The sequence below is a fragment of the Rhodamnia argentea genome, chromosome 11 (assembly GCF_020921035.1).
Source record: "Rhodamnia argentea isolate NSW1041297 chromosome 11, ASM2092103v1, whole genome shotgun sequence".
Classification (NCBI taxonomy): Eukaryota; Viridiplantae; Streptophyta; class Magnoliopsida; order Myrtales; family Myrtaceae; genus Rhodamnia; species Rhodamnia argentea.
Window position 1 is genome coordinate 9,778,954 of NC_063160.1, and position 144,179 is coordinate 9,923,132.

The 144,179-nt window shown below is 40.5% G+C and overlaps 7 protein-coding genes across 15 annotated transcripts; 3 read left to right on the top strand and 4 right to left on the bottom strand.

The window, feature by feature from the left end:
- Nucleotides 1–7,196: 7,196 nt before the first annotated feature.
- LOC115752397 (salicylic acid-binding protein 2-like) lies at nucleotides 7,197–9,769 on the top strand. Its single transcript, XM_030690552.2, has 3 exons — nucleotides 7,197–7,634; nucleotides 8,492–8,629; nucleotides 9,333–9,769. Exons 1-3 carry the CDS (start codon nucleotides 7,275–7,277, stop codon nucleotides 9,618–9,620), a joined length of 786 nt encoding a protein of 261 aa, XP_030546412.1. The 5' UTR covers nucleotides 7,197–7,274; the 3' UTR covers nucleotides 9,621–9,769.
- Nucleotides 9,770–15,391: 5,622 nt separating this feature from the next.
- Nucleotides 15,392–22,242, bottom strand: LOC115752392. 9 transcript variants are annotated; one of them, XR_004016736.2, is made up of 14 exons: nucleotides 21,990–22,242; nucleotides 21,795–21,857; nucleotides 21,606–21,662; nucleotides 21,429–21,527; nucleotides 20,887–20,973; nucleotides 20,225–20,791; nucleotides 19,668–20,135; nucleotides 18,589–18,650; nucleotides 18,392–18,497; nucleotides 18,201–18,280; nucleotides 17,767–18,054; nucleotides 17,407–17,608; nucleotides 17,267–17,303; nucleotides 15,392–15,643 (listed from the first exon to the last, which is right to left on the bottom strand). XR_004016736.2 is itself a non-coding variant. In XM_030690544.1 (12 exons), the coding sequence occupies exons 1-12, from the start codon at nucleotides 22,053–22,055 to the stop codon at nucleotides 17,536–17,538; spliced, it is 2,016 nt and encodes a 671-aa protein (XP_030546404.1). In that variant the 5' UTR covers nucleotides 22,056–22,242; the 3' UTR covers nucleotides 17,190–17,535. The 9 variants fall into 9 exon arrangements, 1 of the variants encoding a protein (XP_030546404.1); XR_007196918.1 differs by lacking the exon at nucleotides 15,392–15,643 and adding an exon at nucleotides 16,908–17,147; XR_007196920.1 differs by lacking the exon at nucleotides 15,392–15,643 and having other exon boundaries at nucleotides 17,190–17,303; nucleotides 17,407–17,574; nucleotides 17,767–17,824; nucleotides 17,946–18,054.
- Nucleotides 22,243–22,824: 582 nt separating this feature from the next.
- On the top strand, nucleotides 22,825–26,440 carry LOC115752396 (pentatricopeptide repeat-containing protein At3g50420). Its single transcript, XM_030690551.1, has 2 exons — nucleotides 22,825–25,254; nucleotides 25,378–26,440. Exon 1 carries the CDS (start codon nucleotides 22,900–22,902, stop codon nucleotides 25,009–25,011), a length of 2,112 nt encoding a protein of 703 aa, XP_030546411.1. The 5' UTR covers nucleotides 22,825–22,899; the 3' UTR covers nucleotides 25,012–25,254; nucleotides 25,378–26,440.
- Nucleotides 26,441–26,719: 279 nt separating this feature from the next.
- On the bottom strand, nucleotides 26,720–28,789 carry LOC115752393 (GDSL esterase/lipase At2g23540-like). The gene is made up of 5 exons (XM_030690548.2): nucleotides 28,474–28,789; nucleotides 28,225–28,355; nucleotides 27,873–28,121; nucleotides 27,419–27,674; nucleotides 26,720–27,103 (listed from the first exon to the last, which is right to left on the bottom strand). Exons 1-5 carry the CDS (start codon nucleotides 28,715–28,717, stop codon nucleotides 26,880–26,882), a joined length of 1,104 nt encoding a protein of 367 aa, XP_030546408.1. The 5' UTR covers nucleotides 28,718–28,789; the 3' UTR covers nucleotides 26,720–26,879.
- A 43,029-nt stretch (nucleotides 28,790–71,818) lies between these two features.
- On the top strand, nucleotides 71,819–75,306 carry LOC115752387. The gene has a single exon (XM_030690539.2). The coding sequence runs from the start codon at nucleotides 72,191–72,193 to the stop codon at nucleotides 74,957–74,959; it is 2,769 nt and encodes a 922-aa protein (XP_030546399.1). The 5' UTR covers nucleotides 71,819–72,190; the 3' UTR covers nucleotides 74,960–75,306.
- Nucleotides 75,307–77,089: 1,783 nt separating this feature from the next.
- LOC115752395 (protease 2) lies at nucleotides 77,090–83,486 on the bottom strand. Its single transcript, XM_030690550.2, has 11 exons — nucleotides 83,041–83,486; nucleotides 82,568–82,746; nucleotides 82,032–82,254; nucleotides 81,802–81,943; nucleotides 81,508–81,708; nucleotides 81,098–81,223; nucleotides 80,865–80,993; nucleotides 79,200–79,597; nucleotides 78,817–79,033; nucleotides 78,311–78,501; nucleotides 77,090–77,378 (listed from the first exon to the last, which is right to left on the bottom strand). The coding sequence occupies exons 1-11, from the start codon at nucleotides 83,418–83,420 to the stop codon at nucleotides 77,201–77,203; spliced, it is 2,364 nt and encodes a 787-aa protein (XP_030546410.1). The 5' UTR covers nucleotides 83,421–83,486; the 3' UTR covers nucleotides 77,090–77,200.
- Nucleotides 83,487–86,587: 3,101 nt separating this feature from the next.
- Nucleotides 86,588–93,803, bottom strand: LOC115752388 (extra-large guanine nucleotide-binding protein 1). The gene is made up of 8 exons (XM_030690540.2): nucleotides 92,069–93,803; nucleotides 91,836–91,973; nucleotides 91,647–91,751; nucleotides 91,343–91,528; nucleotides 90,157–90,337; nucleotides 89,029–89,261; nucleotides 87,824–87,987; nucleotides 86,588–87,472 (listed from the first exon to the last, which is right to left on the bottom strand). The coding sequence occupies exons 1-8, from the start codon at nucleotides 93,338–93,340 to the stop codon at nucleotides 86,890–86,892; spliced, it is 2,862 nt and encodes a 953-aa protein (XP_030546400.1). The 5' UTR covers nucleotides 93,341–93,803; the 3' UTR covers nucleotides 86,588–86,889.
- Nucleotides 93,804–144,179: the final 50,376 nt, after the last annotated feature.

Here is a 144,179-nt window from a genome sequence, read left to right on the forward strand (position 1 = left end):
TTTAGAAGAGCACGACGCCGTTTAGTAGGTTAAGCGAATGAACGGTCCGGATTAAGTTTAGGGTTGATCGTAACCGTTCATGGTATTAATCGATACGTTGTCGTTTTGAAGGAGAATGGATCGACAGTCCAGATTAGATCTTAGGTCTAATCCCGACCATCCACGCCCTAGGACGATGCGGCGTCGTCTAAAGGGGAATGTCAAAGCGTTGTCGTTTTATGTGCGGGAGGAGCGAACGGCTCAAATCGAGCCTTAGATCAAATCTTGGCCGTCCATTCAATGTTAAAACACGGCGTCGTTTTAGTTAAATCGAATCGACGGTTGAGATGGATTCCATGATTGATCTCGACCGTCCGTTTATTTTCTATATAACTGAATAATAGGAGATTAGTTTAGAAAATCAAAAAGAAAATTAGATAAATAGGATACTTGCACCGTTTTGGGGGAAAGCGAGTCCGAGTTGGGTCTGGACCAGGTTGACCGGTCTTTGACCGGTTTGACCCGGTCCAATATTAATAAAAAAAATTAATAAAAAATTCCAAAAAACTCAAAAATTGCAAAAATGCTTGGAAAATTCATAAAAATTCCCGGATTTTCCTAAAAAGTTTCTAAAAAATGTTAGATCGATTCGGGACTCTTATAGTCCGGATCGAGAGTTTTTGAGACTTCGAGGGTCGATTCACATCGATCCGGAAAATTCCCAATTTTTTAGAAAAATAAATAAAAAAATCCAAAAAAATTTAGAAAAATAAAAATTCTAGAAAATAAAAAAAATGGAAAATGGACACATTCAACTGGCCTGATTTTAATTTTGTGATTTTCTGGTCCCGAATGCCCAAAAATGACTATCCCACCTTTTTGGGCCTCCACCCCTAATTTTCCCGAATCATCCCGACACTTAATTGAGTTCATTCCGTGGTCTGATAGGGTCATATTAGACACGTCTAATTGAGTGATTGATTGATCCGATCGAGATTATTTTGATTGTGCATTGGATTTCTGATTCTGACTGTTAGGGTAGAAATCCCCATCCGCATGATACCCTAAGATTGTCAGAGCCTACCTCACCCCAAAATTTCGTCTGCATGAATTGTTAGGTTAGAAAATCACTCAACCTCGGTAACCGAAAGGGCGTCAATGTAAATCTTGGCGTAACCAAGTCCCTAGACCCAAATCTCGGGTTCTCGTAGAATCAAACGGTTTCTCCCGACCACTCGATAAGGTTTCCGATCATACCCTCCAATAAGTGATCGATGGCGACTCCAAATGCATGTACACTACACACATGTCACTCGACCACACTAAGGTTGACCCCGATAAAATTTTCTCGACATCGCGATTCGAGTAATGGGTCTTGGGAGGGACCCGCGATCCCAAAGATCCCGCTGTCAACGGAGTCTAGAGGATCGGCTCGTTAACCTTCGCTCAAACTTCGCTCGCATCTCGACGGTGGAAGGGTCGCGACACCGATCTATCCGAGCTTCGCCAACCCGCGAGCCGCAACCCCCCACCTAAACCACCCCTTGCCATTGTCGCCGTCCCTCGTCATGAGCAGCCGTACCCACTTCCGCGGTCCCATCGTCATCCATTCAGAGCAAAAATCGTTGTGTTGTTGTTCGCTTGAGCCGACCCGTCATGCCGTGACCTACCGCTGGCCAATTGCCCCATGACTAGGAGACCTATAAGCCTGCGAGCCCAAGAGTCTACCGAGCTACCGCAGTACCCGCAAGCCTTGCCGTTGTTGTCATCGTCGCCGCCGCTCTCGAGTCGTCGCCGACTGTCATTTAGTTTGTGAGTTAACCTCTAATCTCTAATTAGGTCATTAATTACACTTATGGTTAGTTTAATTAGTGTTAATCGTGGATTAGATTAGTTTAATTGTGGATTAGTTTAGTTAATCGTGGTCGAGTTGGATTAGTTACTATGATTAAGTTAGGTGACCACAATTAGTTTAAGTCAACCCCGATTAGTTAAAGTAACCGTAGTTACTTTTAATTAACCGTAGTTACTTTTCGTTAATTAAAGTTACTTTATGACCAACCATGGTTAGTTTATTTAACTCTAGTTACTTTAATTAATCATGGTCGGTTTATTTACCTAGAATCGAGTTGACTGAATGTTGATGTGCTAATTAACCGGAGTCGGGTTAATTAACTAAGGTCGAGTTATATAATTATTGTGGGACTAATAAACCGATGCGGACCTAATTAATTGCAGCCAGGTTAATTAATTAAGATAGACTTAATTAATTATAATTGGGTTAATTAATTACAATTATGCTAATTAACTTATGTGAACCTAGTTAATTATAGCCGGGATAATTGATTGAGGTAGATTAATTAACTCAAGTCGGTTAATAAATTAAAATGGACTTAATTAATTATAATTCATTTAATCAACTACGGTTTCGCTAATTAACCTTGATCGGATAATTAATTATTATTGGGTGAATATGTATATATGTACCGGTAAGAAGATTAATCACCTTTATATGGGTAAAGGATATCGGGAGTGTCAATATTTGTGTACGGCACTCACTTTAGTGCCAATATTTTTTTTTTATCGCTTAAGTGTTAATTTTTTTGAAAAACGATTATTTCAATGCCAACTCCTGTGAGCATCGCCGGAAAGCACACGTGGCATCTACATTGCTCACCGAAGCATCCTAGTCAGCAAACAAAATAAAAATCAATAAAAAAAACCACGTAATATTAAAAAAAAGTAAAAATATACTAAAAAGCTGAAAATAAGCTAAAAAAAAAAAATCTAACATTGCAGTGGCAAGGGCTCACAGCCCTCGTCGCCGTCGCCCACCATCGCTAGCAGTGGCCAACGATGGGTGGAGGAGTGCTCGACGGGGGTCGCCTATCCCCGGCGACCCACGCCGAGGCCTCACCGAGGGTCGGTGAGGTCCAGTTGTGGTAGCCGAGGTCTCGCAAAACTCACGGCAAGGCCAACCTCGCCCGGCCAGCAATGGTTGGCAGCAACAATAAGGGCTCATTACCCTTGCCACAGCAAATGCAAGCTTTTTTTATTTTTTATTTTAAAGTTATTTTTCTGTTTACTTTTAATTTTAAAAAAAAATTAACTTAATTTTTAGGTCCACATGGAATCTACACTAACTGAATTTCGAAAGAAAAATTGCCATGTGGACAAAATTTTTTTAAAAAAAAATTCCACATAATAGTAAAAAATTAATAAAAATGATGTGTATTGTTTGGCCGGAATTAGCACTTAAGTAATCATTTTTTTGCCAGAATTGACATTTAAGTGATTCTTTTTTCTTTTTCTTTTTTTGATTTGGCACTTAAGTGACCCAATAAAAATATTGACAATAAAGTGAGAGCCGTACACAAATATTGACACTCCTACTGTACTTTTGCCCCCTTATATGGATGCAAAGTCCGGTGGATAAAGCATGTTCAAGTGATCACGTGTGGAGTCGGATTACATATTTGAGCATGAAAAATGGCCATGAGTTAAGTTTTGAGCACGACCATGTGAGCATTTAACTAAATGCAAAGATAAGAACCGGTTGATTGCCCGACGTGCTTGTGTGATCGTATAATGGTTACCGTCATCCCGAGGGTACTTGAGGACGAAGTTGACACCCTTGGAGTCGAGCATGGTATGTTTGTGCCGAGAGTACTTGGAACCACATGGTTTATCATGGTGCGAACCAATACTCCGTATAGGAATGCCTAATTGTTAGTCCATGCCGAGGATACTTGGAACCATATGGCTTATCGGTCGCCGTTGCCGAAGGAGTGGAACGATGCCCGGTCCCGTCGGAAGAGCATGATTTTGCTGTGATTAGGATTGATCATTAATAACCGGAATAGGTGTGATGTATTGTGCATGCAAACAGTTATGAGTGTTCTGATTGTGTGCATTGGTATGTATAACTGTTAATTTGTGACGGATACTGCATTATGTGTGAACTAAGATGGGGTAAGCTTGCATGTGATTGATGATAAACCGTTGGGTTGTGCTGCCTCTCGTAATAGTTAGAGCGTTGCGTGAGTCGCACGTTATTGATCCGTTATCGACTTGTTCCGTATGTTTAGGCCGTCCCGAGTGAATCAATGCCCTACTCGGACTTAGGTGTTGATTCACGGAGATTTTATATCTCACCCGTTGTTGTTAATGGTTTTCGGGACCTTAGTTATAAAGAGCAAGGCTATAATTGTGGATCCTTCCGGTGTAGGTTCGGGGAATAGCTTTAACTCTCAACCCCGACCTAGAATCTTTTGGTAGTCATAGGAGGCAACCCTAAGGCGGGGCTTATAGATGTCAACCTCTCGGGATTAACGAGATAAATAAATAAACATGATATTTTGCTAATGTTGATTGATTTGACTACATGCCGATCTATCCCTATTATCGTTTATATATTGTATGAGGAAGTAGCACATTTCGCATAGGTTTAATCAAAGATAAAATGAATTGGTCGATGATATATCCAAGACGTCATCCTTGAAGGCCTTAGGCGTTTTGTTGGGGTTGTTGCATGCCATGAGATCTGGACGTGACAAATTCTCAGCAAGTGTGTGTACTTCGTTCAATGGAATGATTATGCCACCTTGGCGTCTTGCTTGTCTTGGAGGCATTGTCCTTTTTTAAGCTCTAATACCAAATGATGCAGTCCTAGGTATGACTACTGACACAATAGGATTGGGTGAGTGACTTATATGCACGGAAATCCCTCTATGAAATGAGTAGAAATTTCAGTTCTGCGCGAGTTCAAGAAAATGATCATAACTTTGTCGATACGAGTCGTAATAACCTAATTCCAATGTCAAAAGTTCGAGGGCTCTTAGATCTACAACTTTCTTGTTATGAGTTTTTAAAGATAATTACTGTAGCATTGTCGATGGTGGGAGGAAGTGAACGATTCATGAATATACAAAATGATGAAATCGATAGGAACTTCAATTATTGCTCTACGAGGCCTCCAAGAAAGTTGACATGGCATCAATTCTTCTAGATTGATGGCTGCAGCTCTTTAAGGATACAAACATTGAAAAGCTCTGACTCTTCAAAGACAAAATAAAAACTCTTCTAAGTTTTCAAGGTGTATGAACTCTTCAAGTTCGAACGAATTACATTAGGTAAGTTTCATTAACCAAATTCGTCTGGTTTCTACAGAAACTTGATGGTCTTTTAAAGTAAAAAAAAAAAGAGCAAAAGACTAAAGTCTAATATAGAAACTATAAATCATTAAAGCACATAGAAACTAAGCGCTTAGAAACTAGGAGCTATTAAAAGTATATCAATAATTGTGGGGGTTCCAAAGTGTCTCGTAGGCTTCCAATGCATGGGAAATGACAAAGTCTTAATAACGAAATTTTTCGAAGAGACTCTTGCACTTATTGATGTTGAACTTTAATAAGGAGATTCCCGATGAGAGTCTCGTCGATCTTGAATACGGGCTAATTCTCACTCATCTTGAATACATGCTGCATCAAATGATAATGGGTGCTGTTTGAGATTTTTCTATGGCTGTTTTCCCTATCCTTTTAGCTAGGTTTAGCTTTTGTGGTTATGGCCATTTTTGCCAATTAATCTTTTGAAGTTTCATATTCCGATTCTCGAAATGAGCTGGGCTTTGCTTAACATAAGATTTGTGGTCTCAAAACCAGCTCAGCATTACGATGCGATAGGGCTAGCTGGACTCAATAGAATATTCATTAGTCAACTCGTAGAGCGATAAACACCAACCCACTTTCAGCGCGTGCCTTATCCACAGTTGAACTCACAGAACGACGCCATTACTAGTTGATGCACAATGGCAACATCCAAGGAAAGTACTAAAAAATTCTAAATTTACTGTATTGGTATTAATTTAATTCTAAACCTTTTAATTGGATTAATTTAGTCTCAAACATTTTTACACTAATACCAATTCAATCTATCCGATAAATTTAAGCCGACAATCGCTGATGTAGACACCAGTCACATGACAACACTAACGCTAATGTGAAAAAATATTTTAAAAAAAAAATCAAATTATTTCTTTTCTTTGTTTTCTTCCCCCGTTTATGGCCCACTAAGCATTGGCCATGACCCGTGAGGGTTGGCTTTGCCCGGGTGAGGTCGAACCCCGTCACCCTCGCCAGCCATAAGCAAGGGATGACCTCGCCTAGCCCAGGGGGAGCATCAGCAAGGGTCCCCTCACTAGATTTGGCGAGGCCGACTTGGCCTGAGCAAGGGTTGGCCTTCTCCTCGGATGCGAGGTTGACCCTCCCCTAGGCCGGGGAGAGACTTGCGGGCCTCGCCCTCACCCTCGCCCAAGCGAGGTCCGACAAGGCTACCCTTGTCTAGGTGAGTGCCGGTCTTGCCGGATCTAATGAGGGGGGCCTCGCCGATGCTCCACCTAGACTCGTCGAGACTAGCCCTCGCTAACTAGGGGTTGTGGTGGTCATTGGCAATAAGAATAGGGGAACAAAAAAGGTGGAAAGAAAAACACGTAAGGGGAAAAAAGTAACAATAAAAAATGCAAAAAATTATTCGAAAATTATAAAAATAATTTCGTGTCAACACAAAAAGTGTCACGTAGAAGGCTAGCATACATATCAACAGTTTTCGACCTAAATTGATTGGATAGACTGAGTTGGTATCAATGCAAAAAAACTTAAGATTAAATTGATTTAATTAAAAGATTTAGAACTAAATTGATATTAATATAATAGATTTAGAATTTTTTGGATTTTTTTCCCCATCATCCAATTGTCAGTCAACTTTTGACCCAAAAAATGAAAAGACAAAAAAAACCAGCAGTGCACTGGCATTTGACATGAAACCACGTTTTCCAATGTTCTGATGACGACATCTTATCAGTTTGCCGAAAGAGTACTTGTCTGAACCGATCGTTTACATTTGTTTTTCAAGATTACTTTTTAGTATACTTACTTCTATTTTGTATGTATAACGGTGACGAAACATCCAAATTATTCGATCTAACTAATTAATCTCCGTGGAGAAGTTCGAATCTCTTCGTCCAAATGGGTTGGCCTGGTAGGATTTTTACAAGAGCGACTAAAAAGAGCAGGTAGAAAAATCTTCCAAGATATGATTCATCCAGAATATTTATTTAATATTTTGTCAAAATCATTATGGGGGCATCAATGTCAATTCCCCCTCGTCCTCCTCCTCCTCCTTGGCACGATCGGGAAACCAAACCAAACCAATTATGACTCGAGTACAATCTCCTAAAAGATACTTGCATCACCAACAAAGCCAAACCAATAATCCTGCTGCGGGGAGCCGAAAGCATGGAACACCACCATTTCTTACTTGTGCACGGCGCCTGCCACGGCGCGTGGAGCTGGTACAAGCTCAAGCACCGGCTCGAGTCGGCCGGCCACCGCGTCACGGCTCTCGACCTCGCCGCCTCCGGCACCCACACGAAGTCCATGCACGACATCCGCACGTTCCGCGAGTACACCGAGCCGCTGCTGGAGCTCATGGCTTCGCTCGGGGCGCACGAGAGGGTGATCCTCGTCGGCCACAGCTTGGGCGGCTTGAGCTTGGCTCTCGCTGCCGACAGGTTCCCGGAGAAGATATCGGCAGCTGTCTTCTTGACGGCTTTCATGCCAGACACCGCCCATCGGCCGTCGTATGTGTTGGAAGAGGTAATCTCCTTTGAGAACGTGCTAGATTCTAAAAAGAAATTCGTATTACAGGCTTGTGGTTGAAGTGGGCCTTTCTTTTTGCATTTTGGAGATTTCATATTGTTAAAAATTTGGGAACCAATAAGCAATCTACACATATATGTCATTAAATCTGTCAATTTGTTTGACTGGGCCATACTTGCACTATTTGCCTTCTGTACGTTGTTGGGAGACAAAGGAAGAGGAAAATGTGAGGGCCGGTCGAGGAACCCTATCAGGGACATATAGAAAGTTTAGGACTCCATTTAAATTTGATAAAAAGTTTAGGACTTCAACCTTGTTTCTTTCCTAGATTTGGATATTTGCATGTATAGTGTCTATTTGCACATTATTATACCATGCCCGAAAGTGCTATCGGGGTAATAGCCGGTTGCTCTGCATTCTTAATTTAAACAACTAAAGTAGTTTGTGCGACATATTTGGCCTAATGGATGACTAAGCGTCATACCTTAATATAGTATCAAAGTTGATGTACGGTGGATTTTTTCCTCTACTATGACATATCGTCCACCGATTGCGAACGAAAAAAATTGCACTTCGCCAAAGTACCACAAAAATTCCACACGCCTTTATGAGAGCTCACATAAAATTAATAGTTATCGCACAACGCTTTTAAACTTGGGTGGCGACAAATTGTGTTATCGGTATTGCAATAATTTGCCATTTTGACCTTACAATAAAACGTTGTACATCTCCCTCGTAAAGTCAAACAAATATTTGCATAATCTGGATGACTAGATGTAGGGTTTGTCTTCGTGACAAATTGTATTATGAGTATTATATCTTCTCTTCTTGCCTTTGTCCTTGGAATGCATAAGTATTGTGCAAGGGCTCCGGAGGGAGCATGGCTGGACACCCAATTCGCGCCCATGGGAGAGCCCGACAATCCCTTGACATCCATGTTCTTCGGCCCCGCCTTCTTGTCATCCAAGCTCTATCAAATGTCTCCTCTCGAGGTACGTATTCTTTTGACCAAAAAGAGAAAAAACGAGGCACGTATTCCGACTTTTATCCCCGTTAAGATAAGATAACGAACCCATGTGAAGTTCTGACTATTTGTCGGAGAAAAAAGGAAAAAAAAAAAAACATCTACACCGAAAGCACGTTGCAACATTACCTTGCAAGGCATAGGATTCTATTGTAAAGTCTGCTTGAATCGGTCGATGACCTTGCAATAATACATTAGCCAGAATATCAATACGTTATTGCAGTTTAGAATTATTTTGGTTTTGATCTCGTTATTTTGTGAGATTGCAAACTAGGGATAAAAGCTGGATGTCTACATAGGGTACTCGCCCCCCTCCCCCAAAAAACTCTGAAAATGCCATTTGTTGTTTATTTTTCTAAGGCGATTAAGTAAAACGTACATAATTACTTTACCCTATTGAAAATGCAACCGTTTTCTTGGATTTTCAAATTGCCCTTACTCTGTTAAAACTCTCGATGGTACTTAATTATAAGAATTTGTGAATGCTAAGAGTAGAATTCTAATTGGAGATTTACGATGTAGAAGTATCGAATATAAAATTGCACTTGCAAATTATAAATTGTTTATCATACATTTAACATAAGACAATTACATAAAACCAAATGATGTGGCGGATTGCCGGTGCCTTACAAAAGCAATCTACAAATAGGGAATATTAATATTTTTTGAAGGATCTGGAACTCTGTAAGATCTTGACGAGGCCAGGGTCGTTGTTCCTGGAAGACCTGAGAACGTCGAGCAACTTCACCCGCGAAGGGTACGGGTCGACCGTGCGGGTCTACGTCGCGTGCGGGCAAGATCTGGGGATACCTCTGGAGTTCCAACGATGGATGATCGCCACTGGTGGGGCCGACCACGTCGTGGAGGTGGAAGGCGCGGATCACATGCCTATGCTCTCGACGCCGCAGGAGCTTTGCGATTGTCTGCTGGAGATTGGGGCTAGGTACGCACGTGCCTAACGTTGCGACGGCGTAGGGGGGCTTCGGCTATGTCCGATAGTTTGTGGTTTGGGTTTTTCGGATTCTGCTTGGTTTGTGTTTCCTTTTCGGTTGTCGGGTCGGATTCGGAGAGCTATTGTATTGTTTTAGCTCGTATGTGATCCAGATAAGCTCTTTACTTCCTCAAGAAACATAAGGTTTGGATCCTTGTGGGTCGTATCATGAAAAGGGCATCGCACAGGACAAGTCTATTTAAAGACACCGTACGAAACACAAGTCGACGACGCAGGAGTTGAAGCTCCAATGATTCACCCTAAACGCGGAATGCTACTATACAACCCTACCCGATAGTAGCCATCCGAAAATGACGTGAAGTTTAACTTCCCCACCATCACATCTCTAAATTGAAGAAAAAATATTTTTCTTCCCTTCATTCCCGAAAATACCTCCGAATTTTACGTTTTAAATTCAAACCAATCAATTTAAGGACTTTACTCAAATCTATTGTACCTTGGATATGCTTAAGTCAAAAAGTCACTGGCCAAAATATGACATCAGAATGTGCTCCATTATCATGGAAACTCGAGTTGTACTAATTCATCTCCTTTTCGCAATTAATTGCGAAAGCATTATTTGATTTTGGGTCTGTTTAGATTAATTTTCACTTAAACTTTTTGCTTCTAAATCTGGCGGTTCACTTATTTCGACCTTTGTTTTTTTCTAATTCAACCATTCTTGAAATATTTAAGATCAACCAAAAAGACCGATAAATCAAATGATGTCTAGAAGATTTGAATTCATGACTTTTTATTCTAATACAAAGTATGGGTGATTGATTCCAGGATGGGTAAGTTCAAGACCCGAAACCCGGAAACTACTATGCTATAATTGGTTCTTAGATTTTGAAATCGGGAACTTACCCTATTTTTTTGGAACCGATTCTAGAACCTACCCTACTTTTCCGGTCCACTTTTAGGGTCTACTCGAGAATTTATTTATTTTTTCCTTTTTTTTATTTCATTGTTACAGCAAAATAATATAAGTAACAAAAGGGCTCAAAGTAAAAGATGATCATCACAAATCCATATCCGCCAAACACGTAGCCACATATAACTATGAACAATAAAAGTTTAAACACGTAACCATGCATAATTATAAAAATTAAAACTTCAAACACGTAACATAAAACATAAATTATAAAGGTCCTTCCCCATTCATCATAATAAATTTCTAAACTCCATTATCCATTAATCAAAGAGAAAAATATTGCTCCAAAGAATAGAGATAGAGGCAACAAAAAATGAAGAAGAAACAAATAAGGCAAGACAGAGTTAAATAAATGACATTTGTAAGATTTGAACTCAGAACTTCCTACACCGATACCAAGTAAGCACTCGGGGCACTAGGGTTCTCTCGGGAAAGAAGGCTTTGATACCATGTGAAATTTTATGAAAATGCTATCAACTATTCTAAAAACTTAAATTATTAAATGAAAATATTTAATATTTAATTATTCTATCATTACAAATTCAGCTTCCATGTAACATGCCACGTGGTCTTTTAGTCAAAAGTTGAATATTGAGCTTTTCCTCTATATGCTTTGATTAGAGCAAATCAATTATTTATTGAAGAGATACAGACATATTTACGTTTAATTAGAGGTTGAAAATGGTTTAGAACGCATATTTGACTAGTATTTAATGGTGGCAAGTCATAAATAGGTTGTCTTAAGTTTTAAAAGTGGGTCATGGGGTTACTTAAAAATTTAATGGGTCATAAATGGATTAGCTAAGATAACTATTTTAAGTGAATCATAAATAGATTTTCTCAATATTTAACAAAAACCAAATGTTTTAATAATCTATTATTTTATTTTATTTTTTCTTTTATATTTCTTTTTTTCTTTCTTTTCTTCCCCTTTTTTTTTCATCATTTTCCTCCTACCCATTTTTTAATACTCATAAATAGGTACTGACACCTCCGATCTAGTATTAGGTCGGAAGAATTCAAACTCTCAGATTTAGAACTAGATCCAAAGAAGAGAGCTCCCACAAATAGATCAAGGGAGAAGAAGAAACGAGAAATGAACAAAAAACAAATACAAAATCAACAAGAGAGGGAAGGGAGGGTGAGACTAGTTAAGACCCTCTTTCACGGCGAAAGGTTGAAGAAGACGATGAAGAAATCGAGAGGAGAGAGAGGAAAGCGGGGAGAGACTTTACGGTTGTCCTTCAAATTACAAAATTTGATGAAAGTAGGGCACTTGCATTGATCCCTTGGTGCTCGCTCTTTGATGTTTTTTTTTTTTTTTCACAAAGTTGAGGTGACTAGACTGATGATAGGACACGATTGATAATGTTAACAAGAAGGATAAAATAAAAAAAGAACAAGAACGTTCACGGGCTACCAATCTAAACGTTCGTTTGTAATGGTTGCTTAACATTTCTTGCTCAACTATAATATGTATACATAATTAACACTAAAAGAAACTAGGTCGTTGCAGCTACCGATGCAAATCACACATTCCCATAGTCCATCTTATGGTCAAACGGAAATATCCAAATATACGCGTAATTTCTTTCGATCGTAATGCGATACTAATTACCGCAACCAATGAGAACAATTTTTTAATGCGTAAGCGGTCAACTCACATAATCAAAAGAAATTAAGCCTTCGATTATTTTAAGAAAAATCAATAATTTAAAAAATATTTTCCTAATAATAATCGCTTCAAATAATTAATCAATAAAAAAATATTATTATTATCGACAATAATATATATCTAATCATTTTTGTGGACAATGATAATAGATTTTGTTGGTTCATTTTTGCAAGGGTTACAAGCAATCATTTTTTATGAAAATATTTTTCCAAACATTAATTTCCGCAAAACAAACGGAGCCTAAGAGAAAAAAAGAAAAAAATTACCAAAAAAGCCCTAAATCTATTGCAATTGTGCCAATTCAATTCTAAACTTTTTTGTTTGACAATTGAGTCCTAAACCTTTTTACGTTTTGCAAATTGAGTTCATCCGATCAATTTGGTCGAAAATTGATGACATAAACGCCGGTTGTCTTAAAGACATAAGAAAAATTAATGAATAATAATAATTTCCACATCAACGCCGACAGTGCCACGTAGGAAGGCCGACTCGTCCATGTCATTAATTTCTAGCCAAAATTGATCAAATGAATTCAATTGACAAAATAAGAAAATGTTTAGGACTCAATTGGCAAAAAACATGTTTAGATTGAATTAGCACAACGGCAAAAGGTTTAGAATTTTAGTATTTTTCCCAGAAAAAAAAATGGATAGTTATACCCCGTGGACAAACATTTTCCGAAAGCATGAGTGTAACTACACCATGTCCTATGATTTTGGTTCAGAGGTCAGACCACGCTTACCCGATGCTCAGATGATTTTTTTTCTTCCACCACTTTGAGAATGAGAAGAATGTCATCCCTTGATCACGATTTTGGAACTCAGGTCTTGTTTCACTCGCTGCTTGGGCTACAGGAGTATGAACCCACAAGAACTCCTCAACACCGTTTATCTGATAGCACGTGAGAAGTCCACAGTCTCTGCCAAAAGAGAAGGAGAAATGTACTTTAAGCCCTCCAATAAGTGCAACCAAATTGCGTCTAGGCTCTTGCACCGCCTGAAAGAAGACCTTCCTGTATTGATGTCGTGGAACCTGTTCCCAAATCCCACCCCAAATAAACTGGAACCTTCACGAGGCTGCCTTCGCCAGTAAGCGTAATAACCTATTCCAACATGGCCAGCACGATGTAGTCGGCACTAGTATTTAAGTTGTGATCTTGTGCACCATGCATATATTCATGTCAAAGTGCCACATACTTCGATTCCAAGATGAGTTCCTAACTTATCCTCAAAGATCCACAGATTATAGTCAAGTCTTGATGATTAGATGCAGGTGTAATGGATTCGGATCGATCGAGATGTCTTCGTCCAGTGACTTTCTTCTCATGAAATAAGCAAACACAGCATAACACAAATATGTATGAAGAAACTCACTTAACTAACCTTTTGAGAAGCGTTTCCTCTAAGTAATATAGGAACTACCTGTTTGCTTCGTTAACTTGATATTGATGGATCAAAAGGTGAGAAGGACTGAGTTAATTGAAACGAGTAGCGTACTATGCAACTATAAATTCATCCCCAGATATATACACGAAGTTTCCCTTCATTTTGGCTTAAAATGGTTGGAAAATTGGGTGTACAAAGTTTCAGTGAAATCTTTCAGGAGACGGTCATAGTATCGCCCCCAAAGGCTGGTCGAGTATGGGTGAGCAATTCGGACCGCACCGGGCAGGTTGGTCCGATCCTTAAGGGGGGTGGTCCGATCCTCGGTTCCAGGTGGATGGGACCGGCTCGGACCGCCCAGACCGGACCACCTATAATATATATAATTATTTATATATATAGATATATACAATTAAAAAAATGAATCTTTCATTTGTTTTCAATGTTCATTTCTTAAGTCATTTCCATTGTTAGGTTGTACATTCTTGAAACTCAAACAGTCCCTTAATGTTAAAAATACGGTATATCCTATTTATTATGGTCTTTTCCAATACATTGTATGGTGAGTGTATGCTGACATGTTCTTTCCAAAAAGAAATGATTCAATCGATTCATTTAATATAGTGGTAACAATTTCTTACTGTTCATGCGTTTCGATTGTTCATTTCAATAAGTAATCCCGTATTTTGTTTCTGTACACCGCTTGGAAGTGAAATCCGTTTAGTGAACATCACTATTAGTATGTCTTCGCCACTAAATTTTTTCTATTCTCGTCATTTATATATCTCTATTGTATCAGCGGTTAGACCAATGTCATTGTTAAACGTACCATTATATGAAGACATGCCTTCATTATGAAAGTGAGCAAATTGAACGAGCCTTTTTTTTTATTCAACCGGAGGTATAGATTATAAATTAACATGCAATCGAAGCATATTATATTTCAAGGGTTAGATTTTAGCAATCCCGCCGGGCCGAGACCGAGACCGGCTCGTTGGTCCCGATCCGGCCCAGTCCTAGCCCGATCCTTGATCCCGAAAATTTGGAGACCGGAACTATTGGTCCAGTCCCAGATATGGAACCGCAGACCAAACCGATCCAGACTATACACACCCCTATGGTTGAGTACCCTCCTACCAGTACTCAGCCTTCGCTTTAAGTAGCGAGTGGCTAAGTCAACTACACAATTGACAATAGTTCGGCTCTAAAGATCCTTTCTATTCATCTAATCCAATTCTCAATTATAAGGAGACCCGCTTTCCCATCATAAGTGGGTAGGTTCCCCTTCCTAAATCGGGCAACTTGCTCATCACTTTGCAAACTCCAAGCATATCGGCCTTAGTGATAGGCTGGTCAGGCACATCCCTTGCCTCCTGCGAGTTAGGAATTGGATCACGATTATCCTCTGGTCTCCTTGTCGAAGCCACAACTCTAAAACCTTGAGACATCTCCAGTGCTAGAGGTAATGACCTATTTGCCTCTATCAAATTTACAAAGCAAAGCATCTCTAAGTCAAAACTCATGATCACCGGATCCAAAATGAAACTTCACCTCAGAATCTGACAAAGAATAACACCTTAAAAACTACCACACAACCGCGCAATGTCCCATAGTATAAATCGAAAAAGATCGTAAACTGTTATACCAACAAATGATCATACTCCTCCACAATAGGTATAAGGAATGACATAGCCGTCTGCCCACCCGATGGACACAGCCTCACAAATAACCACGATAAATCCGTTCTCAAAATGAATATACAACAAGCTAATTACAAAAGATCAGCAACCTAAAGTCTACCAAAAAAGAATATATACATTTTATCAACTTAAACAAAAAAACTCAAATATCAAACTACATTTCCAGTGACTAACCAAACTAAACTCGACATGAGTTATCATACAAACAAATGTACAACTATCTCGAAAAGTACCAAAATCAACAATTGAAAAGTCTCCCATTGACACGGCTCTCGTCCTACTCATCAATAATCGTAGAACCTGAATAAGACAAATGGTATGAGCAAACCACCGCCTAGTGAATAGTCTCTTCTGAGCAGATCGGGCACTACAATGCACATTTATAAATAGTGCCAGAATATATTTTTCAAATCTAGTAATAATATACTTACAAGATCAAACAGGAGTTATATCACTTAACCATAGCTTTATGCATATCAGAAACATCAATTCAATCCGAAACATCAAAGCAAATATCAATTGTCCAATTCATCGATCAATCTGGTGATTAATATCAAACTATAACATCGCTTAAAGCCTACTTATATCAGCTGGTGGCTCAGCCCAAACATTTATCATGAGAATAGTATGCATACCCACAACCTCTCAATGGGCTTGGTTAATAGCACCAATAAGCGTAAAACCATCAGCTCATCCTCCAATCATAACCAATTCATAAACCATATCATAAATCAGGTTCACAAAATAATAAATATTGATCATTCACTATTCACTCAATCAAGTAGATTACATTTTATATTCTCAAACCATTTTAGAACATGTATTTTCAGCCTAGACTCTCGAATCTTTTGCTTTGCTTCTTACAAACTATTTCAAGAAATGCTTCATGTCATTTCAAATCACCAAAAGGATTGTAAATGTCCAATCCAACTTTATGCAACAAATATATGTTGAACATCACTCTTCCTTTTTAAGAAACATTAGTCCACGATGCCTCTTTCATAGCTTATAACATATTTATTTCCAATTATTTTAAGACATGAGTTTCCAAATCACAAAGAGATATGACAATCCCTAAAGCTACTTCAAGTAAAAATCCTATCAAATAAATGAGAAACAAATATTAAAATCAAGTAGATAACAACCTTAACAAAGACTTGATTAAATTAAGCTTATTTGATAACACAATCATGACACGCCTTCCAAAACTCGCTGAAAACGGAGCAAGCTGCTGTGTGACAGCTTGCACGTCAAGACGAAAAATGGCTAGTTCAAAATACCACGACATCTGTTTCAAGTGGGCATGAAGATATTGGAAAGCTAACGCGGCATGATGAAAAGTAGACCTTGCCTCCGACTCAAAGATGGATACAGAGGAGTGAAAACTAGCATCGAAGTCTGTTTCCAAAAGTATGTAACAAACTTCAAAATTGCACTCTGATGAAACCCTCATAGCAAATCTACTTCTGTAAAATCTAGAGATCCACGACACTCTCAAGTTTCTTTACAACATGATTTCATAGCTCAAAAACCTCCTGATTCAACCCACCCACTCAGAATCGCAACTAACTCAGAAATTCCAGCATTAACCGACCACCTCTTCAATTAAGTATGACAAAGTTTGAATTCTTACCGAGCACTTCAAAATGGTGTAAATTTGACACGTCAAGATGGCCCCAGCACCTCTGAAATTCCCTGACTCCTCTCTCTCTCTCTCTCTCTCTTTCTCGGTTATTCCCCTTTCATCTTTTTTTTGTTTTTTGCCGACCCCGTCTTCCTTTCTATTTGCTTCTTCTTAGACCAACTGCGACAACAAATAAATGGGCTAGGGATGAAGCTTCAAGGGTTTAAGTAGGGCACATGTGTTACATCCCTCACAAACGTACCTTCGAGTGAATAGACATAGCAGAATGTTTAGATTACCTCAGTGTATATTGGAAATAATGAAGTGGTGAGTCCTCTGCAACAAATTGAAACACCCAATGTTACTGACCTGAAAAATCTTCAGAAGCACAGTACTCAACATAAGGAAAAATTACGATCTTCCTTTATCAGCCACTTACATAAAAGGTGTCTTATTGGTATTATGCCCTTCCATTGCAAGTGCTGGAGTGGGCAAATGTATCAGGAAATGCATCTCATTCTTGCCATCCTCAAAGTGTAACTCTCAAAAAAATGATGCCTTCAATCTCTTATGTCAACTTCCCCTCACCCACTCTTCCCATACATCCCTTGTTAAAACATAGTTCCAGGAATTCTGTTAGACTGCCACAGAAATCTATGCAGTTCAGATGTCTCTAGCATCTATGTCAGCCATCACAATTTGACATGCTCCATGCAAAATTTCAGACACTACTGACACATGTTTACATGAAGAAATTTCACATATAATTAAGATCGAAATAGTCAGGAAGAAAGCATACCGTCTCAGAAGAACTTTAGGGTTATAAGGAAACAATTTTTTCTGATGGAGACTTTCCACTGAATATTTTAAGGACAGCAAACATAGTTTAGCTTTGTCAAATGGCTTTCCTCTGGTTCCTTCGAGTTTATGCCCATGTCTGAATTTTCCAGTGCCATATGGCTCCAGATGAAAATTTACCTTCTGACGGGAAATTTTTCTTTCCTTATTTGACGACCATTTCTTTGCACTCCGCACATATGAAAATTGTAAGAATGCTTCCCATGATTCAGAGATCAGTCGCAGGCACCTTAAAAGAAAAAGAAATGCAAAGAGAACAGAATCAAACATGTCTAAAGGAGAAAATGGATATCCGTGGTTCAAACATACCTGGATTTCCTATTTTAGCAACATGAGAATTGGAAAACTGAAAACCATTTCCAAGAAAGTGCATACCGTAGAAGATATTCTGCACAACTGATTCCTGTGTCCTTAGATATGAGGTAATCAAGAAGCACCTGATGATCATATTTTATCTGCAGATCCAAAAGCCAAAAAGTCTTAGGACTTACAATGATACGAAACAAAACCAAAAAAAAAAAAGACCTAAAATAGGGTTTTGGTCAAGGACAATCTGTGAAACATACCTCTGCAAGGAATGAGTGGAATAAGTTTAAAGGATTAAAAAGATTTGAAAGGTGCATAAGAATATTTTCCTGCGAGTCTGGGGTTCTCCCTTTTACTTCATCAAACCTGCAAGCAGACCAAGAAGTTATAAAAAGAATAACATAATTCACTTAACTAATAAGAATAAGGAAGTAGCATTTTAAATTCTTCAGCTCACTTTTCAGATCCAGGAATCGGAATGCAAAGCACTTCCAAGAGCACTTTAAATAGAAGGTCATCCTAATGTTAAACAGAGAAAAGAAGTCAGTGCACTCCATCAAATCATTTACACAGAACATTGATAGCTAACAAACTAAGCCTTGATCCAATCTCACTGAATACAAAATTATTAGAACGCCATGTAATTGGAGTGTAATATAAGCAAAAGAAATAAAAGAACAGCAACATAAAATCAAATAAACAGATGGTACTTTAATTTAAATAAATACATAAAGCTTTGTCATGGTTAAATTACTTCATTAACCCACACATGAATTCACCCTCTTTTTGTAAGTATTATGACATTCTAACTTCAAATATGCGAATCTAAACTGCCAACTCTGGTAACAACCAAATTAGCTCCGCATTAGGATAATCGTAGAGGATGGAAAAAAATTTTGAAGCACAATATACAATAAGATTGTAGAAACTCCAGAGCAAATAATCAGATCAGCAAAGACAAGGACAATATCTTCTGTACTGACAAATGCCAGTACATGTGTAGTAGACGTGAGCCTTGCTCCAAAGAGTAAGCTTGCTCATATTTTAACATTTAGACCACAATCAGAAACAGCCACTCTATTGTACAGGCAAAAAAATTCTACCTTTGGTCCTTAGAGTAGAACTGCCAGAAAAAACCCTACCCTTCCCCAAAAGCTCCTGTCACCTAAATAGTACATGTATAGTAGACGTGAGCCTTGCTCTAAAGAGTAAGCTTGCTCAAATCTTAACATTTGGACACTTGTAGAAACAGCCACTCTATGGTGCAGGCAAAAGAATTCTACCTTGGGTCCTTAAGAGTAGAAATGCCAGAAAACACCCTACCCTTCCCCAAACTCACAACTTGTCAACCCTTCATTTCTTGCTAATGCAATAATTATCCGGTTCTGTACAGATCAAAAAGGGAAAAAGCGGAACAGGCAAAGCATGACAAGTGTAATTGCTAAATCTCCAGAGAAGTAACCCTCATGAAACTTTTAACAGTAAAAAATGCAATCCTCATAGGACTTTCGACTGTCAGAATCAAGAAATGCAAACCTCCTGGGCATATAGCTGAATGAAGGATGAGCCAAAATGCATGCACTCCTCAATGTATAATTCACTGCCTCGATGGGTATCGTGCTGAAGGTTCTGACAGAGCCACTTATAAAGCTCTTCTAGAACTTTCTTATGACTGCAATATTCTGGATGTGAACTTAAACATGGTTTTGTAGATAGGCATTCGCATTGCTGATCAACCACCTCTTCATTGAAAATCAAACTCAACGAACACCTGATGAAAAGGAAAATAGCCTGCCTCTTTAAGTGGTACAGATTGGTACCTTGAATGTTTTCCTCAAACATGCTTGCTGAAAAAGGGGAGCCTTCTAAACTGTCATCTCTGACAGGCTCAACCATACTTATTTGTTCTGACATAAGATCTTGAAAGTATTTATGCAGAAGCTGCAACCATAGGATGAGAACAGAGCCCTCCAGGCCCTGGCCACTGAGCCTAGTCATCAGCATCTGCAATTACTAATATCTGAGCACAAAGAATGTTCCCAAATAACAAGTAGAATTGACACAACCGTAAAGGAAACTTAGGTGGATCGTACCAACAGCTTATGTCTGAAGTATAAATAGATGCGAGCATCATCATGTTCTTCTTCCTTGCCAAGACAACATAGGAACAAACTGGGAACAAGTTTGGTAATGGAGAAAAGAAGTTGATGCCCATTAACAGAACCATGTTGAACCTTTTTATTATCGACTTGCTCCATCACTGAACTCAGTAACTGAGTAAAATATCCAAGAAATATGAACTTCGGCATTTGGGGACCCATGTGAGCACACTTTGGACCAACATTAGCATCATCCAATAAATTCCAAGGTATATGTGAAATAAAGGAATTCAGAGAATTTAAGTACGAATCAACTAACTGATCCTTAAAATCTTGCTTCAAATATTTCCAAATGCAGCGCAAGACCTGAAAAATTCCAGCCACAGTGGACCAGTTGGCCTTTTGCAGCTTCGATTTGATGGCAGGATCATGACTTTCTGAAACACCATATAAATCTTCATGTTCCCTTGTTATGGTAACAGAAGAACACGGGTGAATGTTTCCTATTGACAGTTCAGCATAAACAAACAATAAATGCACAAAGAAGCCCCATCCTTTTCCCTGCAGATCAGAAGAGCTAATGCTAAGAGCCCTTAGAACAATAAAGCTGGCACACGTAACTGATCTAACTTTGATGATAACAAACAAGAACCTACATAGGCAGACAAAAGCTCGGAAATTGCCAAAAGGACATTGCCTGTCAAATGCTGAACATGTTGACTGTGAACCATTAGAAAACGCATCTGCAATGAGAGCACATAGGAAACCAGTCAAACAAAGTATAGCAGACATGTAAAAAAGTTTGCCGACTATCAGTAGCAAGAGACAGAAATCAAGAGAGGGCAGAATGGCTAAAACAGCAAATAAGCCATAAGATATCCTGCAATGGCAGTGCTTTAGAGTGTACTGATCACATATTGCAATTTGGCTCCTCACCAGGACTAGTATTTGTTAAAACCTTCGTCCACTAGCAACAGGAACAGTTGAAATTTAAACCATAAAAATGTGGGGGAAAACACAAGAAATATGTTCTATAAATAAAGGCCTGTTTTTCCCATTATCACGTCATTTCCATCACACTTATGAGTTATGACAGAGGTAGAGATTAAACAGAGTACAAGAATAGCGGAACTAAATGAACATCCATCAGCTTCATTCCAAAGGAAACTTTGCAGCTCATTAGCATTGAGCAACTCACCAAATCACCAACAGTTTTGCCCAAAAAGATTTGTTCCTCAGAGTTGAGAGCAAATTCACCTGAATCCGCAATCTGGGTAACTGATTTTGCCTCCGCGTCCTGTTAAGTGACAAAGACAGCAATCAGTCCCCAAACTATCCACACACACAGAGTGGGCAGAGAAAGAGAGAGACTGACGCCATCAGAGGACACATCAATTTCTTCACCGGTCCAGAGCCGAATTTCTCTCAAAACCTAAAACGACAATCCAATCAGCGCTCAGTTAACCTTGTCAACATGTCCACACACATTGAGAAAGTCGAACAGGCCTTTAACATCTAAAGACATGCGAACACAAAACGCGAACAGGAAAAGCGAAACATGCACCTTGGAGAGAGCGATCAATAGATTCCTCTCCTCTTCTTTGCTTACGGAAGAAACTTCGATTACCTGCGCAAAGGATAACCATGCACACACACGTACATCGAATTTTCGACATCGTAAGGCCAAGCGACGGTGAGAGAACACGGGTCGAGGCGTCGAAGGAGAAGGAAGTCACGTGAATGAAATGATGAGACTCACAGCGCACGGTCGAAGATGGAGATCGATCAGACTGGAAATGCGAGAGAACTGAGAACCGCCGGACATTTTTGCCGGCGACGGCGACCGGCGGGGGATGAAGACCTCTTTGAAGCTGGAACGGCGAGGATAGCTAACCTCCAAGGACTTTAACTTCAGTAACGAAGTCAAACTTTGTGAAGACCTCTTTGGACGTCGTTCCGTCGGCTCCTTTTCTGCTCGCCTTCCCCTTCGTTTCTTTAATTTTTACTCTCCGGATTCCTAACTTCCTATTTCACGTGATAATCCGTTCAAATAAGGATAATTACACAAATAACATATTAAGTTTTGATCAAATATTCTGAATTTTTAATTTATTTAATGGGTAATTGATCTTTAACCTAATATATAATATTAATTATAATTTTTAATTTATTTAATATAATTATTAATTTAGTCTCTAAATTTTATAAAAATATACAATGTTATTTTTTCATTAATTCAACTTCAATAATAATATTTAATATTTTCATATAAATAATAAATTAAATTAAACGTGTACTAAAAATTTAAAAAATTCATTAAATAAAAAAAGTTGCTAACCTACAATCCGACAGCAGTGTCGGTTAAATTTGACGATACAACCTTTTAATCAATGACTGTTTTATGCAAAACATGCGATGATGGTGTGTGAACCTGCAATTGAGATTCTATCATTACTGATAATGTCTGATTTTCCTTAAATAAATTGAAAGTTTGTATTAAAATTCAGAAATAACGTTAAACAAATTTAAAGTTTTCCACGTTAACTATACGTGAGGCGAAGCTTCACCCTGCCCCCACCCTGCGCCGTGAAGTCTCGGCTTACCTTCCAGTAGTTGGTAGTTATCTTCACTGTCGGATCTGGCTGTGAAGCTACTGGTCCCAGTCGTTTATGCCGCCGTCATGGGAGCCGTCTTCCTTGGCTTTGCTGATCCAAAAATGCGCTTCCGTGACCACCCTCGAGATTGTGCGTCGGCTCCACGCTCTCGCCCTCACGACCCACGCCATCTCTCCGTACGTGAACAACAATCTTCTCTCCATGTACGCCCGTTGCGCGTCATTGGACAGCGCACGGCAACTGTTCGACAGAATGCCTCAAAGAAACATAGTTTCTTACAATGCGCTTATCTCGGCTTATTCTCGGGTGCCTAGTCAGGCGTCCTCAGCCGTGGGGTTGTTCGCCCAACTGGGTATTGAGGGGTTGAGGCCGAATGGGCTGACTTTCACCAGCTTGTTTCAGGCTTGCTCTTTGCTCGAAGATCGGTTCATGAGTTCTTTGCTGCATGGTTGTGCCGTGAAATGTGGATTTGCGGATAATATCTGCGTTCAGACGTCTATTCTTGGCATGTTCACTAGTTGCGGGGATCTGCAATCTGCAGGGAATGTCTTCCGGTTTATAGTTGATAAAGATGCTGTTGCATGGAACTCTATGATTTTCGGGAGTTTGAAGAATGATAGAATCAGTGACGCTCTCTGCTTATTCAGTGAGATGCTTGCATCTGGTATTTCTCCTACCCAGTTCACATATTCAATTGTCATGAATGCTTGCGCAAAGCTGGAACATTATACCTATGGACGGATCATCCATGGCCGAGCAGTCATCTCTGGCATCACCTTTGATCTGCCTATGGAGAATGCCCTGCTTGACATGTATCTTAACTGCAGTGACATCAATACTGCACAGAGTATTTTTGATAGAATGCAGAATCCAGACATTGTTTCTTGGAACTCATTGATTTCAGGGTATACAGAAAATGGTCATGGAGATTTTGCCATAGAGATATTTATACATTTACGGAGACTTTCATTTCCTAGACCTGATGAATACACTCTCGCAGCTGCCGTTTCTGCAACAGGAACATTCTTAGTCAATGACTGTGGGAAGGCTCTTCATGGTCAAGTCATTAAAGCGGGATTTGAAAGTAGCTTCTATGTTGGGACTACACTAATCTCCCTGTACTTTATAAATGGAGAAAATGGGTATGCTCATAATGTTTTCCACTCATTACCGAAGAAGGATGTGGTAATCTGGACAGAGATGATCACAGCCCATTCTAAATTGGCAGATTCAGAGACTGCAATAAAATATTTCTATGAAATGTACGAGGAAGGCCATAAGACTGATAGTTTTGCTTTAAGTGGAGCTTTGAGCGCGTGTGCTGATCTTACAGTTCTCAAACAAGGAGAGATGATACACTCCTTGGCTGTAAAAATGGGATATGATGTGGACATGGCTGTCTGTGGTAGTCTAGTTGACATGTATGCTAAAAATGGAAACCCTCAAGCCGCTGAGTTAATATTTTCTGATGTTTCCAACCCTGATTTGAAATGCTATAACTCAATGCTTGGTGGATATGGCTACCATGGGTTGGCAGAGAAGGCGTTGAAACTATTTGATGACATTCTTGTGGCCGGTCTACTTCCGGATCAAGTGACCTTCTTATCGGCACTCTCTGCTTGCAACCATAGTTGTTTGGTCAATGATGGGAAGATCTTATGGAATTGTATGAGAAACTTTAATCTTAGACCAGGCCCTAAGCATTACTCATGCATGGTCAGTTTGCTGAGCCGAGCAGGATTACTGGAAGAGGCAGAGGAAATGATTAACAAATCACCATACTATGATGACCATTTAGAATTGTGGAGAACCTTGCTTAGTTCATCTGTAAATTATCAGAATTTGCGCATGGGAATTCGTGCTGCTGAGCATGTTCTGAGTTTGGACATGGAAGACATTGCAACTCATATCTTGCTCTCTAATCTTTATGCTGCTGCAGGGAAGTGGGGTGTTGTGGCAGAAACTAGAAGAAAGATAAGAGGGCTCGTGATGGATAAATATCCAGGACTAAGTTGGATTGAATCCCAGGATACAATTAATGTGTTCTCTTCTGGTGATCAGGTACATCCAACTATAAGCAAAATCCAGTCTGAACTTAACAGCCTAATTGGAAACATGAAAAGATCAGAAGTTGATGAGGTTAATTCAATAACCTGTGGTATCTAGAATGAGGAGTCCAGATTTAATAGTTCTTTTCCAGTGAAACTTGGTCATCAGCACCAAAACAGGACATGTTGATCTCATCGCATATCATAGGCAACCTCCAGCGGACACTGAGACACCAGAAAGAGAGAGAGCAGATGGCTGCTCCCCTGGCAGAGCTGGTAGATTTTTGGTCTGTTCTGGTTTACTCTCCATCCTCAGATTCTTCTCCATCTGAGCTTGACTTACCTATAGCTCACAGAAAAGGTAGACATTCCACTGCTAATACTCAGCCAATCTATACTTCTCTGAGTTATAGTCATGTATCTTCTCCCTACATGGTATTCCTCTCTTCCTTGGATTCTGTTTTTACCCCTAAATCTGTCACAGAAGCATTCTCTTATCTTGGCTGGGAAGCAGCAATGAAGGAGGAATACCATGTCACAAGACGAAACATTCTGCACACGAGCTCTGCAACACTTGGCCCTCCTGCCTTCTCCAACGTCCAATAGAAAGAGTCAACTATGGCATGAAATAGTTACTGTAGCCAAGAATTTTATGTCACACCACGACCCCGGAGGCTCTGAACAGAGCATAATCTTGCCTGACTGCTCTTGGATCAGCAGCATACCCAAAATAAGGGTACACACTGCAGAGAAGAGGGTAATTGTTGGCTAGTAAGAATTGGACTACATGTCCTAATAAAGGAGCAGAACTAGCTGCAAATTAAGCACCTGGGTTAAACGTTGTCGGGACAGACTGCGGAACAGTAGTAACAGGTAGTGAATAATTGCTAGCTTCCAATGCTGCTTTAAGACCTAAATGACAAGTATCACAAAATGAGGTATATCACCATAATTGGCTTTTTGCCAACACACAGATAAGGGATGTTGACGGAATGTGTGTAAAGTCTGATTATTCCCTTAGCAAAGACATCAAGGTACATCTTGTCTCAACCTAGGCGGATAACTCCAAGTTCCCAATTTCCAGCACCACTTGGATTCTGGTGCTTCTATATTACAGCAAGAGCATGAAGTTTTTTAATGTTCTTCGACTCGTACCATGGGCTGGTTTTGGGTTGGAGAGGTTGTCTCCATGAAAATTAAGGTCAACCGACGACACATTGACTCTGTATAAAGCAGAATTAGTGAAACAGATGTGAGATGTCTCGACCGAAGATAAGGGTACATTCTTTCAATAGGGAAAGATGAAAGCGTACCTATGACCAAAGAAACAGAAACAAAACTGAGATGAAGTATGAGACAGACACAATTCTTATGCAGCATCTATGGCTGTTTCAAGAGATGAGACAAGGAACCAACTGAAGACTGATGAGTATTGAGAGTCTGAAACTCTGAGATTGATTGAAGCTATCATCTTCCTAGTCTCTCATACCATACAACTCTATTCTTTTTTTGTTGGATGAGTTTGTGCATACTGGCATTTTATTTTTGAACTGTGCTCCCCTTCTTTCTCCCGAATTTGAATCCTGCTAATCTAAGTAAACGTTCTTACGCTTTCATTTTCGCAAGTCATTAAATTTCCTCTAAACAACTTAGACAGCTGTTTTAATAATATCAAATGGAGTAACTTCCCACCATGTGAAATTGATCAAGGTTTGCAGCTCAAAAGAAACAAAGGAATTCAACCGAGGAAGACTAAAACTCCCTGTTTGGCTTTTGTCAGGCTTACCATTTCCTTCAGAGTGGCTAATGTGTGTATATACAATATATCTCCCCAAGAAGGTTGGATATTTATTACTTATCAACAAGAAGCTGCAAAATTGCCAAGGCTTGTACAGAAATAGTAGATGTACAGCTCCCATGATACAAGAAACGGTAATTGCACGCTGGGCCACACAAATTATGTTACAGACATTATAAAGAAGTCAGTCAAAGATCTCGAAGCTGTCTGAGATTCATCGGAGAGACGAATCTAGTGTCTCCATCGACCAATTGTTTTGCCAATATGAGATTGGCTGCCTCGCTTGGGTGATAAGGATCCCAGAAGACATGTTTGGATCGATCACTGCACATGCTTGATACTGGACCACATGGTATGATCCCAGCAAATTGTCCTCCGTTCCCACAGCAAGCTGTACTGGCCGTCGTAAAACCTGCATTACCAAACATGTACCCGGGAACAGTCGGAAGTTAAGAAATCAATGAGAAGATTCCAATATATTTTAGCATTTAACAGTCGATATCTGCCTCAGGTTGGGCTCGAAAATAGGCGCATGCAGCTCTAACTTCAAATCAAAATGACACAGTACTCAAATGATGGTTCATGATTATACCGGATTTTCGGATGCACCGAGAAAGTGATATTTCAAAGTAAGTCTCGTGTATCAAGAGTACCATAGGATATCATTGATTAGCAATAATTTAGCAAGCGAAGCAGTAAAAGAAGATGGACTTATAATGAACTTTACCGTATTTGTCATAGTTTGTGATGAGTTCCATCACAAGATCGTAGACATTCGCGTGGACGAAAGTGGCTCCCGGAAGATTTTCGTTGAGTTCAGTGAGCAGATCCTGCAGCCTGCTATTGTACTGGCGAGCCAGTTGGTTCGCCAAGTCGACACATTGATCTGAGCTTAACCGGTTTATGGTCTTTTGATAAGGTATACATCCAATTGGACCCACGTCCCCTAATACAAACTTCCGAGCATCCAGTTGGTAGAGTCGCTGCATCCAATTATGACAACCATGAGGAAAGAATTGTACTAAAATGGATTCGATCCAATTTGAGTTAGACCCAATGACTCTACCAATTGGGTCGAGTGAGTGAATCTCACATGAGTAAACATAACCTAGGAATGAAGATAAATCTAATCCATGGCTTCCCTTCTAGAATTCAAACAGCGGGCAGAATCATTTGGGTACCGTAAGTTGGTTCCTCAAGTGATTGACCATGTCGTCAATGAAAGCGTCGGGGGTTTGAGAAGCCCGGGCACCAATGGAGAGGACCGGAAGCAGGTAATTGTTGAGGAAATCATTAGCCCCGACCGTGATCGAGAAGATCGATTTGTCCATCAAGAAGTTTCTTGCTTGTGATGGTCCTAAGAGCTTGTCGAGCTGCTTCCTTGTGATATTGAAGTAGTCAATTTGGATGTCCAAGCTCAGCCTATTTATCTGCAAAACATGTATATGATAAACTTCCATAGCTTTAGATGACCCATGCATGTGCATGCATGATAAGCAAAACATTGTGTGTTCTTCATCTTTGGGTGCTTACAAATATACTTCCAGTAGCATTCAGAACCCCTCCTCCCCCAGATGCATAATTGACTCCATTCAATATAGCTTTGCCAGTTGAGTTTGGAGCCAAAAATGGGACAGCATAGTTTGGTTGTCCCAGTTCTTCCCCTGAAAATAGAAGATAGAAAATAAATAAGTATAATGAATATTGTGAAGTAAAAAACTATAGCCTAAAAATCACAAAAAGCTAGATAAATTAATTAAGAAGAGAAGGAAAGTCACATACCAACAATGTCTCCAATGGTTCTTCCATTGGTGTATCTGCCAGTGGGATTCCCTCCAGAAGCTCTGAAATCAATCCCATTTGGTAGGATGTTTGCCTTGGACAATGTCTGCAAATAATTGTTGTTTCCAGCATCAACCAAGGAATCACCAAAGATGAAAGAAGCATCAAGGCCGGTATCCTCTTGAGCCCTCACACAAACCAACAAAAGCACCAAAGCCACCAACACAATGGGTTGTTTGGCCATCTCTCCTATTTAAGCTAGCAAAAGATCCATGAGAATCACAAGCACTAGAATCACACAATTCTGCTCTTAGGGAAAGCCCACTTGAGAGCATATTTATAAGGGTCCTCCTTCCACGAGGGGTTTCAAAAAAGAATTATGCTTAGGTGATTTGCTTGGGGAAAATTATCAAAAAAATCACAAGCCATTGCAATTATTCTAATTCAATCATAAATTATTTTTTTTTTTGCCAATTCAATCCTAAATCTTTTGCATTTGTGCCAATTCAGTCCATCCGGCCAATATGGAAGAAGAAGAAAAAAAAGAAAAGAAAAGAAAAGAATAAATAATTTGGAAAATATTAAAATATCATTAAAAATTACCATGTCACCGCCGATTGGCCAAAGTTTAGAATTGAATTAGCACAATCGCAATAGATTTAGGACTGAGTCGGCCAAAGTTGGCTCGATGGACTAAATTGGCACAAAAGTAAAAGGTTAGAACCGAATTGGCACAATTACAATTAGTTTGGGACAATTCTTTTGTAATTTTTTCGATTTACTTGTGAGTTTGTATTGTTTGTTTAAGCTTCAATTCAGTCAGTTATAAGAGGAGTAATGAGGTAGTTGATCAGCATTAGGGACATTTTCCAAACGTGTCATGAGAGTAGAGATCTTGCCTTTGCTATAGGCAAGCGAGCCACCTCATGGGGTCAAAGCCAGAGGATATCGCCATGATATATGACAACCTTAAATTAGAGATTTGGAACAATCTAGGAGCTGTTTATGGATGATGTTTGGTTTTGGAGATGAAATTGGAAGCAGTCGTGCACCAATTGGCAATGAGATGACATCCACTGTTCACCTCCCCTAGTAGAAAGCAATTAGAACCCTACAAGTAAAGTATATACAGTGAGGCGATATTAAATTTGCACGAAGATAACACGATATCGTCAGCCAGAAAAAGGATAGATTAAGAAGGAAGTTTTTGGGTATGCGGAGTGGAGTGATTCCAACATCCTTCAAGAAGTATAATGCTGAAAATATACCAAATTTGAAGCATAGTTACAAATGGTTGTATCTCGTTAGATGCAAGAGTAGGTCATGTAGCAGAAATCGAGTCGTGGGGGTAAGTAGTTGAGAGGTTGGACCGTCATTGCTTTTCTCATTTTCTGGCAAATTCTCTAAGATTGCAACAATGGTGCCACCCAGATACCACGCTTGCAGCAAGCTAGATGAACAATTGGAAATATTTAAGTAGAAGTCATGAAAGTATGAAACCCTTCATTGAGCCGACTCCAACATGGATTAGGAAATCCATGTTTTCTTGCCTTTTCGAATTCACAGAAGGTGGTGACGCAGTCGAATGGACTTTCTTTATACAGGCCGAATTCGACTCGGATCGAACTTCGTCCATAGGCGCAAATCCGTAATACGAGTAGCATGCCTATGATGAAAATTGGCATATGTGAAAAGTGTATTGTCTCTACTATGGGTATTAATCATTTGGGGCATTCTTCGATCTCTAATTTCACTACTTCCATACATAAGTATCCCACTTTCTCTCGTATCCCATCCATTTTTCTTATGTGTTGACACCCATGTTCAGTTTCCCATCCATTTTAAACCTCTTTCATCCTTTAGACCTGTTTTGATTAATTCTAAGGTTTTTTTTTTTTTTGGTAAGGTAAGTATATATTGATCTTTCCAAAGAGCTAGTTACAAAAGGAACCGGGCACAAAAACCATGAACTAAATATGGCACAATATGTGACATAGAGAGTTCAATGGTGAACCGGCCGCAAAATACAAGGAGAAGGTCGAATACATGTAAGAGCCGAAAAGGCGAGTGGAAATAACACAGACCAAACAAGGTTGAGAAATATAAAGCATTTGCATGACCCAACAAAAGTAGAGATGTACAAAGTAGGAAAGCCACACAGAAGCAAGTGGAGAGGCAAGACTTTGAAGGAGCAGCCCCAAAAGTCCAGGCAGAAGAAGCTAGGGACCTCACGAGTAGCTCCAAAAGAGAGCAGCAGCAACCAAAAGGAGGGGAGATCCAAGAAGGTTGGGGAGCTAAAGTGGTCGAAGGACGCTGAAGAAGACAAAGAAGCACAGTAAAGACGGCAGAAGAAAGCGGCGGGGGTGTTGAAACAACATGTGTTGAAACAGCATGAAGTACCGAAGCAAGCAAACATAGAAGACAGAAGAGGGGGCATCGGGAGAGGAGAACAACAGTAGGAGGGACTTCCAACTTGCAGCAGCGGTAGAACAGCATAAGTAGTCTAGGAGCAGCGGCTCAACAAGGCGGTAAGAGCACAATCCCAATTGTGCAAGAGCGCATCTGTGAACAAAAAACACGAACCAAAAGGAAAAGCTAAAACTAGTATGGGCCTAACAGGTGGCCAAAACCAAAATTGTAAGAATGCAACAACCCACGTACACAACCGGGGTGGAAAACAAAAAGTACCAAAGGTCTTTAAAAGTTACAACAACAAAAGGACCAAGAGCAGCAGCAAGCCATCACAGAGTCGAAGGAGCAAAGAACCGTCGTGGCGGAATGTTGAAGGCGGCAACAGCAAAGGTAAAATAGTGACGAAGCAGCAGCAATTGCATAGAATATAACAAGTGGAGAACAACCTCCCGTTGTAAAGCACCAGCAAAGGCCATTAAAAACCGATCGAGGAAGAAACTAGCAGCATAACAGAACCGGAAGAGTGCAGGAACATAAACAACCAAGGACAAAGGGGATATCCCGCGGTGAATGCATGAACATAATGCAGCCAGCTTGTTATGACGGATTATCAAAAATAGCAGTAGATAGATCCCGGTTGTACCGAATGCGTCTATTGCGTGAATGATCTCGAATATGCCCCAACGATAAGGCTTTATCCTTTACGAGTTTAGTGAGATGGAAGAGCATCGCCGAGAGAAAGAGTTGCTTGTTGCGAAAGAGAATATCATTCCTTGTGGTCCATATGATATGACAGAGGGCACCAAGGGCATATCTTGCAATCCCGTGAGAGAAAGAGGGGCCACCCAAGTGTACCTTTGCCCATTTAATGAAGTCATGCCATGGTCGATTCCACCAATGTAAGAGACAGTTGGATGCCCAAGTAGAGGCTAACCGACTAGTGATGGAGCAACCAAAGAATAGGTGATCTACCGAGTCCGATGTGGTGTGACAGAACGCACATGAGGCATCCTCCATCCTTCGGTATTGAAGAAGTAGGGTTTGGGTCGGAAGACGGCTATGTGTAGCTAGCCACAAAATAAAAGTATCCCGCGGGGTAAAGGCCTTATCCCATATGAAGGAATGCCAATGAACATGTTGGCCCCTCAGCCTAATGAGGTCCCAAGCTGAAGAAACAGAGAAATGTCTAGAAGAGTGGCCATTCCAAAAGAAACTGTCCTCCGTACTCTCCAAGAGAGCTGGCACCGGGTCCACCCAAGGCTGAATAGTAGACAAGACAGTAGATGGTGGGAAGGAAGAGGAAAAGAAATCCCGGACGGTGATCGTGCGAGGGATCCGAGCCCGATAAATGTCCCCCGCTGTGAAAAATTCATAAAGAGGGCCTTTGTCATGCCATCAATCAAACCAGAAGGATGTTGAGAGCCCGTTTCCTAAACGCCATTTGAAATGCATCGCGAAGTCTTGGCGAAGGTCTAGAATTTTCTTCCAAGACCATGAACAAATGGTAGGTCTAGAGACAATCCAGAAGTTGGACTTGCGTAGGAAATTGGAGTGAATCCACTTACACCGGAGAGACTCCTTGTCGGTGAAGAGAGACCAGATGTGTTTTGCCATCAATGCTCTATTACAATCTACAAGCTTGCGGATCTCGAGACCACCTTCCCTTTTAAGGCAACATATGTTCGCCCGAGAGACCTTAGCCCCTCCAACTCCCAGATCGGTGCCCTTCCATAAAAATTGTCTTAGAATAACTTCAATACTATTCAAGACAGATTTGGGAAGGGAGAAAACACCCGCCCAATAGATATGGATGGAGTGTAGAACAGATTTCAATAGTTGTAACCGGCCGGCGTTCACTTGAATGCATCGAAAACAGATTTTAATTCTAAGGTTTCATTGCAGGAAAAGTACTAAAAAGGTCATGAACATATAGCATTGGTATCAATTTAGTGGGAAAAGTACACTAGAAGTGCCATAACTTGTGTACGGCGTTCACTTGAGTGCCATAACTTTCAAAACGTTCACTTAAGTGCTATAACTTTCAAAAATCGTTCACGTGAGTGCTACATCGAACCAAAATCGTTCACTTGAATGCTAAAGTAACTTTTCTAGCGTGCCACGTCGCCTTTCCGGCATGCCACATCGGCTTTTCGGCGTCTACGGTAACTTTTCCGGCCGCCACATCGGCTTTTCCTACTGCCACGTCAACATGGCACTCAAGTGAACAATTTTTGAAAGTTATGGCATTTAAGTGAACGTTTTGAAAGTTATGGCACTTAAGTGAACGCCATACAAAAGTTATGGCACTTCTAGTGTACTTTTCCCCAATTCGCTTATAAACCTTTTAATTAGACCAATTCAATCCTAAATATTTTTGCATTGATATCAATTGAGTTCATCCGATCAATTTTGATCGAAAATCGCTAACATAGACATCGGCCGTCCTATATAGCAAGCCTCCTAACGAGGATATTTTTAATAAGTTTTTATTGTTTTTTCCTTTTCTTTTCTATTCTTATTTTTTCCTTATAGATGAAGGCCGACAACAACCACCGGTTGGCCCTCATTGGCCATAGGTGAGGGCCGAGACACCCTCACCAACCATGGGCGAGAGCCGCAAGCCTTCACCCGATTTGGGCAAGGCCACATCTAGGCGTCGCGGCCTTGCCCGGATAGAGCGATGGCACCGCAGCCCTTGCAGGCTCCGTGACACTCTCTCTTGGCCCGGATCTAGCGAGGGCGTCGCGACCCCGGCCAGGTCTGGGCATGGGGCCGCTCGACGCCCTCGCCCACGGTCAGTGAGGGTCGGCGGCCCTTGCTAACCAAGAACATAAAACAATGGGAAAAAGAAACAAAACAAAAAATACCAATGCAATAAGCTTTGGGACTAAATTGATCCAATTAAAAAGTTTAGGATTGAGTTGGTATCAATGCAATATGATACTTTTTCTCATTTCATGGCATATAAAACATGCTTTTTGGCTCTCTTCTCATGCGGCTTCGCCTAACGAAACAAGTTCTTTGAGAATTTGCCCTCGTCTTCCGCAACTCCGGTAGCATGAGTTCCCACGCTCGAGTCTCTTCCCCTTCGCTGCATATCATGTGATGACATTTACCGAGGTAGACAATTCTATAAATGGCAAAAGAAAAAGAAATACGTTGAATGAAGACCGTAACAAATACAATATTTATCAGGCTCCGACTTGGATACCTCTGATATATATCTACACACAAAAACAAATTAGAATATTGCAAATAAATCAATGCGAAATTACCAGAGTAATAAACAAGGAACGATAACGGACACTAGAGACTTACGTGATTCGGTCCCAATATTGGTATCTATATCCATGAGAAATCCCGCAAAAATAATCCACTATAATCAGAGTTACAATTGCTCAATCACTTCAGTATTTCTCACACCTAGATTATATCTAAGCCCAAAATGTTTACAAATAACATAAATCTATTTTATTTCCTTTGTTTGTGTGGTTTCAAGAAGTCAAACCACTTCTTTCTTTGTTGACCGACCAATCATATAAAGAAAAAAATCTAGGGCAGAAGAGTAATTCTTTTGTGCGGCAATCTTGAATAACTTCCTTCAACAGAATAACAAAAGAGTAATTTTTTTGTGCCGCAATCTTGAATAACTTCCTTCGACAAAATAACAAATATTCACATGATTTGACGTGACTTTCAAGAAAAGAAATTCTAATCCAATATTTCTTTTCTTCTCAAATATATTTGATTTGGCAAATTGATATACATTCTTCAATATAATTGGATTTCGTAAATGGTTTAAACTCGAGACATAAATTAACAGTTTCCACCAAAGTTCAATGACTAATGACCACGACTATGCCTAGTTGCAAAAGATTTTGCCTTAGTTTGAGCCCAATATGGTCCAATGGGTAAAAAATGCGACCAAACGATACTTTTATTGTGAGAAAGGTAGACCTGTCAAATGGATAAGTCGGGTAAAAAATGATCCAATTCAAATTGACACATTTAACCCATTTTGACCCATTTCTTTGCAATACAAATATAGTGATTTATACCCAATCCGATCCATGCACAATGCATACATATTGCTAAAACACTTTTATATTTAATACAATCTAGGAAAACTCGTACCCAAATTGAGGTGAGGATACAGAGTTAGCAAGCACGAGATCGAATGAGGGTGGGGTAGAATGAAAAAATAGTCATAAAGATGGATTTGTGTTTAAGTAAGTTATGAATTTTAACACCCGTATAATTTTGGGATTTGGCATTCTAAACCCGCTGATGAAATATTTGCTACATATAACTAACACATATAATAACTCAGCTCATCCCATATAGGTTTATTTTTTGGTCGAACATCACATATAGGTTAAGAAATGGGTGTACGACCTACTTTAACAAGTCACGAGAGAGTGTAGTTCGGATATCACTCCATGATTTAGCCATAGCCCTAATTAAAGAGAGATGAAGTGATGAGTAATGGAGGCAAGCGATAGGAATGTTTGATATCATAAAAGACTTCCTCACATAATTTTTTTATTATTAATATTAAGAGCACAAGCATAGAGACTCGGCTATCTAAAAGCTCATGGAACAATCCACAAGCCCTACGAAACAATTAAATTTAGGTATGTGGCGTGATTTTCTCCCCTCTCTTAGGAAAGGAGATTTGTTAATATTGTATTCCTATAATTCTAAGGTGCCTTCCTTTTTCTTGTTATCTTCCTTTTACTGGTTGCTTGTTTCCTTTGTTGGAGCAACCTTTACCGCACATATGGTTGAACAATGGTAGATGGTCATATACAACCAAATAACAAAAAGAGAATAAGAATATTTTTATCCGAGGACGTAGGCACATTGCCGAACCTCAATAACCTCTGTATCTTTGTGCGATTGTTTGTTTTTATACATGGTATCAGATTGGGTTTTGACCCCGATTATTTGAAGAACTCGTCTCGTCTACATTATCTCCGAGTATCGAGAATTGGGTGGGCACCATGACAAATTCACAATTAGAATCTAGAGAACTTTCCAACAAAGATGTGAGCTCTGGATAAGAATCAACGAAGGCTGTGGTGTATGAGGGAAATAGCCAACGTCTTACATCTAATTTGCTGAATGGAAGGAATTTTCTTCCATGGTTGAGAGCAGTGACCATCGCACTTGGAGGTCGATCGAGGCTTGGACATATTACCGAGCAAACTAAAGCCCTCGATGAAACTCATCCAAAGTTTGAAGAATGGCAAGCAAGCGATCACAATGTTAGGACTTAGATCTTCAACTCAATGAAGCCTAAAATCTATGAGATCTTTGCTTACTTAGATTTGGCCAAAACATTGTGGGATTCGTTATCTAAGATGCATGGTCAAGCCAATAATGCATCTCGAATTTTTGAGCTTCAACAAGGTCTTGGTAACTCCAAGCAAGGTGCAAATCAGTCATTCACGTAACATCCGGGGAGCATGAAGAAACAATGGGATGAACTCCATCGGTACGCACCTGCAACCGAGAATGTACATGACTATGTGTAAAGGGAAGAGCAAGATGGAATTTTTTTTATCTCTTGGCAAGGCTGAGGCTTGAGTTTGAAGACACCAAACGTGACATTCTTATGAAGCCACAATTGATGTCCTTTAATATAGTGTACTCCATAATATAGAGGGAAGAAACAAGGAGAAGAGTCATGCATTCTGACTCTATTGTAGCACTATTAGCGGGCTCATTGGAGCACTCAACAAACATTGTTAGTTCCAAGGCAAAGCAAAGTGATGTTGGTACTCGGTTTGCCAAGGGGAAAGGAAAGAAGCCCATTCGTTTTCATTGAGATCATTGTGATCGAGATGGGCATTCCAAGGAACGATGTTGGATTCTACATCCTCAGCTGTGTTTAAATAAGGACAAGGGTCTAATGCTAAGATAGCAATTCAAGAAAATACCACAAACCTCCAATCCAAGTTGGAGTTCCTAACACCGCAGGTTCAGCAGCTACTTCAGACACATGGTTCAGGTCCCTCCGGCACCGAATCCTTAAATTTGGGCAAGACCCTTGGTAATATTAGTGCACTTTCTATTGAGTCTAGAAATCGATTTATTATTGATTCTGGTGCTACAGACCATATGTATAGTTCCCCACATATTCTATCTAATATTGCTGCTAGCTCTTTATATCCACCGATCACATTGGTTAACGGAGTATAGGTGCCAACCTAAGGTGTTGGGCAACTTAATGTGCTTTAAAAAAAAAACTAAAGCTTTATTGGTTCCAAGACTATCTTCCAATTTAATGCCTATGAGCAAATGTACTAAACAATGGAATTGTAATGTCATTTATACTTCACAAAAGGTGTTGTTTCAAGATCGGAGTACCAAGAGGATAATTGGTGAAGGACAACTTCGGAATGGGCTATACACCTTAGATTTGCATCGCGAAGCGTTGATGGCTAGGAAAGGGGCTCTGGATACCTCTTGTCTATGGCATTGGGGCAAGGGTTATCCTTTAGATTGGGTGTTGCAATCCTTAGACATGCTATTGACTCATGATTATAGTAGTTGTCATCCATGTCACTTTGCTAAGCAACACAGGTTGCATTTCCCTAAACATTTGCATAAATCAACCGAATTGTTTGCTTTAGTACATTCGGATGTGTGGGGATATCCTCCTATTGATTCTAGACAGGGTTTTTGGTATTTTGTTACCTTTATTGATGATAAATCAAGAGCTATCTAGCTTTATCTCTTCTTAAGTACAAAAGTGAAGTACATACATTTTTCTAGGATTTTTGCAATATGGTAACTAACCAATTTAATACTTCCGTGAAAGTTCTTCGTATCGACAATGGTACTAAATTTACTAATCACGCATTTCACTTTCTTTTTTTTTTGCGAAGCAAGGTCGTTACTCACTAGACATCTTGTGTGGGTACTCCACATTAGATTGGCGTAGCGAAAAGGAAGAATCGTCACCCACTAGAGGTCACCTGGGCTTTGTTATTCTCGGGAAATTTGCTTAAATCCTATTGGGTAGATGCTGTTCTTACTAGCTGTTATTTAATTAATAGACTCCCCAATCAAGTGTTAGGCTATATAACTCCTATGGAAGTGTTGTATGGGTGAAAATTTGATATATCTCACTTAAGGATTTTTGGGTGTGTCTGCTATGTTCTCTCTCAAACTGGTGGAAAGTTAGATCCTCGTGCCAAGAAATGTATGTTTGCTGGTTATTCATTGTCAAGAAAGGGTACAAGTGTTATAACCCTTGCACAAAGCGTGTCTATATTTCTCGAGATGTTGTCTTTGATGAAACTCATATGTTTTTTCCCGACAAGAGCCACATTCAAGGGAAGTGCACAGATTATCATAAGAAGTTTTCCTATAAATTTGCTCCTATTCCTGTGGATGTTAATGGGACCGATGAAGTCGAAGTCAACAATAGGAGTTGTGCTTCGGGTCACAAAACTACATAACAAAATGCTTTAGGTCACAAATCTGCAGATCGGGAAAAATCAAAAATAGGCCGAGAGATTGAGGCGGTCGCTATTCCAGAAGTTGAACCTGGAATTGCCATCGAGGGGCTGATAGATGAAAGGGCAGCAGATGCAATCCGGTTACGAAAGACATCTCACGTCACTAGACCTTCAACTCTTCTTTGGGATTTCACTACTTATTAGTCTGTTCAACATCCCATTCAAGAATTTGTTGGCTATGACAAAATCTCTCACAATTTTTTGAGCTTATTATATGCCATTGAAGAACAATAAGAACCTCACAACTATGAGGAAGCAAGGGAAAAAGTCGTCTGGGTTGGTACAATGAAGGATGAACCTCGGGCTTTAGATCAAAATCATACTTGGGAATTAGTACAACTTTCAAGAGGGAAGAAGACAGTTGGTTGCCGATTGATCTATAAGATCAAATACAATAGTGATGGATCGGTCGAAAGATATAAATCGAGGCTGGATGCAAAAGGATACACTCAAACGTATGGTATAGATTACAAAGAAACCTTTACACCTGTGGTTAAAATGAACACTCTATGTGTTCTTATGTCTGTAGCTATTAATTGTGGATGGCCTATGTTCCAAATGGATGAGAATAACGCATTTCTTCATAGAAATTTAGAGGATGAGGTTTATATGGATTTTTCTCCCGGTCACCTCTTGCGGGATAAAGATGGAATTGTTTGCAGGTTGAAGAAGGCCATATATGGTCTCAAGCAATCACCTAGAGCTTGGTACGGTAAACCGAGTGATGCACTCATCAAGGTTGGATTCAAAAGAGGGACAACAGACTTTTCGATGTTCACTAAGGCTAATGGCAAAGGTATAGTTGTTGTGCTTGTTTATGTTGTTGATATTGTGATTACAAGCAACAATCAACCTAGAATCAAAGCACTTAAGCAGCATTTGAGTAAGGAATTTGATATCAAAAACCTTGGTGAATTGAGGTATTTTTTGGGTATTGAGGTTGCGAGATCTCACAAAGGACTATTTTTATCTCGGAGAAAATATGTTATAGATTAGCCGAAGGAGACCGGGAAGTTAGGAGTTAGACTAGCCAACATTCCTATGGAGTTTAATAGTAAGTTCATTTCAGACGACTCTCCATTACATGATGTTGGGCAATTTTAGCGGCTTGTTGGATGGTTTATTTATCCGACTATCACGAGACCCGATATAGCATATATTGTTAGTTATGGAAGTCAATTTATGCGTAAACCAACTCAAGGCCATCTGGAGCTAATAAATAATCTTCTACGATATCTAAAGGCGAAGCTTGGGAAGGGAATTCTAATGAAAAACAATTGTCACACGGAACTTGTTGGCTACACTAATGCAGATTAATTTGGAAGCCCCGTAGACAGGAAATCTACTACGGGGTTCCGTACTTTTATGGGAGGAAACATTATCACTTGGAAAAGTAAAAAACAAACGGTAGTTGCTCATTCGAGTGCAAAGGCAGAATATTGGGCCATGGCTACTACTACTATTGAAATTGTGTGGTTGAGACTACTACTTCGAGAATTGGGTTGTAATTTCATGACCAAGCCTACGAAGTTGTTTTGTGATAATCAGGCTACAACTTATATAGCTTCAAATCCAGTATTTCATGAGAGAACCAAACATATAGATGTGGACTGCCATTTTGTGAGAGAAAAGGTGCAAGAAAAAACAATTGAGAGCACATACATTTGGAGTGAGGGGTCAATTGGCTGTCGCGACCCTCTCCGTCGGTTCCGCGTTAAGGGAAATCCCGGCGGGGCGAGTAGGGTTAACGAGCCGATCCCCCTTTTTATATATATTTTTTATGTATGTGTATGGGATCGCGGGTCTCTCCCAAGACCCATTACTCGAATCACGATGTCGGGTAAAATTTATCAAATATCGAAATTGACCTTGTGTGGTCGAGTGGCATGTGCGAAGTGTACATGCAATTTGGAGTCGCCACCGATCGATTTATTGGAAGGTACGATCGGAAAACCTTACCGAGCGGTCGGGAGAAACCGTTCGGTTCCGCGAAAACCAGAGATTTTTGGGTCCGGGGACTTGGTTACGCCAAATTTCAAATTGACGCCCTTTCGGTTACCGATGTCGAGTGCTTTTCTAACCTAGGATTTCATGCAGATGCGATATCGGGTGAGGTAGGCCCTAACAATTCTAAGTATTCATGCAGATGGGGATTTTCTATCCTAATCAATCACAATCAAAAATTTAATGCGCAATCAAAATCACTACAAGCAATCAAATCAATCAATCAAGGTTTGACATGTCTAAAAATAGCCCTATCGACCCACACAAAATTCAAATTTGGGTTTCGGGATGATTTGGTAAAAATTTGGGGCGGAAGGCCCGGAAGGGTAGATTGGTCATTTTTGGGGGTTCGGAACCCGAAAATCACAAAATTTCGATTTGGCCAGTTGAATGTGGCCATTTCCCATTTTTTGTGATTTTCTTGAATTTTTCTAATTTTTCTATTTTTTGGAATTTTTATTTATTTTTCAAAAATATTGGAAATTTTCCGGATCAACATAGATCGACCCTCGAAGTCTCAAAATTTTCGATCCAGACTTTATGAGTCCCGAATCGATCTAGGAATTTTTAGAAAATTTTTTTTGTGAAAATCTGGGAATTTTTATGAATTTTCCAAGTATTTTGTGATTTTTTGGATTTTTGGAAATTTCTTTTTATTTTTTTATTATTTTTTTTATTAATAAACCAGACCGGGTCAAACCGGTCAACGACCGGTCAACCCGGTCCGACCGCCCACAGACCCACTCTATGCCTAAAACGGTGCCGTGTCTATTATTCTATTTATTTTTGAATTTCCAAACTATTTTTTCTAATATTCGAAAATATAAAGAATTAAACGGACGGCCGAGATCAATTCCAGATTTGATCTCGGCCGTCGACTCAACACTTGACAAAATGACGGCGAATCAAGCTCGCTCTCCAAAACGACGCAGCATCTAAAAGAACAACGGACGGACAAGATTAAATGTTGAGGCTCGATCTGAGCCGTTCACTAATCTAATGCACAAAACGACGACGCACTCGACCCTCGCTCTTAAACGGCGTCGCTTCTTTTAAACAAACGAACGGCCGCGATTCGTTCCGGATCTAATCTAGACCGTTCACTTCAACTACGCATAAAACGACGCCGGATCGGTTAAAGCCTTGGACGGCCACGATATATTCTAGGTTTGATCTGGACCGTTCACTCTTTCTCCGGATTAAAACGACGCCGCACACCCTAGACTAAACGGCACCGTTTTGATTTTTTTTATTCTCTAACCTAATAAACTAATTTCTAAGAAATACAAAAATCAGATCCGACGGCCCTAAATCAAAATCAACTAATTACCTAGGCCGTCGGATCAAAGCCGACTCGGCTCGTCCGCGCCAACGGCCGAGCCGAGTCGGCGACACCGTGGACCAATCATGACCCGACACGTCAGCACGCCGACCCGTTGACCACGCCACATCAGCATCTTCTTCAACCTCTCGACAACACCGAATGGACGGCTGAGAGCTCTCCGGCGAGATCCAACGGTGAGATCTCGCCGGAATAGCCTCAAACCAACGCCGATCGACTCGATCTAATCTCCACAACATCATGTCCAAATATTGCACGATTTCAATGGCTAAATTGCTAGATATACACTATGCACGTAATCAAAATCACGTAACTCAATCGCAGGATATAAAGCACAATAGCTCGATTCAATCACAGGATCCACTCAAATGAAGTATAGAAACCTTACCTGCAGGTCCGATTGACCTGGTTTGGTCTAGATTTGTCTAGATTGGCTTCGACAGGAAACGGTGATGGAGGTTGGATTTCGTGGACTCAATTGGAAGTGTTTATGCAAAATCGAGGCAAAACAGATATACAAAGGCGATCAGCAATGCTTAAAGGCAAAAACGCACACATCAATTGCGAGAATCATACGCGAATCGGTGTGATGCCATGATTGAACCGAGCCGAGGTCGAGAGATCGACTTACCGTTTCACGCGGCCGTAGTCCGATTGAGCTGTTCCGATCACTTCTCCTTGGCTCAGGCGAGCTTCTGAACTTGATCGCAAGCTTTGGCTTGCTCTGGATTGACCGGACGAAGAGCTTGCGGGTCCGCTCGAAGCTCCGGCGATGGAGTCGCTCCGGAGCTCCTCTCTCTATCTCTCTCTTTCTCTCTCTATTCTGTTGGTTGCGCGAGCCAAAATGAGCCTCCCTCTGTTCTAGAATCATCCCAGCCTTTTATACTCGTTTTCAAAATTTGCCCGCGCTTTGGAGGTTGAGTCGGCGACGTCCTCACGTGTTGATCACGTGGCTTTTGGTCACCGGACGGTGACGGAATCGGTTATGATTCCGTCAACGTCCGTTTGACACTCGGGCGAGCGCAAATGAGCAAGAATTTGACTCTAATCCGAAGATGTTGACTTCTCGGACTGCCGCGCCTTTGACCGGCGATTTCGCCGTGCTCCGGCGACGGCTAGTCGCGCCGGAGGTGGCGATCGACTGAGCCGGACTTGAATATTAAAACCCCCACATCAATTGGCTCAATTGGTGTCGATTTGGACTTCAATTTGAGGGTTGAATTTCATCTCGCAAACCTGCAAAATGCACGATTCAGTTGGGGACGACGACATCGCTCGGGACCGGTCCGGCCGGTCCGACCGTGATCCAGGCGACCGGTCCGAACCGGTTCGCACAATAAATCTCACGCAATTTTCAAAATTAAACAAAATTGGTTGGGAATTTTTGCAATTAAACTTCAAAATTGGACTTAGGACCCTGGATATTATCTAGAAATGTGTTTTTGCCCAAAAATTTTCATCAATTTGCACAAAAGCCCCAAATTTTTAGAAATTCTCAATTCGGGGAAAATGTCAATTGGACGTGTAATTGACCAAATTGGACAACGAGACCCATTCCAATCGATTTAGAATGCATGAAAACATAGGGAGACGGTCCAATTTCACTATGATAGTCCCTCAATTAATATTAATTTCAAAAATTGGCCAATTAAGGGACTAAATTGCAAATAATTTGGGGATTCTTGTCTAATTCGTGCAATTCGTGCAATTGAGGGTGCAATTGATCAAATTGAAGTTCAAAGGGACCACAATTGAATGTCTAGACTCCAACTGTGCAAAAATTGCAAATAAAAAGACTCAATTGGTATTTTTTATGCAAATTCAACCTTAGGTATTATGAAGAAACACCCAAAATTGGATTCAATTTTCAATTTTTCTTGAGGTCAACATGAAAAGGGAAATAAAATAAAAATGTGGAACATTTTTGTGTATTTTTGTGACCTCGACAACTATTTTTTATGAATTTTCAAGTATTTTCCTATTTTTCGAAAATATTAAAAAATGTAAAAAATATGAAAAATTATTTTTTGTTCCAAATTGGTTCCTTAAGCTTGGCCAAGGCTTCCAATGTTGATTTTTTATTTTTTTTATTTTTTTTTATTTTTTTTTATTTTTGGTAAATTTTGGAAAATAAAACTAAAGGAAAAGCGATTAAAAATCGGGTGTCAACAGTTGCCCCTCTTTGAAAGTAATCTCGGTTAGAGGTTGCTTTCAAAGACAAGGTGACACCTGAATCCTTAATCGACTCTGCTGGGGAAAAATCTAAAGAAAATAAGTCTTGACATTCAATTGCCTTACCTCTGCTATTAAAGTTCTAACTCCGTGGGGAATTGTTTCAGTTCATGCTCATTTATATGAAAGAGAGATAAGAAGAGGGAGACTTACCCGTAGCTCACTTGTCTATGGTTTGGGATTTGTCGATCCGAGGTTGAAAAGTTGAGTGTACGGAATTACCCGTGGACGGTTTGGCGAGATTTTGCAATGGTCAACGTCCGTCTAGTGTCGAGCGGTGGTTTGAAGATTTGTGGGGAAGGTTCACCCTTGTAACAAAGGGGTTTCACCTATTCAAAATGGGTTTGACTATCCACTAGGGACTCATCATTTAAAAGGGGCAGATCGGCTTTCATCTAGGAAGCTACTCACCGTCTGGAAGGGGGTTTCACCCTTGTAACAAAGGGGTTTCACCTATTTAAAAAGAGATTGGCTATCCTCCATGCGGGGACTCACCACCTAAAACGCAGATCGGCTTTCATCTATGCAGCTACTCACCGTCTGGAAGGGGAGATTCACCCTTGTAACAAAGGGGTTTCACCTATTTAAAAGAGATTGGCTATCCTCCATGCGGGGACTCACCACCTAAAACGCAGATCGGCTTTCGTCTATGCAGCTACTCACCGTCTGGAAGGGGAGGTTCACCCTTGTAACAAAGGGGTTTCACCTATTTAAAAGAGATTGGCTATCCTCCATGCGGGGACTCACTATCTAAAACGCAGATCGGCTTTCGTCTATGCAGCTACTCACCGTCTGGAAGGGGAGGTTCACCCTTGTAACAAAGGGGTTTCACCTATTTAAAAGAGATTGGCTATCCTCCATGCGGGGACTCACCATCTAAAACGCAGATCGGCTTTCGTCTATGCAGCTACTCACCGTCCGGAAGGGGAGGTTCACCCTTGTAACAAAGGGGTTTCACCTATTTAAAAGAGATTGGATATCCTCCATGCGGGGACTCACCATCTAAAACGCAGATCGGCTTTTGTCTATGCAGCTACTCACCGTCTGGAAGGGGAGGTTCACCCTTGTAACAAAGGGGTTTCACCTATTTAAAAGAGATTGGCTATCCTCCATGCGGGGACTCACCATCTAAAAAGCAGATCGGCTTTCGTCTATCTAGCTACTCACCGTTTGAGAGGGTGCCATCTGAGGACCTAGGTTGACTAGTGTACCTACGGAGCTCAAACCCTATTTCAAATTTTCAAATAAGCGGATCGGCTTTCGTCTATGCAACTACTCACCGTCCGAGAGGGTGCCATCCGAGGACCTAGGTTAACTAGTGTACCTACGGAGCTCAAACCCTATTTCAAATTTTCTAAAAAAGCAGATCGGCTTTCGTCTATCCAGCTACTCACCGTCCGAGAGGGTGCCATTCGAGGACCTAGGTTGACTAGTGTACCTACAGAGCTCAAACCCTATTTCAAATTTTCTAAGAAGCAGATCGGCTTTCGTCTATGCAGCTACTCACCATCCGAGAGGGTGCCATTCGAGGACCTAGGTTGACTAGTGTACCTACTGAGCTCAAACCCTATTTCAAATTTTCTAAAAAAGCAGATCGGCTTTCGTCTATGCAGCTACTCACCGTCCGAGAGGGTGCCATCCGAGGACCTAGGTTGACTAGTGTACCTACAGAAGCTCAAACCCTATTTCAAATTTTCAAAGTTGAGGATCCGAGGACACGGGGATGCCAAAAGACCCGCAGAGAATCCAAGTTAATCAAATTTTAAAATGCAACTTTTCCGAGGATTTGAGATCACCAGGGAACCCGCAGAAAGTTTAATCAAATATCATTAGAATGACAATTCTAAGTCTTGGGGAGAAACTTAAGAATTCTTAGACAAATTTTCAAAGTGTATTTGCGAAGGAAACGTGTCCAATCACAAGTTCAAATTTCACTGGGGATGGATTTTGAATGACACTTCCCGAGTGTTCTACAAAAAGGTTGTTTTAAAAGTTTTTCAAAAGGGTTTTCCTTCATCCAAGAGGGCTTCTCACCATTTGGGAAGGCTTTTCTTAAAATTCAAATCTGCTCACGGAAGACCTAACCTTGAGGTTTCGGGATCATTCGAGATGCATACAATCCGACTAATCAGAGAAGGCATTTTAAAAGGGACCGTAATTCAGGCCAGGTTAAAGGCTTATCAAAGGATATTCAATTTAAGGTTTAGAAATGAATTTTGATCAACAATAGCTTCTTCGGGTCTACAAGTCAAGAACCCCGAAGTCATGATAAGACAGGATTGTACTTACCTCTTTAAGCGGTAGCTTCTCGTATGATTTCTTGCATCGACCTGAAACACCTCTTAGATCGGAAAAGTTTTGGTGACAGGTTGTATTTTGGCTCAAGGTGGGCTCTTTAAGAACGGCCATATTTTCAAAGAGGGGTGAACTTTGGTGATCACCTTGACATTTTTCCAGCTTTTATTTGCTTTTGCAGTAGATTCATGATCATTTTTGCTCAATTGACTTTGAGGATTTTCCTCTTTTCATCTTGATGATTTTTCTTTAAGATTTATCCCTTTATAGGGTGCTCTTTTCATGGGCTTTGGCCTTGCTTTTACCAGGCACTTTGCTTTTTCTAGCCCTTTCATCATTCTTTGCATTAATCGGCTCTTTTGGAGATCAACATCAAAATTCTTCCGATCATGCTTTTTGACTCATTGCTGGTTATTCCTTTGTTTTGCCCCGGTGTGGGGAGGTGATCACCAACAAGGGTTTAGAAATGAATATTCAAAGGCTCAAATTGGCTTTTCAAAGGGTAAGTGTTTGGGATATAGAAACGAAGTGCTTTTCTTCACTTTGAGGTGTTCCAAGTCTCTGCCGTAAATCACCTGAAGCTATCACAAAAAGATTGATGCAGGTTAGCACAATAAAGTCTTACCCGATCTTTTCTCCAAGGAAATCATCCAATGAACCTCCAAATATGCCCCAGTGTGGGGTGGTTCTTGACAAGGTTATATTCATAAAATTCTCTCTTTTTGGCTCGGAATGGTTATCAAGGGGTATAAATGTGTGTGGATAATTTTGAAATGGAAATGTCTTTCATCATTTTAATCCATGTAATCACCGCGAATGATCCCTACGTCCCAAAATTAAGCTCTTTCGCTCTATCACTCTCACTCATCGCTCAAGTGTATCGGGGACGTGTTTAAGGACAAAGTTTGCCTCTTTTCACCCGAAGGATCATTCTCTTGAAAAGCTTTCAAAACATGCCCTTCTTATAGAAAGCCAGGGCGTTTTCATCAAAATTCATCATTCGCAAAAATTTTCATCAAAAAGGGTATTCAAAAGACGTTTCTGAAATCTGAAGGGAATGTCTCTTTGAAAGGGTCTTATGGCTTTACAAATCCAAATTTTTTAATTTTAAGCACAACAGTGTATGAAAATACTTTGTGAAGGAGGAGAACCTCAAACCTGTCTTCTTCAAATATTGACTTTTATCCCCTGTAAAAACAAAAGGAAACAATCAGTTCAAGATATTCAAAATTTCAAATCCCGAAGCGATTTCTTCTCATCTCCTTCGGATGTTGACTCCCGTTTCCTGTAAAAACAAAAGGAATCAATTAGTCCAAGATATTCAAAATTTCAAAACCCGAAGTGATTTCTTCTCATCTCCTTCGGACGTTGATTCCTGTCCCCTGTAAAAAACAAAATGAAACAATCAGTCCAAGATATTCAAATTTTCAAATCCCGAAGCGATTTCTTCTCATCTCCTTCGGATGTTGACTCCTGTCTCCTCTTTCGGATGTCGACTCATGTTTCCTGTAAAAAACAAAAGGAAACAATCAGTTAAAGATATTCAAAATCCGTGGTCCAAAATAACAAATAGCTTCCCTGTTTTGATCCGTTGTTCCGTAGGATTCTTCGTGATTCCCAGTCCACCTGCAAAATACAAACATATGCAAATGCATATATGCAAATATCATGCAAATGCAAAACTCTACGTGACTCAGATCTGCTCATCAATCGCTCCGAAGCTCAATTTTATTTCAAGGATAATATCTCTTCACGGCGTCTGCATTTCTTGGACTCGCCAATTCTTCTCCATCCATGTTTACAAGTATAAGAGCTCCCCCGGATAAGACCTTCCGAATCACGTAGGGGCCTTCATAGTTTGGCATGAATTTGCCTCCTGGATGTTGAGTATTTGGGAGCATTTTATTCACAACTAGCATCCCTGTTTCAAAATTTCTAGGTTTGACCTTCTTGTTAAAAGCTCTGGCTACTTTCTTCTGGTAGCTTTGACCATGGCAGATAGCCTTCAATCGTTTTTCGTCAATCAAATTTAACTGTTCATGTCTCCGCCGGTTCCACTCCTCTTCCGTGAGCTCAACTTGAGACAAGATTCTTAAAGAGGGGATTTCCACTTCCATCGGTAGGACTGCTTCCATACCGTATACCAAAGAATAGGGAGTTGCCCCAATTGAAGTACGTATTGAAGTTCGATAAGCCATAAGAGCATATGGCAATCTTTCGTGCCGGTCTCGATATTTCTCAGCGGTTTTGGCCAATATCTTCTTGATGTTCTTGTTTGCCGCTTCCACGGCTCCATTCATTTGTGGGCGGTAAGGTGAAGAATTAAGGTGTCGTATCTTAAATCGTTCCAATAAGTGATCGACCACCTTGTTGTTCGGATTGGAGCCATTATCTGTAATGATGGCTCTTGGCACTCCGTATCTTGAGATGATATCTCGCTTGATGAACTTAGCCACACTATTCGCAGTGACATTGGCATATGAGCTAGCTTCAATCCATTTGGTGAAATAGTCAATAGCCACCAGAATAAAGCGATGTCCATTGGAGGCCTTTGGGTTGATAGGGCCAATCATATCAATTCCCCACATGCGGAATGGCCATGGTTCTGACATTTGGTGTAGCTCGGTTGGCGGCGCATTTATCCTGTCGCCGTATACCCGACATTGATGACAGGATCTAACATGCTGGTTGCAATCCGACTCGATAGTCATCCAAGAATATTCGAGTCTCATAATCTTCTTGGCGAGGAGGTGACCATTCATATGCGGCCCGCATTCTCCTTCATGAATTTCTTTCATAATGAGATTTGCTTCTTTCGAGTTCACGCACCTCAATAGGACTGAGTCAAAGGATCTCTTGTATAAAATCTGTCCGCCGAGGAAGAATTTAGACGCCATCTTGCTTATGTATTTCTTATCTTCTGGTTGACTGTCCTGTGGGAATTCACCCTTTAGTAGGTAATTCTTGATGTCATGATACCACGGTTCTTCATCGGGTTCTTCTTCAATGACCATGCAGTATGCGGGTCGCTCCAGGATATCAATCCTTAATGGCTCTATCTCAAGGCCATCTTGCACTTGTAACATGGCTGATAATGTGGCCGCAGCATCAGCAAAATGATTCTGAGTTCTTGGCAGATATTCAAAAGTGATCTCCTCAAAATGTTGGATCAGCTCTTCAAGATACTTATGATAAGGGATGAGTTTGGGATCTTTTGTCTTCCACTCCCCTTGAGTTTGTAAAATGATTAGCATGGAATCTCCATATACCAGTAGCTTCTTCACCTTTAATGAGATGGCCAATTGTAATCCTAGTATGCAGGCTTCATATTCGGAAATGTTGTTGGTACATGGAAATACCAACTTAGCTGAAACTGGATAATGTTGATCTTCGGGGGATATCAGAAGCGCCCGTATGCACGATCCAGTGAGGTTCACTGCGCCGTCAAAATACATTGTCCATTTGTCTTCGGATATGTTCGGGATTTGACCTCCCTTGTTTTGCTCTAAAACATCCTTAGGAGGATTCTCGGCTAGCATGTCAGCAATTGCTCTTCCCTTGACGGACTTTTGGGGAGAGGTTTTGATATCGAACTCTGAAAGCAGTATTTGCCATTTAGCCTTCTTTCCCAACAATGTTGGTTTCTCCAAAAGGTATTTGATGGGGTCATTTTCGGTGACCGGTTCTATATGATAGTGCAGCGTATCTTGCCTCAATCTGTGGAGGACCCGCACCAATGCTACGCAAGTCCTTTCCACTGTTGGGTACTTGACTTCGGATGTTGTGAACTTTTTGCTCAAATAATATATGGCCCGCTCTTTACGATCATTGGGGTTAGTTTGAGCTAATAAAGCTCCCAAGGACTCATCATTAACCGTCGGATATAGAGTTAAAGGAACGTTAGGGATAGGAGGTACCAACACCGGAGGTCGTACCAAATATTCCTTGATCTTCTCAAACGCTTGTTGACATTCTGCATCCCATTTTACTTTTGCGCCTTTCTTTAGGAGCTTGAAAAAGGGTTTTGCCGTTTCTGATAGTTGAGATATAAATCTGGATATATAATTCAATCTTCCAAGTAGGCCCCTTACCTCCTTAACAGTAGAAGGAGTCCCTATTTTCCATATGGCTTTGATCTTGGAAGGGTCAATTTCAATACCACAACTACTCACCACAAATCCTAGCAGCTTTCCGGATCTTGCGCCAAATACGCATTTCGCAGGATTCAACTTGAGCTTGTATTTTCTCAATCGATCAAATAACTTCTTCAACACTTTAACATGGTCTTCTCCAGGCTTGGACTTGGCAATCATATCGTCCACATAGACCTCAATCTCCTTATGTATCATGTCATGAAAAAGGGTCACCATAGCCCTCCGATATGTTGCCCATGCATTTTTCAATCCAAATGGCATTACCTTGTAGCAAAAAGTTCCCCATTGTGTAGTGAATGAGGTCTTGATCTTATCTTCTTCCTTCAGCATGATCCGATTATATCCCGAGAATCCATCCATAAAGGAGAACAATTCAAAGCCCGCGGTATCGTCGACGAGTACATCAATGTGCGGTAGAGGAAAATCGTCTTTGGGACTAGCTTTGTTCAAGTCCCGATAATCCACGCATATTCTAATTCTCCTGTCCTTCTTCTTAATCGGTACGATGTTGGCGACCCAATCAGCATATGGGACAGCCTCGATAAATCCAACCTTAAGGAGCTTCATCACATCTTCCTTGATCTTATCCGCCGGTTCGGGATTCATTCTTCCGGGTGATTGATTTACTGGTGTGCAAGAAGGATTTGTGGGCAGAGCATGCTCCACAATTTCACGATCTAGACCCGGCATGTCAGCATATGACCGGGCAAAAATATCTTGATATTCCTTGAGTAATGCCGTCATTCTTAAAACATCTGCTGCGGACAAGTGTCCTCCTATTTTCACTTCCTTGACGCAGTCAAAATCTCCCAAATTAATAGTAATGGGTTCTTTAGAAATAGGGGGTTTAGATTCTTCAAAACAATCCCATTCTTTCTTGATATCGCTCACATCAACCTCGTCTATATCAACTTCGCATGCATAATCATCGAGCCGATCTGAGTCATATATTAACTTGTTATGTATGGGTGGGATGACATGCCCGAAATGCACCATGAAAGGTTAGTATTCAAAGATGATAAAATTGAAGGATGCATGATTTTTATCATGAAGACATTTTTCAAATTTCAATTTTTTAGACAAAGAAAGGAGAACTAGTCCACGATCTTCCGGATATCCTGGTTCTCAAAAGCTATTTAAAACCCAAGATCATATGGCGGATCGGGCCTCAAGTTTCATGGTAGAATCAATTGTCATCATCGGACCAATCCGTTGCTCCACATGTCCGTAATCAAATTTGTGATGATTTTCATTAATAGATGCAACTAAGAGTAATACAAGACCGCACTTCTTGGATCGCAGCATGCGACCCAAAGGGTGCTAGAAAGCGAAAAGCTTCAAAACAAATGCAGTAATCAAAATGCATTAAAAGATAAAGTTCAGAAAGAGCCTTTTACTCGGAGGTGGGGAAATCATCGTCCAGCCACTCAATTATCACGTTCACCCGATTATCCAAGAACGGGTTGAATAAGTCCGGCTCTGCATCCTCGGAGATGTCCTCATCTTCCAGCCATTTGCCTCCTTTAGAGAATACCTCAAATAAGGGTTCGGGAACATTTTTCCTCTAGCTTTCCATGCATTGGTGCCTATAAAACGGCCACCTTGGTGTCCATGGCGTCCGCGGTCTCCATAACACTTGTTTCGACCTCGGCCTCGACCCGTGTTATTCTTCACTATCCCATTATAACCCGGACCAACCTTGTGGTCATTTGAGCTCAAATTCAGAGGGTTAAGGATTCCCCGACCGTACTTCCCTAATCCGGCACCTGGAATAAATCCATTCGAGAGTAGCACTTTTCCCGCCATAGTCGCAGGCCTCGAAAGCTCTGGTGTAGCCACCTTTGCATCCGGTGACACGTGCATGACGGATACAATGTCGAAGGTATGATAACTCGGCTCCTCCTCCTTTGAAGGCTCAATGTATGGAACCATCCCTTTTAAAGCGGCTCGATGTCCCGTCTCGCCATGGACGGTGATCAACCGACCCTTGACCACGAATTTTAACTTTTGATGCGGGGAGGAAGGTACCGCTCCGGACACATGGATCCACGGTCTTCCCAGAAGCGGGGTGAAGGCGCTTGGAATGTCCAGCACTTGGAACGGTATAGAGAAAGTTACCGGTTCAATGTCAATGTCCAATTCGATCTCTCCCACCACACTCTTAGAGACTCCATCAAATGACCGGATGGTGGCCTTGGATGTCTTCACGAAATCTTCATTTATCCTCAAGCTTCTCAAAGTGCTCGGAAGACATAGGTTAAAAGCAGAGCCATTATCAATCAGAACATGAGGAACCTCCTTTCCATGACACCTCACGACGATGTAAAGGGCCTTATTATGCACACGCCCTTCTTTTGGGAAGTCCTCATCTGAGAAGGATATCTGGTCTTTCAAAAGGATAGCACCTACGAAGTCCCCTAATTGAACTTCGTTAATTGTTTCCGGAATATGCACCTCACCCAAGACCTTCAAAAGGGCATCCTTGTGCTTTTCAGAATTTTTGAAGAGATCAAGTAAGGAAATCTGTGCGGGCATCTTCCGCAGTTGGTCAACGACCTCATATTCACCGGTCCTCACGACCGATTGCAACTTCTCAACTTCTTCTGCGGTCGGGTTTTTCTTTTCGTAATCCATCTCTCTTGGTGGATAACATCTTCCCGATCTCATTATGGCGTCGATCTCGCCCGTACCATAGTCCCAATGCACTGCCTTCGAGTTGTACTCTTCCACAGGCGGTAACTTAATCCTCACCGGTATGATCTTTTACGGTGATGACGGCTGTTCCGAACTAGAAGCTTCCAACTCCCAGCTATCTACTTTGTTCAAATCAATCACGAAACGAATCGAGGTATCTACCATCCCGATCATTTCATCCTCATGAACATCTTCGGGGTTATGTTCTGGACCTGGCCTCATCAACGTGGCATTTTCTTCATCCAGATCCCTCTCGCCTTTCCCTTCGACTCTTAGAATAATCCCCTCAATTCTCATACCAATCTCCACCGGATGTTGGAACGACGAGTACGTATACGCATACATGCGGTCAAAATATTCAGCCGGAAGTGATTTCAGTACGAACTCCAGCATTTCCCTTTCCGACGGCGGCGGTTGCACCATCATAGCATGTTTCTTCCATCTCCTGGCGAAGAGTTCAAAACTCTCATCTTCACCTTTCCAGATATTCAACAGATTAGCCTTAGTAAAGTAACCTCTGATTCCAGCTTCACGGTGTCGTATAAAGTGCTCCGATAAATCCTCCCAGCTCGGGATCCAGTCCAGATCGATTGATTGGAACCACACCGGTGCGGGGCCCGCCAGACTACGTCCGAAATTTCGAATCAACGTTTCATCATCTTCATGATGGCCAACCATTTGGCGAAGATAATATGAGACATGTGCCGGAGGACACCCGGCGCCATTATACTTCGTGCGGAAGGTCACTCTCGGGTTCACGCCTTGGGGCGGAACATTTCTAGCCCGAGTAAGTGGCGTAATCAGCTCTTTCAACTCATCCATTTTCCTTGACATATCGTCTCCTTGCCCTTGCAGTAGGGCGATCTTTCGATTTTGTGTCTCCATGGTCCGCTATATCTCCGTAATCCGCATGTTCTCTTCTACTCTCGTGGCGTCATTCTTAGCCATCGGTTGCAATAATTCCGCTACCATGGTTGTTAAATGTCGCATATGGGTCTCCAAATTAGAAAGTCGCACGTTGGACTCCCGATTCAACTGTTCATTCCGAGGAACCGCTTGGTCTTTGACTTCATCGACCGTTCCCACAAATTCTTCACTTTCGGGGTCGTCCATTCCACCCCACCCATCGGGGACTACATCTCCAGAATCGACAAAAAAGCTTGGGGGTGCCAAATACAACACTTTAAAGTTGTAACCACCACTATCTTCCCCCAGGTTGTCAACTATCTCGCCCCTCTCTAGGGCTTTCTGCATAAATCTTTTATCGCCTCGGCGTGCTTTATCCAAACGAATCTCATATTCGTCTATCTCTTCAATTTCTTGGCCATCTTTGATACTCATCAAATATCCCGAGGGTATTTTCAAAACAGCTTCCCTCGTAGGTTTCATCGCAGATTCTTCGGACAACATGTCCACCGCCACGTAGGTCCCCTTGAAAGTGACATCTTCCATTTTTCCTATGACGCCCAAGTTAATCAGCTTTTCTAAGCAAGCTTCCTTTTGCTCCCGGGAAATACTCTCTCCTTCCGGATATTGCGAGGCCAATGTCAAGACATCCCGCATTTTACCCATATCCGCTATGAACTCCGGAACCTCTTCCTCTTCACCTCCAAAAATCGCGTTCACCTCGCGACGCTCGAGTAGCGGGTTCTGCTGCACATTCGGTTCGGTTTTATCAAACTCCGGAACTTTTCCGTCGATCAATGCTTGCACCTTGAACTTCAAAGCGAGACAGTTGTCCGCGTTATGCCCCATTTCTCCCATATGGAATATGCACGTCTGGGTCTCATCATACCCGGGAAATCTTGGCGGGTGAGCTCTAGGTGGCTCTTTTACAACTAAGCGATTCTCCAACAACATGGGTAACAATTTGGATAAGGGTCGGGGTAGTGGGGTGAAAACAATATGGTTCTTTTTTCTGAATTCCGGTGGTTTGGAAGCGGTCCAGGAGGACGTTCCTTGGGTAGGGATTGAAGGCGAGAAATTTCTGGGCTTTGGCGGGTTAGGGACAAAAGCTACTTCTCCAATTTGCTCCCTATTATCCCTTCTCAAAGGGTATTGGCGTTTGAAAGGCGCCTCGGGTATCTTCTTTTCTCTTAATGCCCACTCGTGGCGCTCCGCCACCTTGATCGGGTGCGCAAATGTCCGACACCCGGAGGTGTTCGACTTGTCGAAAAACTCAAAGGGAAGGGCCTTGAGAAACAAGTCTATTAGTTCTTCTTCCGGGACGGGCGGCTTTACCTGCACGGCTAACGCTCTCCATCTCTGGGCGTAGGCGCGAACGGCCTCGCTCTTTCCCTTTACGGTCCTTAAAAGGTCCTCCCTAGTTAGGGCGGTCAAAGTGTTAAACTTGTATTGCCGAAGGAACTCGTCTGCCGGTTTATCCCAATCGGCGAGCCTCTCCGGCTCTAATTCAATGAACTACGCCGTGGCTACCCCAGATAGGCTCTCCTGGAAGGTGTTAACCAATAATGGGATGTTGTCGGAGAACCGAGACATTCGGCGCAAATAATACTTCAAGTGCGTCTTGCGACACCCGGTCCCATTATATCTCCTTACAAAGTCTGGTTCCTTGTAATCGGCAAGAACCTCTATCTTTTCGAACGGTGTAACCTTGTCGAATCTCGAGAGTTCATAACCCCGACTCGCCAAACACTCTTCGATCTTAGCAAGCCTTCTTATCTCCTCTTCCATTTTGAGGACCTGTTTCTCTTTCTTTTCCAAATCTATCACAACAGGAGGATTTTTAGGCGGTCTCTCCGGATTCAGAGTTGGATTAGCGGCGGACGCCGAATTAGCGTTCGCTCCATCGGATGACCCCGCGGGGGCTTGAAAATTAGGATCGACGGGGTATCTCCCATGGCTTGCAATCATCATTGCCTTCATCTTCGCCACCATTGTAGCGATCACATTCATTTGATTTTTCAAATTACCCACACGAGGTGCGAGCTCTTCTTGTTCCATCCTTAATTTGCGCGTTTTGCTACGAGTCCTCGTATTTATCACTCACCTGTTTTCGGAACATCAAATTAGTATGGGAAATATTAAAGGATTGGAGACATTGATCCGTGGTAATTGACTTTTCTATATGTATGCATGAAATGCTCATAAAAGAAATAATATGTATTTATTACAAACCGGATTGTTCAAAAGCATCTAAAAGATAACAAATATGTAAAATCTAAATGGGGGAATGGATCTATCCAAGTCGGGGACGCTTCCACTCTTCTCGCTCTTCTGATTCATCGGAATCCCACAAGTATGGGTCTTCTCCTTCTTCTGACATCCAATGCTCCGGATCCTCGGGAATGTACGGCTCTACCCCCCGCACGTACGGTACTATGTACTCTGGCTCATATGACTCCACCTCTTCAATCCGAGGAGATACGCACTCGGGTACATATGGCTCAACCGTTGATTGGCGATACTCCTTAAACTTCTGGATATACTCCTTGGAGGCTCTGTGAATGTTCATCTCGTCGTCCAAATAGTCCGGCCATTCAACTTGTTGCGGTGGGGAATTCTTCAAAGCATGAAGAATAAGCTTGATCCGAGCCCGATATAACTTCTTTGCTTCTTTTGTAAGTTTTCCTCGTGTCATGTCAAACGAGAAGATCCCGGAACAAACATCCGGTGGTATCTCTTGTAGAATTCCAAATTGCCTTACCACTCGGATTGGGTAATATGCCACGGCGCCAGTACATCCCAATAAGGGAATAGGGTTATCTTCAATACCCGAAATGTGAGCCTCCATGATCTTGGGCCAAGTCAAATGCCACCTAATATGTTCGGGTTTCAAATTGTCCAATAGCTCAACCCACCTTTTAAATGAATATTTGGGTACAAGGGACCGACACTTAAGAAAGGATCTAAGAGGGTGAACGTGCTCATTGATCTCATAGCACCCCACTCGGAGTTGGAAAGTCTTTATATGAGAGGTGAACCACAAGTGGAGTAATCCGCTAGACGCTTGGAAAACAGCCTTTTTTGAAGATTTGGAACGATTTAGGGAGAGGAAGGTCTCGGCTAATATCATGTACGAATAATCCCAGCGACAACATGCTTGTGCGGCTATATGGGTTATGGAGGGATCAAAGGTAGTTCTAGAAGTCGGGAATAGAACGAATGCAAAGAAAGCCAAGATGAACACCTTTCCCGATTTATGACCGGTTTCGGTGGGTAAAGAGGAATAATTGTCGAAAAGGAACGAGAAGGTGAACTTGTTAAAATTGGATTTGTAAACTTTTTCAATCTCAGAAGTTTTAAGGCGAAGGAAACTCGATAGCGAACGAGTGGAGTCCATGTCCAAAGGGGGTTGAGCTTACGTTCTTCAAATTTGGCCTCGATAATAGCGGTATACTCCTCAAGCGTAGGGGTCAATTCCAATCCTCGAAAGTTGAATGTCATTGTGCGCGCGTCCCATGCCTTGGCTAGCGCTTGAATGAGCGCCGGTTGGTATTCCACTTTGATTAAATCTACAAGTCGTCCCAAACGTCCTTCCACATAGGCTTTGTTGACGATGTCGAGGCGATCCCACCATATAGCGAGTTCCTTGCGCGGTATTGGGATGACTTTGATGTCTCCATTCCCCATGATCTAAAAATGCAAAAATGATGATCCTAAAGTCAATTACCACGCTTTAATATGCATATGCATGAAATGTGATGCAAATGTGCTAACCAAATTCCATGTCATCTTTTGGTAACATGAGGGTCAACTACTCCCACTTGACCCAAATAAGCCAAATAGGGTAGTTACGGACCTAATCTCACCCAAAGATGGCATGTAATTTGATTAGGATCGTTTAAGCGTAATTGGGGTAGAAAGTCGCTCACAAATTGATGACTCATGGAATTTACAAGTCTAATACAATAAAGTCAAAATAGATAGAACATTATAGTATCTAAAGATGTTCGGACAATAAATGTCGATAAAAGGTACATAATCGACTCAAAATATAATAAAATCTAGAAAATGCCCCAAAGTCGTACTAATCTAGACAATCGGAACAGTATCCTCATCGGATGAAATCTCCACTATCTCGGGAAGCTTGACATCTTCTTCGTCATCGGAGGGTATGGTGATAACTTCCTTCTTCTTAATCGGGGAGTGTTTTGGGGCCGTCTTGGTCGCACGAGGCTTCTTTGCCAATTTCATATACAACTCCCAAATTCTTTCTTTCTCGCGCTCGAGCTCCAAATATCGTCTACATCGGGTATAATCGCAACTCTCGCTACGGATGCGGTTCCGTCCGCTGAGCTCTCGTCCGTGAACAAATCCGAAAACTCGGAATGTAGCGGGTACTCGGTCCTCGCGTCGAACGGTCCTCCGCTCCCATGTGAATACGTCGGGTATATCAATACGACCTCGGGGCACCATCTATCTAAAAAGGAAAATTTGACCTTCAACCCCGATCACTTAAACGATCTTACAAATTGTGATGATATGTCGTGAAAATGCATGATATGCAAAATTTAAATTTACAAGTTCAAAATAAAGAGGGTAGAAAGCCTTACCAACCGGCGTTACTCTTTTTTTAGTTTTTGGTTTTAGGTATACCAACCATCCATTTCACATGCGCATGAGACAGGTGAGGTTTAACTCTAAAGAAATCAAAAAGGCTCGGGTATGGACCTAAAAAAGGCTCCCGCTATACAAATCGATGGGCCGCCCACAAGCGCGATCAAACAACAAGTGGGTAGGACCATCAATCTTGCATAGCGAGCGGGACCAAATATGGTCAACCCAAGTGCAATCAAACACAAGAGCTTCGCATATCGATCCCTATCTATGGCGACCTAAAAGGTGATTTCGCGGCTCGGGTTTAGGCATTTGTGTGTGCAGTGTCGTGATCCTCAAAATATGCAAGACATGCACCACAATTTATATTCAAAACACCGCTTCAAAATTTGCATAAATAAACACACAACCCCAAAACACCATATCCGCATCAAAAGGGTTAGCACAGACGTCTCCCCTTATAACTCCCATCTGCACCAACATTTAACACTTTTTGTTAGTGGACACACCTCATCTTCATGAGCATCTGCAGAAAACGAGGTTAGAAAACAATCAACATTTTTATCGGCTTAAGTCCTCTTAAAAGAATGTCCCCAGAGGAGTCGCCGATCTGTCGCGACCCTCTCCGTCGGTTCCGCGTTAAGGGAAATCCCGGCGGGGCGAGTAGGGTTAACGAGCCGATCCCCCTTTTTATATATTTTTTTATGTATGTGTATGGGATCGCGAGTCTCTCCCAAGACCCATTACTCGAATCGCGATGTTGGGTAAAATTTATCAAATATCGAAATTGACCTTGTGTGGTCGAGTGGCATGTGCGAAGTGTACAAGCAATTTGGAGTCGCCACCGATCGATTTATTGGAAGGTACGATCGGAAAACCTTACCGAGCGGTCGGGAGAAACCGTTCGGTTCCGCGAAAACCAGATGTTTTTTGGGTCCGGGGACTTGGTTACGCCAAATTTCAAATTGACGCCCTTTCGGTTACCGATGTCGAGTGCTTTTCTAACCTAGGATTTCATGCGGATGCGATATCGGGTGAGGTAGGCCCTAACAATTCTAAGTATTCATGCAGATGGGGATTTTCTATCCTAATCAATCACAATCAAAAATTTAATGCGCAATCAAAATCACTACAAGCAATCAAATCAATCAATCAAGGTTTGACATGTCTAAAAATGGCCCTATCGACCCACACAAAATTCAAATTTGGGTTTCGGGATGATTTGGTAAAAATTTGGGGCGGAAGGCCCGGAAGGGTAGAATGGTCATTTTTGGGGGTTCGGGACCCGAAAATCACAAAATTTTGATTTGGCCAGTTGAATGTGGCCATTTCCCATTTTTTGTGATTTTCTTGAATTTTTCTAATTTTTCTATTTTTTGGAATTTTTATTTATTTTTCAAAAATATTGAAAATTTTCCGGATCAACATAGATCGACCCTCGAAGTCTCAAAATTTTCGATCCAGACTTTATGAGTCCCGAATCGATCTAGGAATTTTTAGAAAATTGTTTTTGTGAAAATCTGGGAATTTTTATGAATTTTCCAAGTATTTTGTGATTTTTTGGATTTTTGGAAATTTCTTTTTATTTTTTTATTATTTTTTTTATTAATAAACCGGACCGGGTCAAACCGGTCAATGACCGGTCAACCCGGTCCGACCGCCCACAGACCCACTCTATGCCTAAAACGGTGCCGTGTCTATTATTCTATTTATTTTTGAATTTCCAAACTATTTTTTCTAATATTCGAAAATATAAAGAATTAAACGGACGGCCGAGATCAATTCCAGATTTGATCTCGGCCGTCGACTCAACACTTGACAAAACGACGGCGAATCAAGCTCACTCTCCAAAACGACGCAGCATCTAAAAGAACAACGGACGGACAAGATTAAATGTTGAGGCTCGATCCGAGCCGTTCACTAATCTAATGCACAAAACGACGACGCACTCGACCCTCGCTCTTAAACGGCGTCGCTTCTTTTAAACAAACGAACGGCCGCGATTCGTTCCGGATCTAATCTAGACCGTTCACTTCAACTACGCATAAAACGACGCCGGATCGGTTAAAGCCTTGGACGGCCACGATCTATTCTAGGTTTGATCCGGACCGTTCACTCTTTCTCTGGATTAAAACGACGCCGCACACCCTAGACTAAACGGCACCGTTTTGATTTTTTTTATTCTCTAACCTAATAAACTAATTTCTAAGAAATACAAACAAAAATCAGATCCGACGGCCCTAAATCAAAATCAACTAATTACCTAGGCCGTCGGATCAAAGCCGACTCGGCTCGTCCGCGCCAACGGCCGAGCCGAGTCGCCGACACCGTGGACCAATCAAGACCCGACACGTCAGCACGCTGACCCGTTGACCACACCACATCAGCATCTTCTTCAACCTCTCGACAACACCGAATGGACGATCGAGAGCTCTCCGGCGAGATCCAACGGTGAGATCTCGCCGGAATAGCCTCAAACCAACGCCGATCGACTCGATCTAATCTCCACAACATCATGTCCAAATATTGCACGATTTCAATGGCTAAATTGCTAGATATACACTACGCACGTAATCAAAATCACGTAACTCAATCGCAGGATATAAAGCACAATAGCTCGATTCAATCACAGGATCCACTCAAATGAAGTATAGAAACCTTACCTGCAGGTCCGATTGACCTGGTTTGGTCTAGATTTGTCTAGATTGGCTTGCGACAGAAACGGTGATGGAGGTTGGATTTCGTGGACTCAATTGGAAGTGTTTATGCAAAATCGAGGCAAAACAGATATACTGAGGCGATCAGCAATGCTTAAAGGCAAAAACGCACACATCAATTGCGAGAATCATACGCGAATCGGTGTGATGCCATGATTGAACCGAGCCGAGGTCGAGAGATCGACTTACCGTTTCAGGCGGCCGTAGTCCGATTGAGCTGTTCCGATCACTTCTCCTTGGCTCGGGCGAGCTTCTGAACTTGATCGCAAGCTTTGGCTTGCTCTAGATTGACCGGACGAAGAGCTTGCGGGTCCGCTCGAAGCTCCGGCGATGGAGTCGCTCCGGAGCTCCTCTCTCTATCTCTCTCTTTCTCTCTCTATTACGTTGGTTGCGCGAGCCAAAATGAGCCTCCCTCTGTTCTAGAATCATCCCGGCCTTTCATACTCGTTTTCAAAATTTGCCCGCGCACTGGAGGTTGAGTCGGCGACGTCCTCACGTGTTGATCACGTGGCTTTTGGTCACCGGACGGTGACGGAATCGGTTATGATTCCGTCAACGTCCGTTTGACACTCGGGCGAGCGCAAATGAGCAAGAATTTGACTCTAATCCGAAGATGTTGACTTCTCGGACTGCCGCGCCTTTGACCGGCGATTTCGCCGTGCTCCGGCGACGGCTAGTCGCGCCGGAGGTGGCGATCGACGGAGCCGGACTTGAATATTAAAACCCCCACATCAATTGGCTCAATTGGTGTCGATTTGGACTTCAATTTGAGGGTTAAATTTCATCTCGCAAACCTGCAAAATGCACGATTCAGTTGGGGACGACGACACAGTTCGGGACCGGTCCGGCCGGTCCGACCGGCGGTCAGACCGGTCCGAACCAGTTCACAAAGTGAATCTCACGCAATTTTCAAAATTAAACAAAATTGGTTGGGAATTTTTGCAATTAAACTTCAAAATTGGACTTAGGACCCTGGATATTATCTAGAAATGTGTTTTTGCCCAAAAATTTTCATCAATTTGCACAAAAGCCCCAAATTTTTAGAAATTCTCAATTCGGGGAAAATGTCAATTGGACGTGTAATTGACCAAATTGGACAACGAGACCCATTCCAATCGATTTAGAATGCATGAAAACATAGGGAGACGGTCCAATTTCACTATGATAGTCCCTCAATTAATATTAATTTCAAAAATTGGCCAATTAAGGGACTAAATTGCAAATAATTTGGGGATTCTTGTCTAATTCGTGCAATTCGTGCAATTGAGGGTGCAATTGATCAAATTGAAGTTCAAAGGGACCACAATTGAATGTCTAGACTCCAAATGTGCAAAAATTGCAAATAAAAAGACTCAATTGGTATTTTTTATGCAAATTCAACCTTAGGTATTATGAAGAAACACCCAAAATTGGATTCAATTTTCAATTTTTCTTGAGGTCAACATGAAAAGGGAAATAAAATAAAAATATGGAACATTTTTGTGTATTTTTGTGACCTCGACAACTATTTTTTATGAATTTTCAAGTATTTTCCTATTTTCCGAAAATATTAAAAAATGTAAAAAATATGAAAAATTATTTTTTGTTCCAAATTGGTTCCTTAAGCTTGGCCAAGGCTTCCAATGTTGATTTTTTATTTTTTTTTGATTTTTTGTGAATTTTTGGTAAATTTTGGAAAATAAAACTAAAGGAAAACCGATTAAAAATCGAGTGTCAACATTGGCCGACGATTTTACCAAAGCATTACCCAAGGAAGTCTTTCAAGAAATGATAAGCAAGTTGAACTCCGACGAGGTCTTCGGTCCAACTTGAGGGAGAGTGTTGGCGTGATTTTCTCCCCTATCTTAGGAAAGGAGATTTGATAATAATGTACTCCTATAATTCTAGGATGCCTTCCTTTTTTCTGGTTATTTTTCTTTTTCTGGTTGCTTGTTTCCTTTGTTGGAGCAACCTTTCCTGCACATATGGTTGAACAATGGCATATGGTCATATAAAACAAAATAACAAAAAGAGAACGAGAGTTTTTTTGTTCGAGGACTCAGACACATTACCGAACCTCATTAACCTTTGTGTCTTTGTGTGATTGTTTGTTTTTCTACAAGGTCTCTCTGGTCTGTGCAGGTGGCTTTGACCGGTGTAGCTCTCGCGCAATTGATGGGATTTGACCAAATGATCTCCAATGCGTAAGCTGGAATTCCCCAAGGCCGTAACGAACTGCTTCAACCATGGGGATATCCCAAGTGGCTAAGACATAGTTGTGATTTCTGCAATCATGATTATACTTTTTGACATGCCATTTACTCGACGACTTATTGTAGGTTTGGTTCACATGAATTAGTTATTCCAATCCCAATCTATTCCCAACTAAAACGGTCGTTCCCTCGTTTGGTTCGAAATTGGAAAAGAGATAGCTCCTCCACGAGAATGGCTATTTCTTAAACATCAGGAATCGGTAGATATTCCTTCGGGGTCGACAATAGTTATTCAATGCAACTAAGAATGACTTCAATTTTTATATTTAGAAAAGGTCGCTAAATTTTTTATAGTTAATTACATTTCAACCGATTTATCATTTACTTTTAAACTAAATCAAAATTATCAATAACTAATTTATAATGATAGAATACCTATATAATTACTAATTAACTGAATGGTAAATAATGATGATTAGGATATATTCCAATCACTAACAACTATATAATAAAAATTAAATAAAATATTTATTTTGGTACAATAGAATATTGCAATTGTAATTTTTGCTCTTGAAGAAATACAATATAATAGTTACTCATACATTAAAAAAGGAAAATAGGCAAAATGATACTAGGAGTGCCAATATTTGTGTACGGCACTCAATTTAGTGCCAATATTTTTTTTCGGATTACTTAAGTATCAATTTTTTGAAAAACGGTTATTTCAATGCCAATGCCGGTGAGCTTGGCCGGAAATTTGACGTGGCATTTACGTGGTTCGCCAGAGCTTTCAAGTCAGCAATAAAAAAAAAACCAAAAGTTAAAAATATTAAAAAAAAAATAAGTTAAATAAACTATAAAATTAAAAAAAAAAAAAAAACCTCTGTTGTAGTGGCTAGGGCTTGGAAGCCCTCGCTGCTGCAATAGAGGCTGCCTTTTTTTTACTCTATTTTTCTGTTTAGTTATATATTTTTTTAAAAATTAATTATTTTGAAGTTGAGCAGTCCACGTGGGTTTATTTTTTAAAAAAATTGACACGTAATATCAACAAATTAATAAAAAAAAAATGCCACATGTACTATTTGGCTGGAAATGATAGTTAAGTAATGATTTTTGGCCGGAATTAGCACTTAGGTGATCGTTTTTACTCCGATTTGGCAATTAAGTAATCTGAAAAAAATATTGGCACTAAAGTGAGCGCGCGTACACAAATATTGACACTCTAGATGTCCTTTTGCCTAATAAAATATCTATGATAATGAAAGCCTATTTATCGTGGGAAGGTATTATATGAATTATGTAATATTTCTCACTTATCCTATATGGTATAATAGCAAGCCAAATAAAAGTACGGTATTTAAATAACTATTCCATTCTACAAACCAAACTGAAAAATAGCTATACCATTCTTATTCCTTATCCGCTCATGCCTGACTTCTCCTTTCCACGAAGCACACATCCCATTAAGACTATTGAATCGCATGGTTTACATTAGAGGATCAATCCCTGATCCATCGATAAATCAGTTCCTGATGGCTTAGGTTTTAGCAACCAGCTTTTGCAAAGATTTCGATGAACAAGAAGCAAGACCAATCTTTTTTGGGATCGAACCACTACGAACATTTTAGAAATTATCACCTACCCATGGGTAGCTCGGTTGGTTAGGGCGCACTTGGGATTGTGTGGTTAGGTGCACCGGTCTCTGATTCGATTCCCCAATTGAGCACCCGTGATTTAAGTTAGGGGCAATGGTGGTGGGTTGATGTGCTAGTCTCTCCCGAGGAACAGTCGAGGTACACGCAAGCCGGTCCGAACACCTAGATTAAAAAAAAATAAAAAAATAAAAAAAAGCATTTTAAAAATTATCAATTTCTTCGAGAAGTTATAGAAGTACGATATACTACAGTTGAAAATAGAGACGCAAGAGACGAGGTGGGTAATTATCACGCGATAAAAAAGAAAGGGACAGCAAAGGGAATGCATGATTACAAAAGGATAAATGCTTTCACTTAGCAACTTTATAAGAAAGGTCGCATTCCCTCTTTTAACGAACTTGCTGCTATTGGTCTCCGAAGTTGAAAAGCTTATTGTTGTTATATATTAGTACTATTATCATTGTTGTTATTACTATTATTTTTATGGAATGTAATTTCGTGGGATTTAAGAGGTAAAGAACGCACGTGTTCTGGCCAAATTCTGCACATAATTATGTTCCCTGTCGAACTAGACGAGGAATAATCGATTGTTAATTGAACCCATGATGTACTTCCTTCATCATTTCGGCCGATAAGACTTCATTATCATGCACGAGAACAAGAACCAGACATATTAATTCCTCAAGGAACATTCGCAAAAGATTAAAAACTGAAAATAGACCTCAACGTGGACTTATCATCCACCTATATATTCGTTGGAAATTGATTATAAGGGAATAAATGATAAGTCCAAGGAATAAATATCCATTAAAATTACTTGGCCACTGACTTTCCCATTAATAATTTCCAAATCTTCAAAAAAAATTTACTAATAAAATTTAATTTATTTTAAAAATATATATATAAGACAAGACATTATCATAACATCACCACAACATCGATTTATGCAACATGTTAGTGCAAACAACTTTAGTCCCTTTTTGCCACCTTTCAACAAGGCTTTTTGGAGCTTTATACATATTTGGTTTAACGGAAAAAAAAAAATCAAAAGTTTCATTCATCTTTCCACCCAACTTCTCGGGGTTTGCAACACGAACTCTCACCAAATTGCAAATTGAAAGGGAAGGGAGGGAGGGTGAGGTAAAGGAATCCAAAGGCTTGACCTAGATGACGAAAAATTGCAAACTATACACGTAAATATGTATTTATCTTGCTTTTTGAAATTCAAAACTCCTTGAAAATTGTATCGACTCCACTGATTTTAAGAGTTTTGCTGGAATATAAATGTCAACGCTAGTTACCTTCGTAGTTTACAACTTTTCCACGCGTTGATGTGATCAATAAAGGTGATTAAACGAAGTCTCAAATTCAAATCTTAAGCTATTGATGAACATTGTATATATATACGACTTTTGAAGACATGGGTCGACCTTCAACTATTCTGGGTTGGAAGCCAGTCTATGAATTAGCGCAAGTTGTCTTTTGTTCATTAGCCAGGTGGAGGACTGAGATAATATTTTAAATTAATTTTTCTTGGGGAGTGGACAAGTTGGGTGATGGGGAAAGCTTTGCCAATTGAATTGAAGCAATCGAATTTGGTTCTTGGCCTTTTTTTAGTGCTCGAGAACATGGTAGAACAAATTAATGATGGAGAAAGCTTTCCTAATCATAATTAATTGGTAAATCATGTTGGGGGCCTTGGCTACTTCTAAGGTTCAAACACCTTAAAATGGTTGCTTTCTATCGATGATCTGCGGTCTCCTATATGATTAAATCTTTCTATGGTGACATTATTGCCATATCCGAAATGCTATGTCGTGTGTTCATCTATTTGGGTCACTAATCATTTCAACTTTCGTATACGAAATGAACATGGTCGAAGCTTAATCAGCTTTTGACACCACACTCATATTGAAAGGAATAAAAGTTATCTAGTTTCAAATCTCAACGGGACGAAGACTACATTATTAACATGAGAGTCGGCCCCCCCTAACATCCTGCCAATGCCATATTTGATTATTTGCTCTTCTGGTACCATTTCTTGGGTCCCCGGTGTCCAGGCTTGAGATCCTAATTCCCGTGCCTGATCCCACACACCGAATAGGTCTATCGAAGCTAAGGCCTGAGATTTCAGTGCCCGTGCTCAAGTTCATCGAGGCCGGACTGAAACCTCCCGCACCCAAGCCCAAATCTATCTAGGCCGAGGCCGAGGTTGGGGACCCCGGTGCTAGGCCCGGCTCTATTGAGGCTGAGGCTCGAGACCCTTGTGCTCGTGTTCAACTATCATGTGCTCGAGCCTAGGTCCATCGAGGCGGAGGCCTGGAACTTTGGGCCCAACATCAATAGGTTAGGCCGAAGATCACGATGCCCGTGTCCGAGTCTCCGATGCTTGGGCATTGAGGCCAAGTTCGAGACCCTAGTGCCCATGCCTAAATCTCCAACACCGAGCTCGGGTCCATCAAGGCTAAGCTCGAGACCCTAGTTATTAGGCTTGGTAGTCGAGACTTGGCCCGACATCGATGAACGAGTCGGGTGTCGTGGTCCTAGCCTAGCCCGTTGCACTTGGGCAAAAGCACCCGAGTCCTAGGTTTCGATCTCATTGAACCCGGGCTTGGGTGCGGGAGATCTAGGCACCAAGATCGAGGTCTTGGGCCCTACCTTGATGGATCCGGGCATAGGCACCGAGGTCCCGAGCCTCAAACTTGAAGGAATTGGCTTCGACCTCCATGGGCTCTGGCCTTGATCTCGATGGACTCAGTTATGGGCATTGGATCGCGAGCCTCAATCTTGATGGACTCGGGTTTGGGCGTGGGAGCCTCAAGCCCGGCCTTAATGAACCAAGGCACAAGTTTCGAGGAGCCGGGCATGGGCATTGGGGTCCCATGCTCGACCTTTGTGGACAGGCTCCGGCCTTGATGGACTTGAGCCCAAGAGTTAGGAACCCGATCACCGGCACCAGGAGCGTGAACGATGGGGACCCGGTCTTGGGCGCGGGGATCCAAGCATAAGTATTAGGGTACCGCCCCTGTCTTAATGGACCCTAGCATTACCAAACTCCAAGAAGTTATGCAGGGACATCCCATATTGCTGAATAGAGCGCTTACTCTACATAAATTCGAGCACTAGGGACCTGAAAAAAACCATCGGGGTTTCCATGCCCAAGTGTAGAGTTTATGGTTCAAGCACCTATATCTAGTCATACTGTGGAATATGATTTTCGATCTTTTAAAGAGGAAATCATTTTCCTAATTTAAGCATAGGTTTTTCATTGAGTAGGAAAACATTTTTCGCTGACTCATTTTACTAATCGATCCAACTACTGAAAAATGAGGGAAATATTTTGTCATAAAGATGTTTTCTGCAATACTTTTCGCGATACGTATGGAGCCTAAATAGGTTATCAGAGTCTTTAACCCATGTAAAGCACGTCCATTATCCAATTTTGGCCAACAAACATCAACTGTCTGCTGTTTAATTGGTTTATTTATGTATTCCCTCTTCAATTTTGATACAACATTGAAAATATACACCCCTTAGTTTTGTTTATTTCTTTTTTATTTTGGCTGGGACCATTAGTAGTTGATAGTATAATAAGGGAAAAATACAACCGACTCCTTTGCACTACGTAATGCTAGACAGTCCCTATCCTCCGGCAAATAGACATCAACCCAGTGACGATCTAATAAAAACGCAACATTGAAAAATATTCAGATCTCAGTTGTTTTTCTGATTCCACTCCAGCTGGGGCCATAAATGTAATAATATAGTACGATGTGGGTAAACCTATGGGCTCATTGGGATTATATATGTAAGGTCGGACTCTCCCTGTCTGTTGTCGAAATATAAGCATAAACTTTGACACTAAGTAGTACAACATTGTATTAGAATGCTCATGTAATCTCGAGACAGTTATAACGAAAAAGTCCCAAGCATATTGCAATTATGTCAATTCAGTCATAAACCCGTTGCATTTGTAAAAATAAAGTCCATCCGGCCAACTTTGGCCGCCTAACGCCGACATGGATATTTTTTAATAATATATAACTTTTTTGAATTATTTTTTTTTCCTTTTTTTTTTTCTTTCTCTTTTCTATTTTTCCCCTTTCTTCTTCCTCCGAGTTGATCACCGCAGTGACTAGTTTGAAGCTAAGGCCGACAAGGTTGGCTTCGCCCACCATGGCGAGCCTCACCATCATTAGGCAAGGCTCGACCTCACCGGATCTAAGTGAGGCTCGCTTCCACCAATAGTCGATGGGGGGCAAGCTTTGCCTAAGGCTGGTGAGGTTGACCTCGCCATCTCTAGCCTCTGGCCAGCAATCAGCTGGAGGAAGAAGAAAGGAGAAAAAAGGAAAGAGAATAAAAAGAAAAAAAGGAAAAAAATAATTCAATAAAATATTAAATAAAAAATTGTCCACTGTAGAGCCGGATGGACCGAGTTAACACAAATGCAAAAATTTTATGACCGAATTGACAAAAAAAAACAGATTTATGATTAAATTGGCACAATTGTAACAAATTTAGGACTTTTTTGGTAATTTTTGCAATAACCTTATTCGGTCATGGCAATCCCCTAATTCCACCCCAATTACAAAGATTCAATACCCTAGGGGTCACCAGAAAAGACATGCTGTGGCCAAGACTCAAAATGTGATGTTGAGTTCGAATCAACTTGGATAAGGGCTAACACAATCAATGTTGCGAGTTTATGAGGTCATCCGAGGATGACTTATGTTAATTTTTAGGGTTAATATTATGAAAAATCTAAAACTGATATACATGTGACAAATTTACTTTTAATTTTTTTTATCACAAAAAATCTCAAAACCGGTACACCTATAACAAATTTATTCATTTTTTATTGCAATAAATTCCAAACTTGTATGTTTGTGATAAATTTACCCAAAATAATTTTTTAACCGCCCAAAACCCCAAAATTGATGCATCTATGACAAATTTATCCCAAACTAATTTTTTGACCACCGAAAACTCCAAACCGATATACTTGTAATAAATTTAGCTACCGTTAATTTCCATTAAATTGGGTTAATGCCATGAAAAATCTCAAGTTAATATACCTATGACAAACAAAGGGTAAAACCCATGTAATGGTATACTTATCAACTGTCATATGTCATTTAACTCAATAATTTAATAGTAAAATTTAACAAAAACTAATGAAGGGTAAATTTCTCATAAATGTACCAGTTTGAAGTTTTTTGTGGTAAAAAAATTAATTTGGGGGTAAGTTTGTCACAACTACACCAATTTGAGATTTTTTATGGTAAAAAAATGGTTTGAGGTAAATTTATCATAGGTATACAAGTTTGGGGTTTTCTATGGCAAAAAATTTAGTTTAAGGTACATTTGTCACAAGTGTACTACTTTCGATGAATTGAGTTCAAAAACATAGAGCATATCCTTCGGTAAGTGTTTCACACTATTAAGAGGTATGATTTTCCCACATGCTCAATTCACGAGACCAACTCGAAAATCAAATTATGTAAAAGAAGCTAAGAAAACGAACATACACTTTGAGAATCACGTTGCGGTCTTAATCACACAGTTTCCTCTATTGCTTAGGATATAATTAATCAATTGTTGCACATCAATCTTAAAAAAAGAAGAATTCTAAGCATGATGATAATACTTACTTGAAATTATGCAAAAAAAAAAAATCATTGCTTTTCTGAAGCGAATTATTATTGTCTTCCATTCCAATCTAAATATCAATAAAGCACCTTTTTTTGACTTTTTGACAATTCCCAAATAAAAAATATATTTTTGAAATTTGGCCGACCCGAACTCAGACCCGAAAAAAAGACAACACTAATGGGTATTGGTGCAAAGTGAAGATCTTTCTCGCCCATTTGCACATCATCACTTACTTTTCTTTTTGGGGTTTGGGGGGTTAGACCAGCTTGATTGATTGACTTTTAGCCATGAGTAGAGGAGAGCGAAGGTGCGGGGCCCATCACAGCAATGCAACAAAAAAAAAAAAATAGAGAGAGAGAGAGAGAGAGAGAGAGAGAACAGTCCACACTAACAAAGCAGATTAGTAAAAGGCCCTCGACATCAATTACGATTCAGTTTGTGAAAGTCAATGACCTTTCTTGCTCTGATTGTTTGTGGGCGAGTGATAGGTGGGCGGGGAAGATCGTAGAGAGAGAGGGGAAGAGAGATCACTGTCGTCAAAGAAGAAGAGAGGAAGAAGATCGCCATCATCAAAGAGAGGAGGAGGAGGAGGAGGAGAGCGATACTTGGGCGTTGAATTTTGTGGGCTTTTCTTGGATTTCTCTTTCCGAGGGCTTTTGCTTGCTTCCCATCTGTCCTTGCGTTGACGCGTCGACAGAGAGCGAAGCGGGTTGAGAGCGAGAGATTGCGTGTCTGACTTCCTCTTTCTTGAATCCTGATTCCGGGTCGGAGAGTTTCGTTCCTCCTCTTCCTTTCCGGGTTTGATCAGACTCCTTGCTCTTCCTAAGTTCACTTGCCTGCAATTTGCTGATTTGCTGGATCTGAATTTGGGATTTCAGGGGTCGACCCTTTGATTCCATCTCTCTCTCGCTCTCTCGCTCTCTCTCTCTCTCTCTCTCTCTCTCTCTCTCTCTCTCTCTCGTGTTAATTCCATCAGTTTCTTGAGTTCAGAGTCAACTTCCTGTTTTTTCTTTTGTTGGGGTCTTACTTCGGATAGCTACTAAATTTGTACAGTCCCCAAGTTCTCGCCTTGGAGTTCCTTCTTTCATTCATGGGGTAATATAATGTTGCCAACTCCATTTACTGGTTTCTTTGTATCTGAGTCGACTGGTCTGAATCTCCTTGTCGAAGATCTTTCAGTTTCTGCGATTTTGCTAGGGTTTTGCCTTAGGTGGGTATGAAAGAGCACCGGCTAAATCAGTAGTTTCAAGCCGAACTTGGTAGGATTGAGTTCTGGGATACTCTCTGTAAATCACTTCTGTTTTTTCAAGTAAGCTTTGATGCATTGGTCAACATGGAAGCCCCTAGCTCACTGTGCTGCTCTGTTCTTTGACAAAAAGAGCAGGAGCAGAGATGGGTCTAGTAGGCCGCCCGTCGAAAACAAGAAGCACGCCTCGGCTCTGCAAGAGAAGAAGCTTAGGGAGGTTATTCAGGAGGCATCTGAAGATGGGTCACTGTTTAAATCTCTCGAAATTGAGTTCAGCTCCCTTTCCTTGGATGAGACTGGTGTGGAGAGATCAAGGACCCTTGCGCGTCTTGAATGCCAGGGCTTGTTCCTCCGGGCCACGGCTCAAGCTGCTGAGACTACCTATGAATCTGATGATGCTGTTCCCGATATCAATGAAGCTCTCTCTAAGTTTCACAGCATGTATCCTCCATATCAATCTTCTCAGAAGATTGATCAGTTGAGGATGAATGAGTACTCACACTTACAACCAAAGGTATGCCTTGATTTCTGTGGATTTGGGCTGTTTTCATATCTTCAGAGTGTTCATTATTGGGATTCCTCGACGTTTAGCTTGTCCGAGATAACTGCAAATTTGAATAACCATGCTCTGTATGGTGGCGCTGAGAAGGGTACTGTTGAGCATGATATAAAAACCAGGATTATGGATTATCTGAACATCCCTGAGAATGAGTATGGCCTTGTTTTCACTGTGAGTAGAGGATCTGCTTTCAAATTGTTGGCTGACTCATACCCTTTCCAGACAAATAGGAGGTTGTTGACTATGTTTGATCATGAGAGCCAGTCTGTCAATTGGATGGCTCAGAGTGCGAGGGAGAAGGGTGCGAAAGTCTATAGTGCGTGGTTTAAATGGCCAACCCTTCAACCTTGTTCAGCTGATTTGAGAAAGCAAATATCGAGCAAAAGGAAGAGGAAGAAGGGTTCTGCAGCAGGTTTATTTGTGTTTCCTGTTCAGTCCAGAGTCTCTGGGGCGAAATATTCGTACCAATGGATGGCACTCGCACATCAGAACAGTTGGCACGTCTTGCTTGATGCTGGGTCACTCGGTCCCAAGGACATGGACTCACTCGGGCTGTCTCTATTCCGTCCAGATTTTATTGTCACTTCGTTTTACAGGGTCTTTGGGTATGATCCAAGTGGCTTCGGATGCCTTCTGATAAAAAAATCTGTTATAGGATGCCTTCAAAGTCATTCTGGCTCTACAGGGTCTGGAATGGTGAAATTAACCCCGGAATTCCCATTGTATCTCGGTGATTCAATGGATGGCCTGGATGGACTAGCTGGGGCTGATGATGAAGTGGCTGAGAATGGTGATAGTTCCTCTGAGGCTCGCCCACCACAGCAGTTGCCTGCCTTTTCTGGACTTTACACGTCTGCTCAGGTTAAGGATGTCTTTGAGACTGAGATGAATCATGACAATAGTTCGTACATAGATGGAGCAAGCACTTATATTGAAGAAAGTTGTAGTATATCAATCGGGGATATGATGAAGAGTCCTGTTTTCAGTGAAAATGGGTCGTCGGACTACTCTTATTGGATTGATTTGGGTCAAAGTCCCTTGGGGTATGATAATCCAGGCCAGCTGAATAAAGAGAGAATGGCATCTCCCTTACCACCTTCTTGGTTCACCGCAAGGAAGAATCAGAAACAACTCTTTCCAAAACAGTCATCAAAAATATATGGCAGCCCTATATATGACCACAAGGAGGTGAGCCCTACGCCTCACGAAGAATATAGTGCACTATCATTTGATGCTGCTGTTAAATCAGCTTCTCAGGATGGACATCGTCTGGAAGATATCGACAACGGAGGACTTGCTGGAAATACGAACATTTCAGACAGTAGAGTGGTTTCAGATGATCGATATGTTGGTGAGATTGAGGAAGAGCCTCATGTTAGTAAGCAATCAAAATATGCTGTGCCTGGATCTTATTTAAGCAGTAACTGTAACGTGGAGAATGGTTCAGTCTCTGCAAATTGTGCGCAGAATGAGAGTGCTATAAGAAGAGAAACTGAAGGGGACTTCAGGTTGTTGAGGAGCAGGAACGGGAACAGATACAGTGGCGGTAGGTTTTTCGGTGTCGAGGAGAGCGATCACCCAAGTAGCGGAGGAAGGGTGTCCTTCACCATGGAAGAAAATCATGCGGAGCAGACAAGCCGTACCCAAGAACCCAGTGCAGTGTCTGCTATGACCCTAGATGATGAAGATTATGGCACCGATGGTGAATACGGTGATGTACCAGATGAATTCAGGGGCGAGCCCGAGATAGTATGCCGCCATCTCGATCATATAAATGAGTTGGGTCTCAACAAAACCTCCAGTAGACTGCGGTTCTTGATTAATTGGCTGGTCACCTCTTTGTTGCAACTAAGGTTGCCAAGTTCAGACGGGAATGTGCCACTTGTCCATATATATGGCCCGAAAGTTAAGTACGAAAGAGGTGGTGCTGTTGCATTCAATGTGAGAAATAGTTCTAAGGGGATTGTTGAGCCAGAAGTCGTACAAAAACTTGCTGAGAAAGAAGGTATCTCTCTTGGCATTGGCATCTTAAGTCATATACGTGTCGTTGATGGCTCAAGGCAGCTAAACATAGAGGACAGCAGCTTGTCGAGGCAAATGGAAGTTGGTAAAAGTGGTGGAAAGAATGGTTTCATGCGCATTGAGGTTGTCACAGCCTCTCTCGGTTTCCTGACCAACTTTGAAGATGTTTACAAGTTATGGGCATTTGTGGCAAGGTTCCTTAACCCCGCATTTGCCCGGCAGGGCGAGCTCCCCACCGTCGTTGAAGGTTTGGAGACATGAGTGCTTAAATGAGGACTGATTCTTCTAGTCTTATACAAGCGGGAACACGCAATTCTTCTAGGATGGAAATACACTTGGGGAGTGAGAACTGAGGCTTGCAAGTCGAAGATCTTAAAAAGCCAGAGAAGAGGGAACTTTCTCATACCCTGTGAGGTGGATTCTTTTGCCTTTTGCCAAGACCCTGACAAAGTGATGGATTTGTTTGATTCTTGTGTTCACTGCGTTTTGAGATTTTTTTCCCTTCTCACTTTTTTGGGTTCTTGTAGAGTTAGCCTTGGAAAATTGTATCCTTTGGCAAAACCTCCACCTTACTATCTTTTGCTTTATACGGTGATTAGTTCACGCTATGTGATGATGAATTAGCATAGTTTTCTCTGTGCTGATAGTGTATTCTATGCTTCGACCGTAGCAAACTCAGTTCTTGCCAATGATTTTCAGGTCCTACTCTGGTCACGCCTTTGTTGTCACAAACATTACGTCGCAATTGAGTCCCTCCGATTATTATAGTTTCTGAAAGACCGAAAACCTTTATCCTTATCTATAAGATGCAATGTTGCTTTAGAACAGTAAAGGAACTGCAACCAACAATAAGTACAATATTTGTTATGATTTCTCAGCAAATCATGTGGATGTTCTTAGGATGCTGATTATAGAGCTTTTACTGATTTGCTTCCTTTTTGCCTGATGGAATCAGCAGCTGAGGACATACTTATATTTCCTGGCTTACTCATCCTTTCAACTGTTTTTTTTTTTTTTGGATGAAAACAGAGGTTGGGTGTGTCATCTGGTCATTGCCATATATTTCTATGGACATAAGTTTGGGCCTCATATTTATCCTATATGCCATGTTCGTATGGTGGCGCGATGTTCTGCGTGAATCCACGTCGGTGGCCATGTCTTCTTGTCACATCTATTCCTAATCTCATATCTTGCTTGCAATTACTGATCCAACCGTCAAAGATAGGTATTCATATTGGTAGCTGTCCCTTCATCGACAATGAAAGGAGCAATAACAACGCTTTTAAAATTTGTCCTTGTCTCGAGCTTATCCTCATCAGGTAGAAGAAAATAATGGCATGATTCAACGCATTCGACAGACAGATAGCAGACAGAGATTAGGCCAAGAAGCAGATTTTTCTTGGATGACCCGAGAATCTCTGTGGGCCAGAAAAACTAGTCGAATTTTTACTCGGTCACGCATGTAAAAGAACCATGCAGAATCTTCGCATTCGACGTCTATGATTCAACTGAGAATTGCAGTTTTCTTTTGATTGTTTGCGATTTTAGAGGGCATGGTTGTTTTCTCTGCTCTTATCATGACCGGGCCATACCCACTAACTTTTGTCTCCAATGGAAGTCTCTCTGTATCAAGAAATGGCAACTGATGCATTGTGTAGTGATCTGATAATGATGACAAGACTTTCCTTTTTTTTTGTTTTTTCTCAATATTCCCTCTTTTTTTGTCAAATAAAAGAGGGTTTTCTTTCTGAAAACAATTTGATGATTGATATTTTTCAAATCCTTAGAAAGGACGAGTAAACAGGACTCTAGTGTCACGTTGACAGCTGAAAGCGTGCGTGCAAAAGCCGCTTTCCGAAGAGTAAATGGTGGTTGGTGACAGCAACCCCTTGACAAACTAGGGCACTTATAAGATGGAGTTGGCACCTAAAACTACCAGATTCTGTGGATTTTGCACGAAATAAACGTCATCCCTTGTGAAAAGATCGAAGCACTATTGTGATGAAATGAATCATGGAGCTTCTCAAATTCAAGATTACGTTTCTCAATCTCATGGGGATGATAGCAACTTTCCAAATAACAACTGCTAATAATTTTATGGAACGCCCAAACATGTCTGCAATCTTAAGAATTGGCAAGAACAATGATAAGCACCGGTCCACAGCCATTGCACTAGTAGCTTCAGCCTCCAGGAATGCCAACTTGACCATCTACCTCATGAATCCCCAAGCAAAATGCACCAGACTGTCGACCCCATTTCTAAAATTTGATAGATCGTCAGTTTTGACAGCCCACGTAATCTGATGGCCTTGGCAATCTAACCACCTTCGACCAATCCGTTTTGCATTTATAAAAAAACACTCGAGGAGAATAGTACGAACACATGGAGAATGTCATAAGGTGACCTTCAAAGGCACTTGTTAAGACTCGTTGAATGTGTTTGAGAAATGTATTGTCTCGTTCTTTTACACAAACACGTTACGGGTGATGGAAAAGCCAAACCTAGGAATCCACCACTTTAATAAGAAAAGCTGTCTCCAGTGCTGATTCCTTGCAATGCAGATACCGGTTTTCTTCTACTATATCAGTAGTTAGATTGAGAAGTATTGGCCGTTCAGGGTTGTAAATAGTGTTTTCGCGGACTCGTGCAGCCCACTTCGCAGCTTCCCAAACCCCAAATCTGAAACACGAAAATCATTGACAGTAAGCAATTTGAGATCTCATGAAATCACAAGTTTGAAGGAACATAATCATTAATAAATGAACTGACTAGTGGATAAAACAGAAGTAAACAATAACTGCAGAAAGAATTACTTCATCAATACAATCCTGTATTAATTAGATAAATAGATAAGTTCTTTGCTCATCAGTCTATGCACACCCTTAGAAGATGGAGCAGTCCTAAAGGCCTGATTCCATCATCCATGAAATGATCACCTTTCACAAGCCAGCACCTTTTCCTCTCAGTAGGCACCAAAATGCAGGTGCTGCACCAAACACCATGCAGCTTGCTTTCTAGTTCACAGAATATCAAAAAGCTAAAAACCACAGTGCTGTTAATATTTACTTATCAACAACAAAAGGATGGTATGGAATTTTCCTGTTAGAAGACGCATGAGAAGCAGCTATGTCCTGATGATGCATTGGCTAGGATATTTTTCTTCATTCTGCATGACGACTTAAATAGTATATGTCCTATGACTTCAAATGAAACATGTCAGCCAACCCTCAGGCTCCTTAATATATCCTAGTCATTATCCTTAAATTGGAAAACTCTCAAATATACGTGGCCATGTGAGATTCACCTAGATCAAACTTAGAATCTGGTTATGTTAATGCTGATGAGCATCCACAGTTATAAATTTCGTTTCATATGTGGAATAAAAAAAATGATAATCTACGTGCATATTGTTGAATCTGACTGTACTCAAGGATAACTCAAATTTTCTGCTTTGGCTGCATTTCTGTTCCATATAAATATGTGACCTTGACCCCAAAAAAACTTAAGTAATTGAGGTGTCTACAATTCTCAAACCCCCAGCCCACCATACCAGTTCCAAATGACATAAAGGATGAGATTTAAAATTCTAAGAAGAAAAAGAAGAGACCTACCGTGTACTAAAGGAAGAGGTCACCAGAATTCCAGGAAAAGACACATCATTTGGGATATTGTCATACGGAGAATACTCCCTTATGGCCCGAAAGTCCTCAACATCCCCAGGGTAACCAAATTCTTCATAGTCACTAGCTGTAAGTGGTAAAATGGGATAGAGAAGTGTGTTTGTCGCATCCAAAAAGGGTACCTGATAATACAAAGAACAAGTAAGCAGCATTAAGTTCACATGTAATCATCTCGAATCCAGCTCACAAATAATTGCGAACATAAAAGGAAATGGTGCAAAGTAGTACTACAAGACTCCTTTTCTCTGACTTAAGACTGCTAAATTCTACTCATTCATGGAACATTGTGGTGATGATACACGGAAAACAAACATCGGTTTCTCGACCATAATAATGCAATCCATAGAGAGCATAGACGCAGCACAGGCACAAGAAGGATAGATGCAGCGAAAATTATCAAAAAAGACACCTGAAAGCAGGGACAGAGTCTAGCAGACCTTCAAAACTGCAGCACAAAATAAGTATGGACACTTGTTAATGGCTGAAGCAACTAAAAGTCCCCCAGCACTATATCCCCAACCAGCAAGTTTTTTTTCATGTACCATCTTTTTGTCAATCAGGAACCTGGCACAGGCAATATAATCTTCAATTGAATTTCGCTTTTTCCTATTTCTTCCGTCATGATGCCAAGACCTACCTCTGCCACCACTACCTCTGCAGACAAACTATGCAAATCCATCAGAATTGAAAGCAAGCCTCGGAAATCCTCTGGTAAATAAAAAATGGCAATTCCATCATTAAGAAAAAGAACAGTGGAAATTGGAAATTCCTATCTCAAAACACAGGCTATAGAAAAGGGACTGTCACAAGGCAAACATACCTAACATCAGCATATGCAACAACCCAACCACGATCAAGAAGACTCTTAAGTTCATTGCGCCAACGTTTGTCAAGCAGCTCACCGTAAGCTCCGTGTCCATGCAGCAAACAAGGCTTTGAATTTTCCCTCTTATTAGTGCGTGAATACACAATAGTCAAAGGAACAACAACCCCATTACATGAAGGAACTTCGTGACGTTCACAAGCATAAAACTCAGAAAGCTCATTCCATGGATTATCCTCCAATTTAACCTCAGCCATAGAAGAGAATTTTCCATGAATGCTAACAGAAGAAGCCGTGCCATACAAAATTCGTGTCCTCTCATGAAGCAGATTTTGCTGCTGTATGATATTCCATATACCATTTGATAAATCATAGTCAACCACAGCATCTGGCATCTGAGACATAAAGTACCCCATCATATACGCATTATGTATGTTATTAGAGAGAATTATTACAGGCTTACAGATGTCTGAAGAGGAAAAAACAAAGAGAACGTTCTCCAAATCATTGCAATCAAAAGAAACAAATGTTGCCAATGTGAAGGTGTTCATCAGAGAGGAAATGCAACTGTTGCAGAAAGCCCAATCACTATTAAATCCTTGTCAATGAAGGACGTTACACTAAGCTGATACCCCAACTTCAACAAATTGCAGGATGACTTATAAATGGGCATCAGAGCCATTTTGGACTAAGTAGCTCATACGATGTGACCACTATATATCATAAAAGATAAATATTGCACGTTGACAGAAGAACAAATAAGAAAATACCACGAAAACATCCGCCACATCATTACACTTAGAAATATGTTGCCCAAGTGAAGGTTACTCATCAGAGAGGAAAAAGAACAGTTGCAGAAAGTTGAAGCATTCATAAAGTACTTTATAATGACACAAATTACATACTAAGCTAATGCCCCTAGCCTCCAACTGTCAACAAAAGACAACTGCAACATAACTTACACACATGGGTAATGATGAACAAGCAACTACAGAACCCAAGCCCATCACTTCTACTTGGAAGATGACTTCCATGGTAATTGCCTATTTAAAACCAAAAGCTAATCAAAAGTTCCAGTGCGGCAAAACCTATGAGCAGAAGTCCCAAAGTCATACCTTCCAAAGAACCAAACATCAAGTTTAGTATGGTTACAGCAAAGCAGCCATAGAGCTATTTTAAACAGCCACAGACATGATTAAAAACGTTAGATGCCTCAAACAGGCTTGCATGCTTTGCCAGAATACATGGATTGAGTAATTCAACATGAAGGCCGAAGGAAGGCAACTTACCAACAAATAAAATCAACTTGATGTAAGTCAGCTACTCATGTGGCAAATCAATTCCACCAAATCATCAAATTGAAAAAAGGGAATTAAATGATCAATGACATAACTTTTACGGCTATGGTAAATTCACAGAGAACAATTAATGATAAAATCCCACTATTAGGCATTTGTTACTTTCAGAGAACGGTAAGAACTCCTTAAAACAAAGAGTTCGTAAGGGACCTGACAAAGAGTAGAACTATTTTAGTCAATCTAGATATATGTGAGACTACAAGACATATTTAAGTCCTGGTTATAAGAGAAGTCCATATGTTGCTTTAAACTATGCTAATATATGGTATGCAACTAGCAAACCATGGGGTGTTGAAACACGTACCACAGGTGATGATATTGTGAAGCGCATCGTAGTGGAATAGTAGTCATAATTTGGTCCAGGTGAGATTTGGGAGACAAAATTTGGAAGAGGTAAGAAACAAGGGTTAGCCTCCTTAAGATGAATCTGACCCTGCCATATTCAAAGGGATATTAATGGGAGAATAAGTAATTTATATGTTATTGGCTGAGTACCAGAGACTTATAAAGATCCATGGCAGATTCTTCTGAGATTACCTTCCCAAGAGGTAGGGCGAGTGAACAAATTCTGTAATTTCCATCTTTTCTTAGTATAAGAACCAAGTACTTATCACTGAAGTCAACATCCTCAATGACCGAATCTTCATCATCAACAAGTACATTCTGCAGCAATGAAAAGACCAAAGGAAAAAACAATAAACTCAAGTGAGAAGATTCTGAAGGAACTCTGCTGCTGTTGTAGAGCAACAAAATAAGACTTGATCCAAAAAAGTGGAGAAACGTAAACTCTAGAAGACGCACAGAAGATATAGCTACAAAAAAAGTTTCGTAGAAATGCTAACAGATGTTTCTCAAAAATGTCACAATTGGATGTAACGTGGAAAACTAGAAGGATGAGAAAGTAAGCTACTGAAAACATTGGTTAGAAAGCATAGCTTACCACTAACCTCCCAAGTTGCTGGACCATAAGAAGGATTTACAAGACTTCGAAGAAGATAATGATTCTCTACAGGTTTACCATCTTTTGTAGCATCTGTGAATAGAAAAAGGTAGCCCTTATGGTGTTCAACTACGCAATGGCATAGACCTTTACTCTCCCAAACAAGTGTCATTCCCGAAAGTGGATCTGCTGCATTTATCAGAAACACCTGAAATATGATTCTATTGATTCAGCTGCATGGACTTGAAAGATTAGCTTTAACCCTTCACATATCGCAAATCATCAGCATCAGGGGGGATACCTTTGAACATGCAACTGAGAAGGTATTAACGGTCACAAACTGGAAATCCTTAGTATGCCGTATGTTAATATGAATATTATCATCCAGTTCTTGCAGGATCAGAACATCTTCTTCAGTTGATCCAATCATGCTACAGTATAGCCTTGTGATCAGAAAACGCTGATTTAGATTCATCAATCCTAGGGGTCATAGAATATAAGATAAAGCAAGCAACGCCATGCAATACATACCTACAGGGTCGTTTGTTTTGATCTGTGACAACATAGAGTAATGCCTTCCCATCCTTTGCCCAAGCTAGACCCGACACTCTTTCAGCTTGAGGCTTACTACATAATGAACCCGAATTTAAATTCCTCACAGATAACTTAAAGAGGTCATTGTCCTTGTCATACATGGTGTATGCAAAAAATAGATGGTTCGGGGATACCTCCGATAACTCTTCATAAGCATAACCTAAAAAAGGATAGACACAATAATGTACAACCACGTGAGGAAGGCAGGTGTGGGGAAACACTTCCTCTTCTTTGGCCGGGTAAGCGAGAAGCAAGTTAAATGAACAAAAGTTAGAAACTTGAAATACCCTTTCATCTCCTACTTCATCCAGAAAAAGCTAAAGCAGAACAGTATGAAATCAAGTAGGAATAAGGAGACGTTCCTTTCATCCTCGAGTCACGTGTTATTAAGGTAGAGAGACATGTTAGAGCACCAGGTACCCAGTCTTTCACATAAAAAGTGCGTGCATCCAGCCAAAAGTGAGGAGCATCACCTCCAAATCTCTCAGCTTCTTGATTGTAGTCAATAAGCTTCTGCTCAATTCTCTTCCCTGAGGTGAAATCAAATCCAGCTGAAGGAGATATATGAGAGATGAACTCTTCATTTAAGCTCGCTAGTCGTCTACAGAGCACTGGATACTGCTTTCCTTCTTCAACTCGCCTATAGTATAGCCTAAGTCAAAAATTTGGAACTTATTAGAGAATCAACGGAATCTCTCAAGTGACATGAAATCCGAAAATGACTTGCTCCAATACAATCGGAAAGACAATGGAATCACCAATTAGATGATATTCTTTCTATAGCTTCATCTTCCGCGATTAGGGTCTCAAGTTTAGACGCGACATGATATCACAACCTCACAAGATCAAATAAGTAGAAAAATCACCGAGAAAACCACGATTGAAATAACATAGGTAACTCGAAAGCACCCAACTTCACATGTACCAGAGGAGAGAGAGATATTACCAAGGGCCCGAGCGGAGAGGAGGCGTTGAGAGTTCAAACGAGAGGCGAGAGGCCATCTCGGACTGGAGTTTGCTCTGGAGCTTGTCGGTGTCGGACATGAAGGCCTCGGTGTACTTCTCCTCCTGCTCCATGTGCACGTCCATGTGCCGCATCGCGACCTTGTCGTTCAGCTTCGACATCCAGCTGTAGGGGTCCTCCCACGTCGCGTCGTGGAGGGCGAAAGTCTCCGGCTTCCGCGGCGGCCTCGGCGGCTTTGGAGGGTCCGGCGGGGGAGGCGGAGACCTCGGGGCCTTGTAGCGGGAGGAATGGAGGGAGGCCACGGCGGCCTTGGAGTGGCGGAGGAGGGGGTGGCAGCGGTGGGTATTCAGTAGGTGGCGCATGGTCTGGTGAGAGACGGGGTTTTGGGGAGGGTTTTGGCGGTGCGAATCACTCTTATGGCTATGAAATATAAGATCTGAAGCAGAAAGAAGTGTTTCTGACATAGAAATCTGTTTGCTATCGTAGTTTTTCAAGAAAATTTATTTGATTACGTTATTTTTTTTATTACATAACTTTATTTTTTTTACTTTTGAAGCAATTTTAAAAGTTATTTTTGAGCAACTTTTAAAAGTAAAATAAAGTTACTTGTGTCCAGAAGTTAAAATAATAATAAAAAAGACAATTTGTTGCTAGTAACCTTCGTCGCTACTGTTAGTGACCACTATTGATCTCCGATTGTTAAATAAAAAATTAATTTAAAAAAAATAATAAATTATCACTAAATTTTATATTGCATGAAAGTGTTTTAACAATGTCATCTTTTTAACGAATTATAAGAAATAAAACTTTCATGATTTGGTTAAATAACATTCCACAAAGACACAATCATCGCAAAGTGGATCGAGCAATTGACCAAGTTAATTAAATGGCATACAACAAATATTTTAAAGTGGACTGAGCAATCCTATAAAAGACACAATTATACTATTGTTGTTGCTACCTTTGAACTTCTCAAGTTATTTGTCTTGTTACTCGGATTCTTAAAAGCAAAAAAATTGGATGTTGAAAAGCAAAATGCTCGTATGTTTCTACTCATCGATATTCTTCACACCCTTCAAAGCACTATGTAGGATTTGTAAATGTTATTTTTAGATTCACTCACTTGAAATTTCTTTTTAGATTCTCAACAAATACCGGACCAAATTGTTGGAAAGCTTTGTTACTTGTCATGAACCAATTCGTCCAATGTTATGGTTTACTGAATGTATTATGATACACCTCTGACTAGAGACAGTTTCAGCACGAAGAAGGTTTATATACTATGTCCATTGCGACATAAATCACGCTAGAAAGATAGGAGAGGAAGTATCGAAACTTTCCGTGCTTTTGGCGTGGCTATATCAGTTCAACCATCATATTCATTACTAGAATTTGTCCTATAAAATTGGTCCCCATTTGCATAAAATAATTAAATAAAAAATTATATGTAAATTTGTCATTATTTGCATTTCACTTTTCTCGAATAACATGCATTTGAGGTTAGGATCAATAATTTTTTGTAGAAGATTTATAATATTCCATAAATATAAATTTTCAAACATTAGCAAACGAATTTCTGTTTCAGAAGCAAAAATTTTGTCATGTTATCAAACACCTTTCTCTGATTAGAAATTAACTTCTAGAACAGAAGTTAAAAAAATCAATTTTTGCTTAGAAGCAAAAGTAAAAAAATCAAATTCTGACCAAAAGTTGATTTCTAAAGCAGAAATGTTGCCACGCTTGTCTTGAGAGGCTGCCTTTTAACGTTTGAATTTCTAGCGAACAATATAATTTCAGTGAATCACCGTAATAAAATTGAAATTTCACATTATATCATGTTTATATTTGGTGTAAATCACATATTCGGTGTAAATGAATCTAAAAAGTAAAAATTGTACAAAGAAAATGGTAAGGATTTCTGACTACACTTTTGTCAATTTCGTTTTATATGATTATTATTCACGTTTTTCTTTTTTTTTATTTCTTTTATTTCTTTATCCCACCTCTCCATAAAATAATTTTATTCGGATTATATCCTCTTTATATTCCACATATCCAATCTTGAATATGCATCAACTTGATTACCAAACATAGCCTAAATAGTAGATGCTCGATCATCAAGGAGGTTGGCTAACCTAGCAGCATCTGCTAGCAGTCGTAGCACTCATGAACCAGCTACACGCACATCTAAATTTGGGCCTTCTTCCACTAGGATTCAACCGAGTTGTAACGAGGAGCTTGCCCATCACTGAATTTGCACTCTTAAAATTCAACGGCTATATTTGATAATTAACATAGAATTCAAGACAGAATAAGATTTATCACCTAAAGTGCCTGCTAAGGATAGGATAAAATCGAATATAAGAGGAATATGACTCAGATAAATTATCCTATAAGAAAGGTGGGATAAAAGTGAATAGGATTTTTAATATTCATAATATAAAAGTTATTTTTCTCGAATAACAAACTCTGTAAATTAATATAATTAAAATAATATCTGAGTCCTAATATAAAAAATTAAAATAAAAAACCAAAATTTTGGTTTTATTTATTTCTATTTTTGTTTTTATATTCGAATTTCTTTTTATCTTATAATATAAATTCAAAATGTGAATATATATATATATACTTAGTATTTATATTTATTACATATCTAGATATTTTAGTACTTTTGATATAATAGTATAGTGCATGATAATTTTATTACAAAATGATGGAAGGGGAAAAAACAAATAAAAAATAAAAGAATTTGGAAAATGAAAATCATAAAAAAAGATAATCAAATAAAAATAAAATAGGTAAGAGTGTTGTGATAGATTCTTACCATCTTCATTTGCCCAATTTTAAGATTCATTTATAAAGTTATGTTGTTTATACAAAATAATAAACATTATAAGATGTGAAAGTGATATTATTGAGATTACCAAACAGTAGCTAGGATATAACAAAATATCTAGATTTCATATTCTATTATATCCAATCATATCTTGCCTAGAAATCTAGAGAAGAAACATAGCCAAAAAATCTAAACTAGAGAGGTGATGACCATGATTGAAACCGAACCTTGCATTGCCAGTGCGAACAATTAGAGAGATTGTCAGCTTTGATCGCCCATTCCTTGCCCTTTTGCTTGTCAAAAGGCTTAACAGTTTCCTCTCGCATCGGCCAACCAAAGAGAACAAATTAGTTCATGTTTTTCACACATCATTAAAAGATCTGTGACACCTTGATGAGCTGCCCAAATTTGTCTCTGAACAACATGCAATCGCGTGCATGGACAGTCCATTGCAGTTCAACTAGCTGAAGCATGTGCGCTTATCGGACAGCACGAGCGATAACTTTTCGAGAAGAATCTATGGCCCCGTACAGAATCTGGGCCATTGGATCTAAAGCCAGAAAATGTCGCCTGTCGGATTGGTTTTGAAAGCCGTAACGGATTACCTGTTAAACCGATACTAGAAAGCGGAACTACAAGCCCCAAAGCATGTGTTACAATTCCAAACTATATCGCATTCAAATAATTCACATTGCGAAATAAATCTGGCGAAGCTACTCAGAATATGGAGAACAAAAAGAAAGGTATTAAACATTCCCACTACAACTCAAACATCACCATCCCTTCCTTGCAAATTTTACTGACAAGCCTAACTTTGCTGGTGCATTCCAAACTATTGTCGAAATGGAATCCATGCGTCAATCACAATAGCTCGAAGAAAAATCTCTCCCCATCTTAAATTTACAGCACGTTATCTGTAGATTCTGTACATTACCTACAGTAATGCCCAGTCGGAGGTTCAATTTACAAGCTTTCCCCCGATCTGAAAATCTGCACTAAGAGCTCCCCTCCATGCTGTACATCGAGTATTCGCTCAAGCTGAAGTTCACTCTCTCCTCATCCCACTTCAGAATCTCCCTCGCGTACTTGAGACCCGCATCAACGCTATCAGGCTCCAATCCCTTCACCAAAGAAACGTATAAGTTCCGACCCGTGAGTGAAGCATAAAGCCGTTTGAACTTCACCGCAACATAGTGGAAGCCCAGCTGACCGAGCGTTGGGCTGTAATTAATGCTGTTGCTCCTGCTATTACTGTGATGGCGGCTGACTAGAGGGTGGAAGTCATCGAACCACTCGCACTCGGTTAGTGGGACTTGTTCTATCTTCTCCTCGAAGAGATCAAACTTCGTTAGCATTAGAAGGAAATCCATCTGGTCAAAAGTCGGGTGAGCGACAATGCTCTCAAAGAATCTCCGACTCTGTATCATGTTGTTCGTCAAGGACCCATTTGCATCGGGAGTATACTTATCGTAGTCACTTAAGGCGACACAGAAGGTGACAAGACCAACGTCTTCAAACATGTCTAGCCACTTGCAGTTTTCTCCAAGGCCTCTCGCATTCACTCTGATTAGTTGGTACCTGCCGAAACATCAAGGAAAAAAAACGAATGTTAAGTACTTGAGATCCAACGCGCCAGACAAATCAATATGGTTGAGAACAGGATGAATCACCACACTTTTACTCGGCATAGATACTTGAGTTCTAAGTCGAGACTGATCATAATTGGATTCACCTTGGCAAAACTGCTAGAGTCAAATATTCAATTTGCTAGTGGAGCAGTGATCTTCAGGTTCTCCTTAAAATAAAGTTCAATGGCCAGGTGATTGTTGAGTTTGTTCTGCCCTCAATATTTTTTATAATGCCTGGATAAAGGACTAAACAATATACAGGCTCTGTGACTACAGTGCAGATTAACAAGATGGTACCAACCTAAGCAGAGAGTCATGATGATCCATCGAATCAGTATAATCATCAGGTGCAGACTGGGGAAACGAGAAGTCCACACAAGCAAGTCCATTTGATGATATCACACCTTCAGAATACAGAATATCCAAATCTGAGGGATCATAATCCAACCTCAGAATGTCAACAGCCTGACCAGAAAGGAGAAGGCATTAGAAATGAAACGATTAACTGGCAGTACGGTAATAAGATGCAGGAGTATGCAGTGTGGAATAGCAAACTCCACAAGTGTAAGGTCACATTATTTAGTGTAAATCACAAGCTAGGTCACCGTCAAATTATCCAAAAAGCAATTAACGTAGTGACTGACATTGCTTTACAGCATCACATATAACAGAAAAATCGAGACTCAAAGTATGCATCGTCTTGGACTTAGCTTGACCATTTTTCACGATATTTTTTATCTCTTTCTTCGTACTAAGAGCCTACTTATTCCCTTGAAGTATGTTTGATCCAAAGTTTAATTCACATTCCTTTCCTCTATTGGTTCTCCTTTTCTGGGTTGTCCCCATGTCATCGTCTGGTGATAAATTACTATTCCCTTCTCAACTTATGCAACATTTCCCCAATTCTTTTACGCCTCTTTTATATGATTTTCATTCTCACAAGGATGAAGTCAATATATTGGAATCACTTCCTTGCCAATTTTAACTTGGACCCAATTTTTCTTTTTCAAATGACAAGGAATAGCCAATGAAATGCTCATTCAACTATTTCTTCATTGTGCCACTCACAGCACTCCATCTCCATCTATTACTTACACCAAATATAAGAGAAAAGCATCTCAGCATGATAAACTTCTTCTGTTTCTACCATCATTATGGTGCAGACATCGCTATTAATTTGAAGCAAGCAAGGAAAGGCCAGACCAATTGCGTCAAAAGAAACAAGAAATGATGGAGAATCACATATTCAACAGGAGAATGTTTTTCTTCCATGAATCCCCATAGAACCCCAACCAGTTTGAGATAAAGGTGATGTTGATGTTGATGAATCCCCATAGAAATCGACAATATCACAATTAGTAGCACACAACTCTCTACTTGAAAATAAATGAAAGAGCTTAATCACTTTTTGCTATTAATAGAAATAGAAAGAGCATAATCAGCATTCTGACAAATCCGTACTTTATATGGAAGTCTTTCAGACAAGGAAAGAGAACATGATCTCACCCGCTCTAAAAAGTAGTTGGCAATAGTAGGTAGCATTTCCAGCTCATTTTTTCGGCTGTAAGTGGCCTGCATGGCGGGATCATTCCATAACTCCTCCACAAGTGGGGCATATTCACGTGTGGCAGCAGGAAAAATGGCTTCCAGATTGCCCGACACCATGGTTTTTAGCAGCCAGTCTGAAAAGGCTTTCAGGCGTGGTCCAATGGAATATATTGACTTTTCCTCATGATTTTCTGTCATAATGAGATTAACTCATTTAATAACTGCCATATATGAGCCATGTTCAGCGATGAGGATAATTTGCGTTTGAAGACATAGAATTTCTTATCCGGATAGTATTGCAACCAGTTATTGTCGTTAGTTTGCAGAGATAATACGAACGCGTCATATGAATTATAACATCTTTCTTATAGATAATCCAAGTGACCTATCTATATTACCTAGATTTCTGGCTCTCAGTCCACAATAGTATTGTGAGTCACAACAACAGTAACCTTGAATATTTTCTTTTCTTTTTTTTTTTAGTCAAACAACTGTGCTTCTGTACGTCTATTTGGTCCAATATGTCCCTCTATTTCTTAATCCCTTTTAATATGGTCATTAGGCACTTACAAGAGACCTCTAAAGTAGAGAAGGACCCCAAAAACTTCAAGTTCTTTCAGAAACCAAATCTGCTAGCTATAAGAGGATTTAACATATGAGTAAAACCATGTCATTATGACAATCTCTAATCCTGTCTTAGAATCCTCGTGGGATAAAACAGAAGCCATCTCCATACACTGATTACATATTCATAGAGAAACCCTTCCTTGACCTGGCCACGAACTACAGACCAAGTCTCAAAAGATACCTGAAAGTTGCGATTTAACGTGACTAGTATCTGGCCTATTAAATGAAGAACCCATTATCAACCTATGGGGAACTTCTCATAAGCCCATCATGTTATTCCCGCAGTCTAGGCTCACTATCGCAATCTTTTCACATTTATGACTCGGCGATCCAAGGTTTTCGAGGACATAAGCCCATCATATAGTTTTTAGGACATGTTTCACGTGTACAGGCCAATCTCCTCTATTTTTACATAAAACCGCTAAAGGCAAGGAAAAGAGAAGTATATCAAACAATCACCTATATGGCCGTTGCCACCAGAAGAACGGTTTTTCCTCATGTGAGACAAGCATTCCTCTTCAAAACGCTCACGGCCTTCAAGAAGTATCCCAAGATAGGTATATACGTTTCCCTGAATAGTGAGCTTTAAATTTTCACGCTCTTCAGCTGAGAAAGGGACAGCATCATAGAGAAGTTTGACCTGGAGTGGATATAAGCTCATTTTATTATCCAAAGGCAGAATAGCTTCAGTGAACCTTGCACTATTTGAAATAAATAAATAAGACAAAGAGCTTAAGTCTATAATCAATCACATTCCATAACTATGACTCAAAAGCATTAGCTGTACAACATTTACCGGTAAAAAAGGGAAGCAGAGGAAAAACATTGCTGAGGACCTGCCTAGGGAGATGCCGCAAAAGCAAGGTTTAGCAAATAAATTTCATGTTAATTGTACAAGATTATCTAAAGTAAGAGAAGACTTTGATGTGGTCTCTCAAGGCCAAAGTACTGGATTGTTATTCTCCAATCTTATCCAAAAGTACACACTCACCCTCGCACTCTGCTTCCTGCACGATCAAATTAATTAATGCATATTTTTCCTTGGTTTGGAACTTCCAGGTTTTGTGCACAGACCACGCTACTAAGAAGATGTAAAATTGCCTGTGATACCCTCAAAAGAAATGGAAGGAAGTCTGAAGATCCGATGTATTTAAAGAAATTCAACCTCTTCACAAATGTCACAGTGTGGCATGGTGGGAGGACTAGTGTATGTCTTAAAGGAATTGAGATTCTGCTCTCAATAAACTAGCAACTCGTGAAGTTCTAAACTTGATCATTTGTGAAAAAGATCTTCTAATTACCGCATCAACTTTCCATTTCTTATTTCAACCTCATAAAATTTACAACACTGTTGAGTCATATATATATTGAGCCAACTTACCTTTATTTCTAGTTTAATGGAAACCATAAGCACGATCATGTGATGCAACACATGATATAGACAAAAGGCAGGGATTCTTCCCCAAGACTTTAATTACAATACGCTGGCATATCACAAGCATGGACTCTGGAACAACTTTTGATTCCATATGTATACAATTACGGAGCTCTCTCTCAGAGTCTTCAAGAGCAAGACTATGTCATCTAGTACAACTTTACGCGTGCCAATATCATAAGCTTTGCGTGCTTGGATGGGAAAAATTACCTGCTTGAATATTGTACTTGTTCCAGATCCACTATATCCAACTAAAAGAATCTTCTGAAGCATTCTCTGCCCAACGTAGTCAGGAACACTTCTGCCAAGCAGGCTGTTAGATTGTTCCGCATAAGAGCCAGAAGATTTAGAAGGCACTGGAAGTGACAAGAAAGCACATAATAGCTTTGTCCCAGCCTGAAGAAAGATGCACATCCCAGTAAAACGTGTAGTTTAGCAATCTCTTAAAGAAGAAAAGACATAAAAGGACACCTCAAAGAATGTTACCTTACCAAAAAAAAAAAAAGAATGTTACCTTGCCCCAGATATAACCTTTCGTGTTCTTTTGTCCCTCTTCCTGGTATGATCCATCCTCATTCACCCAAAAGTGAGGGTTACCAGCACACTGAACTCCCGCCAACTGAAATATTCAAGAGTCATTTCCTAAAATCATACTCTCAAAGTAATGTCTACAAAATGATTTCGAGAAGTGTGATGATGTAACCTGCAACATTCTGAGTTCCACTTTTGTTATCTCTCTACCGTTGATGAACACTTGGGTATTTCCGTTGCTAGCATTCTGCATAATAGGACCCCCAACATGGAGATGGGGACTGATTATCTGGGAAGGCTTCTCTCCCTCCTGTTAAAGTCACCAGGAAGCATTATCCGTTACGAACCATTGACTAAACAAAACAAGGGCAAAAATGGAAAGATTTTCTTGGAAACCATGTTCACCTTTCCCCATAATCCAGATACTTTATCATACCAATAGTTCCCAGGTTTTAACTTCTTTGGCGGGCTCAGACAAGTCTGTAACATTAGCAGCTCCTCCGGGCAAAGAGGTTTTCCATTTACGCACAAATACTCTGAAGGTAACTGATTCGCTTCACACAACTTCTCAGCCTTCATAATTTGCCTGACCTCTAAATCGTTAAGCAACCGTTTAAGCATTCGAGAGCACTTACCCAAATTCGTTCGCTTAGACTCGTCAATAGGAAAGCCAATGCAAGAAACACATTTCCTCCCTTCTGGCATTGACCCCATTGCTCTAAGCACACAATTACTGCAATACTTTGCATCACAAACAAGGCAAACCTCCTTTTCAGTAAACCGGTTCCCTTTAAAGCATCGATAGCAAGATCCTTTCTTTCCTTTAATCTGAGGTTGTCTCCTGACCCGAACTTCTTGTTCATCCCTGCTAAACTCCTCTTCGAGACCCCCATCCAATTCATCATCATGAAACGTCACAACGGGGTTTCTTCTAACATCGTTATTAGACTCGGAACAATCCCCAGTCTTCGGAGAAGAGGGGCACTCTAAACTCAAAACAGATCCACTGGAAACCCAATCCAGCCTGTTAGAACCATCCAAATCTATGCTCTCCTTCCCAACATTGGAAACTCTGAATGCCTGAGAGCTTCCCCCTGATTTGCCGAAACTATCACAAAACTCTATGGTGCTACAACTCTGCGCTCCATTAAACAACTCACGTGAATGTTCAAGGCTAATCAAAGACGACTCCAATCCATGCGCAGTACTTACAACATCAGATAATTCTCCAGACAAGCAGTTGCCGTCAGAGAACTCTAGCGCACCCGAGCTACCTAACTCACCCGACGACTTGGCCCCGCCCCTCGGCCCCGAAGCTATACCAGAAGCCACCGGCGACACGGCAATCTCTGAGGCCGAATCAAGCTCCTTTGAAGCGGTCTCACGGCTGTTTTCGATGACGGAAGTGGGCGAGACGGTGGAATCCGCGGCAGTCAGTTCTTTGGAGAGCTTATTGGCTAAATGGTCAGTGGCTACGATCGGTTGCACGACAGGGAGCGAGAGCTTCTCGGCGACGGAGACCTGCGCGACCACCGCTGCCACAGGGATTTGCTTGAGATTGATTGGGACAGCCCGCGGAAGATCACGGCTCACGGGCGGACCCTCGTACTCCAATGCGAACGAGTACTGGGCCGGGTTGTCTTCTCCGAGAGGGAAAGATGTTCCCACTTTGGCCATTTCGACAAGAACCCTAGATTCAACAACCCAACGCAAGCGGCACCAAACAAGACCGCGTACGAAACGAGACTGCCTTTCTTTTCCTGGGTGGGTTTGGGGATCACATCCTGCGGAAATGGAGAGGAAGACGATATTCCCAATCGCTTCGCAGAGGAAGCGGGTGGAAAAGCCGCGAACTGGACAAGCGACAAGAAATCGGAGTGAAGTGCAAACAAAAGCATAAAAAGATGACGGAAATGGGAAGTGAAAGGTGATTGCAAGATGGGTTCTTTCCTTTTTCCTAATATCGAATTGGGATGACAGCTGAGAGAGAGGCGGCCAAAGCAAGAAGACAAGTATCTGGGCGAGAGAAAGAAGAGAGACAGAGTGGAGGTGGAGGTGGACGTGGCGGAGGAGGGTGGTGGGGGTGGCGGTGGGTGTCGTGTTTGGAGAGGAGGCAATTGGGGATGGAAAAGGCGCTCGGGAAGGTGAGAGAAAAAGACAGCCGAAGAAAAACCGGCTGCTGGCTGGTTGGAAGTGAGAATCTGTCACATGTTACCTTTTTTTTTTATTATTATTTTGCCCCTTTTGATATCTTTTTTCATTTTCATTATTTCCATTAATAATTTACTAATAAGTAAGTCCTAATATCCACTTCCAAGTTCCAACACGCCAACTTAGCAGTGGGCCCCAGTGTTTTTGTCTTTTCACTCGTGTTTTTGGCGATCGGGAATTTCCGTTGAAATTAAAGGGGTTTGATCTTTCACCTTTTCCCCGTGTTTAGAAAATGTATGGAAAAGTTGGTAATTTAGACTTATTTCATTTCCTGAAAAATAAATAATATGAATTTTTATTAAATGACCGTTTGTATTGTTCAAAATAATTAATTGATAAAAAAATATTCTTATTATCAACTGCAATGTACATCTGAATATTTTTATAGACGATAAAAATGTTTTTCGTTCATTCACTTTTTAGAAGTAATACAAGTTAATCATTTTTATAAAAATATATTTCGAATCATTCAATTTTCAGGAAATAAATTGGACATTTTACTCAAACCATAAAAGAAAAAAAGCATTCGCAAATGGACCCAAGCAATTTAATTTTTTGAGTGATTTTTTTTTTTTCCTTTTTGAAATGGACATCAAGCTTGTTAGGAGAGAGATTTCACGGTACTTAAGCCTCAAAACCGTGAATTCATATAAATCAACACGTATGGAGGCTTCGTTCTGCAAACCCCCCCGAAACTAATTTAAACCCTAATAGGGATGGTATTATAAATGTCTCTCGAGATGCCATTGCTCGACTCGAGCTCTAGCTTGATCGAGTATCCAAATTTATCCGAGCTCTACTCGAGTAGAAAACCGAAATTCTCGAATCCAACCAATTATAACTCTTTACATGTAAGTTCGAGCTCGACCTCAAGTTGGCTTGAACATCTCCTATATGTTTGTATACTAGGGTTAATTATGTAATTTGAACGACTTATGTGTCGTTGTAGATATCAAATATTTTGAAAAAAAAAACTAAAGCTTGATTAGGCTCGAGAGATTATCGAAATGAGTGTTGGCAAGCTCAAACTCGACTCTCCCGGATACTCGATTAAACATTGAGCTGAAGACTAAGTAGCTTAACTCGATTTCACTCTTACATAAGACTCATTTTCGTTGTGCTCAATATTTTATCGATTCTAGGAAAAATTTCAAATAAAAGCTTGAAGCGCTCTCATTTTTTCAAATATGGGCATAAATTGGATATTATTTTAAATAATGACATGAACTGCCATATTTGTTTCAAAGAAGGGCATAACCGAGGATATTTTCATCAGTTTTTTCTTTTCTTTTTTCACATTTCTTTTTTTCCTTTGTTTTAGCCCCGGTAACCCTCGCCGGCCGAAATAGTTTGTGTCACGCCCCGATCCCCGGACACGCAGCAACCCTACCAAATGCCTCGGGTCGTTTAAGGGCGACGTCCTAATCACGTCGTCGACCCATTTATTTTATCTTTCAATTAGGTGCATGCGAAAACGATCCTCATCCCTGCACAAACATAACAGCAAGGATAGTCAGAAAAGAACCAACAACCATCAGACAGCAAAAGCTCATTTTATTTATTTACCGTTAACTCTGGGCAATACGTATACACAAGCCACACCTCATGGCCACTTCCCGCAACCATAAAAAAGATACCATCTCGGGGTTGGGGTTAACGCTACTCCATACTACTCAAAAAGGGATCAACATCCACGTTTTCCTCAGAGCCGGTAGTCAGCCTGGGTCTCGGGGTCCTCATCCGGATCAGACTTTGGATCCTATCCCAAATCAAATTGGTCCGCTCTCCACAACTAAAGTCTTGAAAATAGTTAACAACGACGGGGTAAGATATAAAATCTCGGGAAGTCAACGCCCTAAACTTGAATAAGGTGCTGATTCACTTATGGTGGCCCTAACATACAGGTTAATATCGATAATAGATTAATAGCGTGCCACTTCCGCAATGCTCTAGTTACTACGTGATCAAACACTTAACTCAAACTAGTTAACCATCAATCACAGGCACATTTACCTCGTCTTGGAACACACCCTACTCAGTGTGCATCACGGCATTATATAAACAACACACAAGTCAAAGCACACAACCAAAACACCCATCACTATCTCGCATGCAAAATGCACCACACGTGTTTCGATTATTAACGACCACTTAGCCACAGCACAACCCGAAGGTTGGCGGTCTTCCGGCATGATCGAGCATCGTCTCGTTCCATCGAGCATGGCAACCGATAGCCATGTGATTCCAAACTCCCGCCGGCATGGACATATCAAGCATTCCTGTATAAAGCATTGGCTCGACACAAGTCATGACCGGCATCCGTCTGGCCCGGCGACATGGACTGTCGGGTGTTCGATGAACCGTATGTTTCAAACTCCCGCCGGCACGGACATATCAAGCATCGTTCCCTGGACACCCCGGGTGACGGTTCTCTCATGTGACCCCAGGAGCACACCGGACAATTATGCCAGTTCATATCTTCGCAATTAGCCCAATGCAAACATGGCCATGATCACAACTCAACTTATTGCAATTTTTTACGCTTAAAAATACAATAAAAAATTCACAAGTGATCACAGAGGCATGCATTTTTCGTCAAACTTGGTATTCCTCAATTCTATACCGTGCAAAATTTTTGGCACACAAAAACATGACGGTCCGACGCCACCTCTTAGTGCGTCCTTAATTACATGTCCAAAAATTCATTTTTCAAGATAGCAAATTCCATCTCAAAATATGTGATTATTTTCATGTCAATATATACATTCAAGGACACAAAACAATCACCAAATTATTTTTATTATTATTTAATCCGACCTTGGTTAATTAACCCAATCATAGTTAATTAACCCAACTATGATTAAATTAATTCAACTATGGTTAATTAACTCAATCTTAGTTAGCTAACCCAATCATGATTAATTAAAGCAACTATGGTTAATTAACCTAACCAAGGTTAACTAACCTAACCGAAGTTAACATAATCTAACCTCAATTAACATTATCTAACCCTAATTAACGTAATCTTACCATAATTAACATAATCTAAACTAATCCCTAAATGCAATTAATAACCTAATCAAGGATTAAGAGGTTAACTCACAAACTAACGGTCATGAGGGCGACGGTGGCGACCGCGGGCGGCACGGGCAATGCGACTACAACACGAGCGGCGCGCAATGTTGGCTTAGTTGGAGGTGCGTGGCGCGATTCGGTGGGTGGCTCAGCGACGACACGGCGATGATGAGGCGGCTAGGCTGTGGGGCGCGGCTCGGTTGGGCGGCACGAGCACGGTGACGGCTACGGCGGACGGTGGCTATGGCTCGCGGGGGTTGGCTTGGCGAAGGATGGCGGTGCACGGGTGATAGCAACTCATAGTGGCTCGGCGACTTGTGGAGGCGAATGGCGAACGGCAAAAATGGAGGTAGAGGGAGAGAGAGGGGGGGGGGTAGCCAAAAATGGGGGGAAAGAGTGAGGAGGAAGAAGATGATGAAATGGTGGGGCCAAGCAAATATATTCTCAATGGTGGCTTTTGTCTTTTATTCGTTAATGCTAGGGGCAAAAGGGTAATTTCTCAAGTGAGGGTAAATTAGTCATTTTGCAACCAATAATTGAGGGTAAGATGATAATTTAACACTAAAGGTAAAATGGTCATTTTGCAAATGGGTAGAATTGTAATTTCAAGGTAAGGGCAAAAAAGTAAATTTACCTTTAGGGGAAAATGGTAAATTCACTACTCAAATTCGGCTAGGGCTAGGTCCGGGCGCAAATGTCTCAATGCTTCGATTCAACGGCTCGACTAATCCAACTTGATTTTCCTTATCCAATGACTTTGGATAATCCAATATCCTTTTCAATTCGATAATTCAACGTCCAAAGATTGTCCCTCAATTATCGAAAACTCAATATTATTTACCAAACTGGAATTCGTCGAATTCGGTCTTCTTAAAATTGCCCGAATTTCGAGACGTTACGGTTTGCCCTCTGTCACAACTTTGCAATGTGGTGTGCAACTAGGGAGGAAACCGGAAAAAAAAAATTAGATGAGAAAAATAAAATACAAAAGAAATAAAAAAGAAATTGACACAAATGCCCTTAGTTATACCATTCTTTGAATAAATAGGCACTTTAGGCACTTATTTGGAACAATGCTCACTTCATGCTCTCATTAAATGATAGCACTTCGGACCCTTATTTAGAATTTTTCTTAGAATTTATTAATGAGTACCTGTTAGTAGATTTGGCAAAATGGGTCCAAAACACATATCTTAACCCATATTTAAAAGTATGGGTCATAAATTGGTCGCTTCACAAATTTAAGTAGGTCGTAAATGTATCACTTAATAACTTAGGGTCTATTTGGCAACGATTCTGATTTTCTGATTCTGCTCACCGGAACAAAAAATAATGAGAAACATGTTTGGTAACATAAATGATTATGATTCTTATTCTGTTCTCAGAAATGCTTTTGGACCAAAAAAAAGAATTAAAAAAATTGATTCTAAAGAAAAGAATCACTTTTGAGAATCACAAAAAAGAACAAAGTGCCAATTCTTTTAAGAAGATTAAGTCCACATAGGCTTCTATGTGAACTTCTAAACTTAAAAAAAAAAAAATAGATTTGAAAATTTACTAACAAATAATATTTTTTAAATATTTTTTTTAAATTAAATTTAAAAATAAACTTTAAAATTTAACAAAAAAGGTAAATATTTAAAAAAAATGGGAAAAGTGAAAAATATTATTCGTTCAAAAACATGCAAAAAATTTAAAAAATGTAAAAAAAAGTTCAAAAAAGTTAAATTAAAAAAAAATTAAAATATTTTTAAAAAGATGAAAAAAAAAAAAAAAAAAAAAGAATTCTCGCCACCTGGTTATTCTCAAGAACAGAAATTTTGTACAATTGCCAAACGCATTATGATTCTCTAAAAATATTATCGAGGCGCGTATTGCCGAGCTCAAACTCGACTCGCCGAGATACTCGATTAAACATTGAGCCGAGTCCAAGTAGCTTGACCCGGTTTTACTCTTACCAACTACTCCTTTTTGTTGTGCCCTATGGTCTATAGATTTTATTTTGACAAGCATCCCTAAGGCATTTGTTAAGCATGTTAATTAGGAATGTTTCGATTTTCAACACAACAATTATACATAACACAATAAAATAATACACTGAAAACCGTAAAGTTTCCTTAATTCCTTGAATAACAAAATCATCATAGATAATGAGATCAAACTAATTTTTTTTTATAATGAAAAGGGCAAAGCACAAACATTACATCATAACTTGACTAACGAAATTTGATCCAACTTGATCTCCTAACAAATGGGATGAAGCTACTTTCTATTGCAGAAAGAGCACTACAATCTATCTGCAATGTATCAGCAATCGATTCTTTAGAGTTTTATATTCAATTCGATTTTTGGTCAACCTCACCTTTTGTGGACGGACAAAAAAAAAAATGCCGGTTCTCACAAAATCCTCAAAAATTAAGATAAATCCGATTTGGCAAAACATAGCTAGAGATATTATTCGATCGTGAAATAGGGTGGGGATGATCCCGCAAATAAAATAGGCAATGTTGCAACAATGTAAATGTGACATTTCGGAAAATATTTCTCGAGAAATTGTTTTATCGTTAAGGAAAGTTGATTTGATTTCCTTAAATGAACATACATTATTCAAACGCTAGTTACATATGCATAAACAACCAGAGAATTGTGTACGGACACCACGGTCTCGGGTTCAACCTCAATTGACCCCAACCCGGGTGCTAGAGACTCGGGCCTAGCCTCAAGCACCTGGGCCGGGAGACCGAGGCACAGGCTTAGGGGTCTCGGCTTTGATGAACCTAGGCATGAGTGTCGATGACCAAAGCTCGTGTACCAAGGTCCTGGAGCCTACCTTGATGGACACAAACCCTCGATGGACCTAGGTGAGGCCATCGCGATCTCAAGCTCAGCCCCGATTGACTTGGGCAGGTGTCGTTGTCTCGAACCCAGCCTCAATAGACCCAGGACTTGGGCCCAAGCGTTAAGGACCGAGGCATGGGTGTTAGGGTCACATGCCAAGGCGTCGAGGTCCCGAACCCAAGCACCGGGGGCCCGAACAGGGACGTCGTCTGGGGCATGGGTAGAAAGGTCCAAGGTCCGACCTAGATGGACACGAGCACGGGCGTCGAGGACCCAAGCACTCTCTCAATAAACTCGAGCTAGGCATGGAGGCCTCGATGGACATGAGCCCAAGTATTGAGGACCGGGGCAATGGCAACGAGGTCACGGTGCGGGCCTTGATGGACCCAATGCCAAGTGCTAGGTCTCAAGCTCATGTGTTAAAGATCCGGAAATGAGTACCGGGGTCTCAAGCCCAACCGGGGGCACTAGGGAGTCAGACAACGCCATCATACTCTAAGCCCGACCATAGGCGCCGGTATCCCGAGCCAACCTCTAAAGACCGGGGCTTGGCCTCGATGGATCCTCGCAGATCGAGCCCCAACCCGAAAGCAAGCATTGGTGTCCCCGTGTCCAAACATATAATTTCTAGTCAAAGCGCCAATATTTAGTCATTTTTAGAATTATTATTCAAATTTAAGCATGAATTTTTTATTGACTCATTTTTAAGTGATCCAAATGCTAAAGAATGAAAAAAAATATTTTTTGCAAATAAATTGAGCCTAAATAGAGTGCTCTTATGGATTTATTTCCTGTTCTGTTACGTAAGAATTGGTGCACAGAAATTGGACCACCAGTCATTTGAATTTTTTTTTCTTGTCCACAAAACAGCTTTTGGGGTTTTTTGCCTTGTCAACAGTCTTTGTATTCTGACAAAAAAAAAAAAAAACAAACCAGTCTTGGTACATCATTCATCACAGACTTCACAGTGCAATGTGTTGTCCCTTAAAGTTCGGGCAGCCCGTGACCGATGTTCTTTCGATTCACTGTAGGATCAGACTTGGCAAGGAAGGAAAATAATCAAAAGCATTTGTTTAAAAAAGCCTCTAAGGAAAATACTCGTATTGATTCCATTTATTCCACAGAAAATAACTTTAAAGGTAAATTTTTTTGAATTTTCGATATTTGGTACACAAAACAAAAATTAATCAAGAAAACATTTTCTATCAATGAAAAAAAAAACCTTTAAAAGTGGGGAAAATTATTTTCTCTTTTCAAAAAGAGAATTATTTTCTCCCATCTTTCATCCATGCACTCCTTCACATTTATTTTCTTTTTAATTATTTATTATTATTATTTTCCTTGTTTCTTTTCTTTCTTTTTCTTGTTTCTTTCTTTCTCAGCTAGTCATCGGCTTGTTAGAGGCCAGCCAAATAAGCGAGCTCGAGCTAGCTTGTGGCCACCACCGGGCGATCGTGGTGGAGGAAGCAGTAAAAGGAAAAAGAAAGAAAGGAAAAAAAAATAAAGCTATTAAAAAATTAATCTTTTTTAAAAAAGAGTTAACATCACATAGAATTGCAAACCGATACGCATGTATCAAATTTACCTTAGAGTAATTTTTTTAACCACAAAAACCTTCAAATTGGTACATTTGTGATAAATTAACCCAAACTAATTTTTTGACTGTCAAAAATCCTAAACTGATATACTTGTGATAAATTTACCATTCGTTAATTTTCTTTAAATTGGATTAATATTATGAAAAAAGAAAAACTAGTATGCCCGTGACAAACGTAGGGTAAAAACTCCAAACTGTTACACCCGTCAACCGCCATGTGTAATCTAATTTAGCAATTTGATGGTAAAACTTAATGAAAACTAACAGAGTGTAAATTTATTGCGTGTATACTAGTTTGTAATTTTTAATGGTCAAAAAATTAATTTGGAGAAATTTGTTATATCTGTAGCAATTTGAGATTTTTCATGATATTAACCCTTTAAAAAATTATAGGAATTATATATGTTTGCATCGACCATACAGCGTACGACACTCGGCGTCCACATTAACAATTTCCAGCCAAACAATGATGCAAAAAATCAATTTATATTTTCCTTATTAAATGATGAAAAATATTTTCCAATTCATTTTTAGGTCTCAACCAAGCACTGAGAAAAAATATTGTCATTTTTCTGGAAAATGACTTCCCGGTTTTTTTTTTCAAAAATGTCACATTTTTCACGAAACAAACGGAGCTTTATATTAGCTACACATCTGTACATGATTTTTTTTACATAACTTCCGTCTCTCGTACGTTTGGTGAAGTAGCAGAAAAACACATGATCTTTTGGAGTGAACCGAATTATGCACGCATAAACCACATGCCGTGTTATACTCAGGTAAAATGACTTTAATTCTAAACTTAATTTATGTCTTTCTTCGGCAGATTAATTGTATAATACATGGACAATAATTTATATGCTCAGAATATAATTATTTTATTTCCCATCTGCGAAATAATATTTATAGTACGTCATTTCTATGGGATCTTATACTTTAAATATTCCCGTCATGAAACGTAAGCATTTTTTTCTTTATAATACAATTGATGTAAAATTGAGAAAACGTCATTTTATGACTCCTTTATAATATTGTAGTTTAAGAAAAATGACGACAAATATCTGGCCCCACCTTAACCATTTAATTTTTGTCTCGTGTATTATTAATGTTTACGAAAATTACAGAAAATGGGGTGTACATTCAGAAGAAGAGGAGGGCCATTGAGGAATGTTTGCAGATGCCCATTTCAATTTTAATGCGGCCACTCGAGTGCGGTTGATTTCATTTTCTTCCATTGGAATTTTAGGTTTTGAAAGTTCAACAAATTAAGGTGATAAATTTGTATCCCGTTAAGGGAAGTAGGTCAGAATTAAAAAAAAAAAAAAACCCAAAAGGAATATGCAAAAACTGATTCAGACATCAATTGATGACTTAACCGATATCCCTCCATTCTACGGTCTTTGCCTATCCAATCGACCTCGATTCGGCATCGAGTGAGCCCGAGATCCGAGATCTAGGACTTGGGTGACCCCGCATCCGAGATTAGGGCCTTGGTTAAGCACGGCCGAGTACGAGACTCGAGGCTCGTGCAGAATTTTGAGACTCGACAGTGGCAACAAGCAAAGCAGAGGGTCAGTAGAGAGTAAGAAAGAGAAAGGACTCAGCATTGGGACCCAGCTTTGGGTGACGCCACATTGGGCCTCGCCGAACGAGGCAGAGGCTTGTTTGGCGATGCTCGTGTCCGGTGGTTAGGGTTGGTGGTTGACTTGGGGCCGTGCACATTAAGGCTGCTAGTAGGAGATGGTAGTGTTGGAGACGAAGCTTCAAGGGAAGCAGAGAGAAAAGCTTCTCCAAAGACGGATGTAACTTATAACCTAATTTTGATTAGGGTTAGTATGATGTAAAACTCCAAATTGGTAAATTTGTGATAAATTTGCTTCGGACTCAATTTTTTACCAATTTTTTTTTAAATTGATGCCCTTGTGATAAATTTACCATTCCTTAATTTTCATTAAATTTTACCATCAAATTGCTGAGTTAGGTAACATCTGCTAGTTGACGAATATACCAGTTTAGAGCTTTGATCCCCCTTTTGTCACTTGTGTACTAGTTTAAAGTTTTTTCGTGATACTAACCCAATTTAAAGGAAACTAACGGGGGTAGATTTATCACATGTGTATCCGTTTGAGGTTATTGATGGTTAAAAAATTAGTAGATGGTAAATTTATAATAAATGAACCAGTTTAGGATTTTTGGTTATCAAAAAATTAGTTTAGAGTAAATTTTGTCACGGGTATATCAATTTGAGCTTTTTCGTAATATATAATCCTTTTGATTTTAAATGGAGTGAATTGTTAACCTTGTTTAAATTAGTTACATCATATTGTTCAAATAAAGTAGCATGATACTATTGACGTTTCTCTTCTTCATTAAATCTACAGTTTATTTCCTTCATTTTCGTCCATTGTTTTTGCTTAATTTCATTCCGTGCACAACGAATTTAGCTCATAAAAGAAGAAGTTCTTATAAGCAAATATTATTTTCATATCAAAGGTTAGCTAATCAGACTTTTTTTTTTTTATAAGGGCTTATTTATAAGTATTTCAAATAATAGATTTTTCAAGTTCTTTATTAATTTATTAATTTAATTTTTTAATATGATGTGAAGTTTTTATCCAAGTAACGTACAAAAATGGCTGAGTATGGGTTTTCCTAGATGATGTTAAATATAGATGTGCTTTGATAATATGGGCCGGGTATGCATTGAATCATTAAATCTATATTACACAAAAATGTAGTGGCTGCAAAGGATGATGTTGTTGGGGTTGGCGTTATCAGTTGGACGGAGGTGAATAGGTGATTTCAATGAGCTTTAAAAAATAATACGAAATTTTAAATAAATAAGCTCGGAGTTTAGTTCGGAATCTAAGTGAGAACAAGATTTGAGATGTCATCAAAAGCAGTAGTATGCACCATTCAACTATCAAATAAAAAGGTCAAGGAGTTCAAGGGACAAAGAATTTGCATAGAAAGTTTATAGTGGTTCGGCTTTGTTCAAGTATACATCTACTTCTTTACGGCGGCGACCAATCATCTGGATTTCACTAATAAATAGACTTCCCATCTATTACCCACACACTTGATTTTATAGGAGACATGGGAGATAATTCGATGCGCACAAGTTGATATATTACATTTCATTTTTTTGAACATTTTCCCATTTTGTTTTGTTCCTTTTTCATCGGATTCCGTTCTCAGTGCCGTGCATCGTAAGAAAGACGACTAAAGAGATTCGAGTGCGGTGGTTAGGGACCTAAACAAGAAAGTCATACATCCTTCCCTACGTGCAGAGAACAGCACCAACTCAAGTTTACTTTTTTTAATTGCAACCCAGAGATGTGATTAAGGCTCTTCTACTCCTAGAGGGGGATTAAGCATGCCTCAATCACAATTAATACACTATTGTAATTATATATAAAGATACTAAATCCGTGATTAATGGGCCAGATGACGGGTTACTATAAGCATGAGCATCGTATGCCATGGTCGCCTTATTATTAGACTTAAATTATTTAAGAAAAGCCGATGTCAAAAATTGGCCTCGTCAAATAATCTTCCCGCTCTGATTAATTCTCGAAAGCTCGAGTGCTTTTTCGCACACTGAATACGTGGTAGAAGACGTAAGGTTCGTGCCTTTAACAAGGAAGAAGTTAGCGCGGAGATGGTCGTGATCATTGGTAGACCAACTGAATTATTTAGGTGGCAGCTCAACAGCTTAGGAAAATTATACACATGGGCCGTGTTTCCTAAGCCTACGATGAAGTAAACTTTAACAAAAATGACACGTGTCGTGTTTATGTAATCTGTACTCATGAATCTTGGGCTGCTAAAGAGAGCCCACTCTTAACGTACACGATCTGTAGCCCAAAAGGCCGACACAATGGTACTGACACGACAGTTTTGTAGGAGAGCCGCCAAGGAAATGGCCAATACCCAAAAAAAATCCCATAAAATCTTTAATTATATTAAAATATTTGTCCTAATTATATTAAATTTTTTTATCTCATAAAAAAATCTTTAATTTTTTACTTTATCCCGATTCTACTTGCTTAATACAAAAAAAAAAAAAAAATACTTAACTTTTACTTTTGTCCCATTTCTATCACATTTAGTCTTCCATCCATAATCAACGTTAGTTAATTCAACGTGACACTTCCACGTTGATAATGAATTACATTTCAACAAAGTTGACATGAAAAATAATTCCAACTTCTTTTCTATTATCCGCTTCTCCTATACATTATTGGGAGATACAGAGCCACTCAAGAAGGCGGGTTCGAATTCTTTCTAGCACTCAACAATTCAAAGAACGGTTAGATATGAAAATCTGGTTATTTTGACGAATGATCTCAAAACTCGTTGTTCATGAAACCTGCTGTTTCCTAATTTAGAAAATTCATTGGTAAGTTCGACGAGAAAATTTGAGCCACGTAGGATTAACGAATGTTGATTATGGCCGGAAGGCCGACAATAGTAGAATTGCGAGAAAAGTAAAGCTGAGAATTTTTTATGAGATAAATTCTTTTGGATATAATTGAAGGAGATGCTAAAGTTGAAGATTTTTTTGGATATTATGCCCTAAGAAAATAAGGCGGAAAATTTAAGCAACACCTAGCTAGTTATCTGGTGAAACCTAGATATCCAATTTAATTTGGTAACCCACAATTGGATTTGACGGGCTTGAACCCATCTCCTTCTCGTTGTTGTTTTCAAGTCCACAGAGAAAAGAAGACTTTCCGAGCAACGTGAGACGAATTTTGTTAACGAGTTCCTTGTAAAACAAACAATGAAGGAAAGTTTACGGTTTCCACTGCATTATTCTCTTCCTGTTATGTACAATCACTATATTGAAAATGGTTAATACTCACAATTAAGCAATGCGCAACCATCGTAACAAAGGCACTCGTTAACAAGATTCACGACAATAATGTCGCGATTCCAGCAAGAGAGAGGAACATGAGGTTACATGGAAGCGACTAGGTTTCTAATAGTCCCGGGGAGTAAAGATAGAAAGGTACGACCATCCCTCGTTTCCGGCCTTGTCACGAACACATGCACTCTTCGAGCTCTCTTGGGCATATCATCAAACAGGTGGCAGAGGCCAGAAACTGCAGTACTCGGGCTAAAATTACTAGCGAACATGTCAGCCGATGGTGATGCGTCGGTAGAGGATTGGACAACGATGGGGGCTTTCTTGCCGGAATGAGAGCGTCCGGTTCGTTCACGTTGGCGGATGAAGCGGAAAGCAGCACGTCGCCCTCGGTTTAACAATGGGCAAGCACGAGCCCGCTGTTTTTAGGACAGCGGTATGAAGTGGCCGACCTTTGGCTCTCCCTTTCAAAGATGACGCCTATCACATTTCCTCCTTTGTCATAGCCTAGGGCCTCGATTGTAATTAGATGTGAAGGAGAGCTAACATGATATTCCGTTAAAGATAAGCTTCCCTAGGGCGATGAACAAAATTTACGACCATCAATTCCCGAGCTGAAAGCATGAGAATGATCTCTAGCTACTCGATCAAATCCAAATCTAAGCGATTATGACGCAACTGTTACTCCCATAGTAAACCATTCAATAAACGAAAAAGAATGTCAAGAGATTCTTTTCTAAACTTCTTTTTTCTTAAGAGGTGGAAGCCAATTTAGATGAGTAGATTCAAGGATCTACGAACGCACCACTAGTTATGGACAAAATATATTGATGCGAAAGAAGTTTGCGGACATGCTCAAAGATGAAAGTTCTTTGTTCGGGTGACATCAGGAGTAGAATATGTGTTGTGCTAAAATGTCGTTTATTTTTAAGAGCAACTTCATGGGAAATAAAATGGGACTTGGAATCTCCATTTGGTTCCGACTTCGAGAAGAAAAATTGTCCAAAAAGTCTTAACCTATTATAGTTTTGTTAATTCACTCGCGAATCTTTTAATTTTGCCAATTGAGTTCTCAATATTTTCACATTTTTCCAATTAAATGCATCTTGCCAATTTTGACAGGAAATTCCTAACATGGATGTCGACTGTCTTACGTAACACGATCGACGCTGTTATGGATAATTTTTGTTAATATTTTAATTTTTTTAAAATTTTATTATTTATTATTTTCCTTTTCTTCTTTGTTTTTGTCATGAGGCCTCACTCGCGGCCGGCGAGGTCAGTAGTAATCGAAAAAAGAAAAAATAAAAATTTTAACAATAAAATATTCAAAAAATTATGAAAATAGTATTGCAAATTATCCATATTAGTGCTGGCCGTGCCACTTAGGATTGCTGGCATCCACGTTAGCAATTTCAAGTTAAAATTGATTGGATATACTCAATTGACAAAATGCGAAAATGTTTAGAATTCAACTGGTAAAATTGAAAGGTTTACAAATGAATTGACAATGTGAATAGGTTTATGACTTTTTTGACAAATTTTCCGACTAGGAGAAATAAAAAAGGACGTTTACCTGCTAGGTTTAGAGATTGTTGCATGGAAAAAGAATGATTCCGTTGTAACATTATCTGATGAAATTGCTTGAACGATGTTAGGATAGTCAGACTATTGCACCATGAGTTTGTCTCACTGGACCGAGTTTGGTCCAATATTCTCACTAAGGGAAAGCTACTCTCAAAGTTCATGAAATTTACAGGGAGTGTCACTGTGAAATAGTCAGACTGTAACTTAGACTGCCTTTTCACCGTGTCCCCCAAAAAATAATAATTCAAAACTATAGGGAAAAACATTTCCTAAATGCAAAATAGAGAGGGTTTCGTCCTAAAGCACGTTTCTGATTGATCGCGGAGTACAATTAGCTCGAAAATAACCTGTAGATCTTGACACAAAGTTAGAATCAAATACTGTTCAATACCATGTGCATTGAATAGTATTTGATCCTCATTTAATCAAGAATTTCCTTCTTATGCAATTTAGGGGCATGTGCTACGATTATCCTTGAAGTTAGGCGTGTGTAGAATCCTAAACCCTAATATATTATGTGATTCCCTAATCAATCATGTGGTTCTCCTCAACGTTTGACCACCCATTATTTTCAACTACCCACGGAGGCCATAGTCCAAAAGGGAGAAAAAAAAATAGTAGATTTAATTCCTTCTTCATGTTTAATCTTCGAAAGGATGAAAAATTGAACAAACAAATTTGATTTTCTTTTCTTCAAGCACCTAAACTTTCTTCATGGATTCTCAAGTATAGTAATATTTGTAGGGAATTTTTAGTTAGCGAAATATCATCACTTCCTAAAAGAACTAGCCTACTAATTAAATTGCGGTGATGTAAATTATGATCTAACTAAAGGAATACCTCCTTTGCAATTTTACGGGAGAGTTATCAAAAAAGTACTAAATCTATTGCAGTTGTACCAATTCAATCCTAAACTGTTTTTTTTTACCAATTGAGTCATTAAGCTTTTACAATTATGCTAATTCAGTCTATTTGGATAGTCGACGTTGGTTTGGTAATTTTTTCAATGATATTTTAATATTTTTAATAATAATTTTTAATTTTTTTTTTATCTTTGTTTTCCTTTTTGTTGGGGCAGCGAGGGTTGCAAGCCCTCATTCGTGCCTGGGGAGGGCTACAAGCCCTCGCCTAGCGGTCGGTGAGGGATCGCAGTCCCTTGCCTAGGGGCTAGTGGCCAGCAGCCTCTTGCCCGCCTAAACAAAAAAAGAAAATAAAAAAAGAAAAAAAGAAAAAAGAAAATAAAGGTAGAAACAATTATAAAAAAATAAAAAAATATTCAAATATTATTAACAATTTGTCATGTCGGTGCCGGTAGCGAGCCAAATGAATTTAAATGGCACAATTATAATATGTTTAGGACTTTTTTGGTAATTCTTCTTAATTTTATGACTTACATGTCATATCATAATTTAGTACATAATATATATCGTGTAATTAAAAGCCACAAATGTCGAAATATGGCATGAGCTGTGGTACATTTTTATATCCATTATCATTGTTTTTAAGTAAAATTTGTCCAAATCTGCCACTTCTAGATAGAATCTTCAAAGTTTGAGGTTGGAGACTCGAGTCACTGCATGAGTAGACTGGATACGTATAGATGCCAAACAAATCTAAATTTGGACTCTTATTTAAAATGCCGTCGGAGCACTCATCAAGATTTGAGAAAATTCATTTGGGATTTTTCTCGTATTTTATGTATTCAATGTTTTGAGAACCGCAACATTTCTCATTAAGAAAAATCCATTATGCTTGTTAACAAGACCCTTACAAGTAAAATCAGATAAGCACAATTATCTTTTCTTTTTGGTAATTGCAATCTTTTTATTCAATTCATGGAACCCATTTATGATATTTAATCGCAATCTTATTAACACAAATTATGATTGAAAATTATGATTTTTAGTGCTAGTATGAGTTGACACCTATTATTATATAGGTAAATGTGTGGCAAGATTCAATTTACATGGTAAACACGAAACACAATTATAAAGGGAAACTCAAGTTATGACACGACATGACCAATCATGACTTAATTTGTTTTTTCTTACTAAATGAAAGGGTTAATTTTTAATATCGAAGTGAGTCGACACGACCTAATAATCCGAATTATAATTCGTGGACACAAATTGCCAATCAAGGTATTTAGAACAAGCAGCAACAACACGATTAAAATCTATAAATCATAAGCATCTTCCATTTTCTAATAGTACAAGGATTTTGTGTTGACGGACGGGCTAGATTCAAGCCACCTCCACGGGAAGAAAATCAGCAAAATCAAGAAACGCACCCACAGTTTTTCGGGCGAACCCCCAGAAAAAGACCTCAAACCACCGATCACTTAAAGCACGAAGCCCACCACCCAGAAAAGAGAACAGTGAAAAAACTGAATATATATATATATAGCCACACTGAGAGCTTCATCATCTCCTCCAACCCCCATTTTCTCTCGCTTCTTGTTGTCATCATCTCTTCCGAACAGAGAAGAATGGCGTCGTTCTTGATTCCACAGGGCCAGCATCGTCAGCGACCTCCATCGGAGGCCGAGGAAATGAAGCTGAAGGCCAGGCACACGCCAGCAGAAGAGAGAGGGACCGGCGGCGACGGCATCGTCGGCAGCCGTGTGACGAGCCGGCTCTACTTGAGCAAAGCTCCGTCGGACGCGGCCTCGTCCTTGGAGAAGGATGCGGTGCTCAGACGCATACGCCACCACAGGCGCATCAACAGGGTCCGCACCGCCCTCGAGTCCATCCTCGGCGGCTCTTCCGTGCAAGAACCCGACGACGACGCTTTCTCTTCTCCTTAGAATTCCCAGTTGGTGCGAGGCCCGTATTGATGATGTATAATTTGATGTAATCTGTTGCTTCCTGGAATTTCTCGAACCGGAGACTGTAATCCAAGCTGTGCTACTTGTTTGAACGATGAAGTCCGTAACACTTGCTGTAACCATTTGGTACAGCTATGGCTGAAGTACAATTGAACTGGAATCGTGTCGTACTTTGCCTCGATAATCCATCTCGTGTGCATTATTTTTGTTTTTCATCTAAGCTATTTTAATATATATTTATAATCCGTATAATAAAACAAGAAATGATACCGATAATCATAATAATAATGATAATAACAATAATAATAATCCTATGAATCATTCCTCTCCTTACAAGCCTTATTTTTATAGGAAATACGGCCCTTAAAAATTTCTCTATTTTTTTTATAGAAATATTTCATTCATTAATCAAGATGATACTCGAGATATATAAAATATTTTCAAGCCTAGCAACTCTCAAATAACTACAGAAAAAAAGAAAATAACAATTATTTAAGCAACGTGGAATAATTGTTTTTCATACGTTTCATTCCCAAAATAATATAAAAAAATCCGAAAAATATATGCAAATTTGCACCTAGATATCACTTATGTACTTGTACTTTTTTTTCTTTATGTATATGTTACATATCGCAGCTTCATTAAAATGAATAAATTCTAATCTTATGAAACCCCTCCCCCCCCCCCCCAAAAAAAAAAAACCCACACCAACCACACAGCCAAACCTTGTGTCACCGCCTCCCCCCCACCACCGACGGTTGCCCCCGCTTCCTCGGACCACCCGCCGATGCCGACTAGCCCATTGTAGCGCCGTAACACCTCGGACCCCTCTCTTCTTCGCCGACCCTCCCTTCGTCTCTCCCTCATGGCCATGTGATCTCCGTTGGAAAAATTATCCAAAAAATCTTAAACCTATTATACTTTTATCAATTCAGTCCTAAATTCTTTCATGTTTTACCAATTGAGTCTATCCGATCAAGATTGACCGGAAATTACCGACGTGGATGCTGACCATCCGCTAAGGCTAACGTAGATATTTTTAATAATCTTTTAATAAATTTTTTGATTTTTCTTTTATTTTTCCTTTTATTTTTCTTTTCATCCTCACTTTTTCTTCATTTTTTTTTGTTGTGGCTGGAGAGGGTCACCCAAATTTAAAGTCTTGTGTTATACCTCAACTTTTTTTTTTTTTTTGGCTTCGGTTTCAGAGAGGGAGAGGTAGGGGTGAGCATGGTTCCAGGATAGAACCGAAAATCGAACATGTGGTTCCGGTCCGGTTCCATGTTCTAGTAAACCAGGGTCCGGTTCTCGGTTATGCTTTTTTAGGACGGTCTGTTTCGGTTCTCGGTTCTCTATGGAACCGAACCGGAACCGGATTCGAAACCTATGAACATATAAACGCTAATTTAGGCTTTCTGGTTTCTACTTCTCTTTCCTCCTCTCAAGTCTCTCAACGGCAGCTGCAGCTCGCCCGAGTCTACTCTATGACGATCTCCCACGCTCTCGAGTGGCCATCCTTCACCGTCAATAGCCTCGTCGGGCTCTTCGACGACGACCCTTCCCTTGCCGTTAACCACCTTGTTCTCGGCACCCACCCTTCCGACAGCGTCCCCAACTTTCTCGTGCTTGGCGACGCCCTCCTCCCCACCAAATCTGATCATTCTAGCTAGATCCGACCAAGGTGGGTTCATCGATTAATCTCTAGCCCCGATTTCCTTTATATACTTGTCTTTGCTTCTTTGTTTGTATGCACTTCGTTTTTGTTGAGTTGAGTATAGCTTCTGCACTTGTGGGTATTTGGAAACTCCCTTAAAGATTTTGATAAATACCAAGTTAATGATTTTGCCTATTTTGCTAGCAATTGGTTCATCTCTATTCCGAGTCAACCGAAAAGTCCTAGGAGCTGCACTTGGCGGTATCTTTTGTAATGAACATTTATTGAACGTTATGAAAGGCATTTAGCTAGTTTCAATTCTATTTTGGGTGCACCCGCAAAGTCCGGTGCTTGACTCCCTTAATTTGTTGTTTCGTTTGACCCTTTTCCAGTTCCGATCTTTTTCCTCCAGCTTTTGGTTCAATATTATTATGATTGTCTGTCATTTTTTTCTTTTTTCTTTTTGTTCTTTTTAGGTGCGCAGTGAATGTAAATGGTCATTTTGCTGATGGGCGGAATCGTCCTATCTGTAAATTCTGAATCTGTTTGGAAGATGCTGAATGAAAAGGAAATATCAATGTTCTTTGTTCCAGCAATGTCCCTCAATTGATGAAGGCTTTTGACATTAGAGCATAGTGTACAATATGATTGTCTTGCTTCCGGATACTAACTCCAATAAACATCGTACATCCACAACAACTTTTCTGCAGTGGAACAAAAAGTTTAAAAGAACTCTAGCTTCAATGGCTTGGCAGAGACAGCTGATCGGTTTGTTTGATTGTTATGTACGAGTCCTCTCCCGAGGCTAGGTTATGCATTCGTTAGAAAGTCCCAACAAGCCGATGGTTTATTGCTATAGTAATGCATAGGCTTTTCTTTATTAACTGCTAATCACTTTCTACGATTAAAAATGATCATGCATATATTGGAGCCGCTTTTCTTAAGTGTTCTTGGTGAAATTGGCGGGTTCTCGGGTACTTTGGAACCGGACCCGAAACTTGTGATAGGGTAGGTTTCGGGTTTCAGGTTATGTAGGATAGGTTCTAGGTTTCGAAAAATAAGAACCCCGTACTAGCGGGTAGGTTTTAGGTTCCAGGTGGAATCTATCCAGAGCCTGGAACCGCTTACCCCTAGGGATAGGTACTATTAGATAGCTATATTCTGGGGTCAAAGACAACATGCATTGTTATCTTCTCCAATGGTGTCCTTTCTTCTTTTCTTAAAATATCAGTCGGGGTTAGAAGACTCTATACACTTAATTTGTTATGTTTTCAATTACAAGGGAGTAGCGTTTTAGGTCATCATTGTGATACTGGATTAGAAGCGGGTGTTACAAGGTGAGAATACTGTTTTACACAAAAAGTATGCACACAAAAAGTTTTCAACCAACTTACCTTTTTACTAATATTCAGTAAATAATTTCTAGTCCTCAGTAAATATTCGACTTCTTCTCGAGATAAATGGGTATGACTTTCTCTTTAGAATTTAAGTTTGTTTTGAATTTATCTTTCTTCTTTTAATGATTAGTTTTTTTTTCTTTTAGAAAAACTTGTAGTGGCTGCAAAGGATGATGTTGTTGGGGTTGACGTTATTAGTTGGACGGGGGTGAATAGGTGATTTCAATGAGCTTTAAAAAATAATACGAAATTTTAAATAAATAAGCTCGTAGTTTAGTTCACAATCTAAGTGAGAACAAGATTTGAGATGTCATCAAAAGCAGTAGTATGCACCATTCAACTATCAAATAAAAAGGTCAAGGAGTTCAAGGGACAAAGAATTTGCATAGAAAGTTTATAGTAGTTCGGCTTTATTCAAGTATACATCCACTTCTTTACGTTGGCGACCAATCAGTTGGATTCCACTAATAAATAGACTTCCCATCTATTACTCACACACTTGAATGAAATCCTCTAAGTATTACAATATTTAGATCAAGAATATATGAAGAATGTGAAGCTCTCTTGACTTTAGAATTTAAGATTCCGGATTCTCGTACTCTTTTCAGCCTTAAGGTCTCATTTTATACTCTTTTACCTTCAAACCAGCTATTGCAAGGTCTCCGGAAAGGCGTACTCTCTAAACTACCTATTTGGACAAGATTGTATACAAAGAATTTTGTAGCTGTTGAGAATATCGAAAGAAAAAATCCCCCATTTAATCTGATCACTCATACAATCGTGATCGGGGTTTCTCAAGATGGAGTTCTTTGTATGGTAATCCATCCTTATCTTCGTTAATTTACACCCTTGAATGATCTTTGTGATTGATAATCTTCAAGAACAAATCTAGCATGATTTGCTAACCATCCCGATAATATAATATCTCCATTATATCATCTCGAGTATGTCACATGATAATGTGATCATTGCATATGAAATACTCCCTTAGAGCTTGCGCATTGCGACAACATCCGAGCTCCTCAAAATAGCGTCCGAGCTCCCCAAACAGATTGAATCCTATATAACTATTCTTTTACAATAGAATGTACTTCAGGATAATTTGTAAAATAGTATTTCATTGTACTAACTCAAATATTAGAGAATATAGGATTGTTTTATCAACTTCAAAATCAATTAACGGGTTTTTCTCAACAATCTCCCCATTTTTAATGATCGCAAAATGTCCCTACAAATATAACAATTTTTTTGTAAGAGTTGTAAATAATCAAAGTCAATTTCTTCTCAATAATATGTCATTTAGTACATTAGCAAGAGAAAGTTCTGAGTTATAAAATGAAATAATCGGACTTTGAATATGTTCTCGATGTATGCTTCAATTTTGATTTTAGAGCTTGTAGAACCCGTATCGTAGTATGAAAAAGTTTCGTTTGTTCTTAGCACTAAGTTTGGATTCAAACTTTAGAACCTACCGAGTATGTGTTGGAGCATGAACAATAGATTTCATTTATTTTATTCGTAGGTTTAGTTTTAGGCTTCAAAACCTATATATTCTCTGTGTCATTCAGAACTTGTATTTGCATAGCCAACTCAAAACCCGTGTCTGCACAATATTCTTAAATAGTACTTGAATCTACAAGAAGTGCAAGATTAGCAATATTTCTGTATATTTCAATTCACTCCCTTTTTATCATCAGCAAAAAAGTATGATCAAATTGGCATAACCATTGAATAAGAATACTTCAACCAAAGTAGTTCAATCAAACAACCATGTTACTTGTGTAGTGAAGCAACTAAACATCCAACTTCGGAAGAACACAACCAAATTTGATAAAATAAGCGAATGGAAAGAGTTCTATTTGGGAGGATTTGGAGTTGGAGTGAATGTGGTGGAGCTTGAGTTGAAGTGGAAGGTGTAATGCTGGAAGGAAGTTGAACTAAGGTAAATTTCGAGAACTATTCCAACTTCTAATCAAGTACAACTCCCATTTTGTCCATCTTCTTCCCCATTTGTTCCATCTCTAAAAAGGCTAAACTGGTATTAGAGGACATTTTTCATCTCATCAATCTCCACATGAATAGAGCTCCGCACGTCTTCAATTAACTCTTTCAATTCACCCTGTTTGTTTAGAATGTCTTTGAGTAGCTTAGAATCGGAAGCTTCACTCGACTGTTTTTCTTTTTTAGTTTGAGTTCCTCTAACATGAGATGACTCTCCCTAGGTGTTGGCTTGCTTCTGGGTAGAAGACATTGGAGTGTCCTTCAAGGTAGTATCCGAGGCGGTCTTGAGTGGGTTTTCCTCTGCATTAGTACTATCCGTGTCCATCTATTCAGTATGCTTCCCCTCAAATTGAGTTTCCTCCCGAGCTTCATTCTGAGCATCCTTCCGAGCTTCCTTTTGCTGAGTAAGCTCTAGAATATTAGCCCGTTCACCTATACTATCTTCCTTGTTCTCATCAAGGGTAGTCCGGTATCCTTCCATCTCTTGTGGAATCTCTTCTTGCTCAAACTAAGCTGCAGCTACATTTTCAAAAACTATTCTCACTACAGTGAGGATGTTTTACTCCATCTCTTTATCTTCCATTACCATTCTTTATAACTTAGCTATGTTGAGAAAAATCCCAAATTGATTTTGAAGTTAACAAAACAATCCATGATCTTTTGATCCGAGTTAATGCAATGAAATCCTTATTTTGCAAATTATCTGTAGGTGTGGGTTACACATGATTGAATCTGGTAGAAAAGGTTCGGACGATGCTCTAACGGACTCGGATGCTTTATCTAGCTTAGATGTTGAGTGGGGAGCTTAGACGTTGGAATGACGCTCAAGCTTTGAGAGGAGTATTTCACGTGTAACAATCGGATTATAAAGAAACATATTCAAGATGATTTAATTGACATATTACATCATCACGGTGGGAAGCGGATAACGCTGGATTCTACTTGAAGATTCTCAATCATGAAGATCAATCAATGACGCGGATTAACGGAGACAAGGATGACTCACCTAGTGAAATAATCTATCTATGAAAACTCGGGATCACGATTGTATGGGCAATTTGATCCAAAGTGGTATTATTTCCTTGGTTGACCTTAATGGCTATGAAATCCTTTGTATACGGTTTCGTCCAAATGGGGAAGTTTTGGAGAATAATCCTCTAGAGATCTTGCAATGGTTAGTTGAAGATGGAGGAGTATAAAAGGACACTTCAAGGCTGAAGAACAAGAAAGCGAGGAAAAAGAGTTCAAAATTCCAAGATCAAGATATTTTCACATCCTCTACGTACCTTTGATCATACACTGTAATTGTGATGTCTTGAAAATTTGGTGTTTGTAAGAAAAAAATTATGAATTCCAGCGTGGAAAATAAATTTGGATTTTGAGGATGTAAGAGACGATGATTGGTTATTCCAGGACATTTGTCAGAGAAAGTCAAGTTTGAATAGTTAAACATTGACTCGTAGTGTCGAGACCCTTTGCATTTGAATCTAGTCTTGATCGAACCCTAAATGTGAAAATCCTAATTTTACCCTTAATCGATTGGGCCAAATCACAATCGGTATCCATTTTTCCAATTACCAATTTGTCCTTAGATTTTATTCATATAGGGCAAAAAAATTTAAGTGTGAAGGACTTGTGGCCCCCAACATCACCTCGGTCGCCCCCTTGTTCCCATGTGCTCTCTCTCTCTCTCTCTCTCTTTTGCCCCTTCTTTACGTGACCGGACCCCCTACCCCCTCACTGTTCTTCTTCTTCTTCTCTCTTCAACCTTCATCTTCTTCATTTCTCTTCTTTTATTTTTTTTGCAACCGTGCGAGCCACCCCCCTTCTGTACACTTCGCTCGACCACGCCACCACCACCACCCGGCCCTGTGGCCCGTCGTGCCGGCTCGCGTTCCGCTAGCCACCACTTGCCCGACCACCGCCTGTCATCATTCCAGCTTGGGTTGTTGTCGCGCCGCCTCACTCGAGCCTTGACGGACCTGCGACCACCTCACCTCCAGATCTCCCCTCTCCTCTGCATCGCCGATCGGCCGCCAACCTACGCTGCACCACAAGTCCCGTCGTTGCCAAAACCCCCGATCGCGACTCATATCCAAGCGCCAACCGAGCCGCCCAACCGCCGAGACCCCTAACGCCAGCCACCTAAGCCCAAGCCATGAGATCCAAGAACTCCGGACCACCGGATCCGCGAGCTCCGGTCGTGCCATGACTAGCCCCGAGCCATGTCCAGCCGTCACTGCCGCTGCTCGGCCAGCCACCCGAGGCTTTGCCGTGAACTAAATACCCGACCCGAACGACCAACTTAACCCGAAGAACCCTAACCCGAAGCCCCGCAGACCCAACCCGGAGTTGACCGACCCGAATCGCACCCGATCTGAACCGACCTGAAACCCATTGATCTGACCCGAACCGACCACCGACTCTGACCCGACCCGAATAGTGACTCGACCCGAAGCTCGATTAGAATTGTACCGCGCTCAAACCGACCCGACCCGCGTCATCGTTTTCGTCACCGCCACACCCGACTTTACATCGAACACCGGAGTAGTGAGTCGACCCCTAAACTCGATTAGGGTATTAATCTGCGTTCGAGAATCGGAATAACTGATGTTGATTGTGATTATAATAATTAGCGGGTGCCGGATATATCTATTTAAATTATAATTGCACTATTTGCCCGAAATTGGATCAATTGAATATTAAGGTGACAATTAATTGAAGCATGGATTAATTGATCGAGATGGATTAATTAACTAAAGCCGGATTAATTAATTAAGATAGATTTAATTATTTCTATTTGGAATTTATTATTTGCTTATTAAGTTGTAATTAAATCAATTAATTAGGACTGCGATAATTATTTAATTGTTAATTCATTAGTGGATTATTAATATTGGGTGACCGTCTGATGACTATTAAGTGTCATTACTGGTGTGAATTTGATGACTGATTACCCTATTTATAGATAAAAAGTCTGGTAGACAAAATGCGTTCATGTGGCAATGTGTGGACTAAATTTTAAGCATTAGAATAGCCTTGAACAAAGTTTGAGCCCAACCGTATTTGTTTGTGCATTGAGTTAAATGCAAAGATATAAATTGGCTAGTTGACTGTCGTGCTTGTGTGGTCATATAATGGATACCATTTTCACAAGTACGTGAGGACGAAGCCGACCCCCGAGTACGAGGGTTCGAGCTTGGTAAGTTGGTGCCGATGGTACTTAGAACCACATGACTTATTAGATGTCGGTCACGGCTTGTGACGGACCGATGCTCCCTATAGAAATGCTTGACTATTAATCCATGTCGAAGGTACTTGGAACCACATCGCTTGTCAGCTTCTGTTGTCGAAGAAATGGAACAAGGCTTGGTCCTACCGGAAGAGCATGGTTTTGCTAACATCGAGAATGGTTGTTAATAACTGGAACACGTGCGGCGCATTATGTATGCAATTTATGATGAGTGTTCTAGTTATGTGCGTTGGTTGTATGCATTTGTGTTATATATGAACTGTTTAACGTGTGGACCAAGGCGGGGTAAGCTTGTATGTGCTTGATGGTGACTATTGGTTTTGGATCTGACTGCGTGATAGGTAAAGCGTTGCGAGGATCGCACACTATTAATTTACCATCGTTATTATATTACATGCTTATGATGCCTTGAGCGAGTCAATGTCCTACTCGGACTTAGGCGTTGACTCATTGAGATTTTATATCTCACCCCATTGTTGTTAACTATTTTTCGGGCCCTTAGCTATGAAAGCCGAAAGTGTTTGCAGATTTTTTTTAAGTAGCACGGAGTAGTGTTAACCCATAATCCCGATCCGGTATTTTTGGAGGGTTGTAGGAAGTGGCCTTGAGATAGGGGTTGTATATACGTATTTTTCGGGGTTAACGAGATAAATAAATAAAAAGTGTTCTTTTACTAATGTTGATTAATTTGACTACCTACTATGCTATCCCTAGTGTCGTTTAAATGTTGTTTGGGAAAATAGCACGTTCCGCATGCATTTAATTGAAAGATAAAAATAATGGGTCGATGACGTGCCTAGGACGTTATCCTTTTATGATCCGAGACGTTTTGGTAGGATTGTTGCGGGCTCGGGGATCGGGGCGTGACAACCCCACCTAAAGTGGTATTAGAGCAAGGTTAGCCTAAATCGCCCGGTCATGGCCTAGAGTGATAAGGGCCATAGGGTTTTTGGGATAGTTAGTAGGATTGAAATCCCGTGCATGTGTTTGTTACTTAAGATTTTAAGGTTGTAAGTCTAAGTTCTTAGCGAAAAGTCATACTTAAAGATCAAATGCCCTAAGGATTGTAATGATCCATCTTACCAGGGAACCAAGAAGAAAACTCACTTCAAGAAAGTCTCTTTTGGGAAAAGAAGAAGAAACAAAGGGAAATGGAAAGGGAAGTGGAAATTCCTACGTGAAAAATCTCGTTCTTCCGTAACGAGAGGGAAGTACAAGTCGGATAGGCGCTACATTTACAACAAAAAGGGACACTTTATAAAAAAATGCCCTTAGGCTAAGCACCGGGGAAGCTACATGATTCGGAAGATCTCGAAGATTACCGGTATCTCCCTCGATGATGAGGATGTTGAATCAGTCTTCTCGATCGAAGATGAACCTTCATCCAAGACTCTTTGTGCCATAAAAGCCTACTCCTCTGACTCCGAATTTGAACCCGATGATACCCTAGGAGACATTTTTGCTATTTTCCACGACTTTGTTACTGACTCCTTCCATATTAAACCCTATGTCTTTCACTCACCTTATATCCCAATCCAAATCTTCCTCCCCGACCAAGAAAACCCCATCCAGGTGATTGCCCTTATAGATACTGGAGCTGTTGCATCCCTTATGGATATCAAAGTCCTACCGGAAGAATTTTGGATACCCTACACCGGGTATTTCGGTTTTGCATCTGGTGATAATTTCACTACGAAAGTTCGCAGCAAGCCAATCACTTTCCAACTTTTTCCTCAATATTCAATCACTACAAAAATTCTTGGCTGCCCCTCTCATGATAAAGATCTCATAATCGGTTGGGACATTTTAGCCCAACTTTCACAGCTCAAAATTGGGTTCGATAGAATCAAATTCAAAGATCATTTTAAAGAGTTCGTAGACATCGAACGACTCTTTATCATTCGACCTGAAATTCTTGATCCAATCACTCAGACACTCTTATCTTGTTGTGCAGATTCCCACTCTCAATTTGTCCATAATTGTTCTCATCCCCTTTGGACAAATTCAGACTTTTTCACTCGCCTTCCATTTAAGAAGAATGGAAATGTGAATTCCACAAAAGCCAGTCATTTTGGGATGAATCTAGACCACCTTGCTCTAGCTCAAAAGGAATGCTCTAAGTTACTCTCTCAAGGACTCATTGAGCCATCGGACTCACAGTGGGCATGTGAAGCTTTCTATGTCAACAAGAGAGCTGAACAAATTCGTGGCAAACTCGGACTAATAATAAATTATCAGCCTCTGAATCAATTTCTTTGGGATGATAAATTCCCTCTGCCATACAAAAATTCTTTATTTTCCAGCTTGGCCCAAGCCAGGATTTATTCCAAATTCGACCTCAAAGCGGGATTTTGGCAATTGGGTATTGACCTAGAAGATAGGCCAAAAACTGGATTCTGCATTTCAAACCAACATTACCGGTGAAAAGTCCTTCCTTTTGGACTTAAAACGGCCCCTTCATTATTCCAAAAGGCCATGTGCAGAATCTTTTAGCCCATATTCTTGAATGCCCGGATCTACAATGATGATATCCTCCTCTATTCGGTTGATGAAGAATCCCATTGCAAACTGCTCACTTAGTTCACTAAGATTGTCAAGAAACGTGGCATCATGCTTTCCCAGAAGAAAATGATCATAGCTCAGAAGGAAATAGAATTTCTTGGAATGCATATCAAAGAAAGAACTTATCACCCGGGACCCCATGTTGCGGAAGAGTTGCAAAAATTCCCAGACAGTGATCTTACAATCAATCGAGTGTAAGCCTTCCTTGGAATTGTTAATTATCTAAGAGACTTTGTGCCCAAGGTTTCGAAGGTATTGCATCCTCTCCAAAAAATGTTGAAGAAAAAAGCACTACCTTGGGGACCAAAGCAAACAAAAGCGATCAGATATGTCAAAGAAATTCTTCAGCATCTACCTCATCTACAAATTCCGTCTACAGGCAAAAAGAATTTTGCAGATGTTGCTAGTGACAAATATTGGGCAGCAATCCTTTTGGAAGAACTTGATGGTAAGCGAAAAATTTGTGCTTACAAAAGTGATCGATTCAGCAATGTAGAAATGCATTATCATTCCACTTTCAAAGAAATCTTAACATCAAAAAATGATGTCAAAAAATTTGAATTCCATCTCATTGGTCACCATTTTCTTGTGGAAATGGATATGTCTTCCTTCCCCCGGATGTTAAAATTCAGACAGAAACAAATTCCTCACCCACGGCTTTTGAGATGGTCCGAATGGTTTTCAAAATATGCTTTCGATGCCAAACACCTTTCGGGAAAGAAGAATATCCTTGCAGACTTTTTCTCCAGGCCTAATGAACCCATCTCCTCTATTAACATGTATGTACAAAGACAGTTTGATAAAGCACTTTCGAAGCAGTTAATATGAGAGAACACCAATGGCCTTCCCATCGGTTTCCTCCTGATATTCCCGACTTGATCCGACATAATCAGTTTTCAGCAAATATCCATCTCCAATTTTGGCACAACACTATCACATCTTCAGAGATTATGGTGGATTGATGCTAAAACCAAGTCTCGATTATGATTATCCTTTCATCGGACCTTTTCGATGGTCTCCAGATGAAGAATTTCCGGAAGAACTTAAATGGATGTTCTGGTACATGTTTAATCTTTATCATATTGCCATAGAATTCCCAACAGATAGAATCATCAAGGTTTTGTCTCAAACTCTTTTCAGAGATTACAGAACTCATGATCAAAGATTTTTGATCCCAGCTCCTTGAAGAATAGAAATCACATCTTGAAAGACAGCCAAGTTCCTCCGGGAACAACTCACTCTTCCTAGAATTTTTCCCATTTCGAACCCGATAAACCATCCGGTAATGGAGAGTTGCAGCCAAAGAATTGGGAGTTTGAGGGGCTCCTGTAATCTGGAGTTGAACTTTAAGGGCCGAAAGCAAGCTTGGATCAGCAAGAGCCATGTTGAAATTTGGAAATAGGGTGATAAAAGCTGTGCCGGCATTCAGAGTGGTTTGGACTGTTCCAATACGGGCATGTTGGTAGTCCGTAAAGCGAGTATCCAGAAAGCAATCCTTGCCACAACGGGTAATCCTTTTCTACCATGGAAAGATAGAGCAAGTGGGATGGCTCCAAAATGCAAATGGGTGAATCCTTGTTGGATCCCTTGAAGAGGAAACTCTTGGGGAATTTGGAGGGTCACAAACTGTTCTTCTTGAGTGGCTAAAATATGATGCTAGTCAAATTTTGAAGACTGAACATATTCCTTCACAGCAAGAGGAGTATGTTTGATGAGGTGTTTTATAGATCCGATGGGTGAGAAAGATGAGGGTTTTGAAAAGGCTGAGTAAGGATTTATGAGGGGGAGTTGGGTCTTCGAAATCTTACTATCTTGGGAATGTGCTACCTCATAAAGATAGTTGATCTTGGAAACCGTGGATTTTCGAAGTTCTGGAGGAGGGGCTAAAGAGACCGAGGAAGTAAGTTGTACTGGAGTAGGGAGATCGGAGGAGGATTCCATGATTTGCAAATACTTCTCTTCTTACGGACCTACAAGTGAGATTCGTAATCTTAACTTATGCTGACGATATTGGCTTTGATACCATTAAAGGAAACAGAGACAAGCCCGACTTAGAAGCAAGTATGCTAATCCCATATGGCCCATCTGCGGGCGACTTTGAGGGATCTGCCTTTTAGCTTCTAAAATCATTCTTGAAGCTCAACCCTTAAGACATCGGATATTTCTGATCCACGGGTTCCACAGATGCATTCTCGGGAAGAGGATTCCATGTGAATTTTACGACCTCTGAAGCCCGACTTAGAAGCAAGTATGCTAATCCCATATGGCATATACGTAGGCGACTTTGAGAGATATGCCTTTTAGCTTCTAAAATCATTCTTGAAGCTCAACCCTTAAGACATTAGATATTTCTGATCCACAAGTTCCACATATGCATTCTCGGGAAGAGGATTCCATGTGAATTTTACGACCTACGGTCCGGTCGGTGCAACGTGCAAGTGTGGGAAGAATGCATCAAAGTGGTAAGTGAAGAGCATACTAAACCAAATCGTACCGCTAAATTAACAAAAAGAATCTGACTCTTTGGAATACCGCTTGAAGAGAAGAAGAGAGAGATTTAGTGTTTCATGATTTTTGAAATTACACCGATATTTCTGCAGGCAAGCTTTGAATAAGCAAGCTCCGTCAAACATCTTAAATGAGGGGGTCTTTTATAGGCGATTTTATATGACAATACGATAAACACTTTGTATTCTTAATAATTGAGATCCATCATCGACATAAAGGAGTGGTTACAACAACTGATAACTACAAACAACCACTCTGACAAACATTTCAAACTACTATCATAACAACTTTTGACCATGGCTGATCAATTATTTCATTACACACATTTTGATAAGGCTAAGTCAGGTGATATGACTATTCTTCACGAGGGGTAATAATTTGCATCATCGTTGTCCGAACTATCTGGATCATCCTTTTGCTGTTTGTAGGCCTTCAATAATTTCCTTTCTTCATATTCTGAGATTAATCTATTCGCTTTTGGATCATGAGGGATACCATCGGTCGGATTATCCATAGAGCTAGATGGAATATCTCCGGAATTGGACGGAATATCTTGACCGGGGAGTGTTGGCTAGGGAAAATCATAAGGATCTTGGGATAAAGGACCACCCCATGGATCATATGAGCTCTGCGAATCATCTATGTTCATGGGAGAGTCTGGATGATTCCTTTGAAATTCTTCAAGAGCTTGGAATGTGCTGGGGTGTGTGCTAGATCCGTCCCATGAACAACTGGTTGAGTCGGGCCAAACTTCTGGGGGAATGACTCTATTTGCTTGACATGGGATTCTCTGAAGTTCCTTATATTCATAAGGAATTTCCATGATTGTCTTTGCAAAAGTCTGATGAATTCGAGCAACTTTTTTTAAAAGATCTAGTTTGAAAGTTGTAGTTCCAACTTGTGCTGCATTTGTGTACCTGTCTACTATTGGTCCTGTAAAACACCATGGACTGTGGAAAACCACGACTGTGTATCTTTCTGGTTCTGGTTTTCCGACTCTGCACTACATTTTGAAATAATTGTTCCATGCTTGTAGAGGTTGAAACCATGTCGGCGGGTCCATCAGAAATCTTTGATCATGAGTTACGTAATCTCCGAAAAGAGCTGGAGATAAAACCTTGAAGATTTTATCTGTTGGGAATTCTATGGCAACATGATAAAGATTAAATATGTACCAAAACATCCATTTAAGTTCTTTTGAAAATTCTTCATTTGGAGACCATCGAAGAGGTTTGATGAAAGGATAATCATAATCGAGACTTGGTTTTAGCATCAATCCACCATAATCTTTGAAGATGTGATAGTGGCAGTGCCAAAATTGGAGATGGATATTTGCTGAAAACCGATTATGTCAGATCAAGTCGGGAGTATCGGGAGGAAACCGATGGGAAGGCCATTGGTGTTCTCTCATATTAATTGTTCTGAAAGTCTTGTATGAAGGCTGTTTTTGCACATACATACCGATAGAGGAGGTGGGTTCCTTAGGCCTGGAGAAAAAGTCTGCAAGGACATTCTTCTTTCTTGAAATGTGTTTGGCATCGAAAGAGTATTTTGAAAATCATTCGAACCATCTCAAAAGCTGTGGGTGAGGAATTTGTTTCTGTCTGAATTTTAACCTCTCGGGGAAGGAAGACATATCCATTTCCACAAGAAAATGGTGACCAATGAGATGGAATTCGAATTTTTTGACGCCATTTTTGATCGCTAAGATTTCTTTGAAAGTGGAATGATAATGCATTTCTGCATTGCTGAATCCACCACTTTTGTAAGCACAAATTTTTCACTTACCATCAAGTTCTTCCAAAGGATTGTTGCCCAATATTTGTCACTAGCATCAGTCTGCAAAATTCTTTTGCCTATAGACGGAATTTGCAGAGGAGGTAGATGCTGAAGAATTTCTTTGAGATATCTCACTGCTTTCGTTTACTTTGGTCCCCAAGGTAGTGCTTTTTTCTTCAACAGTTTTTGGAGGGGATGCGGTACCTTCGAAACCTTGGGCACAAAGTCTCTTAGATAATTAACAATTCCAAGGAAGGCTTGCACCCGATTGATTGTGAGATCACCGTCTGGGAATTTTGCAAGTCTTCTCCAATATGGGGTCTTTGGTGATAAGTTCCTTCTTTGAGATGTATGCCAAGAAATTCTATTTCCTTCTGAGCTATGATCATTTTCTTCTGGCAAAGCATGATGCCACATTTCTTGACAATCTCATCGAATTGAGTGAGGAGTTTACAATGGGATTCTTTATCAACCGAATAGAGGAGGATATCATCAATGTAGATCCGGGCATTCGATAATATGGGCTGAAAGATTCTGCACATGGCTTTTTGGAATAATGAAGGGGCCGTTTTAAGTCCAAAAGGAAGGACTTTCCACTGGTAATGTTGGTTTGGAATGCAGAATCCAGTTTTTGGCCTATCTTCCGGGTCAATACCCAATTGCCAAAATCCCGCTTTGAGGTTGAATTTGGAACAAATCCTGGCTTGGGCCAAGCTGGAAAATAAAGAATTTTTGTGTGGCAGAGGGAATTTTTCATCCTAAAGAAATTTATTCGGAGGCTGAAAATTTATGACTAGTCCGAGTTTGCCACCATTTTGTTCAGCTCTCTTGTTGACATAGAAAGCTTCACATGCCCACTTGTGAGTCGATGGCTCAATGAGTCCTTGAGAGAGTAACTCAAAGTATTCCTTTTGAGCTAGAGCAAGGTGGTCCGGATTCATCCCCGAATGACTGGCTTTTGTGGGATTCACATTTCCATTCTTCTTAAATGGAAGACGAATGAAAAAGTCTGAATTTGTCCAAAGGGGATGAGAACAATTCTGGACAAATTGAGAGTGGGAATCTGCACAACAGGATAAGAGTATCTAGGTGATTGGATCAAGAATTTCAAGCTGAATGGTAAAGAGTCGTTGGATGTGTACGAACTCTTTAAAATGATCTTTGAATTTGATTCCATCGGACCGAATTTTGAGCTGTGAAAGTTGGGCTAAAATGTCCCAACCAATTATGAGATCTTTATCATGAGAGGGGCAGCCAAGAATTTTTGTAGTGATTGAACATTGAGGAAAAAGCTAGAGAGTGATTAGCTTGCTGCGAACTTTCGTAGTGAAAGTATTACTAGATGCGGAATTGAAATACCTAGTGTAGGGTATCCAAAATTCTTCTAGTAGGACTTTGATAACCTTAAGGGATACAAATGCTCTAGTATCTATAAGGGCAATCACCTGGATGGGGTTTTCTTGGTCGGGGAGGAAGAAGGAGTCTGTAACAAAGTCGTGGAAAATAGCAAAAATGTCTCCTGGGGTATCATCGGGTTCAAATTCAGAGTCAGAGGAGTAGGCTTTTATAGCACAAAGAGTCTTGGATGAAGGTTCATCTTCGATTGAGAATATTGATTCAACATCCTCATCACCGAGGGAGATGCCGGTAGTCTTCGAGATCTTCCGAATCATGTAGCTTCCCTAGTACTTAGCCGGGGGGCATTTTTTTTTTTGCAAAGTGTCCCTTTTTCTAGTATACTTTTCCCAGGTGCTAGGGTGCACCGAAATTGAAAAGGTAACCTTGGTCGTGTACTATTTGGAGGGCACGGTTAATGACTAGTGGAAGGCCACCAAGGAAAGAGTTTTCCTTGAACGTATAGTGTTAAATTGGGCTGCCTTCTCTGAAGTATTTAACGGAAAGTATTTCTCCGAGATCGCATAGGAGCATAAATTGATGGAATTTCAACGATTCTGACGTAATCACTTGACAATCGATTAGTACGAAGCAGAGTTCTCAAGGTTATCAAAATATGCTCAGAGAATTGTCGAGAATCCCTTGGACAAGGCAACGAGGTTCCGGGATGGGCTGAAGCCCGAACTTCGCGATCGGTTGATACTGCTGAACTTGAGGAACTATGATGAGCTATATGAGCGGGGTCAGATGATTGACAGAGACATGAAGGAAGGAGTAGCCGCCTGCGGATCGCGATTCACCCTCGCAAGAGATAACCGCCGGTTCGGCAAGAGGCCGATAGCGAATAACCGACGCTTTGTTCCCCTGGTTACAAAAAATACCGAGAAGCCGACTCATCAATCCAATTGGAATTGTCGCTAGTGTGGGAGAAGACATGGGAATGGACCTTGCCCGAGCAGGATGGGCGCGTGCTTCAAGTGTGGCCGGTTGGGTCATCGGATGAGGAGTTGCCCAAGTCAAGCTCCAAGACTTCGGTTCCAAGCCTTGCGACCTCAAGTAGGACCTCAATTGGGAGCCGCCCCATAGAACAACATGAATAGGCCGCCAACTCGGGGAAGAGTATATGCTGTGGCGCGCAAAGAGGCGAAGAGTGCACTTGGCATGGTCACATGTGCGGTTAGTTTATGCGAGCATGTTGCCTATGCATAATTTAATCCTGGAGTATCGCATTCATTTGTGTCTGTACGGTTTGCTGAATTGGGCGATATGAAATTGGAACCGTTGGGTGTAGTACTGCATGTTACCACCCCTCTAAAGGATAAGGTATTGGTGTCATTAGGATGTACATATTGTAAGATAGTCGTTGGTAGTAGTGAGGAAAGGATAGATCTGGCCGTATTGACCATGTACGATTTTGATGTTATAATCGGGATGGATCGGTTGGATAGGCAAGGGGCTGTTATGGATTGTGAAAGTAGGGTGATCGGGTTTCATTCGACCGATCGCCCTCAATTTGAGTTTGTAGGGAGTTGAGGAGGAACCTCAATTCCCTTGATATCGTCACTAGAGGTAACAAGGTTTTTGGACGAAGGATGCTAAGCGTACCTAGCTGCTATGGTTAACCCAATGATAGAGGAATCGAAGTTGGAAGATATAGTCGTGGTGCGCGAGTTCTCGGATGTCTTTCCTTAAGAATTACCGGGATTGCCACCTGAGAGAGAAATAGAGTTCGTGATCGAACTAGCTTCTGGGACAGAGCCGATCTTTTTAACACCCTATAGGATGTCCCTGTCGGAGTTGAAAGAGTTAAAGGTTCGGATGCAAGAAGCGTTGGACAAAGGATTCATTTGTCCGAGAGCGTCGCCCGGGGAGCGCCCGGTATTGTTTGTAAGGAAAAATGACGAGTCATTGCGTTTGTGCATTGACTATAGGCGGTTGAATCAAGGCACTATCAAGAACAAGTATCCATTACCAAGGATAGACGATTTGTTCGATCAACCGCAAGGAGCGTCCGTGTTCTCCAAGATTGACTCGACGACGGGTTATCATCAACCGAGGATTAAGAAGGAGGACATACTGAAGACGGCGTTCCGGACAAGATATGGGCATTATGAGTTTACGGTTATACCGTTCGGATTGAGTAATGCCCCCGCCGCCTTCATGGATTTGATGCATCGAATATTCAAGAAATATTTGGATCGATTCGTCATCGTATTCATTGACGATATCTTGATATACTCAAAGAGCTCTGAAGAACATGAGCAAGATTCGAGTATAGTTCTTCGAACCTTAAGAGAACACTCGCTTTACGCTAAGTTTAGTATGTGTGAGTGTTGGCTGAATAGAGTAGTGTTCCTTGGACATGTGATCTCCGGGAATGGAATCTCAATTGATCCCGCAAAGATCGAAATTATCACGAATTGGCCGAGACCAATGTCGATTCTTGAAATTCGAAGTTTCCCGGGATTGGCGGGTTACTACCGACGTTTCGTGGAAAGGTTCTCCTCGATAGCCACTCCTCCGACAAAGTTGACAAAGAAGAATACACGATTTGAATGGATGGATAAGTGCGAGAGGAGCTTCAAAGAGCTTAAGCATAGGCTAACGACCGTGCCAGTGTTGATAACACCTTTTGGACCTAGAGGATTCGAAATTTACGGTGATGCGTCACTAAAGGGATTAGGATGCGTTCTAATGCAGCATGGGAGAGTTGTTGCTTACGCATCGCGACAATTAAGGCCACGTGAGATGAATTACCCAACGCACGATTTGGAATTAGCTGCGATCATCTTTGCATTAAAGATCTAGAGACATTACCTGTGTGGAGAGAAGTTCCAGATCTACACGGGCCATCAGAGCTTGAAGTACATGTTCTCCTAGAAGAAATTGAACATGCGGCAACGCCGATGGTTGGAGTTGCTTAAGGATTACGACCGTGACATTACGTATCACCCCGGAAAAGCAAATAAGGTTGTGGATGCACTAAGTCAGAAATCTAGCATTGTGCATATGATGGTTAAAAAATGGACTATGCTAGAGGGAGTAAGCGATTTAGAGTTTAAGTTTGAAGTATGACACCTGTTGAACCCGTTGGCTACATTGAGAATCGAGCCCGAGATTCGGGAAAGAATTAAGGCGTTACAATTTACGGACCCCGATATCCCGAAGATCTTAGAAATGGATGCAGCGAAGAGAAAACCTGAATTTCAAGTATCCAAGGATGGGATCTTGAAATTCCGTGGACGGTTGTGCGTACCCGGTGATGAAGAGCTCGGGGAAAAGATCTTATCAGAAGCTCATCGAAGTAATTATAGTATTCATCCGGATAGCACGAAAATGTATCGGAACCTCCGTCGGCATTATTGGTGGAATGGAATGAAGGTCGAGGTGGCTAAACATGTGGCTAAGTGCTTGACGTGCCAACAAGTAAAAGCGCAACATTATAAAGCCGGTGTAATGTTACGACCCTTGGAAATTCTCGAGTGGAAGTGGAAACACATTACAATGGACTTCGTGATGGGGTTACCGAGAAGTTAGAGAGGTCACGATTCGATCCGGGTGATCGTTAACGGACTAACTAAGTCCGCACATTTCTTGCTCGTGCGAAAGGATTTCGCCATGGATAAGTATGCTGAGTTATACATGAGACAGATAGTACATCTTCACGGAGTGCTAGTGACAATTACGTCGGATAGGGATTCGAAGTTCATAGCGACATTTCGAAAAAGGCTACAAGAGGCTATGGGAACAAAGTTGCAGTATAGTACGACCTATCATCCTTAGACAGATGAACAATTTGAGAGGACGGTTCGGACGCTCGAGGATATGTTACGAGCGTGCTTTATAGATTTTAAAGGAGGTTGAAAAGAACAGTTGCATCTAGTCAAGTTTGCCTACAACAATAGTTACCAATAGAGCATCAGGATGGTACCATTTAAGGCATTATACGGCAGAGCCTGTAGGACCCCTGTATGTTGGGATGAAGTGGGCAAAAGGAGTATAACGAGACTTGAGTTAGTTGAGCGATCGGTTGAAGCGGTGAAGGTTATTAGAGAAAGACTGAAAACTGCTCGTAGTCGCCGGAAAAGTTATACGGATAAGCATCGGAGACCTTTGGAGTTTCAAGTAGGAGATCATGTCTTCCTCAAAGTATCGCCAATGCGAGTACTATCGCGGGTTTGGGAAGAAAAAAAAGCTAAGTCTGAGGTATGTAGTTCCTTTTGAAATATTGGAACGAGTTAGAACTTTGGCCTATCGCCTCTCCCCGCCGCCAAGTTTGTCGCAGGTACACAATGTTTTTCATGTTTCGATGCCGAGGAAGTACGAACCGGACCCAACTCACGTGCTGGAGTATGAAGTCATAGACGTGTATGACAGAGTATCATATGTTGAAAGACCAGTCAAAATCGAGGACAGGAAGGAGCAAGTCCCGAGGAATAAGACGATTACGCTAGTGAAAGTAATCTGGGAACACTATGGAATTGAAGGAGCTACTTGGGAAAGCGAAGAAACAATGAGACGCCAACACTCCCATCTATTTGAGTAGTTGGGTTGATTGTAAATTTCGAGGATGAAATTTTTGTAAGGGGGAAAGAGTAGTGACATTCTAAATTCCGACCTTTTCGAAGCTTATGAATGAATAAAATGTCAATCGATGTACTTCAGTTAAACCTCACTTAGACTTGATCGCTCTTGAGATAACTTGTGATATCCCGTATTCCGACTCACTTTCGAAGCTTTGAATGAATGAAATGTCTCATTGATGTATTTTAGTTAAATCTCACTCGGAATCGATCTCTCTTGAGAAGACTAACCAAATGGGAATGGCTAGCTAGGAAAATCAAGTACGTGGACCTAAGAACTTGATCCTGGATCGACTCTTTGGCCATGAAAATTGTCGAGGGAATATTTTGTACCATTATAGGCCGATCCTAGAACGATTAAGGAACGATTTGGGTGATACCCTACGCTTGGATAACAGGTGATTCCGTTTGACCTTATATGGGTTCCGAATGTCCCTAAATCATTTTCTAACGACCGTGTCCATTGGGACTAGTGATTGACCCTCGCAATTACATGACAACCAAAGTCGCCATGGCTTGAGTAATTCTTAAATGTGATATTAATTATGGGTCGATACGTGTAACTCCTAAAAGCAGCCCGTTAGTTTGAAATACGCTGAAATTTCAATTAATCGAGATTGATCGTGAATCGGACTTCGAAATTAGACGTCGGACCTTCAGGGGTTCCATTAATTATATTTTGGACGTTGCCTCATCCGGAGTATGGTTACTTCGTGGTTCGCCTCAAAGTATCGGAAAAGTAAAATTTAGACCGAAAATGGGAAAAGACCCATTTACCCTTGGAAAATACCCATTTCTTTACTTTGGTCAAATGGTATTTCGGTCATTTACCCTCCATGACCGAAAATTTGACCAAGTCCATTGTGAACCAAATTACCAAAATGCCATTCTTGGATTTCAAGAGCAAAATTGAGTGAATTATTGGCGGACCCCACAAGACTCTCTCTCTTCATTTCAAGACCAATAATTCTAGCCAAAATATCTTACCCTAAAAATATCCTAACCTATTCTAATGAATATTTCATCTTCTTCTTCATTATTACCAAAAATTTTCACTCACTTTCTCTCTCTCCCTCTTGCTTGGCCGAACTCCCTCTCTCCCACCCTCACCACCGCCGAACGCCGTTCGACCACCACCAAGCCACCACCAGCCTCCACCTTGGACCGCCATTCACCACCGAAGCCGAGCCGCCGCCGTTGAGTCACCCGGAGCTGCCGGATCGCCGTGGAACCGAAAGCCGGCCAAGAGAGCACCGCCGGAGCCGCCGCTTGGATCACAATTTTTACAACTTTTCTACCACAGGTTTTGCTCCAATTTCAAGGTGAGCAAGCTTATAATTCTTAATTAGGTAGCTAGGATGCTAATGGGTATATATTTGGGTAGTTTTGATGAAAAATTTGGTTGATTGGTCCTTGGTTTGTTCTTGGCCGAAAATGAGAGAGATCATGTGGCCTTGATTGATGAGTTATTCATGATTGAAATTGTGTGGCCAAGATTGATAGTTGCTTTATGATGTGTGATCGTGCGGCGTAGATTAAAAGTTACTTTATACCGATTGAATCGTGTGACCATGATTAATTGTTACTTTATGATACATTAATCATGTGGCTCGGATTAATGTTACTTTATAATTTAATCCTGTGGTGCATATTAATTGTTGCGTTAGTATAATTTAATTGTGTGGTTCCGATTGGTTGATAGATTTAATGTGATTTAATCGGGTGGTCCCGATTAATTATTTATTCAACGTGAGTGAATCGCGTGGTACCAATCGAATAATGCTTTAGTAAAATCAAATGGTCTTGATTGTGTGATTGGGAAAATTACAAAGATCGGAGGGTCTCGATTGAGCGATTTGAGAGTATAGTGAAATTGTGTGGTTCCATTTAGTGAATCGGGAAAGAATAGTGAGATTGTGTGAACTTGATCTGCTATTCGGGAAGTTTAGCAGGATTGTATAGTTTAGACCGATTAAATGGAAGGATTAATGTGATTGTGTGGTATCGGTTGAGTGTCCAAGGGAAAATTATTGGTATATGGTCTTTATGAGGAAAAATCGAATGTGAGTGTGAAAATTATACCCTGAAGCGTTATTATGAGGGGTTATGTTTATAAGACCATATTTTACCCCGAAGCGTTATTACGCAGGGTTTTATCTTCATCCTAAGGCGTTAAACGCGGGATGCTAACCTGAGGCGTTAAATGCGGGTTATATCGACCCGAGGCGTTATTACGCGGGTCCGTCCATTTATATTGTAACTTGATGTGTTAAACGTGGGCTTTTGAGTAACGTGGCCTTATTAAAGGCGTGGTGAGTTGGAAGAGAGAATGTCGTTTATTTCTTGAATTGTGTTGTGTGTTCTATTGGTTGAGTTGGAGTTTGTTTAGAACTGCTCATCTAGGATGTATCCGGAGGTGGACATGGCCGGTTCAACCGAACCGTCGATTCCGGCTGAAGAACCGGCGGTTCCGGTTCCACGAAAAGGTGGAACCAGCGGTCCGGACCAATTCTAGGGCCGGTTCCGATTCCGTTTTTTAAATTTAATTTTTAAAATAATAAATAATAAATTAAAAATAATAAATTAAAAGCAAATTGTAAATTGTAATAAAATTTGGGGAAAAAAGAGAGAGAGGAGGAATGGGTTTGAACTTAATGAATTATCATTAAGCGCCTATATATCTTCTTGGGGATAGAAGAATCAAAGCCCATGTAGTTCTTTTACCTTTGATAACCCTTACTTACCTCATCGTCAATTGTCGTTACCCGTTGTGGTACCCGTGGCGGTGGTATCTTCATAATCCTTACTAAAAAATTCGTGTTCTCGATCCGGCTTTTGGGGTCGAAATCTAGCCTTCGTCCAATTGTTGACACAAGTTTGAGCTTCCACAAACTCTAGACTTAATCTTGAACGGCGAGAGTCCAAAGCTAATCCTCTAGCGCTAAATGCTTGTTCAATCAGAATCGTTGAAGAAAGGGTTGCTAATATCTGGCGAGCGATGAGGACGAGAACTGGGTGATTGATTGAGTGATTCTTCTATCACTCTAGGATTTGGAAATCTGACTTGTGTTCGACATCGGGAAACTCAAATTGAGTGGTGTTGACACCTGATTTTTAATCAATTTTTCATTAGTTTTATTTTCCAAAAAATTCTCAAAAATTCACAAAAAATCAAAAAATTGAAAAATCAAGTTTGGGAGCCTTGGCCAAGCATAAGGAACCAAATTTGAACAAAAAATGATTTTTCATATTTTTCATATTTTTTAATATTTTCGAAAAATAGGAAAATACAAGAAAATTCATAAAAAATACTTTTCGAGGTAAAAAAAAAAAATACAGAAAAATGTCCAACATTTTTATTTTAATTCCCTTTTCTTATTGACCTCAATAAAAATAAAAAATAAATTCAATTTTAGGTGTTTCTTCACAATGCCTAGGGTTGAATTTGCATGAAAAATACAAATTGAGTCTTTTTATTTGCATTTTTTGCTCATTTAGAGTCTAGACATTCAATTGCAGTCCTTTCAAGCTTCAATTTGATCAATTGTACCCCTAATAGCGCGAATTGCACAAAAATCCCTAAATTCTTTGCAATTTAGTCCCTCAACTTGCCAATTTTAGAAATTACTTTTAATAGAGGGACTTTCGTGGCAAAATTGGACCGTCCCTTTAGGTTTTTACACATTCTAAATCGATTGGCATAGGTGGTTTGGTCCAATTTGGTCAATTATGCGTCCAATTGAACATTTCCCCAATTTGGGCAATTAGAAAAATTTGGGGTTTTTGTTGAAATTGATAAGAACTTTTGGGCAAAACCACATTTTTAGATAGAATTTGAGCCCCTAAGTCCAATTTTGAGGTTTAATTTCAAAAATTCCCCATGAATTTTGATTAATTTTGAAAATTCTAAGTCTGAATCGGTTCGGCCAGGTCGGACCGGTCGAACCGGTCCAGCACGATATCATCTTCTTCACAGAACTCGCGCAAATTGCATATTTAAAGGCCGAGATTCAATGGTCAAATTAAAGGCCAATTCGAACCTAATTAGGCTAATTGATGTGGGGGTTTTGATTTGCGAGTCAGGCCTCGTCGATTGCCGCCGACGGCACACCCAATCGTCATCGGGGGTGTTTGGAATCGCCGGTCAAAGGCACGGCGGCACGTAAAAGTCAACCTTTGCAAAAACGCAGGGAATTGGCACTCTCTTGGGCTCAACGGACATCTAACGGACTTGGACGGAATCCTAAATGATTCCGTCACCGTCCGGCGAGCCAATTAACACGTGAGTGCACGTGAATTGGCTTGGGCAGCTCACACTTATACACGCGCAAATTCGAAAGTTGGTATAAATAGCCAAGAAGATTCCGGAGCGAGGAAGAGGCTCATTCGTGCTCGCCCACTAACGGAATAGAGAGAGAGAAAGAGAGAGCTAGTAGTGAGAGAAGCTCCTGCGAGCTTCGTTGTCGTCCGCCGGAGCTTGAACCGTGCATCGTTCGGCCGGTCAATCCAGGCCACATCGTGCTACGAAATCACTTCCAGAAGCTCACTTGAGGATCAAGGAAGCGATCGCCACCAGCCTCGACGCCGGAGATCGCCCGAATCGGTGAGTCGAACTTCCAACTTCTCTGCTGCACGATCATGGCATCTCATTGTTCCGAGCACGATTTCTTCAATTAATGTGGGCGTTTTCATCCTTATACATCCCTAACCACAATCGCGTCTATTCTTTGCATTGATTCCCGCTGAAAACCTCGAGTCGAGCCTTTGATCCATGCCGGTCTAGTCGAACGTCGGCCATGCCATTTTAGCCCTCGCGAGCTCGATCTGAGCTCGAGGTAAGTTTCCTTACCTCCTCTTCTAGCTTATGTGTGATAGAATTGAATTATTGTGCTCTGTGCTTCGAGTTTGAACTTCGCGATATTGCTCTGTGCGTGACTTGATACTTGCAAATTTGTGGATGAAATCGAATGATTTTAGGATATGTTGATCTAAGAAGCGAGACGAATCGATTGGCATTAGTTTCGTGAGATTTCATCAAGGTTTCACCGTTAGATCTTCGCCGGAGGCTCTCGGCCGTCCGTTTGTCGTCGTCGAGAGGTAGGAGACGAGCCGACGTGGCTCGGTCAAAAGGTCAAAAGTCCAAGTGTTGTGTGTCGATTGGTCCAGTCACCGGCCGACTCGGCCTAGTCGTTGGCGCGAATAGGCTGAGTCGGATCTGATCCAACGGTTGAGGAAAATAGATGGATTTGATTTAGGACCGTCGGATCTATATTTTTGTATTTTCGGATATTCTGTATATTAGATAGAAAAAAAATGGTGAAACGGCGCCATTTTAGTTAGTGTTAGGCGACGTCGTTTAGGGTAGATAAGAAGCGGACGGCCGGGATCGAGTCCAGGATTAATCGTGGCCGTTCAAAATAATAACCGATTCAGCGTCGTTTTAGGTTAGGGGTGACGAACGAATTAGATTAGATCTAGGTTAGATCTCGACCGTTCATCCGATTAGACGATGCGTCGTCGTTTAGATGTAGGTGAAGCGAACGGCCCCGATTAGATCTCGTCTTTGAATCGTGTCCGTCCATTTTAACACCCGATGCGGTGTCGTTTAGTTTATTAAGGGGGTCGATGGCTGAGATTGAATCCAAGGGTTTAATCGTGGCCGCCCATTCAATATTAGAACACGGCGTCGTTTTAGCCGGATTGAATCGATGGTTGAGATCGATTCTAAGATTGATCTCGGCCGTCCATTTCTTTTATATATATCCGAATATTAGCAAATTAATTCCGAAAATCAAAAAAATAGGTTTTAAATAGCATGCGGCGTTGTTTTTGGGTAGAGTGGGTCTGCGAGCGGTCTGGACCGGGTTGACCGGTTTGACTCGGTCCCAAATTTTAATAAAAAATAGATAAAAATGGATAAAAATTTTCAAAAAAATCCTAAAATTCATAGAAAATTCACAAAAATTCCCAGATTTTCCCAAAAATTTTTTAAAAATTTTTTAGATCAATTCGAGACTCTTATAGTCTAGATCGAGAATGTTCGAAGCTTCGACGGTCGATCTGTGTCGATCCGGAAAATTCCCAATTCTTTTAGAAAATAAATAAAAATTTCAAAAAATATTAAAAAAATTAGAAAAATTCTAGAAAATCACAAAAAATGGGAAATGGCCACATTCAACTGGCTTGACTCCAATTTTGTGATTTTCGAGTCCCGAACCCCCAAAAATGACCATTCTATCCTTTTGGGTTTTCCGCCCCAAATTTTCCCAAACCACCTCGAAACCCCAAATTTGATATTTCTATGGGCCGATAGGGCCATATTAGACACATGCACATAATTGATTACTTGATTTGATTGCGATTATTCCGATTGCGCATTAAATTTCTGATCGTGATTGATAGGAATAGTAAAATTCCCGTCCGTATGATACATTAGGTCGCTAGAACCCGCCTCATCTGAAATTTTATCTGCATGAATTCTTAGGTTGAAAAATCACTCAACATCGGTAACCGAAAGGGCGTCAATGTAAATCTTGGCGTAACCAAGTACCCGAATCCAAATCTCTAGTTCTCGTAGAACCGAACGGTTTCTCCCGATCGCTCGATAGGGTTCCCGATCATACCCTCCAATAATTGATCGGTGGCGACTCCATATGCATGTACACCATGCACATATCACCCGACCACACTAAGGTCGACCCCGATATTTGATAAAATTTTCCCTACATCGGGATTCGAGTAATGGGTCTTGGGAGAGGCCTGCGATCTTAAAGATCCCGCCGGCAACCGGGGTCTATAAAGGATCGGCTCGTTAACTCTCGCCCGCACCGGAAGGAGGGTCGCGACAGATCGGCGACTCCGTTGGGGATTCGAATGGTTGCTAAACCATTAAGAAGACTTAAGCCGATAAAAATGTTGAGTGTTTTCTAACCCCGTTTTCTGCAGATGCTCTTGAAGGTGAGGTACGTTCACTAACAAAAGTGTTAAATGTTGATGCAGATGGGAGTTATAAGGGGTGACGTCTTTGCTAACCTTTTTGATGCGGATATGGTGTTTCGGGTTGTATGTTTATTTATGCACATATCGAAGCGGTGTTTTGAATATAAACTGCTGTGCATGTCTTGCATACTTTGAGGATCACGACACGGCACATACAAGCGCCTAAACCCGAGCAGCGAAATCACCCTTTAGGCCGCCATAGATAGGGATTGGTATGCGAAGCTCCCGTGTTTGATTGCACTTGGGTTGACCATATTTAATCCCGCTCGCTATGCGAGATTGATGATCCTACCCACTTGTTATTTGATTGCGCTTGTGGGCGGCTCATCGATTCGTATAGCGGGAACCTTTTTAGATCCTTACCCGAGCCTTCTTGATTTCTTTAGAGTTGAACCTCACTTGTCTCATGCGCATGTGAAATGGATGGTTGGTATACCTAAAACCAAAAACAAAAAAAAGAGTAACATCGGTTGGTAAGGCTTTTTACACTCTTTATTTTGAATCATCGCAATTTGTAAGATTGTTTAAGTGATCGGGGTTGAGAGTTAATTTTCCTTTTTAGGATAGATGACGCCCGAAAGTCGGGTTAAGGTCCACGACATATTCGCATGGGAGCGAAGGATCATTCGACGCAAGGACCAAGTGCCCGCTACTTTTCGAGTCTTTGGATTTGTTCATGGAAGGGAGCTTAATGGACACAATCACACCCGTGGTGAAAATTGCGACTATGCGCGTTGTGCACGCCATTTGGAGCACAAGCGAGGAAAAGAAAGAATTCAAGAGCTATACGCGAAATTGATGAAGAAGCTTCGCGCAACCAAGACGTCCCCGAAGCATTCTTCAATCAAGAAGAAAGAAATCGTTATCATATCTTCCAATGATGAAGAAGATGTCAAGCTTCCCGAGATAGTGGAGATATCATCGGATGAGCACACCATTATGACTACCTAGTTTTAGTGAGACTTTGGGGCATTTCTAGGGTCATTACATTTTGAGTCGATTATGTATGTTCCATTCACATGTATTGGCCGAACATCTTTAGATGCTTTCATGTCCCATCTCTTTGGGCTTTATTGTATTAGACTTGTGAATCTCGTGAGTTGTCAAATTTTAAGTTGTAAAAGTGACTTTCTACCCCGATTACACTTAAACGATCCTAATCATTTACATGCCATCTTTGGGTGAGATTTGGTCCATAACTACCCCGTTTGATTTATTTGGGTCAAATGGGAGTAGTTGACCCTAATGTTACCAAAAGATGACATGGAATTTGGTTAGTGCATTTACATCTCATTCCATGCATATACATCATGATCCGTGGTAATTGACATTAGAATAATCATTTTATATATGCTAGATCATGGGGAATGGAGATATCAAGATCATCCCGGTACCACGCAAAGAACTCTCTCTATGGTGGGATCGCCTCGACATAATCAACAAGGCATACGTTGAAGGGCGCTTGGGACGATTGGTGGATTTGATCAAAGTTGAGTACCAACCAGCCCTTATTCAAGCTTTGGCCAAGGCATAGGACATGCGCACGATAACGGTTAATTTCCAAGGTCTCGAATTGACTCCTACGCTTGAGGAGTATTCTACTATCATTGGGGCCAAGTTTGACGATCATATAGCTCAACCCCCTCTTGACATGGATTCTACTCGTTCTCTATCAAGCTTTCTTCGTCTCAAAACCTCTGAAATAGAGAAAATCTATAAGTCCAACTCCGGCAGATTCACCTTCTCCTTCCTTTTTGACAACTATTCCTCCCTACCCGCCGAAACCGGTCATAAATCCGGAAAAATGTTCATTTTAGCCTTCTTTGCATTTGTCTTATTTCCCACTTCAAGGACCACTTTTGACCCTTCTATATCTCACATAGCTCGACAAGCATGTTGTCGCTGGAATTATTCCTATATGATTCTAGCTGAAACCTTCCTCTCTTTAAACCGTTTCAAAACTTTCAAAAAAGCCATTTTCCAAGCATCTAACGGGCTACTTCATATGTGGTTCGTTTCCCATGTGAAAACTTTCCAACTTCGAGTGGGGTGCTATGAGATCAATGAACACGTTCACCCTCTTAAATCCTTCCTCAAGTGTCAAGCCCTCATACCCAAATACTCTTTCAAGAAGTGGGTTGAGCTATTGGATAACTTGAAGCCTGAGTATATTCGATGGCGTTTGACTTAGCCTAAGATCTTGGAAGCTCGCATTGCTGGTATCGATGATAGCCCTATTCCTCTTCCGGGATGTACTCGCGCCGTGGCACATTATCCCATTCGTGTGGTGAAGCAATTTGGAGTTTTACAAGAAGTGCCATCGGATGTCTGTCCCGGGATCTTTTCGTTCGATATGGCACGTAGAAAGCTCACTAAGGAAGCAAAGAAGTTGTATCGGGCTCGGATCAAGCTCATTCTCCATGCTTTGAAGAATTCACCGTTGCAACAAGTTGAATGGCCCGATTACTTAGATGATGAGATGAACATCCATAGAGCCTCTAAAGAGTATATTCAAAAGTTCAAAGAGTATCGCCAATTATTAGTGGAGCCATATGTACCCGAGTGCGTATTTCCTCGCATTAAAGAGGTAGAGTCTTATGAGCCCGAATACATAGTGCCGTATGTCCTTGGAGTGGAGCCTTACATTCTAGAAGATCCGGAGCTTTGGATGTCCGAAGAAGGAGAAGATCCATACCTGTGGGATTCGGACGGATCGGAGGAGCAAGAAGAATACAAGCGTCCTCGGCTTGAATAGACCCATTCCCCATTTAGTTTGGCATATTTGTTACTTTTTAGATACTTTTGAACAATTGGGTCCGTAATAAAAAACATTTTATTTCCTTTACGAGCATCTCATGCATATGCATATAGAAGATACAATTACCACGGATCAACCCCTTTAAATTTTGAATGCTCTTAATACTGATTAATCTCATGAAAAACAGGTGAATGATAAACACGAGGACTCGTAGTGAGACGCGTTAATTGAGAATGGAACAAGAAGAGCTCGCACCTCGTGTGGGCAATCTTGAGAACCAGATGAATATGATAGCCACAATGGTGGCAGAGATGAAGGTGATGCTGATCGCTAGTCAGGGGAGGTATCCCGTTGTTCCAAACTCCCAAGCCCCTTCGGGCTCATTAGATGGTGCAAATGCTAATCCGGCCCCCACTGTGAATCCTCCTCCAAATATGGAGAGACCGCCTAAAGAGCCTCCAGTTGTGATTGACCCGGAAAAGAAAGAAAAACAAGCCCCGAAAATGGAGGAAGAGATTAAAAGGCTCGCCAAGATCGAAGAATGTTTGGCTAGCCAAGGATATGAACTCTCAAGGTTTGACAAGGTCACGTTGTTTGAAAATATTGAAGTTCCCGCTAATTACAAGGAACCGGACTTATTGAGAAAGTATAATGGGACGGGGTGTCCCAAGGCGCATCTGAAGTATTATCTGCGCCGCATGTCCCAATTCTCGGACAATATCCCGTTATTGGTTAATACCTTCCAAGAAAGTTTATCCGGGGCAGCTCGGGCATGGTTTATTGAATTAGAGCCTAAGAGACTCGCCGATTGGGATAAACGCGGCGACGAGTTCCTTTGGCAATACAATTTTAACACCTTGATGACTCTTACTAGGGAAGACCTCTTGAGGACCGTAAAAGAAAGGAATGAGGCCGTTCGCGCCTACGCCCAAAGATGGAGAGCATTGGTTACGCAACTAAAATCGCCCGTCCCTGAAGAAGAACCGATAGACCTCTTCCTCAAGGCATTGCCTTTTGAGTATTTTGACAAGCTAAACACCTCTGGGTGTCGGACGTTCGCGCATTTGATCAAAGTGGCCAAACGTCATGAATGGGCATTGAGGGAGAAGAAGGTACCCGAGTCACCTTTCAGACGCCAATACCCTCCGAGAAGAGATAGGGAGCAGGCTGGAGAAGTCGCATTTGTTCCTAACCCGCTTAAACCCAAAAAGTTTTTGCCTTCAACCCCTACCTAAGGAGCTTCTTCCTGGACCGCCTCTAAACCGCCGGAACCTAGAAGAAGGAACCAACCTGTCTTCACCTCATTACCCCGACCCTTATCCAAACTACTACCCATGCCTTTGGAAAACCGATTGGTTGCAAAAGAGCCACCTAGAGCTAATCCTCCAAGATTTCCCGAGTTTGATGAGACCCGGACCTGTGTATATCATATGGGAGAAAGGGGGCACAACGTGGACAACTGTCTCGCTCTTAAGTACAAAGTGTAAGCTTTGATCGATGGTAAGGTCCTAGAGTTCGATAGGACCGAACCGAATGTGCAACGGAACCTACTACCGGAACATGGCGAGGTGAACGCAATATTTGAAGGTGAAGAGGAGCAAAATTTGGAATTCATAATGGATGTAAATCGAATGCAAGACATCCCGACCCTGGCTGCACAATATCCCGAAGGAGGGAATATTTCTCGGGAGCAAAAGAAGGCATGTCTGGACCGACTAATTGATCTAGGTGTCATCGGGAAAATGGAAGATCCCACCTTTGAGGGTACTTACGTGACTATAGATATGGCAGCAGATGAGTTTATGATGAAAGCTACAAGGGGGAAGACCTGGAGAGTCCCCTTAGGATACCTAATGAACGTTAAAGATGACAAAGAAATTGAAGAACTGGATGAGTATGAACTCCGCCTTGAAAAGGCCCGCCGAGGTAATAGAAGGTTTATGCAGAAAGCCCTTGAGAGAGGTGAAATAGTTGATAACCTCGGAGAGGATAGTGGCGGTTACAACTTTAAAGTCTTGTATTCGGCGCCATCAAGCTTTTTCATCGATTCTGGAGATATAGTTCCTGACGGTTGGGGTGGCATGGATGATCCCGAAAGCGAAGAATTCGTCGGAACAATTGATGAAGCTAAGAATCAAGCGGTTCCTCGGGGTGAATAAGGAAATCGGGAGGTTGATATACGGCTTTCCAATTTGGAAACCCATATACGTCATTTGACGACCATGGTAGCAGAGTTATCTCGGTTGGTGGCTAAGAATAACGCCACGGCGGTAGAAGAGAATACGCAAATTCTAGAGATACGGCGGGCCATGGAGATGCAAAATCGAAGGATCGCCCTACTGCAAGAGCAAGGTGATGACGTGTCAAGGAAGATGGATGAGCTAAAAGAGTTGATCATGCCAATCACCCAAGCTAGAAATGTTCCGCCCCAAGGCGTGAACCCGAGGGTGACCTTCCGTACGAAGTATAATGGCGCTGGATGTCCTCCGGTGCATATATCATATTATCTCTGCCAAATGGTTGGCCATCATGAGGATGACGAAACGTTAATCCGGAATTTCGGACATAGCTTGACGAGCCTCGCATTGGCTTGGTTCCAATCAATTGACCCGGATTGGGTCC

Coding starts and splice junctions, on each gene's coding strand:
- LOC115752397 (XM_030690552.2), top strand. CDS start 7,275: ATGGAACACCACCATTTCTTACTTGTGCACGGCGCCTGCCACGGCGCG. Junction 7,635..8,491: donor CGTCGTATGTGTTGGAAGAG/GTAATCTCCTTT, acceptor GGAATGCATAAG/TATTGTGCAAGGGCTCCGGA. Junction 8,630..9,332: donor ATCAAATGTCTCCTCTCGAG/GTACGTATTCTT, acceptor TATTTTTTGAAG/GATCTGGAACTCTGTAAGAT.
- LOC115752392 (XM_030690544.1), bottom strand. CDS start 22,055: ATGTCCGGCGGTTCTCAGTTCTCTCGCATTTCCAGTCTGATCGATCTC. Junction 21,858..21,989: donor TCCATCTTCGACCGTGCGCT/GTGAGTCTCATC, acceptor TCCTTTGCGCAG/GTAATCGAAGTTTCTTCCGT. Junction 21,663..21,794: donor TATTGATCGCTCTCTCCAAG/GTGCATGTTTCG, acceptor TTGTCGTTTTAG/GTTTTGAGAGAAATTCGGCT.
- LOC115752396 (XM_030690551.1), top strand. CDS start 22,900: ATGCCGCCGTCATGGGAGCCGTCTTCCTTGGCTTTGCTGATCCAAAAA.
- LOC115752393 (XM_030690548.2), bottom strand. CDS start 28,717: ATGGCCAAACAACCCATTGTGTTGGTGGCTTTGGTGCTTTTGTTGGTT. Junction 28,356..28,473: donor AACCATTGGAGACATTGTTG/GTATGTGACTTT, acceptor TTCTATTTTCAG/GGGAAGAACTGGGACAACCA. Junction 27,104..27,418: donor CACAAACTATGACAAATACG/GTAAAGTTCATT, acceptor TTGGTAATGCAG/GTTTTACGACGGCCAGTACA.
- LOC115752387 (XM_030690539.2), top strand. CDS start 72,191: ATGCATTGGTCAACATGGAAGCCCCTAGCTCACTGTGCTGCTCTGTTC.
- LOC115752395 (XM_030690550.2), bottom strand. CDS start 83,420: ATGCGCCACCTACTGAATACCCACCGCTGCCACCCCCTCCTCCGCCAC. Junction 81,709..81,801: donor TCTCAGTTGCATGTTCAAAG/GTATCCCCCCTG, acceptor ATCATATTTCAG/GTGTTTCTGATAAATGCAGC. Junction 79,034..79,199: donor GTTGCATATGCTGATGTTAG/GTATGTTTGCCT, acceptor GTTTGTCTGCAG/AGGTAGTGGTGGCAGAGGTA.
- LOC115752388 (XM_030690540.2), bottom strand. CDS start 93,340: ATGGCCAAAGTGGGAACATCTTTCCCTCTCGGAGAAGACAACCCGGCC. Junction 91,529..91,646: donor AAGGTTATATCTGGGGCAAG/GTAACATTCTTT, acceptor ATCTTTCTTCAG/GCTGGGACAAAGCTATTATG. Junction 87,473..87,823: donor CATCATGACTCTCTGCTTAG/GTTGGTACCATC, acceptor ATGTTTCGGCAG/GTACCAACTAATCAGAGTGA.